The 144,179-nt window shown below is 35.8% G+C and overlaps 1 protein-coding gene across 6 annotated transcripts; it reads left to right on the top strand.

Moving 5' to 3' along the window:
* The first annotated feature begins 26,984 nt into the window (after nt 1-26,984).
* On the top strand, nt 26,985-97,931 carry PPK1 (putative protein kinase 1). Of its 6 annotated transcripts, none has more exons than XM_089816419.1 (7): nt 26,985-27,375; nt 37,990-38,268; nt 38,380-38,814; nt 39,111-40,360; nt 40,493-40,693; nt 96,980-97,141; nt 97,246-97,931. In XM_089816419.1, the coding sequence occupies exons 1-7, from the start codon at nt 27,195-27,197 to the stop codon at nt 97,720-97,722; spliced, it is 2,985 nt and encodes a 994-aa protein (XP_089672545.1). In that variant the 5' UTR covers nt 26,985-27,194; the 3' UTR covers nt 97,723-97,931. The 6 variants fall into 6 exon arrangements, with proteins under 6 accessions (XP_089672545.1, XP_089672552.1, XP_089672543.1 ...); XM_089816426.1 differs by having other exon boundaries at nt 27,050-27,375; nt 39,237-40,360; XM_089816417.1 differs by having other exon boundaries at nt 27,050-27,375; nt 39,090-40,360.
* The last annotated feature ends 46,248 nt before the right edge of the window (nt 97,932-144,179 follow it).

The raw sequence follows: 144,179 nt of genomic DNA, 5'->3' as shown, positions 1-144,179 counted from the left end.
AGTAAACTTAAGTGTAAATAGTAAATACTTATTTACACCAACAGAACTGTGTTTAATTCCATCTCAGTATATTTTCTTTTAATACTTTTAGTTCAGATATGAAGCAGGACATTTTAGATCCTTTATAGTGCCCTTCTAACCACCATTTTTTAATTTTCATCAAAAAAAATTCATCTTGGAACTACATTTTTCCACATTTGAAGGGATTTTTGGATGGTTTATGTTGTTCAAGAATTTCTTGTTTGATTGGGAAATGGTCTAAATCTACATAAGGTAGGATTGAGGTTTGCATTGCATGATCTAAGTTTCTAAGTTCTCCTCTAAATAAAAACCTATTAAATCTTTCTTCTATTTGACAAAACTCTTTTCTTTTTTTATGCCAAGTATATATACCATTTGAAGGTACACAATTCATTAAATTATCTTTATTTAACCAAATTTGAAAAGCTTTCATAGTTTGGGAAATAAATTCAGATCCTCCCTATTTTTCTTCTAGACTTAAAATAGCATTAAAATCCCCTCCTATCCAAAACATTTATGAGGAGTGATTATTTATAAAGGTGTTGATTTCCTACTAGAGTGTTCTCTTATTAACTGTCTAAGTAGGACCATATACATTGATGATGATAAAATGTAAGCTTTTTTTTATAGCTTTTAATACTTCCACTCATCCAAATATTGCCAATTGTTCCTTTGGTATATTCATTTTTTCTTGGGTCCTAGATAATGCATATGCCTTCTGAGGCTCCTTATGATTGAATTAAAGTCAATTTTCTAAATTCCTAGTTACCTGCTTAGCAAATCTCCTTCTATCTTACTTAATTTAATTTCCTAGATTAGTATTAATCTTGATTCAAATAAGGTTAGATTCTGCTTAAGCAAGTGTTTCTTGTTAGGGGCATTTAAGCCCCTAACATTCTAGGTTACTACTTCACTGCCCTATGGGAAGGACCTTCCCCTTCCTCGCTTTCAAAATTTTATGGATCTTTCTTTGATTCTCTGCTTTCGCAATTTCTATTCTCAAATTTACAAGAGTTTTTATGCCTCTCTTTTTATTTGTTTTACCACAACGTGGCTCTTTTATTCATTCCATGTTATAGGCTAATCCAAGAGAGTCTATGTTATCTTTGGTGTTATTTATACTATGCTCAATTTGATCCTCTCCTTTATCTTCCTCTTCTTTTCTTAATTCTCTAGATATCATATTACTAAGATTATTATTTTCTTGCCGAACTCTTTCCTTATCTACTATGGGAGATTGAATATTGTGTTGAGGTGATAAATTCTTATTGTAATTCATGTTTTCTTGTACTCCAAATTCCTCCCAATATTCTTTCATTTTTTTCTTTATTACTATCTCTATTTCTAGGAATTTGTTTTAAGTTACCTTCTTCCGTGTTATCAAAAATGTAAGTTAGTATTTCAATTGGAATGCATGTCCATTCCTGCACTACTTTTTCTCTTAGACTACCTTCTAAGTTGCTTGATTCAAAAGGTCTTTCCCATTTTGACAAGTTTGCCAAAACTTATGAAATTTCCTCTTTCTCTCTTTGGCTCTTTTTTTATAGGTTATATTCCTTGTTTGAGTTAGATGCTATGTATTTCATGTTATATTAACCAGTGAATTAGAAGGAGGACTAGCTAAATATCCTTCCTTATTTAGAATTGAATTGTGGATATTTAGATTATGTTGATTCTCTATTGCTGGTGAATCCCCTTAGTTTGTTTGACAACCTTTACTGACATTATCTTTTTCTACTTGATTTGAATAACTTAGATTTTCTTGAACTAAATCCTGAGATTCCTTTTCTATCTAGTTTATTTCCTTTGCTTCCATGTTACAGAGATTATGGTTTTTGTATGCTTCCTCCCAGAGAGTAATTGCTCACTAATATTGTTTTGTATTAATAAGATGTCATGAGTAAGCCTATTGTATTATACCAGGTTCTTTTTGATATCTTCAATGATTAATTTATGTTTAATGCAATGTTCACACTGTTGAAAGGCTTTTGTATGTCCTTCTAAGTTGGCAATATTGGCCTGCTTCTCTTCTAGATTCATGAAACTTAAATGTGGCTTGATTTCTGGACTCTTAGACAAATTTTCTATAATTGAGACATTGTCCAAAAGTTCACCTTCTTTAATTTCTTAATTAAAACCTGATTCTATTATCTTTTCCTTGATGAATTTCTCTTTGATTGTGCCACATTTTCTAAGTTATTTCTGTTGTGATAATATTTATTCTTGGTATGTATCATTCGGAAAATTTCTCTTAGGCTAGAATATTTAGATAAGTATTTAGGGTTTTGGTTATGTAGATTATTTGCTTTAACGATGTCAGTTATATGGCCTTCATATCTTGAAATTTTAAGATTGCAGATCGATCTATTGGTAATTAGTTTAATAGGTTTGAAATTAGAGATTCTTAAGTTTAGGTTAATGAGCATTTGGATAATAGTAAGTCTTTTAGATCTTATTTCTATTCCTACTAATTCTCCCATTGATGATGCAATACGCCTAATGATTTCTATGTGATCTAATTCAGAAAAAATAGACTCTATTTCTATCCAAGTGGGAGCTAAAAATTTATGGGCTTCTGATTCATTAAAATTTGGTTCCCAGTTTATAAATTTAATTGAATAACCTTTAAAGAACAAACTAAAATTGAAAGAAAATCTTCCTTACATATTCATTTTTACAATGGATATAAGATAATCTATTAGAGATAGGTAAATCCTTACCCGTGAATTGCATAAATCCCCCATCCATTTGATCATCTTGAGGTTTTTGGTGTTGGGTCCATTATAATAAGCATATAATCCAAAGTTTTCATAGTGTGACCTAAAATCCTCGATGGATCCATCTATCCTGATGCAAAAAGTGACATGTTCATGGTGAAAATGACTTAAAGACATGTGTTTTGAGGATGGCCATCCATTGCTCCTTCATAAGGTGTGTGCCCATGATGAGAAATTCAAACTCTTTCTATCAAATAGAGTTTAATAGACATAGATGACCCTCATTGATAGAGAAGAGTGTGTTTGTCAGAAGGAAGAATAGCTAACTGCCGAAAAAGAAAAGGCTAAACTGCATAGTTCTGAACAAAGGGCGGGAACACTGCTCCACAGTTTATATTCAAAAACAACTCGTAAGTTGTGTTCATGTGACCGTAGCATTTTCAAACTAGTTTTTTCCACTCGTTTTGGGTGGAACCTCTCTGAAAATTTGAATATGTAACATCTATGCTACTAATGACAATTGTGATAGAACAAAACTTTGGGACTGGATGGATGGTTCCCTACCCAAAGCATATTAGATCATCGTAGGGGGTTTTAACATGATTGAGTTCCATGAAGATGAATGTGGGGTTGCTAAAAATACTTGGAAAACGATGAATGTGGGGTTGCTAAAAATACTTGGAAAGGAAATGAATCTTTCTTTTGGAATAAATTCAAAAGAAGATTAAACCTCTTAGATCCTGTGGGTAATTAAAAAAAAAAATCTCTGAGGGTATAGAGACCATTAAAAAATTGGTTTAGATTTTGCATATGGTAATTTCTATGAGGAAAGATTCTCATCTCTATTCATTATTCTTAAAAGAACAATTCATACTATGGCAAGTCAATTAGATACAACTGCAAAAGAAGATTGATCATGACACTGACTATGAATTTATGGAAGACTATACTAGCTCTCCATTAATCATGCAAAACTGAATGTTTGAGTTCTACTTGCATGGGATGCTAATGGGAAATAATTTTGAATCAATGCTTAATCTATATGTTAGAGAGGTGCAGTTGAGGGCATTTCTCCTATTTCTACAACATCAAGTTGATTTGCAACAAAAGGTTGACAATTCTAGGTCAGCAGAAACCAGATGAGTATCCAAATATAATCTCCTTTAAAATTCAGTTCAAGGTGTATCATATGAAATGTGCCTTCTCTACCAGTACACACACTCATATTAGCACTCATATTTATATATATTTGTATATGTATATTCGTATAATGTGTGTGTGTGTGTGTGTGTGTGTGTGTGTGTGTGTGTGTGTGTGTGTGTGTTCCAACATTGTAATAAGGAATGTCACACATTTTGTATATGCCTAGTGTGACTTCCAAATATATCTCTCATATAAAATGTGTCTTCTCTATCAATTTATAATTTGCACGTGCATGTGCACACTCATGCATATTATAATGATCAGGTCAATAGCATACGTGTTAGTGATAGGTGGGTATGCAAAAACTATCATCCTTTCCATTCTCACCTTTGGGACCATACGAAACCCGTCTTGGCATATATGGAAATTCCACGACATCAATAACTACATTGATCACATATGTGATAAATAGAGAATGTCCCAATGTGCATTCAAATACAAATTGTCAAGTGGGAATACATCAGTCATATACAAAGATGCCAAGGCACAAGGTTGTCCTAGAAGATAAAATTTAAGGCCTGCACATAAAGGATCTTGAAGAGTATGACCTCAAAAGCTCCATTCTAGTTGATAAAATGTATGATTCTATGTTATTAATAGCTAACATGTTCAATCAAATGAAAGATAACATATATAAGCATGTTCATAAATGCAAAATGTGCCACACAAGTCATGAAAGCAAGACACGAGATAAGAATGCACAGGGTGATATACATATCTAATAGAAATAAAATTTGTGAATGGATTGATGATGATAATGATGACGTCTAATTTATTGATGCTCTAATGACTGCCAAAGCATCCCAGAAAAAGAACAACCTGAGTGGACCACTAGTCCCTGACAGGGTTTAGAACTAGTAAACAACACGAGGTGCCACATAAGATTCCTATATTCCCCTATTCACGCAAGTTGTGCATACACTACAATCTCGTAAAGGGAACATGGTAACATAAAACATGCATAACACATGCCATTATTCATTTTTTGTAATTTGAAGAAAGTAAATGTATTTTATGAATACGGTAGTGACAATATTTCAGTATGTGTGATGAAGCATGAAAGATATGTCGATGAAATTTTTCCATAAGGGTGTGATAGCCCATTGAAGTGCCAACTTTTCCCTCTTTCGATATGAGATGAACCTAGCCACTAAGAGAAATGTATTGCACGTTAATAAAAGATTGTGTGCAGATTAAAGAAAAATATGGACCCTATCCTACTACTAATGGCTATAATGAAATAAATGACACTTCAAGATCACATTTATCAATAAGTCTATCAACATCAATATCATTCTCTTGAGGAAGAAATAGTGGCTTTTAAGCCTGTACACAAATCAAAGGACTTGCTACAAGCAGATGAGGAAGAAAATCAACTGTTGTCATCAGAAGTCCTCCATTATATGGTAGATAACAAAGAAGACCTTGGGGTTATCTCTATCCTTGAGGAAGAACATGTCGATATGCATGAGGTTGCCCTTTAACCTATGCATATTACTAAAAAAGAGCAAGAAGGATATGATGATGATGATTTATTGGATGAGCTACAAAAGTTGTGCTTATCCACACACACCAAGAAATCTGTTAAGTCATCAAAAGATGATGAGTTGCAACAACAAGTGGAGAGTGATGCCATATCAACAACTCCAAAGGAAGTGGTTCATGAGCATCATAAAGAAGATGTGGATATCATATCTTCATCAGAAAAGGAGGAGACACCTTCAAACCAATAGGATACCATCATTGCATAGAATACTAGTGAGGTCAAGATTGATTCCTTAGACCTTGTACCATCAAGAGGATGCCCCGTAAGGCATCTAGCTTTGCAAAAAAACAAATTTCCCTTGATCATTTCTTGATTTAATGTATTAGGGGGAGTTTACCAAGGAGGAACAAGTGTGTTTTGCTCAAAATCAAGGTTTCCCAGTGTTGGAGAGTTTCTCTATTTCTAAGGGTACACTTTTGATCCCTTGCGAAATAGAAAAACCTTCAATGTTAAGCCTGTTTCACTATTTAGCAAGGTCAAAAAAGTATGTCCTATGAAATAGAAAAAAATCAGTTACTGTGGCGTTTTATGACCTATGACATATTGAACCACTTTAACTTCCCAAAATCTGCAACATGAGCAAAAAGGCAAAAGACCAGGAGGGAAAGGTTGTGTACATGCACTTCTTGGAAATATGAAAAAACACTCCCTACTATGTACATGCATTTACAAAAAAATGAAATTAAACAAAATCGTTAATTGGCTTGTCAAAATAGTTGCCCTTCTTGCAATTTTTGTGGTCACGATTTTAAGGAATCTAACCTTCTCTCGAGATTCAACCTCAAAGTGCATGTCCCACACTCAGAGGTTGTTTCCATGTTACGTAAGGTCTCTATGGGATAACACATCGTGAATGGGTGATAACTGTTGTGTCAAGAGTTTTTGGCACACATGGTGGGACATAAATTCATCTACATGAGTCCACCAGTAGCCATATAAATATTTGTTCATTGAGAATTTGGGTCTTTTCTCACTGACATCATCCTTCCAAGGCATTTCATCAAAATCCATGGTGACTCTAAGTTCAAATATCTACTAGCTTCAAGAAGACCTAGAGCTGCTATGTAAATACCACTCCTGACCTTTTGTGATTTTTAACATTTTATGTGAATTACAACTTTTATGAAGTTCTAATCATGGACCAATTTCATAGATATAACCATTCCCCCTGTATAATGAAAATGTTATTCCCAAGCCCTCAAACTATCAATACTAATCTCAACCTCAAGATGGCTATAGCCAATATGCTCAAAATCCTTACCATCCTCCTTCCCTTACTCCATGAGTCCTAGCAAGCCCATGTAAAAGGTTTGAAGATATGATGTTGGGATTCCAAATCTAGATCGACTTAAAGCTGTATGAAAGGAGTACACAAATGGAAATGAGGCTTCATGAACAAAGTGAGTAATTGTTGGCACAAGAGAGGCAACTTGATGAGATCGAGAGGAAGCATAAGATACATTGAGAACTAGAAGAATATGAAGTGAGTAATTGTTGGCACAAGAGAGGCAGCTTGATGAGACCAAGAGGAAGCATAAGATACATTGAGAACTGGAAGAATATGAAGTCCTCCATAATATAGAGCATAAGAAAGAGGACCACAAGGATAGATCTATGCTTGAGGAAGATCGTGGCAATATTCACGAGGTTGTCTATTAACCTATTCCTACTACTGCAAGAAATCGAGAAGGATACGGTGAAGATAATTTTTGAGATTAGTGGGAAAAGTTTTTCTTATCCATAGACAAGAAGAAATATGCTCCTTCATCGAAAGATCAAGAGTTGCAACAACAACATATGGAGAGCCACATTACACTAGTAGCTCCAAAGGAGGCGGTTCAAGAGAGTCACACAAAAGATGTGGAGATCAAATTTTCACAAGAAAAGGATGAGTCACTTTCAAACAAACATGACACCATCATTGCACAACACGCATGAGTGGTCAATGTTGAATACTTTGACCTAGTACAATCAAGAGGATTCCCCATAAGGCATCTATCTCTACAACAAAAGAACGAGTTTCCCCTGGTCATGCTTGTTTCAAAGTATGAGGGCGAGTTTAGCATGGAGGAAAAAGTGTGTCTTGCTCAAATTCAAGGTGAACCAGTGCTCTAGAGATTCCTTTCCCTTAGCATTGGGAAGGCTTTTTGAGATGCAACAATATGTTTTTCATACTTGATGACATGTTTAGCTACCCAAACACATGAAAGGAACAAAAAACTTGCAAGGGAAACTACTTTAACAAGCTAGTTAATCGCTTTGTTTGATTTCTTTTGTTGTAGATGCTTGTACATAGTAGGGTTAATGTTGTAGCTTTCCAAAAAACATACGTGCACAGTGCTTCTCTCTTGGAGCTATTAGGAACTTTTGTTTTTCTCCTAAGGCCATAGACCCTTTGAAGTTGCAGTGATTCAACATGTCATAATAAATATGCTTTACGACCCTTTACAAATAGAGAACCCTTAAATGTTAAGCTCATTTCACTATTTCGCAATGGAAGCAAAGTGTGCCCTACAAAATAGAAAAAACATGTGTAATACGAAGGTTGCCCACTACAAGGATGTGCTATCCTACTTTTACTTCACAAAATCTATAACCTCGGCAAAAAGGAAAAAGCTCCTATTAGTTGTGGATGGAAGCAAATGTGCACGCAAACTTCTTGGACTACTAAAAAATCTACCCTAACATGTAAATGTTGGCTATTTGTGTCTCCATTCAGCACACCACTTATAACCAATCCAAGAAATCTTCAATGGGTTGTATCCTTTACAATGGGTTCACAAGCTAAATGGAGGTTTTAACATTTCATGTTAATGTTGTTTCTTCTTTTGCAGAGTTGCTTTGAATCTAGAAGCTCTCACATTTTCACATTGCTTCTTTTGCCCTTTTGTGAAGACGTGACAACTATTAGATTTGACCTCATCTTGGGAGATTCGTTTTTGCTTCTCAGCCATCTGTTTCAAATAAAAGCTCATTTTGATCAATGATTGTGTTGTAATCTTTCATTGGGGAGATTCACAATTCATTTTTTTGGGGGGCAAATCAAATTTTTTCTGCACGGGTCAACAATAGTGACAATATTTTAGCACGTGTGATGAAGCATGCAAGATATGTCGGTGAAACTTTTCCATAGGGGTGTGATAGCCCTTGAAGTGCTAGGTTTTCCCTCTTTTGATACGAGATTCAAGAAAATAATGGACCCTATCCTACTACTAATGACCATAATGAAATAAATGACACTTCAAGATCACACTTATCAATAAGGCTATCAACATCGATATCCTTCTCTTGAGGAAGAAATAATGACTTTTGACCCTATACATAAATTAGAGGACTTGCTACAAGAAGATGAGGAAGAAAATCATTCATTGTAATTGGAAGTCCTCCATTATATGGTGGATAAGAAAGAGAACCCCAAGGATAGCTCTATCCTTGAGGAAGAACATGTCGATATGCATGAGGTTGCCCTTTAACCTATGCATATTACTGCAAAAGAGAAAGAAGAATATGATGATGATAATTTTTGGGATGAGCTACAAAATTTGTGCTTATCCACACACACCAATGAATTTTTTTCAACATCAAAAGACAATGAGTTGCAGCAACAACATGTAGAGACCGATGCCATTCCAATAGCTCTAAAGGAAGTGGTTCGCGAGCATCACAAAGAAGACATGGATCAATAGGATGCCCCATAAGGTAGCTAACTCTATAGAAAAACAACAACTTCCTCCTCGTCATTGCTTGATTTAAAGTATTAGGGTGAGTTTACCAAGGAGGAACATGCATGTCTTTCTCAAAATCAAGTTGTCCCAGTGTTGGAAAGTTTCCTTTTCAACAATAGTGCAACATGAAATGAACCAAAAACTTTTTGATATATGTTTTTCTTCCCACATACATGAAATGAACAAAAAAATTGTAAGCAAGGCCAACTAGCCTAACAAACCAGTTAATGGATTTCTATAACTTCTTTCATTGTAGATACTTTTACATGGTAGGGTGGATTTTTAATTTTTCCAAGAAGTGCACATGCACATTATTTCCCTCTCATAGTTGTTAGGAGATTTTTCCTTTTTGTTAAACTCATAGATTTTGTGAAGTGAGAATGGGCTAACATGTCCAAATGGTGGTTAAGCATCATGTTACTTTAATTTCACTATTTTAGAGGGTACACTTTTCATCCCTTGTGAAATATAAAACCATCAATATTGAGCCAACTTTACTATTCAGCAAGGTTAGAAAAGTGTGTCCTATGAAATAGCAAGAACTCAATTACCATGACATTTTTGCGACATGTGACATGTTAGCCCACTTTAACTTCCCAAAATCTACAAATTAAGAAAAAAGGAAAAAGATCCAGAGGGAAAGGTTGTATACATGTACTTCTTGGAAATCTAAAAAAAATACCCTATTGTATACATGCATTTACAAGAAAATGAAATTAAACAAAGTCACTAACTGACTTGATAAAGTACTTGCCCTTCCTACAAGTTTTGTGGTCACGATTTTAAGGAAGCTAACCTTCTCTGGAGATTCAACCCCAAAGCACATGTCCCACACTTGGAGCTTGTTTCCATGTATGTAAGGTCTCCGTGGGATAACACATCATGAATGGGTGATAACTTTTGTGTCAAGTGTTTTTGGCACACATGATGGGACATAAATTCATCTACATAAGTCCACCGGTAGCCATTTAAATATTTTTTCACTGAGAATTTGGGTATTTTCTCACTAACATCAGCCTTCCAGGTCATTTCATCAAACTCCACATTGACTCTAAGTTCGAATATCTGTTGGCTTCAAGTTATGCAGGAGCATCTTGGGTTTGCCTACAATCTTCATGTTTGGAGGGATTTTGATTAAGTTTTGTGGAGCATTGAGCTTGGATTTTGGTGGAGCTATATTTTCATGGTTAGGGATATGTTGGAGACACATTGGATAACCTTTCCTTGTGATTTCATAGAGATTGGATGGATTGAGTTGAAGTTTGAACTATTTTTACCTTGTTGTTGGAACTGCATTTTTCTAGTTTTTGGGTGCCTGTTGCAGAGTGTATAACTATTTATTGTTAATGAATGAGAAGTTGCACACTTCAAGGATTGAAGAGGGCCTATATTACTTCCTTTTGTCAATTGTGCAAGTCCTAGTTCATTATAGGTTGGGAGATATGGCAATTCTCCCGAAGCATCAATTTTTAGCAGTTTCATGCAATAGTCCACTGTGACTTTCATGATGGATGTGCACTTTTCCTTGGGGAATCAGCCTTTGTGCATTTAAGGGGTTGTAGAGGACCTAGATTTATACCTATGGCTCAAAGCATAAGTTCTAATTCAATCAGAGCTAGGAGATATCATGATTTTACTTGGATATCAATTTCTAAACATTTATTTATTGTTACAGGCCGACTTGTGGCATTTAATTTATGTATTTGTATTTAATTTGTGTTTTGGGCTGACTTGTGGCTTAAATTGGTATAAGTAGGGGTTGTGTGGATTCTTTATTCATTCATTTGAAGAAGTGAATGTGGGAGCAGGTGAAGGGCGAGTTTTCTTGAGTCTATGGACAGAGCGTCGAATGTGAGGTAGTTTACAATAGGATTGTGATGGAGTTGTGAATGTGTGGATAGAGTGCCGAATGTGAGGCAGTTTACACTTGGATCTTGGATCTTTGAGAAGAGCTAGGGTTGTGGCTGAGAAAAAAAGGAGGTTTCTTGGTGGGCTTGTAAGCACAAGTTTAGATTTCCTTGGTGGTTTCTTCCAACTTGTTGTTATGTTATAGATCTAGGCTAGCTGAGATTGGTTTGTAAGTTGGATCTTGAGGGATCTTCTAGAATTGATTGTTATTGTAATTTCTTTTGTATTTGGCACTAACTTAGAAGGCCTTATAACTAGGCATATTACATGTAATCAGTTATATTTTATAAATCAAGTATTGTAATTTGGTATTAGATATTGTATTATTGTTTCTTGCTATTGTGTTTCCATTACATGGTTGTATAGCTTGGGGCTAGGACATCTCCTTTAGGGATTCTCCTGCCTTGTGCTACATCATCAAGAAGACCAAGAGCTAGTATGTATATACATGCATATGTACTTCTCACAGTAATGTCAGAAAGAAGCTACATACATTAATAGATGCAAGTCATTGAATATGTTCCAAGTTTGAGGGAATGATGTATTTTGGGTTTCGAACCTACTTATACCCCTCTCTTTTGGAATTTTTCAGTTGGCTCTTTCATTTTATCTCCTTGGAGAAATGGTGTTTTGTAGCTCAAGTCCCTTTTTGTGATGTTTTTTTGAGCATGTTGGCTCTTTTTAAATAAATATGCAACAGTGATCCTCTTTGGTCTTATATTTAATTTTTCATTTGTCTTCTAAGTGTTGTTAGCTTTAAGTTGTGATTTTTTACAAATACTTGTTTCAAATCCTTGACTTAAAAGTTTAAGTGTTTATAAGGCATGTGAGAGATAGTTTCAAAAAATAAATGTAATTTGTGTGTAATCTTGGTTTAAAAGTTGTGAACAAGTTTCCTTCTTTTAAATCCCACACCTTTTTACATTTCATGCACTTAATGTTAGTAGGGTTTTTTCTATGATCAACCTGTTACATTCATTTTAGTTGTGATCTTTCCCTTCAAAGTTGCATTGCCTTCATAACATTGGTGAATCAACTTAGTTTAAGATCAACTTATATTAAATGCATTCTCTCTATCTCTTTTCCTATCAATTTTAATTGAAGTTTTGAGAGGTGATTCAAGGGAAGCCGACCCTTTGTACCAAAGATTGATCCTTAACATGGCATACCCATAGGCCAAGGATCATCTCATGTCTCACTAGATTGTTGGAAGTTACTTTTTAGCATAAGGGTGCAATCTAAGTGACAACAATACAAGCACTAACAATGAAAGAAATTAAACAAAGCCATCAATTGGCTTGTTAAAGTAGTTTGCATTCCTTACAAGTTTTTTGATCTTTTATGAAGTTCTAATCATGGACACACTTCATAGAAATGACTAATATTCCCTCCCCATATAAAGAAAATGATATTCTTGAGCCCTAATATTATCAATACCAATCTCTACCATACAATGGCTATAGCTAATATGCTCAAAATCCTTTCCACCCCCCTTCACCCACTCCACCAATCCCAATATTCCAATATAAAAAGGATTGAAGTTATGATGTTGGAATTCCAAAGGAAGACAAACTTGAAGTTTGATGAAGTTGGACACGAGGTTTCATGAAAAAACTCACCAGTTGTTGGCTGGGTATAGGTGGCTCAATGAGATTGAGAAGAAGCAAGAGATAACTCGATAAGAGGAAGAGATGGCATATCAGGCCTATCTTCCAAGAGGAAGAATAGGGGGAGAAACAATAGAGACATTTTGAGGAGAAACTTGCAAGGCCAATATTTTTCCTACTAGACAATGACATGGCCATAGATAAACAAACATTGCAATCTGCAACACAATGTGATTAAAAAAAGACATCCAGTAGTGACGAAAACCAAAATAGAATCATGAAGGAAAACACAACACCAGAGTAGAATGTGATGTTTATAAATCATTCGTTGACAACAAAATGTTAGAGCTTCAAACCATGGATAAAACCCATGTGATGGCTTTAAGAAACATAAGAGTTTAAATCCCTAGTGATAAACGATGAAACCCCTAGTCTCAAAAAGATCTATCTATCCTAATGCAAAAACTAACATGGTACATGGGTAAAAACCAACAAAAAATAATGTGCTGCTAATGAAACAATAATTCACAGAGAATTTTTCTAGAGCTTCAAACCATATTAAAAACAAATACCTTGGTTTTAAGAATCTTTAGAGTTTGAAACCCTAGAAATAAAGCTCGACAACTAAGAAATCCTTATCTCAAAAGGGGAGCTATCTGTTCTTTCAAAAACATGGCATGGTACATGAACAACAAGAAAACATGACATCAAATAAGCAATGAACCTAGCCACTAAGATGTTGCTCAACTTATCAATATCAATCTCAACCTCAAGATGACATAGCCAATATGCTCAAAATCCTTACCATCCTCATTCCCTTGCTCCATGAGTCCCAACATCCCCATATAAAAGGCTCAAAGATATGATACTGGGATTCCAGAGCCATATTGACTTGAAGCTACAAGAAAAGAGTATGCAAATGGACATGAGGCTTCATGAACAAAGTGAGTAGTTGCTGGTGCAGGATAGGTAGCTTGATGAGATTAAGAGGAAGCATGAGATGGACTAAGAACTAGAAGAATATAAATTCCTCCATGATAAGGAGGATAAGAAAGAGGACCCCAAGGATAGCTTTATGCTCGAGGAAGAACATGCCAATATGCATGAGATTGTCTATCAACCTATTCGTATTACTACAACAAAGCAAGAAGAATACAATGAAGATAACTTTTGAGATCAATGGAAAAGTTTTGCTTATCTATAGACATCCATAAATTTGTTCGTCAAAAGATCAAGAGTTGCAACAACAACATGTGGAGAGCCATGTCATACCAGTAGCTCCAAAGGAGGTGGTTCACAAGTGTCACAAAGAAGATGTGGAGATCATATACAAAACATAATATAAACTAATTGTCTAATTGTTTGTATTGTTAATAAACCATACTCAGTCAAAAGTATATATAGTTGGCAACATTCTTACTCAAAAATGGGGACAATGCAATTCCAAAACATTTTTTAATAATGACACAATTCATGGTAAGCAATAAAATTCAATGTGGGTGGAAGTACTAATTATTATTAGCCACATAGCTACACCGTCTGCATCTCAAAAATAGTAAATTTTTGATGATTCCTGCTAGACAATGACATGGCCATAGATAAACAAACACTACAATTTGCAAAGATCCATCTATCTTGATGCAAAAATTGACATGGTACATGGGAAAAAACCCACAAAAAATGATGCACTACTAATGAAACATTCATTCACAAAGAATTTTATTGGAGCTTCACACCCTATTAAAAACATATACCTTGGTTTTAAGAATATTTGAAACCCTAGAAATAAAGCTCCACAACTAAAAACCCTTCTCTTGAAAGGGAAGCTATTTGTTCTTTCAAAAACATGGCATGGTACATGAACAATAGGAAAACATAACATCAAAAAATAATTCACGTTTTATGAAACATTTATTGACAGAGAAATATTGAATTTAATGAAAATTAAAAGGTTACAAAAATAGAGTAAAAATGGACCCGTTTGTTTTGAAACAAAGCAATGGCATAGTACATGGGAAACACGCAAACATGACAACAAAAAAGTATAATCTTTTCACAAACATTCATTCATAGAGAAATGTTGGATCAAAGCTTATGTGGAACTGAAAACTTGATTTTAAGAAGGTTTAGAGTTTAAAACCCTAGAAATATAGCTTGACAACCTTTTTTTTTATCATCCTCTTGATTCACATCTTAAAAATTATGGCAAACTTAAAATCATTATTAAGTGCATATACTTTACCTGATTATCCTATGTTCCCTGTTGGCCTGCAAACTTTTTTTGTCCACCAATACCTGTTGTCAATGTCTCTCCAAACCCCACCTGAAATAAAGGGAGCTTGAAACAAACTGGGCAACACAACATATAACATGATGGAAAATAATTAATCTCCTTCGACATCACATTCTTGATCGTTTGCAACAAAATCATAAAAACTACACACTTGGTTCGCTCCTAGTTCATGTCCAATGAGCCACCGCGTGGTTCCTCCAATGTTTCATTTGAAAGTACAAAATTTATTGCTTGCTAACATGTTGTGGCTATTTCAATTGGTTTTAAAATTTTCTTTTTGGTGCATTTCCCATCAGCTGGAATCTTCTTAACCACGCAGTCTATGGTGCAATTGCAAACAATCGTCTACCATACATCGTTAAGGCTTCCAATTTCCTCCATCCACATCCCATCATGTGATGTACGACTTTTCTTATCGCACCACATCATGGTGGTATGATATATATCATTCTAGCTACGCCCCATGTAATTTTTTTGCGTCTAATTAGCTTTTGTTATCCTTGATAGCTTGATTACTAATAGTGAGATGTATGAGGCAGATCCATTTTGAAAAAAGGGAGAGAAGGTTGATTCCTTAGTGACTTGGGTCTTCGATGGGGAAGGATGGAGAGTTTATAAATATGTTGATCTCTAGAATGGGGTTGAGGGATAAAATTCCGGAGAGGGGTTTTAGCTTTATTGACTTGAAATGGTTTAGGGTTATTGAACATACATTTATCCTTTTTGCAAGCCAAAATCTAACCATTTTGATCCGGTTTAGCATATTTTGTTTTTGAAAAAAGCTTCTCCTACTGCTTAACCCGTCTCTTGAATAGTTTACATTATCGATCTTTTTCTTTCTTTTAAGATCCGTCCATCTTCATTTAGGGCCCGTTTGGTTGCTAGAATACAATGGGAATAGGAATAGAAAATTAGAATTTGTTTTGTATTTTTTGTTCAGTGCATCAAATCAGAATTAGGAATAAGAATACGTATGCCCATTTTGACCCCAAAATGGGGTTATTTTCATTCCAAAAAATACCTGTAATTGGAATAGGCCAATCTATTCACATTTTTTTTTCCTTATTTGATATAAATTTCAAATCCACTCCATTGCGACAAGCCCCAATTTCATACTCCCGTTGATCCTGCACAACTAGCGATAATGAAACTCCATCATTACCAAATGTATATTGATAACATCGTGTGCTCAGCCTATTAATGGTGGGAAAATCATTGGCTATGATTGAAAATGGTGTCCAAGCACTGTACAAAAATATTGATTCACATCTCGATTACCAAGACAATGTCAATCCTTGTGGTGAAGACAGCTATGACATATCGTGCCCTCCTTTTTAATTGCCAAGACATCGTCGATCCCTTCATTGTAACTCTGCTATTCCAAATCATTGTTGACTGGCATTTCTCAGGCATTGCCTTACAACCTAACCACAATTGGCCCCAACAAGATGCCCCAACGAGATGCCACATTGTTCCATTGATGTATTTGTCCTAAGTAGCATAGAGTATTTCCGCAGAGCAATTTCAATTGGTGGAAGGCGTTGTGTACGGCAGTATGTTGTATACTATTAAAAAAATTAAATTTCTATTATGTATTCCAATACTGGTTATGCACAACCAAACACAAGATTAGCATATTCTCATTGCCATTTTCCATCCCTATTCTCCATTCCTATCCCCATTTAAATTTTTTATTCTAATTTCTGATTCCTATGCTTGCGACCAAATGGGCCCCTTTTGTAAAATATTGAATTTATTTTCATAAATCGGATCGTCCTTCCATGCATATTTGGTTTTCAGATTTTTGCAAAGTCTGGATTTGAGATGCTGAATTGGCCTTCGTGATTTTCATTTTTTCGATTTGAATAGCAAAGTTTTGAAGATTGTTTCCTTTCTGTGTTCGCATGATCCGCATGTAAAACATAATAAGAAATAATGACTGCGGGAAATTTAATTGTCCTTTTGTCTTCGAAGATTTGTTGTTTTTAGATCTGTTGTGATTTGATGTTGAAAGACTCCTTTTCTTATCTGTCGACGACTCTTCCTCAATGTCTATGTGTATTGTTTTCTTCGTTCGGCGATCTTTTCCTGTCTCGATGTGGAACGCAGATGTTAAGGAGGAAACAGGTTTCCGGAACCCTTCAAATTTTGTTATTTCTTTCCTTTGTTGGACATTTATGAATTTCTCCCTGGATAATCGATTAATCGATTGCAGATGCAATATTTCCAAAATGAACACCACTGGCTACCAACATCGATTAATTATGTTGCTTCAATTTTTCACCTTTATAATTTGATATCCGAGACCTTTCAGATGGCTCTGATTCTTAGAACAAAGTCACAGAGATCGCAGGCTTTCCTCCACAGCGGGTTTTGTCCCCCAAAAATGTTAATTTTAGAAATAATTTGAAAGATGCGAATGGTTCTTCTGATCTTTCTGCTTATTATGAGCCGGTTTGCTATTCACTATTTGTTCAATCACTACTTTGATAACGTTCCCTTCTGCAAACTTAAATTCACGAGCAAATGTTTGCATGCTTTCGATCTTGGAAGTCACACTAATTCTCTTCTTTTCAGACTGCCGCCTGCTCATTCCTTGAGAATCAATCTTTGTATTATTTGTTGTCCAGAACAATTTCGTTCCAAATCAAACTTATTTTGCTCCTCCTTCTTGTGATGAACATACTGATGCTTATTCTGCTCGATTGATGGCCACGCCAAATGCCTCTGAATATCTGGTGCCCTGCTTCCATTAAAATAGTATTATTAATGCATGAAAATAAATCGGTGATAACTGTAATGTGATTATAGATAATGATATTATGAAAAATAAAATATATTTAAAATAAAGGACAATTATATTAATAAAATATTATAATATAACAAATACTACTCATATATCAAAAGTTATATATTAAATGATTATTTCAAGTAACATTCAAAATATTAAAGATAAATAATAATTTAATAAAAAAAATTAGTATAATAAATTGCCAATATATTATTAAATTAATAATATGATTTGAATTAATACAATGATATGATATATAATATTAGTATATAAATTTAAAAGTAATGATAAATAAATCTATTATTAAATACAAATATTAGATTATAATATATAAACTAAAAGTCATAAACTCTTGCTTCTAAATGACAAACCAATTTGAAAATAGGAAAATATCTAGAAAATTAGATATTAAAAAATCATTAGTTTAAGGGACAAGAAAAAACAAAACTCAAATGTGAAGCACCAAAATGAGGACATTACAAAACATGCTAAATATATTTATTAAAAAATGAAACAAAATCCTTTAAAAAAATTAAATATAAATTAATAATAAATTTAATATTAAAAAATAAACAAATGCTTATAAACAATTAACACATTTGTGTTAGGTTCCTCAAAACTCTAATAAATCTTCTACACAAGCATTCATGAAACAATACATATGTATTTTGTAGAGTTCTTTCAAATAAAATATTTGTCAAAAAATGTATACAAACTCAAACAAAAAATACTTTCATATCTTAACCAAAAATGGTGTAGGATTATGTAGCAAAAATATCTTGACAATGAGGATCCAAAAAGAGTACTTAGCATTTTAGACCCTCCAAAGGTTCGGCTACACTCTAGAGATATAGTACAACAATACATCTCATGGAAAGTACATAAAGGAGAGGATATAAACTTTTGGAATGACTCATGGCATGACCTTCCCGCTCTTGCTAGCTCACATTAGGACACCAAATTAATTAATACCTGCTCTGTTTGGTGGGGAAACAAACTTATTAATTACGTGGATTCAGTTGACAAACTCTCATGGAAAGTTACATGGAAAGATCCTAATGAGTTACCAATATTTGAGAATCAAATAGGAATTCTTCAGACAATATTTAAGGATAGAGAATATATTTATCTGATAGAGAGGACTCACTAATTTGGGTTCTCACTAAAGATGGAAAATACTCAATCAAGGAAGGCTATAAAGTATTGCAACAAATTCATAATGTGAAACCCCGACAACGAGCTTTCTCCCTCTGCTGGAATAAGTAAATTCTTTCTAAGGCTGGGTGTTTTGCATGGTTAGCCAGAAGAGAATCCTCACAAGTGATAGACTTCATAAATTATCTATTGCTTTACCTTTCAGTTGTGTGCTTTGTAATGAAGCAGTAGAAAACATTGATCACTTGTTATTAAATTGCTCTTTTGCAAATGAATGTTGGTCTTTTGTTCTCAATAAATTGAACTATGGCATGCCCTTACCGCAAACATTGTGGGATCTATTCCAATCATGGTCGATTCTACACTTGTCATCTTTATTCAGTTGTATTTGGAAATGTTTTCCAACCATTGTTGTATGAGCGATCTGGTGGGAGAGAAATAAGCACATCTTTCATAAAGAGAGAAATAATACCAGTGAAGTGGTAATAGGCATTAAGAAGTTAGTATTAGAAGTGGTTAATGCAAATCTATTATTAGTCAAATGCAATTTTTTCTTCTCTGCTTGGGACAAACAAATTGTGAAACAATGGAAGGGGATTACAATTCCTTTCAGATCAATACCACAATGAAATGTTGTTGCTGCTATAGACAGGAAAAAAGTAAAATGGTTTCCTCTAGCTCAAGAGTTTGTTAAAAAAAATTGACGGTGTCTCAAAAGGTAATCTCGGTCCCTCGAGTATTGGTATTTGCATTCGTGATCAGCAGGGCAACTTGCATGCAATTAAATCTTCTCCCATTCCTCAAGGAACTAATAATAATGTTGAAGCGCACACCTTATTACATAAATTACTATTAGCTAAACTGGGGGTTTTCAAGAGGGTGCACATTGAAGGAGACTCCATGTTAATAGTTAATGCATGCATCAAAAGGGATATGCATAATTGGAAACTAGCTTATATCCTGAATCAAGTATGGAAATTGATAGACTCTTTTCAAGAGGTCCACATATCCCACATAATGCGCGAAGGCAATCAAGTTGCAGACCTATTAGCAAATTGGGGGTACGAAAGGCTGCATACATATTCATTATGCCCCAAAGATTATATTGATTCACATGAGCAGTTGGGTATGTTGTTGAAAAAAGATATTGTTACTACAATTTAGGAGCTTGAAATTTAGTAAAGCAATTATAGATTTTGGTTGTCTCCAGACCTGGAAAGCGATTAAGTATTTAGATTTTTCAGTTATGGATTGTAAACATCAAGGAAGCCTAGTTGTTCCACTTACATATCTAGCTATACTTGCAGCTTTTTTTTTTTTTTTTACCATGTAAAGGAATGAGGAAGCATGGTTTTCTTTCTAGTTCTTTCCCTGTAGAGTTTTTGAACTAGTTATTATTAATATTAAATTTCAATGGCCCTGTCCATTTTTTATTTAAAAAAAACATATATATATATATATATATATATATATATATATATATATATATATATATATATATATTTGTTAGATTAAAATTTATGATACACACACACAGAACCGATCATATAAACATTATGAATATTTGGTATAAGTATGTCGTTATTGATTCACAACAGATCGAGGCTATTGCAGTCAGCATGAGGAGTCATCATCATGACATGGTAGGACAAGTATGTTGAGAATTCAAATTTGGTGTGTATTCTAACAAGACCAACATAACATAGAAAGAACAAAAGAATTGAGGCAAGACCTAAAGTAGACGAACAACACTAGCAGTCTAGATCCTACATCGTAGGTGTCACGGGTCGCTGGCTTACCACTTAGCAGTCTAAATTCAAAATTTGAATTCACTGGTTTGAGCAAGATAATCTTCTAGGGTTTTGACACTCGTAGATAAAAGGGGATACCTCATTCAACGTTGTTGGTGTGTACATGAAAAATGCTAAAGAAAAATAAAGAGAGCTGGTGTATACCAACAATGAACAAGTATAAAGAAAGAGTGAAAGACATGAATGACACAAAAGTCAATTAGCTGGAAGAACAAAGTTGATGCAGGCAAGGGATGAATAACTAGGGCCAAAGGCACACCCAGCTATCCAAACCACCCTGTAAGAGTTAACACAACGAAAGCAAACACGAGGAACAACACCAAGGAAAGAGAGAATAAGGATATATTTATTGATTCATCAAATATTCAACATGCATGCCCAGTTGTAAGGCCTTCTGGGTTACGGCCAATTACAAATGTATAACTTCTAGATCTCCAAATCAGCTTTTTAAATCCACATATCTCTTTTCTTTTGAAATCTCCCCAAAAATTTGCCCTAACCCTAAACCTAAACACCCTACTTATACTTGCCAAAATGGTTTACGGATAATTCTAGAACATAGAGAAACCACAAGTTGGCCCTCATCAAATATAATTAACTATACCAAAATTAAATGTAAGCAAAGTCGGCCCAATTGGAACTAGGCAGAATGAACTAATGTACAGGATTACAAAGAAGCCCAGGATGCTCCTGCATCAGACAACTAGGGTTGGAAAAAAAAATGATTCTCCTGAATCATGCAATTGTCACACCCTAAGCTGAATCCAACTCAGACTGAGAAATCCATGTAGCATCTTCAACTGGTCTATTCTTCCACTTCACCAAATATTCATAGTAATCTTTTCCTCCCGTGCTCTTACCAACTCTTTGATCCAATATCTGTTCAATCTCTTCGATTTGCTTCTTAGGATAATCATCAGGTACAACAATTTCATCTCTGACTCATGATACTTATACAAATCAACAATATTGAATATAGGAGATATATCCATGTCATCAGGTAACTCAACTTCATAAGCATTACCAATATCAAACTTCTTCAAGATCTTACAAGGTCCAAATTTCTTCATCTTCAGCTTACTGTATGTTTTAGCTAGGAATCTTCCTTTCTTCAAATGAACCATCACCTCATCACCAACCTTAAAATCATGGTGTCTTCTAGACTGATCAGCATTCTCGTTATACTTCTGATTACTTTGTTCCAATCTCAAATTCACTTCCTTATGCAAAGACTCCATAAAATCAGAAAATTCTTCTCTTGTAGCGCTTCTCTTTTCTTCACCAACAACATCTCTCAAATCTGATATGCCTCTAGGATACATTCAAGTAACAATCTCAAAAGGTGTCTTCCCTGTACTCCTATTCACAGATTTGTTATATGCAAATTCAGCTTGTGCCAATACCATCTCCCAATTACTTGGCTTATTCCCAACCAAACATCTTAGCAAATTACCCAAGCTTCTATTCACAACCTCTGTCTGTCCATCTGTTTGTGGATGGAATGTAGAACTAAAATTCAACTCAGTACCCATCTTCTTCCACAAAGTCTTCCAAAAATATCCAACAAACTTACTGTCTCTGTCAGAAATAATACTTCTTGGTAATCCATGCAATCTCACAATCTCTTTAAAAAAAAGTTCAGCAACATGCTCAACATCTGATGTCTTCTTACATGGTATAAAATGAGCCATCTTAGAAAATCTGTCCACTACCACAAATATGGAATCATACCCTTTCATTGTCTTAGGCAATCCAAGAACAAAATCCATACTAATGTCAGTCCAAGGTTTCTCAGGAATAGTAATAGGTGTATCCAAACCAGTATTTTGACTCACTCCTTTTGCAACTTGACAAGCTCCACAACTCTTTACAAATTTTTGAACATCCTTATACATTTGTGGCCAATAATATTTTTCTTTCAGCAAACCCAATGTCTTATCAATTCCAAAATGTCCAGCTAATCCACCACTATGCTTTTCCTTAATTAGATTCAACCTCATAGAACTTCTAGGAATACACAACTGAATGACTTTGAACAACGTACCTTCTTGAATGAAATACTCATCATACATACTTATGTGATCTGTCAGATTTGGTGCTCTGCACTCTCCATGCCTCAGAAAAATCAGGATCAACATCGTATAACTCTTTCATCTCATCAAAACCAAGAACTTCAACCTTCATTTCAGTCAACAAAGAATGTCTTCTACCCAATGCATCATCAACTTTGTTAGTAACTCCACTCTTATGCTTAATCACAAATGTAAAACTCTACAAATATTCAACCCACTTCATATGTCTTTGATTCAATTTATGTTGACTTCCCAAGTATTGTAAAGCTTTATGATCAGTATACAACACAAACTCCTTAGGCATCAAATAATGTCTCCACTTCTTCAATGCTTGAACAATAGCATAAAACTCTTGATCATACATAGAATATTTCCTTCTAGCATCATTCAACTTTTCACTAAAGAAAGCAACAGGCTTACCTTCTTGACTTGATACAGCTCCTATTGCATTACCACTTGCATCACATTCAACTTGAAACACTTTGTTGAAATCATGCAAAGCCAATACCGATAATTCTGCAACCTTTTGTTTCATAGTCTCAAAACTGTTATCAGCTCCATGTGTCCACTTGAATTTCTTTTTATCTCCCCTCATTGTCTCAGTCATAGCATTGCAAACAACACTGAAATTCTTTATAAACTTTCTATAAAAACTAGCTAAACCATGAAATGATCTTACCTCACTCACATTCTCAGGTGTAGGCCATTCCAAAATTGCTTTAACCTTCTCAGGATCCATCTTCAAACCATCAACTGAAATCACAAATCCTAGATACACAATGTCCTCTTGCATAAAAGAACACTTTTTTAGATTAATCAACAACTTTTCCTCTTTCAACTTCTACAATACTTGTCTAATATGCTCAAGATGGTCTTCCTTAGTCTCACTGAATATCAAAATATCATCCAAATAAACAATCACAAACTTACCCAAAAATCTTTTTAAATGTTCATTCATTAACCTCATGAAAGTACTAGGTGCATTAGTCAAACCAAAAGGCATAACCAACCATTCATACAAACCATCTTTTGTCTTGAAAGTAGTCTTCCATTCATCACCTTCTCTGATTCTGATATGATGATAGCCACTCTTCAAATTAATCTTGGTAAAATACTTTGCTCCACTTAAATAATCCATTATGTCATCCATCCTTGGCATAGGAAACTTATATTTCACTGTTATCTTGTTAATGGCTCTGGAATCAGTACACATTCTCCATTCTCCATTCTTTTTAGGTGCTAATACAATAGGTACAGCACATGGACTCAAGCTTTCTCTGATCAAACTTTTATGCAACAAATCATGCACTTGTCTATTAAGTTCTTCATTCTCTGTAGGTGTCAATCTATATGGTGCTTTGTTTGGCAAACTTGCTCCAGGAATCAAATCCATACAATGACTTATACTTCTTACTGGAGGTAATCCATCAGGAAGATCATCAGCAATAATGTCTTTATATTCATTGAGCAATTCTGCAATTTCTTCTGGCACTTGGTTAGCATTATTCTCTTGCACTTGGCCTTCATTGAGAAAACTTGGTTTTCTTGAAATTATGGCAAAACAAACCTGATTCTTCTTCACTTCCTTTTCAAATTGTTTCCCATTAACCATACAAATCTTTATAGTAGTACAATTAACCTCATCTGGGACTTCAATCAAAGGCAACAATGTTTGTTTCTTCCCATTCACCCAAAGAGTATATTGATTCAATCTTCCATCATGTACAACATGTCTATCATATTGCCAAGGTCTACCCAACAAAATATGACAACAATCCATGGGCATAATATCACACAAAACTTCATCAACATAATGTCCAATTTTAAATTTCACAAGGCATTTCTCACTTACCAATATCTTATGCTCATCTTTGATCCATGAAACATGATAAGGTTTGGGATGTTTCAGCCTTTCTAACTGCAACTTGCTAACCAGCTCTTCTGATGCCAGATTTGTAGAACTCCCACTGTCAATGATCACTTTGTAGCATTTTCCAACCATCTTACATCTTGTCTTGAAAAGACTTCTCCTTAAAATAGGTTCCTCATCACTTCTTTTATTACATAAGGTTCTTCTCACCATCAGATTTTCTCCAACCTTAGGTCCACTCGATGAACTTTCAATGTCTTCTTGAATCACAACATTTCTATTATTCTGTCCACTTTCAGAGGATCTACATTCAAAAGATCTATGCCCTTCTTTGCCACATCTAAAACAATTACCATGAAATCCACTTCTAGAATAGGAATTACCTCTTCCTCGGTAAGAATTAGTGCCTCCTTGGTAAGAATTACCACCTTTCCATTCGAGCTTGCCTTTATCATCACTCTTCCATTCAAATTTGCTTTTATCTTGCATAGAATTGTTAGATCTACTACTTTCTCCATAAGATCTACCTCTACCTCTTTGGAATCTACCGCCTCTACCTTTTTGTCTTTGTTCATGCTTCTTTGTCAAGATCTCCTCGGCCTTCAAGGCATACTGGTATGCTTCTTCCACACTTTCCAACTTCACAAAACTTATCTCATTTTGAATTCCATATCTCAATCCATTAATGTACCTTGCAATTTTCTCAACATCATCATCCACATGTCCAGATCTGATGTCCAATCTATAGAATTCTTCGGTATATTCTTTCACAGTCATGTCCCTTTGTTTCAAATTTTGCATCTTTCTCAATAAGCTAACTTGGTAATCAACAAGAAGGAATTTGTTCTTTACCTTGTTCACCATCTTTGGCCAAGTTCTTATCTTCTCCTTTCCTCTCCTTTGTCTATCAGTTTGCAAGTGCTCCCACCATAATGATGCATGACCTTTCAGCCTAGTGATCACAATCTTCACCTTTCTGTTATCAGGAGTGTTTTCATACTCAAAGAACTTCTCCACATTAGAGATCCAATCCAGCACAATATTTGTATCCAATTTCCCATCATAAGGAACAACTTCTACATCAGGCTTTGAATTTGCCCTAGACAATAATCGCAACAATCTTTCCTCATCTCGATTTTCTTCAAGTTCTGGATTATGGTTTGGTGCTGCTGCTTCATCATCACTTACATCTTCAAGATGCGCTCCTCTCCTCTGGGCTGTCTCCACAACATCTAATCTGGCTGCAATTTGTTTTAACTAATCCAATATAGCGCTATCAACATTATTTCCTCTACCACAAACCATCTTTACAAATTAGCTTCCTGCAAGATCATAACCCTCTGTAAGTTATAGGTCAAATCCACAGATCTGCCACCCTACAACCAGATCCAAATCAGGGTTCTACACGATCCAATCTCCACAAGGATGAACTTCGGGCTCTGATACCAACTGATGCAGGCAAGAGATGAATAACTAGGGCCAAAGGCACACCCAACTATCCAAACCACTCTGCAAGAGTTAACACAATGAAAGCAAACACAAGGAACAACACCAAGGAAAGAGAGAATAAGGATATATTTATTGATTCATCAAATATTCAACATACATGCCCAACTGTAAGGCCTTCTAGGTTATGACCAATTACAAATGTATAACTTCCAGATCTCCAAATCAGCTTTTTAAATCCACATATCTCTTTTCTTTTGAACTCTCCCCAAAAATTTGCCCTAACCCTAAACCTAAACACCCTACTTATACTTGCCAAAATGGCTTGCGGATAATTCTAGAACATAGAGAAACCACAAGTCGACCCTCATCAAATATAATTAACTATACCAAAATTAAATGTAAGCAAAGTCGGCCCAATTGGAACTAGGCAGAATGAACTAACGTACAGGATTACAAAGAAACCCAGGATGCTCCTGCATCAAAAGTGAAAGAACAAAAGCAACTAATTAGAAGATCGAGAACAAGGTCACATCTAAGCAAGAAGTGCTACATACTAGATCACATTTGATCGTTCTCTAACAAACTAGAACAAGTATTTGAATTCTTATTTTAGTAGTTGATGCTTTAACATTTAATTGACTAAATGAATTAATATTTATACTGTGATACAACTAATAATAAATAAATAAAAATAGATAAATAGTATATAACACATTTAATACAAGAAATAACAACTTATTCTCCAAATTTAAAGAAACAAAAAAAAACTAAATGAATATTGCTTCATTAATAAGTAGCGAAGTGATCAGCGAAGGTGATCCTATAACGTTGAACACGCAAAAAGTAAGAATTCAAATAATTTTTTCCCTCCTTACAGAAGGGATGGTTGCAGGCAAAGACGGGCTGGGTTAACATTATCGTATGGATTTTGTGCAAAATAAATGAAATCACAGTTCGATGTTGAATGAGGCATGGAATTGGCATCAGCAATGTCTTGGAGAGTAATCACCTCAAAGCGGGGTTGCAATGGAAAGGCCAAGGAACCTTTCAAGTGACCCAACCCATAAATCTGCTTCACAAAACGAGCAGCCACTTACAGCCTCAGCTTACTCTGAAGACAATAATGAAGCTTCTGTAAAAGCTATCGCACAGAGATCCTTGAGATTCCGTTACCCACTTGTAAGCCAAAAGCGACTCAGAACCTTAGGTTAGTAGCAATACATTTTCGATTTTCTAATTGTCGCTGTTCTTGTTTTAAATTTAGTTGTAGATTTGATATCACTTTACCCCTTTGATCTTGGGATGTAGTTGAATTGCAGCCTTTTGAGATTTCAAGGGGCGTTTCTCCATTGTTGATTTTGTTTAGGGAAATGTTTTACTAAAACCTAATGAGTTCCTTGAATAATATTCCTCCCAATGTTGGTACTCACATTAATGCGCTTTGAACAATTAGATAAGATCATGTTTCCTACTTAGGGGGTTTCCTGTAAATATTCTTAAACATAGCCAGATTTTTTTAAGTTATGCCCGCAGATGCGTTAGTCACAGTAAACTTTGCATTTAACAAATCAGATCAGGTTAGTCGTATTCGTTGGAGATTTTAGGGGAATTTGATCAGAAACAGAAATGAATTGTCTTGTTTCAGATTATGTCCAATCTGCCAATTCAGTAGTCACAGCCATAGACTTCAGAAACGGAAATGAATCGTCTCGTTTAGATTATGTCTAATCTACCAGTTCAGCAGTCACAGCCCTGGACTTCGGACAAAACTGGGAAGGTCAGTCTTCCTCGTTTTAGAGAATCTTTTGGGAAGCTGAATGACATGATGCTGTTTTTTTTTGTTTTGAAGGAAATTTGAAGGTAAATGGTTGGGTTTAGTCCCTAGAAAGCTCCGGTCAGGGACGGGGACTCTTTCCTTGTACTCAAGTCTTCTGGGTACTATGTTTCAATTTAATACAATCGCAACCTTTTTCTGATACTCGTGAGGCAGTCTGTCCCACAAGCAATCTTTAGCCTTGCAAATGTTAAAATAAGTTCGTTCTTTCTTTCATTGTGCCTTATTTCAAAACGAGTCTCCACCTTTATGCCTACATTATTAGTATCTAAAAGACCGAGCAATTCATCCTCTTTACTTGTAGTTGGAAGATACTGCATAACTGTGCATTGTTATTACAATAAATCTATCTCAGAAACCATTCTGAGAAGAATCACTCTTCCATAAACTTGTCAAATAGTGCGCTTGCTCTTCGGGGTTCGAACTGTGATCATCATCATAGCTATTGATCTTGCCTTTCCAAGGACTCTGCCCCATGTTATCATGTTTCATTTGTTTTATTATTTATCACTTATCCTGGCTTTGATCTTGGTTATCCCGTTTTATTACATTAAATAATAAAAATAGATATAGATGGGGTGTTCTATCAAACCCAAAAATTGTCTAAAATACCATCATTGTCATATCGTAATTTAAAGGACCACTTATTTTCTTTACATTTGAACAATGAATATAACTTAACATCAAACTAATGCATCATTAATCCAATGCAATATGGCTAGCGTGGTAAATCAGTTTGCATTTCACTACTATGCTATCTTATGTAGCAGTTCTTGGAGGGGTTTTACAAATTAGCGGTTGCAACAGATTAAACTTAGGGGTCTTTTGCATATTTATCATGTTGGGAATACATGCCTTAAGAAACGTTTACAATCAATCATCTATTTGATATTCTGTCCGCTAAATGCCCTTTAGTCCTGCCTTTTTTTCCAAGCAGTTGCTGAAGAATATGCAGGCACTCCTGTGTTCCCACAGCATATTCCATTTTTTACATCAGCCATGTGCACAAAACCCATTTGGTTGAAAACTTGGAGCAAACCCCAACAATGGATTTTTTTTTATGGGCTGATGTCTGTCTCTTTTATTTGCAATGTGAGTCGATTTTATATGACATCCATCATTGCACAATTGTTTTGATTCACTTCATGAAACGTGAGACACTAAACTACCACCTTGTAATTGGTTTGGAGCCCAGTAATAAGATTGTTTTGAGTAACTAATAACTTGCAAAGTAACCTAATTCTTAAATGCACGTGAGTACCTTTGTTTTTATTATTTTACATTCAGCAATTTGGCATTTTTTTTGGTTCACTTTATGAGAATAGCAAGACACCAAATATATCCACTTTATTGGGATTATTTTGACAACTCGTAATTTATCTGAGGGTATAATGTCCCTTACTAGGAGGCTGCCAATTTTCCATATCATTATATATCATCATACCTTAAATCAAATCATTAAATGAGAGAACAGTTAGTATTCATAATACAATTGTTAGTTACTATATTTAAGGCCCAATCCTCACTTCTTTCCTGATCATCAACCCTAACTGAGGATGAGGAATTACTTGTTGGGGCACCATCTCCACAAATAGGCCCACAGGTGTCAGGAACACCCATCCATGCCACTTCTTGGGTCTCATCTAGTTTGGGATCGAAAGGCTAACACCTTTTCTCAACAAAACCAACCTATCCTCATGAGGGGCAATAGAGAATGATAAAGAATTAGGCTATGAATTATACTAATAACTCGTGTATTATGAATATCTATGTATAAATTTTACTTAAATATTGTTAACGGGTTTTAAATTTAAATGCTTATACACACACATGCCTCTTGATGGAATTTAGACAACCATTATGTAGACCAGTGTTCAATTCAGAGATATAAGTTACAGCACAAACATTTGCTGTCACCACAATGCTTAGCGGCAATATAATATGATTATTTCCTTTTTGCTTCCTTTAATTCTTCTTTGATTCTTATGCTCTCTCTTTCTTCTTTCCTCCCTAACCCCTTTCAAATGAACTCTCCTCCCTTTTATATCTTATGTTGAGGCAATTGCAACTCTTCATTATGTATCTCTTGACTATCTGTTAACTTAATTAACTTGTAATTAAATATTATCATATTTTATTATTATATATTATTTATATCTTAATTTTCTTATCATGTATTATTAAACCCTATTTCCCAAAAGGCACATAACAGAAAGCAGGTTGACTTCCAATGAATATTACTGATTCTGTTATTGGTTTCTGCAAGAGTCCTGGTCAAATTTGGAAAAGTCTAGATTGGGATTGGATCCTGGTCTGGGCATGTGTAAGGCCTGGGTTTGTCTAGGCTGCTGCAGTGGGCCCATGGAATCAGCTTAGACATACCATGGTTAAATCCAGAGGCATGGGGCAGGACTATGGGTGAACCCGGGGAGAAACATGGATGGGGAAATATTTAAACAAGACATTAATAATGAAAATAAAAAGAAACAAACGTAACTAATCCTAACTGTTAGATTGATGCTTTTTGTATGTTTGTTTCAATTTGGCCTATTGCATTTGACATCCAGCATGTGACACTTGTTTAGAACCTCTTTGTGAGATTGAAATACCCAATTATCTCACTTTCTGTGCCTAGTATGGCTGTATCCCGATATAATCAAATTAACTTTTAGTTTACAGAACAAATATACACAAAATAAGCAAAAAACAAGTAGTATAAGCAGAACAGGGAGTCATGCATGTTTTCTTTTAGCTGGTAGCTTCACGAGAGACTATTCATACCTGCAATAGTCCTTTCAAATGTTCTCAGAGTATTTTGACTTACTCAACTGTGATCATCATACATTGGTTCATTCATTTGTGTTGATTGCTCTGTTATCTTCTATTGTGAGCTGCTTCTCTTGTTTGCAGAGGTTCTAACATGTTTATGTATCTGTTGGTGTCTTCTAAAAGTGTAGTCGTGTCTTTCATGACTATCACCACCCAGTATTATGTTAGCATTATCACGCTGCATGTGAACTGGATGTCTATGTAAATCGTCTTCATTAATTGACAGCTCTCTTGGTCCGTTTCCTTCTTCAGCATTAACATCTGTTGGATGGCCTTACGATGACTTAAGTATTATATATTTTGCATTTACCATTTGCTGTGTTGTAACTGCCATCTCTTTGTGTTCTAGCAATGGACATCCTTTGAGATTCCATGCAAGCGCTTTTTCAGTTTGAAGGGAATATCAGTTGCATGTATTGTGAGCTAGCATTTACAGTAGTGTTTTTTTCATTCTTCAAGTGTGAAGACAGTGATGTATGAGCTACTATGGATGATTCTTATGCAATTCTATCTGTGTTATGTTTTTTTGATATGATACACAGAATTCTTCTGTATATGTTGTGTGGTCACTATATGTGTATCAGAAGTATCTGCGAGATCTTTGTAGCACTTGACGTTTTGTTTTGCTGAAGTGTTGATGTGAGTTGAATACTTATTGATTGATTGATAAATTATCAATTATAAATGTGAGAATTTTGTATTTGCTATGAGTATGCAATAAAGGATCTATGTTTGTGGGGCTGGGTTTTTCACCCTCAGGTGGAGGGTTTTCCCAGGGTAAGATTTTGTCTTCTGTTATTGTGTTTCTGCATATTGTGTTCTTGGATTCTGGTTCTACAACATGGAAAAAAAAATCTACATGATCTGATCCAGAAGTTAGCATATTTTTTCTGATTGTTAAATAGCTGCTACAGGCAGCACCCATGTATTAATATGAAAGGTCAAAAAGATTTACATTACCAGGTAAGACAAAATCTCAAAATGTTCTGATTACCGTCTGCAATAAATCTACCCCCTTCTAACAGTCCGTTGACAACCTACTTAGCACCAACCCTAGCCTCATAATGGCCTATGTCTGTATACATATATCATATGACTATTTAGTCTATTTATATAATAAACATAATATAACAGAGTGCAAAAAACAAAGGCTAGTCACCAACAACACATTACCCAGCAACCTTTCTTCCATGCAAATCCTTGGTAGCACAGGCCTTGATGAGCAGGTAGGGAGTAGCCAGTGTGGCTTCCTTGAGCAACTTAGCCTCAGATGAAGTAGCACCATGTGCATCCTTAATCTCTTCGACCTTTGCATTGCTAGAAAGACCTTCAGACACCGGGTAATTCTGCAACCACCCTGGGCCTCCCTCCTTCAATAGGTCCAGCAGTTTCTTCAGAAACAAGACACTTCATCTCACCACCATTTGCCCCTGCTCAATTCATGAGCCACCAGGCCCACTGAGAAAAGGAAACTTATTCACTTCTTTACCCCTGGACGAACCACACGGTAGCCTTTTGGTAGGGGAATTAACTGTCTTTCATCTGTGTTTTCCAACACAAACTCAAGCTCCCCCACGAAACCCTTCTTGGACAGCTGTCATGATGATTATCACATAATTCAAATGTCTAAGAAAAATGATGAGTATGTTGTATTAGTTCTTGTCTCTTCTATATGGAGTTTGGCACTGGGTTTTGTCATCTTCTTCATCACGTTCAAGCTTGATTCTTTCTATATCAAGACTGAGAAACAGTAACATGAGTCATTGAGTTTTGAAGCCGGATTCACTTGTGGCACACAAGCTCATCCCGATATCACCATTTACTTAAGATTGTAATCACTGACATTTAAGGGTTGTCAACGCTGAGTAAATTGAGGAACTAAGTTGTAAGAAGGCATCTCTCCATGAGCATTATAAAGGGTGTGTCCCTTCATCACTTCCAAAGAATATATATATATATATATATATATATATATATATATATATATGTCATGTGGTGGAGGGTAAGGAAGAGAAGAGGAAAAACATGGAAAATGATCAGAATTAATACATATTGTACCATCTTAAAATGGAAGCACCCATTGACTTGGAGGCTCTTAAGATGTTTTAGCTCCTCTTTAGTGATCTCTTAAAACACGGATACATTTATGTTCAAATTCTTCATTTTTCTGTCTAATTGGATCTTTTTGATATTATGCATCATCCTTCCTTAATTTAATATGCCTTCCTTTATTAATTTAAATTAATATAAAATGGGTTGGACCTTTATTTCTCTTAAATATTATGTGTCCTCTTTTATCAATTATTTTAAATTAATAATTTTTATTTTTGGATAGATAAAAGGTCAAGTGACCATGGATTCAAAGAAAATTTGAACACCATCTTACGTGAAAATTTTAATTAATTATTAATTAATTGGTCCTATCTTAATTAATATTTTATCTCCCCTTTAAATCTTTATTAATAAAATATTATCTCCTCTTATTTTCTAAATTGAGGTAGATCTTTAATAGTTTAAACTAATATTCCTTTATTGATATCTAATTAATATTTTAATCTATTCTCCCAACGATTCTTATTACGACGAATCATTTTATTTCACCACTTTAAGATGGGTCTCACCTCATTTTAACGTTCAAGGCAATGACCATTTTGAGATCTCTATAAAAGGGAGCTCTGTCATTTAATTTTCACATCTCATCTTCAAGTCATGCTAACATCTTCTAGCTATCTACATATTATGCAAGCATTCAGTTTGGCTCTCAAGCAAGGTTTTGGAGATTTTGGCATTCAAGGAGTTCAAGCAAGGATTCATTGGAGGACCTTCTTTCATGTTGCATTATCTATTCAAGATCTAGCTTCCTTCATTATTGACAGTGGAGTTGGCCATCAAGGAAGGACTCAGTTACCAGATTTTGTTCTTTAGGCCCGGGTTCCGGTAGTGGTACAATTTCAGTATTGGTTCCTTCAGGGTACTTCATGGGTTCTTTGCGGGTACTTTTGTGAAGGAAACACAACAAACATTGGCACCCAGGAAGTAGCCCAGGGTGATAGGTCAGTTTATGTATGTATTTCTGATTTTTTTATTAACATGCTCTTTGTATCAGCTTAGATAGTGTCTTGCAACAGCTTGCTAATATTATTCAAGTCAAAATTGGTCTATGTAATGCACTTAGTATATGACAGAAGTTAACAGCAGTCTACTTAATTCATTTGAAGATCAAAGATTGATTTTTTTAATTTGTAGATCTAAGTACATTGCTGTTGATAGATTTGTAAAAGCCATCGCATAGCTATGTTTGTTGATCATTAGTGGATTGATGTCAATTTGTAATTCATGTAATCTGAAACTATATCAGTAATACAATTAATTTATTTATAATTTTATTGGCCATTATGGATTTATGAGTATCACTCTTTTTTTTAAATATTTGTATGTCGATTTTTTAATATACATACATAAACGTACGAATCCGAACCTGCAAGGGGGGGGAAATTATCATACCCACGTATCCAAACCCTGTATCCGTTTCTGTACCCAAACCAGAACTCGAATTGGCAACTTAGAGGGAGGAGATCTACACTCATCACCATTGCATCTTCATGCATTCATCCTCCTTCTATTGAGCATGTTTCATCCATAGATCTATGAGATGGTTTTGTAAATTCATTACATATTTGGAGATATCCTACATTCAAGCAATTCAACATTCAAGCATTCTTGACAAGCAAGGTGAATATTTACATTTATCTTGTTTACGTACATTTACATCTCAATTTCAAGGTTGATTCCTCAATCTAGGGCTTGACCAAGACACCTCCCCCAACAAACAAAACTATTTTTTTTCCTTATACGTAGGTTTTGGAAGCAGGCCTTGAACATGGATCCGGATACCCTTTTCAGAGAGGTTTTCAGATTTGCAAAATTTTGGAAGCCCGGTATAGGTTGACTTGAGATTGACCTGATCGACTTGTACCCAGGAAGTCAATTTATACCAGAAGTCGACCTGCACCTAGGTAAAATTAGAGATCAATCTAGTTCAGATTTTCTGGTTTTCTATTGGACAACACAAAGCAAGCTTTTTTTGTTTCAAGGCTTGTAGGTGGTAGAAAATCAACACTCTTCTTCATCTATCTATTTCCTCTTTTAAAATATGCATTTTTTATAGCTCTTACCTTGATGTTTTAGACCTAATCTTTCATGTAGTTAGTTACCATTTACGCTTCTTGCAATCTCAATCAATCTAGTCAATTCAATCTAATCAATTTACCTTAACATTACAAATCTAAAGGTGAATGAACATTGCATGAAAGAGGACTTGCTTGTGTACTTCCTTGATATAATTTAGTTTAATATTGACATCCCTTCCCTTCACTTGGGTTGTGCTAATCTAACTTGGGTTATATTGAGAGTTATGCTCAGAAGCCCCTCTTTCTCTTACAGTGAATGACTTAGGTTGAAGATGTCTAACATATAACTAATGAGTTTGTCTCATCTAGTTTACATTAACAATTTGATTGCTTCCATTTTCCCCTAAACATATATCATTGGTGATCATAAAATATTAAAAAGGAAATAGATCGTATTTAATTGCTGGCAAGCATCATGTAAGAGAAAGCTGGCATGCTGTAATTTATATATGAATCAATACTGATTTATAGAATATTATATTTGAATGCTATTAAGAGTAAGGGGACCTATATATGGTCTAGTATACATATTTGCATTAGTATCAGTTTATGATAGTGAAATCAGAAAAATATATATCAATTATATTATATTTATACATACATACATACATATATATGTTCATAACTATTCATAATTTATTTGAAGTTCGTACAATCCTAGCCTATTCCTTAATCACTTGCTGTTTCCCTGGGAGGATAGGTTGGTTTTGTTAGGGAGAGGTGGAATAAATCTTTACAAGGTAGGTGTATCCCAAGATGGGATATGCATGGGGTCTTGAAGCCCTGAGACAGCCTACTTATAGATTGGTTTCCAAGTGCCTATTGACTAGTAAGTCCTCATCTTCCTTAGGGTTGATGATTAGGAGAGAAGTAAGGAATTGGGGCTTAAGTATGTTAGCTGTCGAATCTAGTATGAATCATTGATTGTTTCTTAATTTAATCTGATTTAAATACATAGTGATGCATATTAATCTTTAAGAATTGGCAGCCTCCTAGTAGGGAACATTACAGAGACTAAGTAAATTGCCATTTCTAGTTGCAATCCAAACCCTAGTTAGGAATTTTAGGGTAAATCAAGTCCCAATTGGGCATGTTACAAGAGCTTCTGATATAGTGCAACTACCACCTCCTTAGCTTTGCTGAGATCAATCAATGCAGCAACAAACATTGCTGTTTCGTCTGTGTTACTGTTAACACAATAGTGGTGCTTGGGTGCATGGTGAAACAACCCATGGCTGGACATCAACATTGTTTTCAGCCTCTTCTCAGATAGAACTCCCAAGTAGGACATTTGCTGTTTCCTGTATACCAACCTGATTGTTGTATCCATTGTCTGCCACCTTAACTCAAATGTCATTCGTAGAGATTGAGTGAAGTGCAGAACAACCACCTAACCCACGGTTAATATATCCACATCCTGTCACCTCAGACATTTGCACGCAATCCCAAGCCACTTACACAAATTAATCTTAAGGCACCACTTGTTATACATGCTACTTAAATTTATGATTATCCCCCCTTCAAATTTGAAAAAATTCTACTTCTCATGAGGTAAAAACCAAAAAATATGAAACAAAAACATCCAAGTCATATAATTTCTTTACGCCAACTTGTTCAACCAATGTTGTTTCTGGCATCACCCACTGCACAATTGTAATAGCTGCACATAAAAAGGTACTCAATCCCATCGTCATTAAATGATTAACTGCTATCACTTTCTCCACGGTAGATACCCATCCTATTTAACCACATGCTGTCCACTTCATTCCCTTTGACAGCCTTCTCAGCCAAGTCATTGCAACACCCGTTACCTTCCCTATAAACAATGAGGCACCCAGACATTCTCCAATGTTAATGTAGCCTTCTTGATTGGCCTCAGCCATCTCTTGAGCATCCAATTGGGTGTAGAGTTTTTTTGGATGGCATTAATGGTGAGGGGAGAGTCACCTTCAACAGGCAATCGATTAGCATTCAAGGAAAGACCACATTTTAGCCGAAGAAGAGCAGCCTGAAACTCAGCCACATTGTTTGTGGTGACCCCCAAAAACTCAGAATTCTCTTTCAAAAGTATCCATGATGATCCCAAACCATGCATCCTGTACCACTTGGACCAGGGTTCCCTCTTGAGTCTTGATGCACAGTTGAAGTTAATCTTTAACCAGCCAACCTCAGGTTTTCATTACACCCCTTTTCTTGGATCCGAAGGAAGATCCTACACCCATTAACAGGGAGAAGTTACCATATTGATCATAATAATCTAGGATACTGATGCACCTGGAAAAAGGCCGGATGCTGGTGCAGATGCTTCCTGATATGCGGATGCATTAGGAAGCTGCATGGGTGCTGAAAAGAATATGGATTTCATCACGACCGCCTGTTTTAGGAGGCCAGAGCAGAAACAAATAACTAGCGAATGCCAAACTCTGCATTAGATGAAAAACTAACCCTTTGACAAATTTACTAAGCCTTTTGCCTCCTCATTTGACTAATTTCACAGGCAGGTTACTAGATTCCTCATGTTGTGGCCCACATGTCGACAGCTCTCGATCAGTGCGATAATGTACTTTCTTTAAATATATATATATATATTTTAAAATATATATTTATATGGATGCACCCAAATGCATCCAAAATCCCCCAAAAAAAGCATCCGTGCATCAGCACCCGGCACCCGCATCAGCATCAGAACCAGCATCGGTAACTTAGATAATAATCTGTGGAAACTTCATGAATTTGTGCTTAGTAGGATCTGTATATTATGAATGGATGTTTTCTGATAATAAGCTATTAAGAACCCTCCCTGTTTTTTTTACATCTGAGATACAAATGATAAAATTAACAAAACTATGCATATTGCCAATTCTAAACTGCTGGATAGATCAATTGATATGAAGTAACAATTTGCATTCTCTTGAAGCTTGGATCATCAGTCAGTCTTTTTCCTAAACAATTAAACTGGGTTGTGTAGGTCCCGCCAGGCGTGTTCTTGTGACCGATACTGAAAGAGATAAAAATTTACCAAAAATCAGCGAGGAAGAAAACAGTGCCTCCCCAGATCAGCCAGCTTCTTGTGAAAAGGACCTTGTTGTAGCTAGTACAGAATGTCCTCCAGCTGCTGACAGTCCTTCTCAACACATTGAGAAGGAAGTATCCAGGCTGGGGCAAAGTAATGCATATGATGGTATTTCTGGAGGAAACCACGAACCCCAAGAGCATAGAAAGAGAAAAGCTGACATGGGAAGACTAGGTGAAGATGCAACCATTTCTTTAACTGTTAATGTTGGGAGTAGTGGAAGCCCAAATCAAAACAATGCAGATTTGATGTTAATTGACAACAAGTGTGGTTATTTTGGTACAGGTGAAGTTGATTCAGAGGGCAACTTAGAAAAGTCAATGGCAGAGCACAATATTTCAGTGAATAGTTACAAATGCAATGCTTACAATGATGAAGCTAATTTTAACTCTGCAAATAGGAAAATTGATGAAGTATCAAGTTCAAAATGCCATTTGAATAAACTAGAGAAGTTGTACAATGTGCCTCTCAGATCAGACCACCCAAAACCAGTGGTACAAGATGCGCCAAAAAAGGTGCATTTTGCAAATATTGACTACTCAAATAGGGGTGATGGTGCGGTGTTTCCAAATTCTTCAATCATGGACATGAAACATAGGCCAGTACATTCGGCATTTGACAACCACCAGATGCATTTGAAATCAAGCAGCTTGGTGCAACTTGCCAAAGATGACAGCAGTGCACCTATAATATCGTCCATCCAGGATGAGTCGATTCAGAGTAAGCCTCATACTGTATTCATATGTAAACTTAAAATCAAAGAAATTTTGTTAGAAGAACCCATTCTGTAGGTTATAATTTTCTTTGGTTTGTATAAATACTTGTGGTTGTTGCATATTTGATATTGCTGTTAACACTCATTAGTAAGCCATAAAATAAATCTATTCTTACAAGAACCTTTTCTGTAGGTTATGATTTTTTTGGGTTGTACTAATACTTCAAAGTGTGATTGTTGCAACTGTGATATTGCCATTAAACCAACCTATCTTATGAAGGTCATCTTTCATCAATTGCAGAAGTGGGTAGACTGCATGATTCCATATCATCTACTATTGTTTCTGTTGATTCCAAGGCCTGTGAGGTGGCCACTGATACTGGCGTGGAGAACTTGTCATCTCATTTGAATTCACTTGCATTGACAGAAAACCAGGAGAGCGGGAGTTTGAATAACTTAGGGGAATCGTTTGCAAATTACCCACTGATTTCGAACCTGACAGGTGTAGTTGGTGCACCAAAAAATAAGTTTATTTCTAAAGAGGTACAGATTACTAAAACAAATGTGACTGTTACAACAGCACAAACAGCTGTTTCGGAACAAATCATAAAGCCAAGAGATAATGCTTCTTCAGGAATTGAGGTAAATAATTCAATAGTTCTGTCTGCACCTGCAACTTTATCATGTAATTTATCGGCTTTTGGCATCTCGAATTCAACTTCAGTTCATTGTACATCAGTCCTCTCAACATTATCATCTGTTCCAAATCTTGGTCCATGTAAAGGTCTTGTTTCAGCTACAGAGAGAGGAGTTTTGGGAGAACCAAGCAGAATTTCAAAATATTCAGATCCTAATACTGGCGCAGATGATTCTGAAAGGCATTTTAATCTCAACTTGTATAACTCTTCAGCTTCATCTGCATCTATCTTCCCATGCACATCTTCGGCATTTGCATGTCAGAGTGCTACATCAATTCAATGCACCTCTGGACCATTGACTTCATCATCTGTAGGGCAAGGAGTCAATATGTCCAGAGAGCAGAGTGCAACTGCAAAAGCAAATAGTGGTAGAAATATAACTGAAGAACCAAGCAATGCAAGCTTTCAAGATCCTCAAGCGGTAATGAAAATAGCCGAGGAAAAATTTCCTCAAGAACCTCATGTAACATCCAAGGAAATAAAAGATAAAAACCGAGTGCCAGAAGGTTCAAAATGTATAAATCAATCAATTCAACAACCTTCCTCTGAAGTTAACTTGGAAAAAGCTTCAGCTGTCACCATCAAAGAAACAGGCACTGGTCGAAAAAAATATTATGATTCAGATGCATTTTTCCGCGTCAATAATAAATTGTATCAGAAGCTAGGTAAGATAGGCAGTGGAGGTAGCAGTGAGGTTCACAAAGTCATATCATCCGACTGCACAATTTATGCCCTTAAAAAAATCAAGTTAAAAGGCCGTGACTATTCTACTGCATATGGTTTCTGTCAGGAGATAGATTACCTTACAAGGCTGCGTGGAAAGAACTACATAATACAGCTTATTGACTATGAGGTACTGAAAATCAGTTACAGTTTGAATATCATATGATTGAAGAATTAAGAGTCAAGTTTATTTTTGTAAAAGTATTTAAATTTTTTTCTCAAAATGGTGAAGATCCATTGATTTACTGTTATACTGGGACAGGTAACTGACACGAATTTATTCAGGGATGTGGTTGGAGGAAAACTGGGAAATAAGGAAGCAAGAATCAATGAAGATGCTTATATTTATATGGTACTTGAATATGGAGAAATTGACCTGGCACAGATGCTTTTACAAAAATGGAAGGAGATGGATGCTGTTAGAAATCAAATAGATGAGAATTGGTTGCGTTTCTATTGGCAGGTTTGTTACCTTGCCAATCTCCAGTTCTATGTGTGTTTACAAGTTCCATCTTTTTAAACAAGATTATTGAGAAAATCTGCAGGAAATAACACAACAGTATTGCCATGTTTATAATTGTTTTGATGAATAACAGCAATAACTGAGTTTATAACAAGAGCTGGAAACATCTTAATGTTGGTTGTACCACTAATGTTTATAATATTTGCCTGTTAACAATACAGAAATGTGTTAATAAATTGTTGCATGGTCTTAATAAATAGCTTTTCATGTGATATCAATAGATGATGATTTCTTGTGGCTAATGATGTTGAGAATTGGGGCTGCAATATCAAGCAATAAACTTAACCCAACAATTATTAAACATGAATATGCAATCAGAAGATGCAGGAAATTAAGTCTACAAGTGCATTGGGAGATTCAAAATAATAGCAGAAATCAGAGTTGCATGGTCATGTATATGGGTACTGGTTTGGGTACAGTATCTGATACAGAAATGGCTAGTTTTCAAGATGCTCTAATATGTATAGTGCTGGATATGACAGTTTGTTGCCAATATGTCCAATCAATCAGATAAGGTAAGTTATGGTTGTCATTTATGGCAACATATTTGTTTTGCAGATCAGTCTAGCTCATCTGTAAATAAAATTGTCTAAGTGTCAGACAGTGTTACAGCAGCATAACAGTTTTGATGATAACAGAATATTCCCTTGGAATATTCTTTTGCGCAGTTAACCAGAGATGCAGGACATCATGATGATGTGCGCATGTCCATACGATCAACCGAGTTTGAGTTATGAAGGAATTAGTAATGCAGTGATGATTCAATGCAGAACAGAGCATGTCAAAAAATTGTGTTAAACAACTTGACTTATTGTTTTAATTATTATTTCTTAATAAGCCGACTCTAATGATGTTATATGAGCCGACTAAGGAAGAATTTACCAATATGCTTGGTATAAGTAAAGAACTTCATTTGTGAAGTTAGTATAGACGAAGAACATGATGATAGTGATGTGTTGATATGATCTTGTGAAATGCGAGTAACAAGTGAATGCGACTTTGTGATATATGATGCGAAGCATTGTTATGCTAGATATGATGCAGATTGAGTTGTGCGCAGTCACTCTTGTATGAAGAATTGTCAATTAGAAGATTTGCGAAGTACAACAAGTATCTCAGAATTGTATGTATACTTATTTCCTGAAGATCTTATTATATAGTTGCATGTTAGGGCAGTTGGCTCTTCTTGCACACATTTGTATATGATCCACCAACTCCTAACAGGGTTGAGGCTTCTAACAAGGCCTAGTCTCCTAATAGGGACTCGAGACACTATACATTCTTTACAGACTCCTAACAGGGTCAATATCCTTAACCAGATTCTTTATATAGTGAATCATCTAGTGGGTTTCATCCCCACCGGGGTTTTCCCTTGGCCAGGGTTTCCCTAGTTAACAAAATATGGTGTTATGATCTCTCTTTGTGTATGGTTGTTTATATTGTTCAGCATTATTGGTTTACTTTCTTATGCATTTGGTAAAGTAATTAATAATATCTAGTTGTGTGCAAAAAGATTGAAAATACTGATTCACCCCCCACCCCCCCTTCAGTATTATCTATTTCTAACAATTGGTATTAGAGCTTGGTTATTCAGAAGAGGCTTAACAACTTGAATAAGATCCTTATGGATATGGAACAATTGAAGAAGATTCTTGAAGAAGCACTTGTTCCTCACTGATGAAAGAGATGGCCTTAAAGATAGATACAAGGATGCAAAAGCCTACATTGGTGAATTAAAGGGCAAAATTGATGACTTGAAGCAAAAAAGATCTACTAAGCAAACCAGTGATGATGACATTGAAGATCTGAAGAAAGAAAATGAGATCCTAAAACACAAGTTAAAGATAGTTGAACTTAAGCTGGGTCTTAAGAAAAATGGAGGGAAGAATGACTCTAAAATTAAAGCTGAAAATGCTGATCTAAGATCTCAGTTAAGTAAGGTAACATTTGAATTGGAATCTATTAAGTTAGAGCATGCAGAATTAGAGAAATACAACACTATTGTGAAAGGTGAGTTGGTACGAACCAAACAACAACTTGAATACCAACAATGATAAGATTGAAGAACAAATGTGTGCACAAAGACCCAGTTATGACAAGATTGGACTTGGATTCTTTCTTGGACAATTTGCCAAGAAATCTATTGAGAGAAAAGAACCTGATACTCCTAAAGTCAATGAGGATCTAAGCAAGACAAATGATACATCTAAAGACAAAGAGAATGTTGTTCACTCTGAAAAAGTTAAAGAATCTGATCAAGATATGGACAACAAAAGAAATGAATCTTTTGCCTGGTGTGATGAACTTGAAGACACTGAAGTCGATCACAAAGGTAAGTCCTTCAAACCTATTTCAAAATTTTATTGCCATAATTGTCATGGATATGGTCATCACGCAATAGATTGTAAGAAACCTAAATTTGATAGCAATAATGCAAATAGTAGGATATATAGGAACACTAACCATGCAGGAAATAAAAGATCTCACAGTAATGAAAGTAGAGAAAGAAGACAAATTGTTTGCTACAGATGCAACAATCTTGGACACATTGCAAGGAATTGCAGAGCACCCGATGACCAACTAAATGAATAGAAAAAAAAGCACCTATATGTGAGCTATGCAATAACTTTGGACACACAACGAAGTTTTGCAGAATGGAGAGAAGAGATCTAAACAGGAATCAAAATTATAGAAGGAACAATAGAAGAAATAATGACAATTTGAAGAAAGAAATGAAGGAGCAGACAAATGAATTAAATGAATGCTTGTAAAGGCAAAGGAACCAAAAAGTTTTCATACAGTTACAGAAGATGTACTTGACAAGACAATGAAGTCACTTATTGTTTGTGACTCTTCTTACTAGAATTAAGCACTCTCAGTGAAATAGAGTATTAGTTATTGATAACTGATGTTAGAGTAATTATCAAAGGTTGCACAGTTAACAGTATGTAGTAGATATTGAGAGAAGTCTACAGTAAAGTGCGCATTGCCTAATAAGATCAGGATAAGGATGTGTAAGAAGATTTATCTCTCTGTTGCATAGAGACAGTATATTTAACTAGTGGTAGACATGCATTTAATGCGAAGTACATATTGCAAAAGATTTAAAGGATGCAAACTGATTTGCATATATCATTTGCTTGTGTGAAGTCTGTGTGTGAGATTGAAGCAAGATTTGGAGAATTAAAGAGGCTTGCAATTACGCGAAGTTGCCGGAAACCCTAATATGCGAAATTGAGGTATTTTTTGAATTGTTGAGCATAATCTTTCAAGAATGGCAAGACAAGAAGTCTTTAATGTAAGCAATAGACCTAGGTAAAATTTCAAGAAACACCCATTTATTTCTTTGCTTGATGACAAGGTCACCGGGAGACGGGGAGACTTTGAGGTCTCCGGTACTGGTACTGGTACCGGTACGGCAATTTTTCAAATAGGAGACGGGGGTACTTGGAGACGGCAATTTTTTTTTTTTTTTTTTTTTGTTTAAAATAAATTTTTAATAGTTTAAACTCAGAGTCTAATACTAAAAGTAAATACAAAATTTCAAAATTTCAAAATAGTAATACCGTAAGACTAAAAGACTAAAGTAAATAATAAATTAATAATACTAGTGTTGTCACATTAAAAATTAAAATAGATTCATAGAGTCAAACTGTCAAAGATTATAATAATAATAAGCGGTCAGAGACAGAAGCACATTACTGAAATAGATTTTAAAACCTGACAAATTGGCATTGCTACAAAAAATTTGTGAAAATTATTGAATTATTCAACATCGATGCATGCATAGAGACACTTAGGATTTCTATTTTCTAACTAAGAGTTAGGATTGCTTAGTTTAAAAGGGAGTAAATCATTTTGTAATAGTGTTTTTTTTCCAGTTACACAGATTCAACTAACAAAGATTCCTATATTGGTACTAGGATATTGCCAACAGCAGATAAACAGGTACGAATAACAAATATGACTTATACATCAAACTGAAACATGATATCCTCTTGAAAAAACAGAAATATGGGACCAAATACATTCATGTTAACATACATAAATCCTCTAGTCTATCACTGTTATCGCTGAGTCTTTATCAGCAAATAGATGCTTGGTTTTCATGAGGAATAATACTATTATCAAGCATTTGCATATCAGATTTCTGTAACATACGTAATACTATCTTCTAATGCACTAACAACAGTTTTTGCACCCTAATTCCTCAGCCGCATAAATTTATGTGATTTGGGATCTTTACTGCAATCCTGTACAGCTTCCAATATGTTGTCTTAGACTTGTATCGTGTTCCAGTAGGTGACGTACATCACCAAGCAGTTGTTACGGAATTCATGTAGTACCTTAGATTTTTGCATTAAAAACATTTAAATGAGGGCTAAAATATATAAAATTATTTAATATTATATTTTACATTTATATTTTATCAGGAGACTTCGGGGAGACTTCACTTTTTGGATTAGGAGACGGGGAGACTTCAGGAGACTTCGTCATGAAGTCTCCAACCTTTTTTGAGGTCTCCGGAGACGCGAAAAGTCTCCGAGACGCGTCTCGGTCTCCGAGACGCCACTTTTAGGGGGGAGACGGGTCTCCTGGTAACCATGCTTGATGACCCTATTGGAGCATTTTCACGAGTTCCGGAATATGTTCTTCACGTCGAAGATACAAGAGGATATATTCATTGCAAGATTGAAAGCATAGGTGATTCAGAGATTCATAAGGAATTAGAGAAAATGTGCCACAATTACTTGTCGTTGAAACCTGAACATAGATGCCTAGAACGACTTAACCTAGGTAAGCATATGTTCTACATGGATTTCGACAATAATGAATGGACAAGGATAATTCTGAGCAGAGTACATGATGATTTTCTATGGTTCGGAGATTCTATCATATGTATAGATAATGACCTAATTCACAAGGTCACAGGTTTGAGCAATGAAGGATGCAATCCAGTAAACATTAAGAGTGTGCACAAGATAGTTGAGACGAATCTCAATACATATTTTGATGGTAGTAACATGAAAGTCAACACCATTCAAGATGATGGAGTGAGACTCATTTGTAAGATTTTGGGATATAAGTACAATCATGGATCCAAGATAGATTCAATACCTGTAGGATTTCTTCATGTAGCTTACTTGGCAGTAAGAGGTGAAGAGGTTAATATGTGTGACATTATCTGAACACAGTTGTTGGACAACATATCTAGAATCAAGAAATCAAGGAGTGCAGTCTTTAGATTTGAATCCCTATTGACACATATTTTTCTATGCTACTAAGAAGTTCCCTGGAATCACAAATTGGAATGAAAATGAGTGTGCAATGCAGTTAATCACTCGAGCATATAGGTCAAGACCTTAAACAACCAGAGTCAGTGTTATTGACAGAATAATGAATCCTTCCAAGCTGAAATGAAGCAAAGGTATAGGATACCTCCTATGCTAGTAGAGAAGTATAAGGATGAATTGTATTTTATGGTTGAAATAGATTTCGCATGTATGGAGGTAGTAGTTCCTCGGGTAAAGTTCATTGAACCTATGGGATATGAGATGAGTGAGGAATTGATTGAAGGGTATGCGCAGATAATTCTTCATTCTGAAGTTGATTTTGAATGTCCTAGATGGGGGACATATTCTGAGAAAATGAGAGAAGTCAAAACTAGTCAAGTAATGAAGGATTCTAAGAAAAAGGTGGAGAAAGTAATTGATTCTATTTTGAAAGAATTTGGGATGACTAGGAAAGAATTTGATGAGGTGAAAGTGATAGGTATGGAAATGAAGGCTAGTGGTCAGTTTGAGCTTTTGACCCGTACACCCATTGCAGTGGCAGGACCTACTGAAGAGGTCACAGCTGCTCAAACAAGTGCATAGACACCTAATGTGCCCTATGCAGTAGTTGTGCAGCAGCAACCTCCAAGGAATCCAGTGAAGAATGAAGAAGCATTAGCTGCAAGGAAGCCTACAAAGCTTGAAAGGACCAAAACACCTAAAAGAAGAGTGAAGCAGACTACAAGTGACCCAAGCAAAAAGAGAAGAACCTTGCAGATTAGCTCATTTGAATCTGAAGAAGAAACTGGTGACAGACCAATTGAGCCAGCTGATCAAGAAGCGAAGACATCGGTAGGGCGAAAAGCATGGAATCCAAAGTTAGAAAATCTAAACATGCAAATCATTAATGACGATAATTTTGTACAGTTGAATAAATACTATGATTTGTATAATAATATGGATAGGAGACAACTAGAAAATGCTGTAGTTAGAAACATGATTCTTAAAGATGAGAGATTTGATAGTATAAGAGGGCAGATGCCCGAAGACTTGTATAATAGATTGAGAAATAGAAAGAGCAGAGTTGTAGAGGAAGACAAACAAATAAGAATGAATATGGTGAGAAAGTTATGTTTTGTAAATAATGAGGAAGAGATAACAGAAATTTTGAAAGATATAGCACCATTGTTGAGACATAAAAAGAGATCCATTCTCCTCATGGGAGGAAATTATGAAGAAGTTAATAAGGAAACTCAAGAGGCTATAGTTTCATACATGTCTACTATGCCTAAGAAGAGTGCGCAGCCAGAAAAGGCAAGCCCAATGATAGATAAAAGTGCGTAGACAAAGGAGGCAAGCTAGATGCCTAAGGAAAGTGCGCAGCCAGAGGAGGCAAGCCAGACACCTGAGAAGTGTGCATAGACAAAGGAAGCTAGTCCTACAGCATGCAATCCTCCTCACAGTTTTGAACCAGCAGCTACACCAAGTTCTTCACCACCTATTGCTTCTTCACCACCTATTGCCATTGGCTGTGAATCTATGCAAATAGATAACACTAAGGTGACAGTTGACAGAATAGAGGATCCATTAAGGATTTTGGTATCAGTATTGTTGGCAATATTCTAGATTATAGCAGCTCATCAGATGAAGCAAAAGATAAGGAGCCAAAGGAAGAAGAAGCACCTTCTGCGAAGAAAATTGAGCCTAGCAATAAAGCAACTACTTCAAATGTACCCTTGACACCAGCAGTAGTAACACCATCCACACCACCTACTCAAGCAACTGTGGTCACAACAACAGTAGCTCAATTAGGTGAAGAAGATGAAGCACAAAATCTCCTATCTTCTTTGAGTAAATTTCTTGAGAAGAAGAATTTAGTCAAGTCAATTGAGAAGACTTTGACCTCAGTTTTGAACAGAATAGAGAAAGTAGTAAGCCCTGTTGACACCCTACAAATATTCAACAGTGCGCAACAATTTTGTGTAAAGCTTTTGATGATGAGTTCACAACACTCACAAATGTGGCTACAATTCAAGCACAAATAGAGCATGATGATAAACTTCTTAATACTGTGTGCACTAATATGAGAAATGATATAGAAACTCTGAATATATGTATTAAAGCATTGAGAAAGTGTATAGAGGAAGGAAAACAGGGTTATGCAAAGTGCAACTTGGCATATAATTATCTTCAAGAATTTGATGATTAGACCAAAGAAAAGGTAATTGAGCTTTAGACGGTCACTGACAACTTTGTGAAGCAAAATCAAAAGATGGATACCATTGAGCCCTCAATACAAATACTTCATGATAGCATCAGGGACTTACTAGCAGAAAAGGAGAAGCTATGAAGAGATTCACTCTCCTAAGAGAACACTTGTTCCCACAAGTGACATTGCTGGAGAATCAATTGGAGGAATGTTTGTAAGCAAAATCTTCTTATGACAAGTTTGTGGTTACAGACTTGAACGCAACAGAGTTGGCCCATATGCTTTGTGTGCACTTATCAGTGTATCTGATGCATTGAAGGAAAGTTGGAAGAAACATTTTGTGCAGTTAAAAACCAACTTTAGTGATTGCTTTTCCAAGTTTTGATGCAGCTACCAGATTTTGACAGTCTCTTTTTGGTACCTTTGTCATTGATGTCAAAAGGGGAGATATATGGAAAATTGTAATTAATCATAATTGTAAGGGGGAGCAATATGTTGTAATAGGAAGTTATAAGGGATGTAAACTTTTCACAACATGAATACAAATGTTTTTTGATTATGTTATGGTTATTTGTTTTGATTGGTATGACAACATGTTTCAGACTAAGCCAATTTTCCCAAAATGTTGTCATCAATGCCAAATTAGTTAAGGTAAGTTATGGTTGTCATTTATGGCAACATATTTGTTTTGCAGATCAGTCTTGCTCATCTGTAAAGAAAATTGTCTAAGTGTTAGACAGTGTTACAACAACATAACAGTTTTGATGATAATAAAATATTCCCTTGGAATATTTTCTTGCGCAGTTAACCAGAGATGCAGGACATCATAATGATGACTTACAACAGTGCACATGTCCGTATGATCAACCGAGTTCGAGTTATGAAGGAATTAGTAACACAGTGATGATTCAGTGCAGAACAGAGCATGTTAGAAAATTGTGTTAAACGACTTGATTTATTGTTTTAATTATTACTTCTTAATAAGTCGACTCTAATGATGTTATATGAGCCGACTTAGGAAGAACTTACCAATATGCTTGGTATAAGTAAAGAACTTCATTTGCAAAGTTGGTGTAGACGAAGAACATGATGATAGTGATGTGTTGATATGATCTTGTGAAATGCGAGTAATAAGTGAATGCGACTTTGTGATATATGATGCGAAGCACTGTTATGCTAGATATGATGCAGTTTGAGTTGTGTGCAGTCACTCTTGTATGAAGAATTGTCAATCAGAAGATTTGCGAAGTACAACAAGTATCTCAGAATTGTATGTATACTTATTTTCTGAAGATCTTATTGTATAGTTGCATGTTAGGGAAGTGGGCTCTTCTTGCACACATTTGTATATGATCCACCAACTCCCAATAGGGTTGAGGCTTCTAACAAGGCCTAGTCTCCTAACAAGGACTCAAGACACTATACATTTTTCATAGACTCTAAGAAGGTCAATATCCTTAACCGGATTCTTTATATAGTGAATCATCTAGTGGGTTTCATCCCCACTGGGGTTTTCCCTTGGCCAGGGTTTCCCTAGTTAACAAAATATGGTGTTATGATCTCTCTTTGTGTATGGTTGTTTATACTGTTCAGCATTATTGGTTTACTTTCTTATGCATGTGGTAAAGTAATTAATAATATCCAGTTGTGGGCAAAAAGATTGAAAATATTGACTCACTCCCCCCTCAGTGTTATCTATTTCTAACACAGTTCTCTCTCTCTAAGAAGTTTACATACAGTGATTACATGTATTTGACTAGAACAGAGGTGGTCATTCAAAATGCAGAGAGGATAGTTTGCCACAAACTTCATCATTACATACAGTGATGACATGTAATTTGACCAGAGCAGAGGTAACCATTCAAAACATAGAGAGGGTAGTATGCCACATAACTACATCATATAGCCCAATGAGACAAAATAAACTTATTCATAGAAATTACAGCTTTCAGTTGAAGCATCATCGTTCAAAAAGCCTTGTCGAACCTTGCTTGTATTTTCATATAGTTGGAGATAGTAATCTGATGCTAATTTGCCTTGGAGCATGTCACATCAGTTTTCTCTTAGTATCACTATTATTTGTTTCATTTAGTTACAGTTATTTGATCTAAATCTTTCAATTCAATTCCGGTTTGTAATCTATTTCTCAGATTTTAAGTGGATCCCAATGCGAATTCAAACACGTGGAATAGGGAAAAAAACTATGGATCCCAAGGCAAACATGGGTAGAGAAACCCTAGGATGCAGCCAATAGGAAACCAGTAAACAATGTGTCCTAGAGTAGATCTGAATCTAAAAATGGTGCAAACAAAAAGCAGGCCTGTCATTGAAACACTGGCTTGAGCAAAAGATCGCAAGCGAAAAAATCAGAAGTAGATGGGTGGTCCAGAAAACACAAAATAAACTGCATTAGAAAACCATCACCACAAAATGCCCTCACACAAGGTTGAGGAGGTTTGTGGTGAAATAGAAGTTGCATTTAAGAAAAACCAAAAGAAAATGCCCAAATCTTTTCCTGTTGCAGCCAAAAATCTAAAAAACACACCGTCTTTATAAAAATTGCAGCCTTAAAAACATCCTTCAAATATGCATTTCTTAGGCTGCAAAAGATTGGATGTCACTAAAAAACTATGAGTTTCTCTAGCAACTTCAACACTTCAAAACATGTAGGTCAAAAAAATGGTATCTACAAAAGTCATGTCGGGCAAAATAAAACAATAACAAGATGAAGATTCACAAGCAGAGAGAAACAAATGGTCAAAAACCCTATATAACTTTAACCAAGACGGTCTGAGAAAAACATAGTGAAAAATTCAAACCAGGAGTTTTAAAACAAAGAACAACCTCAAAAAATTAAAAGTGCAGCCTTCAAGTGTTTGTCAGACCCCCAAAAAGGATTTTAAATGATGGTTAGAAACCCAAAAAATTCAGAAAATCTTGCGCTAATACTATTAAACAAGTTGAGCTGGGCAATTGCTTGATATTATTAATGAAATGAGAAATGCCTTTATAGGTAAATTACATCAATGAAGCTTTTAAAAGGAACTGAAAAATTCTAAGTAACTGAATTATTTGTAGGATGCTATTTTCCTGTAGCCATTTAAGAACTATATTTAAAGTATATCTATATTCGTAATAGGATGACAAAGTGACGGTTATAACAATTATTTCATATGAAAGAGAAATTTAACAAACTTATTCAGATGTTGCAATTCATCATTAAAGAAATTAGTAACGAACTAATCTAGTTCACATGAAATACTGGTAGAATTCCATACCTATATTTCTATTACAATCTTTCAAAGATAACATAATGAAATATTAATTTAAATAACATGATATAGAATTATGATAATGATAAGTGAAATGTACAAAAGAATCAAGTACCATACATGAAGTAGATGACAATTACTGTGTTGAGCAAGCCTCGACATCTGGTGGAGAGGAGAAGCATTGCCATGAGATTAAACTCCCAACTATAGACGTTTACTTATCCCCACACAATCTCTTTCGAGAAAGGCCCTCCCTACCCTGAGGTTAGGCTTGGGGCACCATGATCTTGCGACCCAAGTGTCGGCTAAGCAACGGGCAAGGCTGTGGATATCCTCCATCAACCTCCTCTTTGTCAGCTAGCACTCTGACCTCTAGTGATTGCTGTGACAAGCATGCCACTAACCTATCTTGGCCAAGGATTTTAGTGGGCTATTAATTATGCTTGATCACCCACTGCTTGACTTGACAACAAGAGTTATATATTAGACAACCATGAGCTGACTTAGTTTTTTTTGTGCAGTTTTATATTTAAAATACTTTCATTTCTGATCTCATTTGTTATAATAGGGATTTTCACTCCTCTTACCCTTTTAGCTTGACCATTCCAGTCTTGATGGGTGCTTCCTAGGAGATCTTGAGATTATATTCAATTCTGGTATCAATTTGTGTATTCTATATTCAATGTTAGTTTACAAAATTCTTTTCATGGCTCAATGTTAGTTTACAAAATTCTTTTCAATTTGTGTATTCTATATTCAATGTTAGTTTACAAAATTCTTTTCATGGCACCACATGCTGATCCTATCACAGAGGCATATTGCCAACACCTTTGCATAAGCTAGCATGAATAATAATATGCACAATAAGATTTTCGGTGCTTGCATAAAACATATCATACACAAAATCTGAAAATGGGATATAAAAATAGATTATTTGTAGTGATCACGATGACAACTTATGAGTTTCACAACATTATTATCAACATACAATCCTTATGCTTGCAAGATAACAAGGAATAATGAATGCATAACTTGCTATATGAGATGTGTTGCCTTGTGCGGATTTGAGACCACTGTTCTTGTCTGGCAGGTAGGAATGATAATGTTGTAATAATGATGGCAAAAAAGTCTTGGTAGGTTTGAGACTGTACACTAGGCTCTTGAAGAAATACCGAGCTTGCTCCAAATGAATTTGGCTATTACCATAGTCCTTGGCTTATTGTCATGAGATATAATGCAATCGCAGAGCATAAAGGAATGCTTGGTAATGAAATGCTTGCATAGTCTTGGCGAGAACATAAATAAATAATCTCGGAAATGCATGCTTGGTTACAAGAAAAGGCTGGGGTGGCGGATGTAAGGCCAAATATTGGTTCAAAAAGAAATTATATTTCCAATCAATTCAAAAGAGTAATTCCCTCAATTGAAATATTTGAGAAAAAAATAAAAGCTCAATAAAGATGGGCTATTGCTCAAAACAATAAGGAGCAAATTTTAAAGACAATCATAAAGGTTCTCCTTCCAAAAGATTTAAAAATATATTAGCAACATTGTATCTTTGCCACCTCTATTTGTACGTACATATATACATATAGGTACATAAATTTAATCATATATTTTTTTGGTATCATTATATTGATTTACCCGCATATATATACATGTATGTACAAGTATAGATGTCATGATAACATGGTGTCAACATATGGAATATAATTAGAGGCTCCACAACAATCTTAGATAGAAAAGGTAACAATTTATATTATTATTTAAATGCTCAATGTTTTTCTTGATAAGTGTTATGAATTGACTAGTTAGCTCATGGTCGTCCAAGGTATACTCTTGCTTGCCTAGGCATTAAATCCTTAGCCAAGATGGTTAGAATTCATACTTGATGGCCTACTAGTGAACTTTTGGTGCCCCAATCCCTAGCCCTTGTTTAGCAATACTTGCCCCCTTCGTTGTGTTTTGCAACCAAGAAGAATTTCCACGATAATAACATATTCCTCAATTTAAATCAAGATAACTATAATCAAAAGTTATTTTTATTATCATCATAACGGCTAACCACCATTTCAAATAAGCAACTAATTTTTCCAACTTTAAAATAATAAATATTCATTTTCTTTTGCAATTGTAACGAACAACTAACATGTCATCTCTACATAAATTAAAACGAACAACCATATTTTCATTTCACATGATCATAATATTCAACTGATTTACTAGCCAATTGACATTCACTCATGGATTTTCAGACTCCCTTTCAATATCAATATTCTGAGCTCCTCATCCAATGATGCTTTTGATGGAGTGTCAAACTCCCTCTGAATCTGATATCAATCCTCCTTTTCCTGCAAGAACATCTTTAGAAAAGATCAAAGGCAAATAGCTCTTATAGTACGTATTGAAATAAATGAATAATAAGAGAGAGACTAACATAATATTGGAGGATAATAAATAATTATTCATAATGATATAAGATAATTTTGATGTAATATAGATAAATATCTAATTTAAATATATAATTTGAACATATGAATGCATATATACCATCCTCTCTATATATACTTTAATCTTTGTTTTCAACATATCATTTCCTTAATAATAATATATATGTTTTCATATTTGTTTGAATACTTACCATATGTCTTACTATATTAGTAATGTAAGGAAATTACATAATATAAATGATAAGAAAGGAAGACTTAAAATCATATATATAAGCATAATTTCTCCTTCTATACAGAAATGAATAAGTATAATAATAAGTATATCCATTATAACATTTCTCTTTTTATATAGGAATGAATAAACATACGTTAGGTTTATCTTTTCATACTCCTGTTATCTTCTCTTAGCCTTTTGAAAAGTGGGGCAAATAAATAAAGTTTGGTCCTTTTATTTATAATTGAATCTTCCTTCATATCCTATTATGGAAATATCATAGCTTTTGATATTCATCCTTAATCCCTTTAAAATTTTATTCCTTATGCACATTTGGGAAGCATTCCTAAATTATTGTCTTGTTGCTAACTGATCATATTTCCTCACTCAATCTTTCACCTTAAATATAGGTGTTTGTCCTATATAATTTGTTCCTTGCGAACTCCAATGGGAAAATGGTCTGCATTCTTATATAGTCTCTTTGATTCATTGTGCTTCCATTGGGACTCCTTTTCATTCACTACCACTAATTCAATGCCGCCCAATCTCATTTTTCTTTCGATGACCTATCTATTTCGCCTCTGATTATTTTCTTTTGATGGATGTTTGTTAACTTCTCCGGTCCAAGTCAAGTAAATGTTTCTCCGAGAATAGTGAATATTGCTCTCCACATATGGAATACACTTGATGGTTAATTGATGGCGTTTTATTGTTGATGACTGGTTGCTTATTCTAGACACGACTCTAATATCCTGTAACTCACTTATGCATAGGCAGCCAATTGTTGTTCCATCCAATATCTCAATCTCCCATCTAGGCTTTCACGACAAAAGGGGTGAACCAATCAAACTCTTTATTCTTAAATATTATGCCTTTCTAGACAGATGCGATTGCTTATTGTGATAGTATTACAATACAATCTCCGAACTTAATCATTATTAGTTTCAGTCACAAACTCATATCAGGAGACCACTTAGAGTATAGAGAACAAAGACATTTAGCGAAGACCATAAGCATGCCTCAAAACATATCTAAGACATCATCATAATACAAGGAGGACGAATTTTGATATGTGATTGGTAACAATGCTCATGAATCTGTGCGTTTAAATAGATTTAATTAATGATCTTTAGAATGAAAAGATGTTGACTATAGATAATATATCATATGAAAAGACTTGGTGATTTGAACTTCTAAAATTGTGTTCTGATCATGTCCTGCTTTGATACCATGTTGATTTATCAGGATCGCTTGTAGATGTAATAGCACTGCTTATTAAGGTATGTGTTTTTCAATTGCAGCAATCAATTATATTTATATGGAGAATGAGTTATGAATAGACATGTCTCTTTAGGTGCATGTCCATTTAGAATAATAATAATTATAAATATATATACACAAATTATATATATATATATATATATATATATATAATCTCTTTCTCTAATAATAATGAAATATATGTGTATATATATATTTATGTACATCTCACATATATTAAATATATATGTGTGTGTGTGTATATATATATATATACATATCTTCATTGGTAGAAAATTCAATGATTCTGCACATGATGGCGTTGATGTCTTTCATGTGTATAATTGGTTCAAACTCCACCCTATATTTGAGCTACTCCCAAATTTGTAACACATGAGTTGCATGCCTTCCAATCTTCAGCTTTGCAAATGCCCATGAAGTTTGTAAATGCGAGAGCATCATCCAAAAGTTCCACCATAGTTGGATTCGCCTCCCTAAAATAGATAGCTTTCATCTTTTCTTTCAATTGTTCCACGCGTCTATCATGACCATCTTCCACTTCCTATTTGAACGTAGTTCTTACATAGTTAAGGATGCCATTTAAATTTCTTGAATTGTCTCCTTCATAGTTGATCAATCAATCTCCACTTTTTTAAGAGTTTCATTCCATGAGTTGCCATGTAAAGTTAGCTTGAGCCCTTTACATGGATGCTTGAGTTTGAGCATCAAATGTGCATTGTTTTTTAAGGATGCCGTTCATTGTGATATGAAAATTACTTGGAAGATTGCACCTCTGGAGTTGTTGAGCTTGGCAAAGCATAACTTGGCTTATTTGGAATTCGTCCATTGGAAAATTATCCGTTGATATCATTGCCCATAGGAGCAAATATCGATCCTTTAATTTTAGTTCATTTTAGTGAAGTTTGTTTGAAGAGAGAAGCATCACAAGATTGCTAGATCCAATGTTGAAGTTCTAGCCACAATATTAAATAAGTGTAGAATAATATTAACACAAGGACCCCTTGGATTACAATCATACATCAAGCCAAATGAGCTCATATCCAACATAAAGTTGCAAGTTCGCAGTTGGAACCTTGGAGTCACTTCTACGATCTTTGCAATCTTAGCATATGAGTGGCCTTTGCTCAAGAAATGATTTAGTGTCCTTTGATACTTTATTCTATGTTGATGTGGTCATAAAGCACCCATCAATAGGTAGAAAGGATGCAACCTATTTGCTTATGAAGATTTAGGTCCTTGACTATTAATCAATCTGAGTGCAGCAGCAACAGAAAAGGTGATGATGGGTCATCTAACAATAAATAAGCATCTACCTAGTGGTAAATAGTCTGCATCAAGCTCTTTATGTGATTGAATACTATCAAGTTTTTTTAAAACTTAATTTATTTCATTTTATATGAAAGCAATTTGAATTGAAATCTAATATTATTTGTTAAGGTTTTGTGCTATATATGGTGATTGCCTTATCAATGCTATCATATGAGTACTTGAAATATTCTTATTTTTTAAAGCTTTCCCTAGTTTTTTAATAGTCGTCCCTTTGCCATCCCCAAACAATGGCTCCCTTCCGTTGCCATCCCCCTCACCCAAATGTGTCCCCTTGGCCCTTGCTGTCCCTGTGTTGGATACTTGTGGTAACATAGATTTTGTCATCTTTATATGGTGTGTAGGAACTATAATACTGTCTTTTGACTATTCTTTCTTGTACATTTGGATGTCAACTATTTTCTGAATCTCTTAGTCAAATTTCACAGCCCATAGCAGATCAATTGGTGTAATGAGAAGATAGGATTTGGAGTTGTGCACAGTTTTCTTTCTAGTGGAATCAAATCTGATCTTATAAAACTAACTTGTTTAAAAAGAATCATTGATCTGGCACATTATCTGGTTGAGTTGTCTATATACTATCAACTGTCTGTACTTTTTAATTTTTGCAATTGAGTATTGGATCCGTGATGATGTTGGAGTCTAAAGTTATAATTGGAGTGTTACTTCTCTCCACACAAAGAATCAGTTTCAATATCCATATTGATGTGTTATCACCTTTATCGTGTCCACTGGAATCCTAGGGCTATTTTGACTATTCTTTTTTGTTCATTCAGATGTCATACATTCCTCAAATCAGATTTCCTAGTCCACAGTGGATCAATAGTTTTGATTTGAGCATAATAATTGCGGTTTTACATTTTTTTTTTCCTTAAATTGTAATTGGATATGATTGTAACAACCACTTTTCTTGGGTCTTAACTAACAACTAAGATATCAAAGATATACAGTTATTACTTCATATTCATAGGAAGACAGTTAAATCAATTATGTTCATGTGAATGAGATTAACGGTTACAATCAGTTAAACAAAAATTTCATAACTAACAATTGAATCACCATAAATGAATTTACTATGGAAATTTAAAATTTACATACCATAGAATTCGAAACTGAAATCAATCTAGGGATGCTTTTGCAAACACCCAGGTTAGTTCACAAATATCACTTAGGATCAAATGACAATTACCATCCAATACCACTATATAAAAATCAAATGACGATTACCATCAAATACCACTATATCAAAATCAAATGACGATTACCATTAAATACCACTTATAACAATTAAGGCATCGATTACCAATGAATCATTTAGGGCATCACATACCACTATATCAATTAGGGCATCATTTACTATTGGATCATTTAGGGCATCACATACCATTGTAGCAATTACCATTGGATCATTTAGGGCATCAAATACCACTGTATCATTTAGGGCGTCAGATACCACTGTATCACTTAGAGCTTCAGATACCATTGTATCATTTTCGACATCAGATACCATTGTATCATTTGGGGTGTCAGATACCTTTGTTTCATTTCATTTCTTCTTATTGCTAACTATGTCAATAACATAAGATTAGAAGATATGCTCATAATCATTTTTCTTATAAATGAAAGATTGAAATAACAATCCTATAGATATATTCCATATTCAATTGGAAGGTCAACCGATCTAACTGGTTACAAATTATATTGATAGGAAAGGTTGCTTTCAATAAAGGAAAATATCTGAAATGATGATATATAACAAATCCATTTTATCTTCTTACTTGAATAAACATCACAAAAGTAATTACCAATAAATGTTTGAGTGCTCAACTTATCTTTGTCTGATGCACATCATGACATCTTGTGGAGAGGGGAAACATTGTCAAGGGCTTAAACACCCAACCATGGACCTTAAATTTATCTCCACACTTTTTCTAACTAGAAAGGCCCTCCCTACCCGAAATAGACATAGAACACCTTGTCAGCCATTGAGCATTCCTAGTATACCACTCGACTTGACAACAGAGAATGAATCGGATATGCATGAGCTATTAAATGATTCCTTTTAAAATAATAAATAATTGTTGTGTCACATCTGATTCTGTTTTCATGCTATTGCAGATTCTTGTCTCTCACCTCTTCATCTCTTCCTTGGCCATACAATCGGGTGAGTCCCAGGTGTTTAAATCTCAGAGTAAACCAACTCATTCAGCTAATCCTCAGCTAGTGTCTGAATATTACATGTTTCAGTATATCACAGCTTTTATGACTTGAGAAATAATTTAAAGGCTTGCAAGAATACAATTCGATTTTGATATACTGCAATAAAATAATGATGTATAAACTTATCACGAGCAATTGGTCTTGACTCAGTGTGGAAAGATTTGACTCATTGATAATACAATATAGATTTCTCATGGACGTACTTCCTTCTGCTATAGTTTTGAATGCAGGAATAAAAGAATGAAGATGTATCACTTGAAAAGGAAATGACCACTTAACTTGGTCTGATTCAATGGAAACGTGAGCCTTGGCTTTATGTTAAACATCCAGTTCCCTCACAGAAGCAATCCGTATGCAATTTCCAGAATATTTCTGATTTCCGACCTTCAACAAGGGGGTAGAACATAAAGTAATAACGTGGAAAAATATGGAGAGGTAAATCGTGTGGAGACAATATTTATTCCCTGCCTTCTCTTGGCTTGGGAAATTTAGACTCTCTAAGGAACTATTCAATGTTATATAACATAGATGATATATGACATCATATAGAAAAAATACTTACTGTTGTAAATACATGCACGGTAATATAGAAAAGAATACTATGTTTCATTCGGAAATGGTATGCCGACCACATAGCCTGATTAGCTTGTGTGAAAGGAGCTTTTGTTGGATGCTATCAACCAATCCCTTCTCGTAAAATATCTTGTACGTAATCTTAGAGTGATTAATAGTCTTGATTTTAAATAGAGGTAAAGAGAGGGAAATAACGTGGCCAGAAATTTAGAATTAAATTTGTGAAGGAGAAGAATACAATTCATAATATATACCCTAGTTTCTCACGGCTTCCAAATATAAGGAGGCATTCAATTTCTCAAAGGCTTCCAAGAAGCCGTAACTCTTAAAGAAATGTTTCGCCTTCTTGGACGTTGATATAATATGCCAAGTGTACATTTTGGTTTCAAGTAAAGAATTGAATAAATAAGGAAAATAATTTGAAGGTTATAAGTCAAAAGAATATTATAAACATATTTATTTACTTGCATGTAAATATATCTTATTAAAATGGCACATAGTAAATGTTTATCCAAGGTTGTACCTTTTTAACTATGTATATCTAAATACATGTTTCATCTTGGATGATTTATTTTATCTTCTTGTACATGCATTTAAATGTACGTATTAAATAGATAAAATCTTGTATAAGAATAATATTATGATGTCACCTTTAATTTATATTTATGTGTACGTACATAAATATGTATTATAATGATGTGGTGGATAAGTCAACCAAAAGCCATTTGAGGTATGCATTAATTAAGTTAATATTTTAAATGTTTATTTAATAGCTCATGCGTGTCTAATGTGTGTATTCTGTTGTGCAATCACTAGGTTCTCAACCATGACGATTCACGATTCATACCCATTTGCCCAGTGATGGTGATGCTCTTGTGCCCAATTTTTTTTTTGACAATGCTTCCCCCGCTTTGACATGCTCCCGACAAGGAAATTCTCCATAGTTAAATCATATTACCATAACAAGTTATTAATCATAAATAATCAGGCTAACCACCTTTTCAATTCTATGAATTCATGATAAATAATCAACTAGCATGTTATCTTCATATGAAATCATAACGACTAACCATCTTACCATATTGCAGGATTATAACAAATTTAATTGTCAATTGACTTCATGTGAACCTCAACCGCTATAGGAACATTTTAAATTGGGTCAAAAATTGGGATGTAACATTGATCTTATATCAAACTGCCTCGTGTTATATCCTTGAGATCTGCCATGTGATCCAGTTGAGTTGTCTTTATACTCGCTGCATATCTTTATTTCTTTTTAACTTTGGTACTTCTTTGCATTTAACTCATTTGGATCTCTATAGCGTATTAAATTGCTTTGTAAACAGAGATTGGATCTGTGGATGTGTCACGGGCCTTATAAAATCTACTTGTTTCTTTGTAAATGCTAACACTGCTTTAGGTTTTACTTAAAATCATGGTGCATAAAATATTGGAGCCAAACTTTTGTATTATTTTTCTTTATTTTCTGTTTCATTCGATAAATCTGGTATCCAAAATGTTTTAACTGGTTATTACAACTTCATTAGGTCCAATTCAGGAGTGGGCCGCTTGATTTGTTGAAGCATCTTTTCCTCCTCGCAGGAATGGTCAGACTTGACATTTCATCAAACTTTGAACTTTGTTGCCACACCAATGTATTTCTATGTTATACAGCTTGGCAATTGTCGTTATCTTGCCCTATTGATTATAGACCATCGTGCCACATGTTATCTCATTCTATATGTTGTTCACCGTTTTGCCACATTGTCTTCTTACACTATCTTAATCTTACAATTATATTAGCATTATACTTACATGGAAACAGCTTGACAAACTGGAAATGCAACTGAAATTCAATTACATCAGTTTAAAATTGGAGAACTTCGGAAAAAGATGGCAAAAAAGTTAAAACACCAATATTGAGGGGATTCTAGGCAAAATGCCAAAAACTCATGGCCAGCCCGAAAATACTGCCAGTTTCCAAGTTAAAAGAACTACCATTAAGTGGGTTAATAGGTTTCCAGAAGAGTGAATTGCGATATGTGTATGTGCATGCATGTTTACATGTAGAAAATTAAGAGTTTCAAATGATGGGATTGCTTTGACTACAAAGATGGAGCCATTATTTATGTTGAAGCATTTTGCAGCTAGCCAATAAGGGTTGGATGACGGGCATCAACTAAAAGCAACACTTTTCAATGATAAAGTGTTTTAAATTGGATTGATGAAGGCATTTCCCCAAAATAATATTGATAAACAAAAGACGATCAAATGATGGTGGATGAATACAATTATTGATATCACTTGATCTAAACATTGTTAGGAAAAGTGTCTCAACCTTGCATCCTAGGTTTAAGGACAAAAATGCCAATTTTTAGGCTATAGAACATAACAGTACAAAATTCAGAGGTCTAGATGTCAATTTTGGCTTCATAAAAATGTCAAAATGGTCTTTAAGAATTACAGTGACACGAACGTCTTTGAATTCAAAAATTCAAAAAATGATGGGCTCAATTGGATCAAAAGTTATGACTGCCAAAAGTTGGGCTTCCCACATTGGAAATGTAAGAGCATATATTAGGCAAAGGAGCGATTGTAAGAGAGAGTTACACTTGTTGATCGACTAATGAAATGTATTGTGACACGTCGTTGGATGGAGATAATAGAGCCAAAATAGAGCATCAAATTGGTGAGTGAATTATGACGAACTTATGGCAAGTGGAAGGGATATGCTAATTTTAGTCTATGAACTCATCTTGTGATTTGGGGATTGAATTATTAACTAGGGATGTTGGCACCATCTTTAGGGTAGTTTTAGCTCATGCTTTCCTAGTTACTGTTGGATGGTGTCAGGTATCAGTTATGCTATTTATGGGTGCTTAGGATTGAGGTTGAGGTTATGTAGTGATTTAATAGGTACCTTTATGTTGTTAGAAATGTTTCATATATTTTGGTAGTGATACTCCTGTAAGGGCATATCTTTGTGTTTGTATTGTAACTGTGTCTGCTAATAACAGAATTGGTTTCTGCTTTGGAGATTGGGGTTTTCTCCGGAAAGGGTTTCCCTCATGTAAACTTGTGTTATGGTACATTTTTTGTTGCATATTTTGTGTTAGCTAACAAATTTGTCATCTTTGAAATGATAAGCAAATGAATCTTTATTGCCTAAAACTGAAAACAAATCATCAACTAACACTTGGGTAAACTATTGATTTATTTCTCACCGAATTTTGAAGGTACGACTCTGTTTTTATGATAAAATATTTTGCTTTTTTTTGAATATTTAAATGTAAGTATACTTTTAACCAGAAAGTACTAAAGGCATCTTTTCTTAGACATTGCTATGTTATGGATGCAAAATGATTTTAAAATTGAAATAACAATCTTAAGGCATCAACTTCAGAATCATGGGCCATTTTAAACTGTCCGCAATTAATCATCATTAACCCTCAACGTAAAGATTGAAATGTCAAATTATGAATGGGAAAATTTAGATTTGAAAGGTTCTTTGGAACGTCAAGGTAATGAACATCACATATATGAATACCAATATTTGTGAAGGAAAAAATATTCAAGTTGCTCAAGCTCACAGACTGAAAATAAACAAATAAGCATAAATTCAACTGTAGTGCACACAAACAAGAAAACTCTTAGAAGCACAGCACATTTTTAATTGATCTTCCACTTGATCACGTCCCAGAATGGGAATCAAAATTTTAGAGCCCTCAATAGTCTGTTCCCTGCATATTTATAATGTCTCTATTTGGAACTGCCCAAAGTTTTTAGAATCGATTCTTTAAAAGAAACATAAAACATTTTTTAAATAAAGTTCAAATACATTAAAAATCAGTAAAACATTTAAACTTTATAACATCAAGATGATAGCTACCATAGATGAGGTGGCACTTGCTGGGAATCCACATTAGCTTTATTCGTATGGTCTTATTGTTGTAGAGCCTGTAGAATTGCAAGAAAACCTTCTGTCTTTGGATGGAGGCATTTTGGGTTCTAAGTTTCCATAGGGCTCTATTATGCGTGCACTGTATCAACTCTAGCAAAAATCTGCTTCGGTGCCTGTCATACTGGGATAGAGAAAAATCTATCCTTGCCAGCTTCACCAAATTCTTTTTTTTTTGAGAGGTAGTTTCCCTTGAGAGTGCATGAATTGTGCTTTGGAATTTATTCTTCAACTCATTACCAATGGCATCACCTGTTTTCTCTCTCTTTTAATGTGGCAACGATCATCTTTGAATTCCTATATAATATTGGCCAACACACAATTAACACTTTTTCAGTAGCTTACTCAGTTTCTTAATGTTTTGTTGGAGAAAGCGTTTTTCCATTTGATGCTTTCTTCACATGTTATGCATTGGGTGTCACTTGCATCAGGAATAATATTTTCTGCTGCAGCCTTGTCCATTCCCATTTCAACAATTTCTTTTAGTTCTTGTTCTGTTTGCTGCCATGTAGTCTTCTGCTTTTTGTTAGCTACTTCTGTACTAACACTATTCCTTGCTAAAATAAATTGTTATTGAAAGGTGACCCCTTTACCTTCAAGTCCTTTACCCAGTATTTGGTAATCCTTTCAAAGTAGCTATTTTTAACTTTTAGTACTTCATTTACCATTTCCTTTCTGGCATCAGAGTGGGGATCAAAAGAGGTTTCAGACAAACTTAATAGTTGAATTGAAGGACCCACAAGTGACTTTAGACAACTGGTTAGCAACTCCATTGCCTATTCAGCTCTTCCCTATCACGCTTATCCTTTTCTGTTCACTCCATCAACTGGGTGGTAATCACCTGGAAAATATAAGCATCCTCATACCTACTTGGGGGTCCCAAATTCACTTTGGCCAGAGTGAGATTGCCACAGGCTTGATCAGGTTCTTTTTGTGCAGAGGGATGTGCAATCCCAACCAACACATCATCTGTATTTTTATCCTCCATGAGTCTAGAGGTAGTTATAAGCTTTTTGGGCTTTGGGAATCCTTATAGAAATTGCCCCACAATATTATCAACAGACAAATTTACTAGTACATTCTTTCTCTTCATAGATAGTGTGTTCCCTTACTAGTATGGAGAAGAGGAAGAATCTAGAGCGGTTGTCAAAGAATCAGTTTTGAACTGAAGGGTTCTTTTTAGAGGATGGGGCCTTCATTATATTCTACAAATTGAAAGGAAAAGATGCAGGAGTCTTCTCCGTATCTTTTGATGGGACAGAGGAGTAAACGTCCACAACTCCAATTTCTGGTTCATCCAACTTTTTTCTCTTTAACTTTATTTTTATAAGCTTCTTTTTATCTTCCTTTCTCCTTTTTGCTCTCTTATATTCTCTTTATTTATCTCTTTCTTTGCTTGTTCATCTATCCCTTTATCCTTTGTTGGGTCATCCCCACATGTCTCTTTAGGAGTTTTCTTTTTCTTGGGTGGCTCATCTACATCGCTACTACCTCCCAGAACAGTAGTCTGTTGTGTAATGGTAGGCACAATGAAGGAAGAGTTTCCCATTGAAACTTTGATGATTTTCCTTCTACCTTTGGTGTCCCTTTTCTTATAGATCTTCAAGGTATATGCCTCCTTTGCTAAACATATTTGTTTTCTCTTCAATGGTACAACAATCCTTGTCCGAAGTTCCTTATGCTTTAGAAGGCTCCAATCTATGATAACTGTGGGCTGCATTTGAATATGAGCAGTACGGATACGATCAACCAAATATGATTCACCATCTTCTACTCCATCTATGTTCCATCCTAGCCTGAATGTGACAATTTGTGTTAGTGTCATCCTCATCCGATTCCTCTTCCTTCATAATCGTCTAGGCAATCTGCCCAATAATTTTCCATGTGTGGCAGATGATGAAATTTAGGACCTAGATGCAAGTTATTGTTTACAAACCTTCGCTGTCAAAGGGAAATTTATAATTAGCATAAGTTGACATTGTGTGTTTCACCATGTCTTTTTCAAGGTTAAGGGCATCTGATTGTCACTTACGCAATGACCAAACTCAATAGGGAATTGGATCCCTACTTTCCTTCTTTTAGCACATCTCTTGTTTAGTTTTGAAACTTGCCTACAAATCTCCATCAAAATGAATTTGTTTTCAACGTAGTTGGGTAGCTTTAGAGGAAAATCATCATAACCATCTATCTTGTTAATAAGTGAATTTTTGGAACTGCACAAAGTGGTTAACATAATGGCTCATTAGTTGATTTACTTAAAAAATTCTTCGACCTATATTTCCTTGGAGCTCTCTGACTAGCTTTATAGTGAAAATATCATTCCCTCTTCTGAATTTGTGGTAACTTCTTTCTAATTGAAGGTCCTGATAGTAATTTTAAGTTTGAATGTTGTTACCATACTCTTCCACATGCCTAAGTTCGGGCTGTGGTCTGTTGCATAGAATAGATAAGAGAACATATAGAAGAATTTGTTGAGAACAAAACTGAAACTGATGAAATGTAGTCTGTCATTGATCAAGACGGCACAATCTAAGTATTGTTTTCAAACATAGATGATCTGCACGAAGAAGAACATCCATTTTTTGAATATACGAGCATTCATGTTGACCTTTAGTCTATCCAACAACGTTACAATGTCAACAATCTCTTCTTTCAAGTAAGACTTGTGTAAGTTCTTAGGCAATTGAGCCTTGCCTTTCTTCAGCACCATGAATAATTCCCTAGCAATTATATTTTTGTAGGGCATTTTTTCCTCACTCAAATGTGACTATGAGGTTGTTAAACCCCAATCAACATGTACTTCTTTTAGGTAACCTAAAGCACATGCTGATTGTGGCTCTGTCTAGGCTGGTCAATAGCTTGTCGTTGTTTCTCCTTATCTTTGTGGTGTTTGGGTTATAGTGATTTATACTTTCTAAAACTAAGTCTTGTATCACATTGCAAATGGGAAGGTCGCGACTTCTAACAAACCACTTTAGACCAACCTCTACGTGATTGGGTGTTGATTTGGACTATTAACTCTTCTATCACTCCTCGCAATTAATAGTTATCAATCTTGTATTCTTATTTTAAGCAACATGCTTTCCAACTTGGGTTAAATGCTCACACCCCAAATACATTTTTCCTAATTTAAGCCCACATAGTCCATTTAAATTCAATAAGATTTGATAGGAAATCCCCATTTGTTTCCCTATTTCACTTTGAAAATTGCTTGGAAAATTGTTCGAATACGAGTGCGGGGTTGACCTCTGACATATAGGAATGGATAATTGTACTACACACATTGATGCAAGAATCCTTTGTTTTTATGTGTGCATGATCCCTCGCTACTTTTGCTTCCCGAGTTCTCTATTCCCTTATTTATCACTTGTAATTACTTCCAAAATGAGCAAATTTGGGCTTTAAATATTTCTTATGCTGGGCATTAATTCCTCTAACCTCGGGTGTGACAATCATAAATGCAAGATGGTTTTGCGCCAGTTGAATATTTGATTAGAATTGGTATCAAACCTTTATTAGGTTTCTAAAACCTTATCAGATAGTACTGAAGGTTTCAAAGCCTTGTCTTTCTCTATCTTTCTTATATTCCTTTTCAGTTTTACCTTTGCCTTTGCAAAGCTTTGAAAACTAAAAATTGGTATCATACGTTGGCTATTGACAAGGTTGCGGAAACCTTGTCGGCAGCAAATGAGGTTGTTACAATTTCTTATTTCTTTGGTTTTGAAAACTTTCCTTTTTTAATTTGTCCATTCTTTCCCACCAAATTCCTTTTTGGTTTAGAGTTTTTTGTCCAAGCCTGAGAAGGTTATGGAAACATGAGTTTCAAAACTCTTCACTTTTGCCGATCTTTGAACAATGGAAACTAATTTTTTTTCTTTTTGTGCTTGTGGTGCTGTGTTTCTCCGCTCTTGCTCCTCCTTTTGTTGTCATCAGGTGCTCTAGCTCAAATTTTGCACGCAATGCTCCCCCTTGTTCTCTCAGTTCATCTATGCCTTTCTTTCAGTGTGCTTTGTCGTGTTGTGCTCAAGTTGTGTTTTCTTGTGTGTTAGGTCTTGCTTTGACCTTGGTTTGCTGGGCAACAAATGTTTTTGCTTTGCTCAAACATGGGGATCTCTTCCTGGGCTCGCTTCTAGCTTGTTTACTGTGCTCGCTCGTTTGTTGGTTTCATGATGTTCCACCTCCAATCGCCTTGCGTTATTGTGCGGTTCCTACCTACGCTCGCCACTCTTTCGGTTCGTGCTTGTTGGTTTTTTGCTCGACTCAAATTCCTTCTGAGGTCATCTTCTTGTGCGGCTCAAGTTTATCTTCTTCAAGCTTGGTTCGATTTGTGGGGAACTCCTCTCTAAGGTGGCTCAATTCGGTTCCTTTGCTTAGCTTGGTTGGCCCTCAACTCAACTTAGTCTGCCTGCAAGGGTCCCCTTTACGACTCGAGTGGTCTTGCCTGGGCTTTCTTCAAGGTTTGCTTCCATTTAGTTTCTTCCTTGCATGCATTGTGGGCTCAAGCTCCCCTAGTCTACCTACTCGTCTTTCAGTGTTCCTTCGGGCTCTCCCTTTCTTATGATACTCCAACCATGGAGTCCTAACCAGCTTCGTCTGTTCTTGTTGCTTTGCCACTCACATACCAGCGACTGGTGGAACGTGTCACCAAGTTGGAGACGAAGAATGTCTTGCTCAAGGATAGTGTGAAATCCTTGATAGGGTTGCTAACAAAATACAAGCTGATGGTGGATTCCATTTCTTGACAAATTTCAGAAATCTCTGTCAAACTATCATTGACAATCTTACAAATCGCAAACCTCAAGAATATTGTCAACTCTAGCAAACTATAGACCTTAGAGATTAAAGACATCATCAACAAACAAACAGAGTTGGACACCAAAGAAAACTCCTTAAATACTGAAATAGAACAACTAAAGTCATGGGCATCCATTTGTAATAACAACATTTCAGCACCTCTTTTAGGGGTTGAGGAGTTGGTGCAGGCCAAATTGGTGGATGAACATGTTAGGAATGCCTGTGAACTCAACTTGAGGTTTTGGGGCCCTCGTTCCCCCCACCAATCCTCTTTTAGTAGGGTACTCATTCCTCAGTGACCAACTAGGTGTTACAGACATGACATTTGATAGGGCTTGGGTTGGGGATGACAGTACCCTCTTCTTTCAAATTTTTTCTCTTGCTGACCATCTTCGGGTTCTTAGGGTGAGAAGGAAATTCTCTCCTCTTCCCTCTAAGATTTACCTCGATGAAGTGATGCTGTGCAAGGTAGGAGAATCCCTAAAGGAGATGTCCTAGCCCCCAACAATAACCACACAGCGGAAACACAATACAAAATAACAACAAATGCAAGATCTGATATCAAATTATAACTCTTTATTTATAAAATAATTGTTTACATGCAGTATGCCCGGTTTTAAGGCCTTCCGGGTTAGGGCCAAATACAACAGCAAATACAATAACAGTTCTGCAAGATCCCACAAGATCCAACTGACAACACTAATCCCAGCTAGTCTAGATCTGCACTCTGGTAGAAGCCTCCAAAGATCTCAACTTGTGCTCACAAGCCCATCAAGTAATCTGCTTTTTTTTCAAGACACAGCTACTAGCTCTTCAAAGTTCGCTCCTCTACTTCATTTGCTTCTCCAAGCTGGATGAATAATGACTAAAGACTCCACAAGACCCCTTACTTATACCCAACTAAGTCACAAGTCATCCTAGCAATTACAAATTAAATAAAACCCTTTGCTTTAAATGCATATTTAAGCCACAAGTTGGCTCACAACAAACATTAAATACAAAATGTTAACCCTCACGTTAACCGGAAGTTAACATGCGATAACTACACAAAATACTTAGGACAAGCCCCAGGTTTACAACCAAGATTAAATGCACATAGAAGAGATGACCAAGACCATACATAGGTCCACACAAACTCCTAGATCAATCCATGTCATGATCACATGCTAAATGCACTTTGAATTCCAATCGGCACCAACACACTGCCTAGTGACAACAAACTCCCAAGCATTGCTGAGCAACCAACACATGCCGAGCACAACAATGAGTACCGAACAACAGTATCTGTTGAGCTCTTCAGCGACCGAGCCCCTTCAATTACCGAGCACCTCAGCTAACATTACTTTCAACAACGACTGAGCACCACTCCTTTGGTGATTGAGTCCACAACACCAAAGCCAAATACCCCCAACATACATGATTGAAAGAAAGCCCAGGATGCTCTTGCATTAGATACCCTAGGTTCAAAAAGATGTTCTAGAAGCTGGAAGAATATCTTCTGGGATTCAACACATAAATCCCAAATTTGTTTTTCACATACATATCCTCCAAGTCTTCAACTTGCACACTCTTTCCCTTGTTCTTCTTCTTCTTCACATCCATCATAGGTGTTCTACAGGTCTTGTTTCCATGCCGATCTTTAACCTTCTCAGAATGTGTCAACTCAAGTCGGCTGCCAATACTCAGGGTCCTCCTACCGAGCTCTTCATTTTGCGAAGGAATCAGGGAAAACTTCCTGCCACCTTTCTCAACAGTAAACACATTCCTAACACAATCATGCACAACCCTGCAATCATACTACCAAAGTCTACCAAGCAACACAACAATTGTTCACGTCCAAAGTATCACACAACACTTGATCTTTATACTGCCCAATTTGGAAATCAACAGGGCATTGCTCCCTCACTTCCGAAGCATGCTCACCTTGCAACCAACCAATCTTATAAGGATAAGGATGTCTCACTCTCTTTAAACCAAGTTTTTGAACCATCTCCTCAGCAACAAGGTTATTAGTACTACCACCATCCACAATCACCTTGTAGACTTTGCTACCAGACTTACAACAAGTCCTGAACAAACTAGTCGTCTAACAAGAATTCAATGTTCTCTAACCCACCATTATTTGCCAAGCCAACAAATTCTCTCCTTGCTCAGGCTGACTGTCATGGACTTCAACCTCATTCACAATAGCAGCTGTCCTACCAATCGGATATTCAAAAGATCTATGCCCTTCCTTGCCACATTTGAAACAATTACCTCTGAGCACACCTCCACCTGTCCTTTTCTGATCAACAGGTTTTGGTTCACCTTTTGCACTCAGTTTAGCTTGTGCTGAGCTATCCTGCTTCTCCTTTCCTTGAGGATTACCTTGATGTTTCCTCTTCAGCTTTTCTTCTGCTCTCAAAGCATACTGATAAGCATCCTCCAGCAAAGAAATATTCAGCATACCAACCTCAACCTAAATATTGAATCTTAAACCATTAATATACCGAGCTACCTTCTCCTTTGACAATTCTCTGTGCCTAGATCGAATAGTCAACTTGTAAAACTTCTCGGTATAATCCTTCACAGTCATATCCGTTTGTGTTAGATTCTGCAACCTTTTAAACAACTCAAGTTCATGATCAACATGAATGAACTTAGCGTTCAACTTAGTCACTATCAATCTCCATCTAGTGATCTTCATTTCACCTTCCTCTTCTCTATCTCTCAACAATTCTTTCCACCAAAGAGTAGCATGTCCTTTCAACTTAGTTTGTGCCAACCTCGCTCTAAGTGGATCCTCAATATCCTCAAGCTCAAAGTAGTCTTCCAATTCACCAATCCATTCAATCAGGTCTTCAGGAGTCAAAGTACTTGAGAAATTAGAAAGCTCCATCTTATGCTTCAACTTCAATTGAGATCCAAGTCAAACAAACTGACCAACCCTAATTCTAATAGGTCTCTCCACACGATCAGTTCTGTCCGCACCACTCGATACAACAACTTCAAAGTCTTTGACAACTTCCTCATAACTACCTTCAGTACCCACATGCCTAGGTACGCCAGCTAAAGCACTCACGATTTCAGCAATCATGTCACTCTTCATCAATACAATTTCAGATCTGAACTCTGCTCTCATCTTCTCTGAGATCCGTTCTTACACAACATCACTAAGATCATCAATCGCCCTAGGGTCCAATCTTCTTGGAGGCATCTTCCAAGATTTTTGCAAACCCTAAGCAATAGATCCACAAATCCAGAAGATCAATCGGCTCCACCAAATCAACCTTCTCCAACCCACGATCCTAGTGCAAATTGGCACAACTTTGGCAATCTGTCTACACACTCAGGAACAACCTTCACTTTGATACCACCTAATGCCGTGCAAGGTAGGAGAATCCCCAAAGGAGATGTCCTAGCCCCCAACAATAACCACACAACGGAAACACAACACAAGATAACAAATGCAAGATCTGATACCAAATCACAACTCTTTATTTATAAAATAATTGTTTACATGCAATATGCCCAACTGTAAGGCCTTCCGGGTTAGGCCAAATACAACAACAAATACAATAACAGTGTTGCAAGATCCTACAAGATCCAACTCACAACACTAATCCTAGTTAGTCTAGATCTACTCTGTGGTAGAAATCTCCAAGGAAGATCTCAACATGTGCTTGCAAGCCCACCAAGCAATCTCGTTGTTTTCCAAGCCACAGCTACTAGCTCTTCAAAGTTCGCTCCTCCACTTCATCTCCTCCAAGCTGGATGAATAATGACTAAAGACTATAGAAGACTCCTTGCTTATACCCAAATAAGTCACAAGTCAGTCTAACAATAACAAATTAAATAAAACCCCTTGCATTAAATGCATATTTAAGCCACAAGTCGTCTCACAACAAACGTTGAATACAAAATGTTAACTCTCGCATTAACTCGAAGTTAACATGCGATAACTACACAAAGTATTTAGGACAAGTGCCAAGTTTACAACCAAGATTAAATGCACATAGAAGAGATGACCAAGACCCCACATAGGTCCACATAAACTCCTAGATCAATCCACGTCACGATCACATGCTAAATGCACTTAGAACTCTAGTCGGCACCAACACACTGCCGAGTGACAACAAACTCCCTAGCATTGCTGAGTAACCAACACATGCCGAGCAACCAACACATGTTGAGCACCCAATACATGCCGAGCAACCAACACATACCGAGCACAACAGTGAGTGTCGAGCAATAGTATCTGCCGAGCTCTTCAGCGACCGAGCCCACACCTCGGCTAACATTAAATCAACAACGACCGAGCACCACTCCTTGAAATGTTCCTGACTATGTTTGACCCCGAGTACTATAACAGGATGATGTACGGCTAGGTCCAAAGACTTTGTGAGGCCATACGGTGATGTATCTGGGACTATACGGAGTTTTCTTACTAACTGTATGACAACATATGAAGGTGAAGTGGTTGTACGTAGATAGTCACAAGCCATACGGTGGCAATTGGGATAATCGTATGGTGCAGATTAGTCAGCGGTATGGTGGAGGATTGCGAAGCCGTACTGTGTTTATAACAGGCCTTATGGTGATTATAATAGGCCGTACGGTGATTCAAATGGAAGGTTCGAATGCCCAAGCTGTACAAGGAGGTGAAGAATAGTACAGATGGATGGATGGGCGAGGAATGAGTAGTACGAAAAACACACAGTTGGGGACAAAAATACAATGTTACTCATACAAACACAGAATGTTGATGGAATCCCAAAATAATGGACTCGAAAATGGAAATGCACAGAACAAAGAATAGATCGAACCAATAGTTATTCGCAATATGAGGGTGTTCCGACTTGCCAAATCCGAGCAAAGTAATACATGCAACGACGAAATAGGGTGAGGGTTCAATCCCACTGAAACCGCAATAAGCCAAATAGGGAAGATCTTTCACTTCCAAAATGGCGAACAACAAAGAACCCTAAATAGGAGTTCGCAGTATAGAGAAATATATTCCAAAAGTATACCAACAACAACCTACAAGCCGTGCTTAAATACCTGTCGGGAAACTTTCCGAGGGTGTACAAAGATAGCCGATGGCGACACAAACTATGGAAACAAAAATAAAAATGGGTCCAAGATACATTAACTCAATCGACCCGTTACAAAAGTTTGATTTATTATTTATTTTATAACGGGAACATTACACTCCTTTGGTGACTGAGTCCACAACTCCAAAGCCAAATACCCCCAACATGCAAGATTGCAAGAAAGCCCAGGATGCTCCTGCATCATGAAGACCTTACCAAGTCTCAGGCAACTGAGCTGTAACACTCTAGAGGCCTTGTTGCGGAGGCGAGACACAATGGGAAGTGGGCTGTTTATCAAGAACATCAAGGATGTTATTCAAGACTCTTGCCCCTTGGGTTGGGACTCTAGGGCAAATACCAAATGACAATCTCAGAGGCATGGGCATGGGGGAACTCCAAGGCGGCTCCGTGCATGTCAATTGCTGGAACAACAATGGTACTCTATGGTTCATGCTGAGTCTCCTACATTATGCCATGGGTTCGGTAGAAATCCTTTTTGTTATCGAGACTCGTGAGAGCTTCGACTGTTTTCTCTTGGGCGTCATCGGTTTCCAATGGTTATCTGCTTTTAGAGATGGGTTCAGGAGCTTTGGTGCAGTCAGGGGCTTTGGTGGGGTCGCTTTTTGGGTTAGGGATCGTCTTTCATACGCGGTTTCTATTGTTCACTTCGACATTGCTGCTAGATTCATGTAGATTTGTATTGACTAGAGTATGACACATTCTAGGGACATTCTCATTGCAGTTTGCTACTTTTCACCAACCTCTTCGTCGTGTGCTATACATAGCGTTTAGGAGGGGGACCCCTTTGATGATCTTCATGATTGCATTGCATGATTCTCGATCATCGGGGACATTATCATTGTTGGGAACTTCAATGCTCATACCGAAGACCACTAGACACACCTCCACGATCAGTTGTTGAATTCGTTTGTACCTTGGAGATAGATCCGCCCACCCTGAGCTTGTAGTGAACTTCTGAGGACATCAATGGTCCCTTTACATGGCATGTCTCTATCTTCTCCAGCTCTGTGAGTCTTCGATTTGGTCATCCTGAATGATCTCTCCTACTTTCAGGGATCCATTTTGTTCACCTATTGGTCCCACTGTTGGGGTGGGCGTGGTGGGTTGGTGGACTATGTTCCTTCTTGGGCCCTATAATGTCCCCATTTTTAGCAGGTTCCTGCAGTTGGCCAGGTCAGTTCACCATCGCGACTCTCGTGAGCTAACAGTGGGATTTGAAGGTCTCAGTGGTGTGGTTATAGGCTTTCAAACAACCTATGGTGTGTTTGGCTCCATTTGAGGGGCTTACTATTTATAGTAAGTCAATCTGTTGGTTCCAATGAGCTCAATTGAGTTAGAGGAGTTGGAGGATGCTCTTAGTTTTTATTTTGTGCTTCTGGTTTGAGCTCCAAGAATCTCAGAGGGAGCATCTATTTATAGTAAGTCACCCTGTCAAGTTCATTCATCATCTTTCATCATTAGGATCATTTTAGTTTTGTCAGATTTTGATTTTGATGCTTCTTTAGTTGTTTTCGCTAGATGGGTGAATTATTATTATTATTCATCTAAATACGCTGAGGTTGCTATTTTTGTTGGTGTTGTTGGTTGGTCACCTCAGTATCATAGCTCATTAGAACCGGGATGAAGAGCTTTAAATCGTGGGAACAAGAAATAGTGGCCTTATGTGTCAGAATATTAAGTTATGGTGGAAAAGCTCATTTTCAGAGCGAAAAGCAATTAATAAATTAGATTATAATGACACTTTATTGTATTTTAATGTTGCGTGTGGGAAGCTTCTTAAGTGAAGTTCATTTGGAAAACTTTGTGCCATTTGGAGATTATAAATATGAGCCCATTCGATGAGTAAGGCATTTGATTGAATATTATTTTTCTCTTGTTGTCTTTGTGACACTTTTGAAGCTCTGAAATTTTGTGCCCTTGGTGAAGTATAAGGGTTTGGGATCTATAGCTGAAGTATTGTAGATTCAATTCCGAGTTTTCATTCTGAGGATTGCATTTGCAATTGTGCTGAGGTATACAATTGCCTTTTTCTCCTACTCTATTAACTGTTGCTAAGGAGAAGCTTAATTTTGCTTGTTGTTGGAGATTGTTTTGGAATTTGTGAAGGCATTCGCTGGAATTGTTATATCAAATTGTGTGTTGGTTAATTTGGAGTTAGTTGGGCACTGTTTATATCTGTTGTCGGGCATTATTTTCTATCTGCACTTTGGGAGCAACATATCTGCAATTGCATTTGTTTGTTGGAGAATTCTTTTGCTGCTGCTAGTCGTCATTTCAGAGGGTTTTCAAAGCATGTCTACATTTAAGTTCATGGATTGTAACTTCTAATTTTTTTGGGTATTGTTGATTAGATAATAGGGGATATTTTATCAACTGGGTTGTTGATATTTTGTGAAAATACTCAGTATCTAAATTGGTATTAAAATATGGAATTTTCAACTATATGTTTCCTATATAATTTCCAAATATTTGAGTTCAAATTATTATTGCAATATCCTCTATTTTGCTGCTATATTGTTGTATCAAAAATTTCAAAACATCAAAAACAAAAAATTGAATCAATTCTTCATCACAAATTGTTTGAGAGCCAACAAGGCTCATTACAATGGTATCAAAGCTTGCTTGCAAAGTGTTTGACGAAATGTCAATCAATTGAATTATAAAAGAATTTGGTGTTTGTGGAAGTTATAACCAGTTGGGGTTATTACATGCCCCTTTCATTCCCTCCTTCAATCTCTTCACCCTCTACCACCTTCCCCTAGTCGACCACACCCTCTTGAGGATTTCGATCAAGGCCTCCACTCCCCCCTCTCCACGTCCTCCATCCCCCCTTGGTGCAGCTCTCCACCCCCACCTCCATTTCCTTAGACAATGGGGATCACGATTTCACTTCCCACCTTAGGCATCTCCTCTACCCAAATCTCTCCACCTTTGTTGGTTGTGCCTCTAACATGTTTAGCTGCCTCACCTTTGTGCTTTGGGAGTCTTCCCTCCTTTCCTTTCCCCATTGCTCCACCTCCTTTCCTTGCAGCTCTAAGTGCCAGAGTACTTGTTCCATGAACTTGTGATATGACGAGGATTGCAAGTCCTTCCACTATTTGGTTCACATAGCTTTGCCCACTCCCTCCTCGTCACTGCACCCCGTTGAGGCTATCCTACCATCGCTTCTACCTCCACAAGAAGTGGATGTTCTTCTTATCCTATTGTAGATCCCTTTGCAGTTTCTTGCAGTCCCCCCAAGTCTTTTTGGTGCACCACTTTCTTGCCACCATCCCCCTCTTCCACCCTAGATTACAACTCCTTGGTCTCGCACACCTCCACCCTCGACGATATCCTCGGTCAAGCGCCCCTCCTGACTTACAAGGTTGGGCCGACTTCTGATCCATACAACTACAAGACTATCATGGTGGGGCACACTTTCTCCAAATTATATGCCATGATTTTGCACACTATTGTTTCCAAAGAGCTTGATAGGCATCATCTTCAAGCGAGGGGACAAACGGGTTTCAAGGCAAACTTTCAAACCACAAACCACATTTTGACTCTCCAGGCTATATCCATGAGGAGGCTAGACACCACTTTGCGAAGGTCTATTGTTGCTTTGTGGACTTGCACAAAGCGTTTCATTTTATCCCCTAGACGGCTCTTTATCAGAGGCTTCAGGGCATGAATATCAAAGATTTTGTTGACAACCATCATGAGATTGTATGAAAGTGTTGTAGGAAGATTTAAGGCTTCACAAGGCTTCTCGGATCCTATTCAAAGCACCACTAAGGTGAAGCAGTGCTGCACTCTCTCCTCCACTTTGTTTGGCATCTACATTGATGAGTCAAAGGCTTTCCTCAGTGAGAAATTGCTCTCGAGCAATGATTGCTCCTTCATCAGGCTTTGATTTCCATAATTCTTTGCACAAATGATGTAGTTTTCTTTGCATCCTCCTTGGAAGATCTCCAACAGCTCCTTGATGGCCAAGCCTCATTTTGTGACTTAGCTTGTGGTTAATATGGGCAAGACTCGGGTTATGATTTTCAATTGAATGAAGACCTCCCACCCTAGTTTCTACTAGGGCATTGAGGTGGAGATCTCCTCTAACTCTTTTTACACATACTTAGGAGTCACGTTTTCCAACCCCTGCTTTAGTATGAGACCTTCCATGCAGCCCTACATCAACAAGGGGTATGGGACTCTTGCTCTTCTTGAGCAATAATGCTTTCGTCATCACTTTCAAGATACCACGTCCAAGATGGCTCTCTTTAGACACACTTATTAGGCCAATGGTTCAGTGGTATAGGGGCCTTTTTTATTGGAGTCAGACTGGGCTTCGGTTGACTGGATTCAAACCTTGCTTCTTAGGTGCACCATTAGGTGCCACCAGTCTACCCCACTCACAATCGTCAAAGTTCGAGTTTGGGGCGCATCTTTTCAATATTAGGGCTATCTTTGATCCGTTCTAGTTTCTCCATTGCCTTCAAGTATTTGAGGATTTGGTTGAGGGTTGATATAGATATTTGTATCTAGCTTATCATTCCTTTATGGAGATCGCGGGGGCCTGTTGTTGATATGCGAAGGCTTTTGCTCTTCTAAGGTCAGTGGGGATGAACATTGATTGCCTCCCTCCCTTCTATTACTCTTTTGACACTTCTGCTCATCTCCTCCTCTCTTGAATGTAGTTGAACAGGCATGTTAGGACAACCATCTACAAGCACTATATTCTTACCACATGGGTGAACCGCTCAGCGTGGTGGTGGGTGGCTCCTTTATCTTTAGGAGACTACAAGACTTTGGGAGCACATCTTATGGACTATCTTTTTCGAGACAGACCACAAAGCAGCTCATCACCTCTTGCTCGTCAGCCACTCAGCCCTGGGGTACCAAGCGGCGACTTGGTCTCCCTTCCTCTAGTCATACTAGGTCCATGAGGCATTGTAGGGGCTACATGCGATAGAAGCTCTCTACTTCGTAGCTCTTAGAGACAACACATGACTTCCTCTCTTCTTGGGTCGCACCCTTTTGTTTCTGGATTTCTTCTCGGTGGTGGGGAGTGACTAGCTTGTGCATAGTGGCTGCTCCCCCCCCCCTTGTTGCTCTTTGTTTTATTTCCCCTGCTCTTTGTTTTCTTTCCCCGGACACCATTTGGTGCTCCTGCTGTAGGCTGGTTTCTTTTGTTATATTTTGGCAGTCCCTTAGACCATCTTTGTGATTTCTTGTTAGACATTAATAAATTATCTTTATCTCTCCTAACTTTCTTTCTTTGAAAAGAATGGAAGAAACCACCAAGGAAGTGCCAAGTTGTGAGAACCTTGGCAGGTACTGATATGGTTGTCGAATCTATCATTTGCATAATGTCTGAAGAGGAAATTTTTTTGAATCTTTTGAACTTCTTTGAAGAAAAAGACTTGTTGAGCCTGGGACAAGTTGTGAGAACCTTGTTCGGTTCTGACATCAGTTTTGAAACTGTGGACGGAGGCTGAAAAACAGAGACCTAGGCCTTCAAAACAAAATGGCTTAGACTCAATCTTGTTGGAGCTCGCAATGGGTTGTGACAATCCCTGACAATCCCTCAAGGTCCTGACAACAATTTTAAAACCAAGGGAAAGAACTGGCTAAAATGGCTGTTAAGATTTCAAAGAGGTGTTAAGGCAAAATGACATCACTCAATGACCTCCAAGACATTAAATCATTCGATCAAATAATTATTGATTGATATAATGATAATAATTATTGATTGATATAATGACATCACTCCTGCTTCCCTCTAAAAATTAGATCCTAATTACAATCAAAATGCTGGTTTTAATCCAACTCAGTCAAGGAGTTCAATTCTAGTCTATTTTTGTATTGCAGGGTCAATTTTGTCAGTTGAGCACATTGAGGAGGTATGTACAGGGTTGCTGAAAACTTGGGTGTATCAGGAGCATCTTGGGTACAGAGATTATTTTGTACACAACTTTAAGAAAATTTGGCTCAAAATCGCAGATTTACCATTTTTAACAATCTGTGCACCTTGGCCAATAGTACTAAAGAAACTGGTCAATTAATATGGTCCGAAAGCTGCAAGAAAACAATAGTATTACCAGTTCCTTTGAAATTTCAGGGATGAGAATTCTTTGATTTCTGTTACATGGGAAGTTCAAAAATCTACTTAAAAAGTGCTGGACAATCAATTCTGGGGGTGAGCATTCTTGTTTGCCTTAATGAAAAGAGGAATTATGAAGCTTGAGCTGTTGCTGGAACAAGGTTAGAGGAAGAGCAGCCTGTGTATTATGGAGTCACCCTTTTGACTTTTTTGAAAGTTGTATATACTATAGGTCTTTTTAAGTCAACATTCATTCATATTCATTTTACTTGACCGGATATGCTGGATTTTGCAGTGTATACACTCATCTAAATGGAGCTTTTTCCTCTTTTGAGTTTCCCAGAACTAAATCTAGTACCAGTCAGTGTCAAGTGTTTTGTCTCATTTTTCTATTGCTTTCGATTTTTTACTGTATCTTTCATATTGTACTCAGTTAAAGGTTAGAGTTGCTAGCATTAGAGTTCTGTAATTGGGTGAGCTGTTTTTGAAATATTTAAAGCATTTTAGATATCAGTTTTGTATTATGCATACTTTGGAAAGTTCAGAAGGATGCTTGCGAGAAAATGGTGTAGTGGTTGTTCAGTGAAGCAGCCGCGTGGTAGATATAAAAAATAAATCATCTGAGGTAAGAGTTTACTTTCTCAAATCTGAAAACATGCTACAAATCAACTAATATGGACACAGTCCTGGAAATTGCTGCAGCTTTAAACTTTCTATAAAGAAAGTACTGCTGGAGATTTCCTGCTCACTGCTTATGTTACTTAACAATTTCTCCTCATCTATGTGTAATGTTCCCTCGCTAGACCACCCTGTATTTTGCCCTAAATTCACAAAATCAAATAAATAAAGCATATAATATAGTTAGGGATACATTTTTGATTTTAGAATAAGATGTGCTAGGCCTGTCGTGGAAACTTGCAATGAAGTTAGCAAACATTGCAGATGCAATTCATAAAATAAACCTAGTACTTGAATAGGCAACTCTGATTTATATTCGAATCTCAGTCACATAAGATATGGAACAATGAGGCATGGTGGGGTGCCTTGAGCAGCTGTTCTCCCTCCGTGCAAATCCCCTCCATTCTTGCAACTATGGTAGTTGTGCAGATGCAGGAGGACCCTCTATAATTCTATGACTTGGAGGCGGGATTGGTAGCAATGATTCCCCATAGAATTGATAGGGCTTAGCAGATTCTATAAGTAACATTCCCACACGACGATAATCTACTGGCATTAGAGGTATCGAATCCGACTAATCAATCAGACAGGTGATCAACTACTGAAATTGATAAGTACGAGATAATTTCCACAGCAAGTCATATTGTGATATTGCTATTAGGATTTAATTGTGTGATTTTTGAGTCCAACTCATTTACCCATGTTTCATGAGTAGTGATTCAACATGAATCCATCTCTCATGAGAATAAATAGAACACTTAGCACTCATTGGATCTAGGTGATGCTCATAGGGGTGAAGCACCGGGACTTCTCGGGAGGTCACCCATCCCAGTACTACTCCAGCCTGAGCGCGCTTAACTACGAAGTTTTCTCCATGGTTAAACCCAAAGCTTGCAACCCCATTTGCAAAAACTTCACGTTAACTACCCATGAAACATGGGTCAATGAGTTTGACTCAAAAAATCACACAGTTAAATCCTGATAGCAATATCACAACTACTGAAACATCGGCATGGTTAGGTACCTTTGGGATTGCCAACAATCCCTCAACATAGGGGTTGGAAGGCAGATTGCAATAGAGTACTTGTAATGTTATCGTCAAAAAATAAATAAATGTTCAAAACTTTTTTTATGGGCCGATTGATTTAGTATATCTCGGACTCATTTTTATTTTAATTGCATCAGTAGGTGTTGCCGTCGGCTCTCTTTGTAAATTCTCTGAGGTTTCTCCAAAGGGTGTTTAAGTACAACATGTAGGTAGTGATTGATATGCGATTTGGATTATTTTCATTGTACTGCGAATTCCTATTGGAGTTCAGTATTGTTCGCCACTTTAGAAGTGAAAGACTTTCCCTATTTGGCTATTCTGGTTTTGGTGGGATTCAACCCTCACCCTATTCCGTTCTTGGTGACACTTGATTTGGGTCTAGCAAATTCGGGAACTATCATTGTATGCATCTATACTTCCAATTCTGATTTCGAATCAACAATCTTTCGTATTTTTGGTATGAGCTTTGTACTTGTGACATATTATTGGAATTTCTTGTTCATGCAAGTAATTAAGTTACATTAAATTTGTGATCCTTCTTACCATTGTACAACCTATCTACCGTACTGCCAGCAGACCTCAGGTATTCTTTGGTTCTAGTTACAGACATTTCTAAAAGAAGATAAGATAAGATAATATAATGATATTAATGTCCAACAAAAGACCATCAAAAGGTCTATGGGATTGGAAGATTACAACAATGAAACTGAAAACAGCAGGAGCACCCAACGGTGTTCGGAAACTAAAGCAAACAACAAAACAAAAAGCAAGAAGAGGAAAAGAAGAGAAGTCGAGAGAAGGCCAAATACCACTACTTATAGATGAATTGATAGAACCACCGAGGGGTTGGGTAAAGAGTTTCAATCTTGCCACCCTCTCGGAGGCCATAAAAAAAGTGCAAAGTATGGCAACGTCATCGACATCATCTTCTTGAGGTTACTCCCACTCCAAACTACCATTGATTCCTAGAGACAAAGATAACAAACCTCGGCTGAAGAAACCTTTGTTGGACAAAGCTACTAGACAGGATCTCCGGAGGAAGAAATTATGTTTCACTTGTAAGAAGCCATCGGAATTGGGGAACAGGTGCTTTGGAAAAGGGAAAATACACTACATTGAAGTTGTATTTGATGATGAGGATAGTCTGGAAAGTCTACCCCCAAAGGGTGGTCCCCCATAGGACTCCAAGGTGGTTAGCTTGAACGGTACAGAGAAGATAGCCGCATTGGTATGACGTGAATGAACCATTGCCCTGGTTGGAAGTTCGAGATGTACGATATTTCGGGTATGGGGAACCCTCCAGGGACAGAGGGTCATTGTGATGCTCGATAGTGGGGCCACTCTAAATTTCATAAAATCATCTCTGGTGAAATGAAGAGGTCTACCTACGAAGGCACACACAGGATTCCAAGTCAAGGTCGTTGGAGGAACACTCTTACCCTACAAACACCTTGTTCCCCAATTGAGTATCACCATGGCTAATCACACTGTGACGAAGGATTTCTTTATAGTAGACTTGGATGATATGGAGGTTATTCTTGTTAGTATTTTTCATTTTCTTCTTGGTCGAGTGACTTGTCTCCACTGGAGAATGGTAGTCCAGAAAATGGTCGTCCACCTGTGTCTCCATGGGAGAATGGTTGTTCGCCTGTGTCTCCATTGGAGAACGGTTGTTCGCCTGAGGCTCCATGGGAGGATGGTCATCTGCCTGTGTCTCCACAAGAAAATGGTCATCCACTTGTGTCTCCACGGGAGAATGGTAGTCCACGGGAAAATGTTCGTCTAGCTCTGTCTCCATGGGAAAATGGTCGTCTGCTTGTGTCTCCACAAGAGAATGGTAGTCCATGGGAAAATGATCGTCTCCATATGTCTCCATAGGAATATGGTCGTTTGCTTGTGTCTCCATGGGATAATGGTAGTCCACGGGAAAATGGTCATCCGCCTGTGTCTCCATGAGAGAATGACAGTCCATGAGAAAATAGTTGTCCGCCTATGTCTCTATGGGAGAATGTTGTCCGTAGGAGAATGGTTGTCCACGGGGAAGTGTTTTGTCTGAGGGAGTATGAGGTTGTTTGCGGGGATATGTTTTGTCCACGAGAGAAAGCTTAGTCCATGGGAAATGGTTCCACGAATGCTTGGGTTCCTTGGAATTTTGTTTCTTAGAATGTGCATGTTTACCAGGTGTTTCTATCTGTTGTGGTCAAACCTCTGCATACTACACGTTGAAAGTGATGATTATTTGGATATGCATCGTTACATTCTGAGTTGCCTAGAATAAATAAAATGTCTGCACGTTAGGTGAAGCTATTCGAAGAAGCATCAATTATTTTGGAAAATGAATATTAGCGATTAGACATTGGTCGCATGATGAGTTCTTTTGTCCTAAACTCATTATTGATAATCAATGACAATAATGAATCCAAAATGTAATTGTTTGAAGAGAAAATGGGTTGAAGGCACCTATAAGAGGAGTCTCGAGAGATTTATGAATTGCAGATCATCGTTTTTTTATAAGTGACAAGAGGATGTGGACAACTGCGTGTAGGATGAGTGCAAGTTTTTGTGGATTGAAGACCAGATATTTTTGGGGGATTCATTTTGAATTGATGTCGGTTGCTTGGGTGAGTTGAATATACGGTGTAAACAAGGGATTATACACTTGGTGAGATAGTCATATTTTCAATGTAGGAGGTCTACTGAAACGGTGTGAAGAACACATCATTTGTTTGTTGAGGTCTGATACAGGAAGTTCATCTACTGCACTTGTGAATTAATTTATGTGAGAACGGTTGTGTTATTGCATTTGTATTTTTGTCTACATTGTTTTATCACTTTATGATTAAACAAGATTTGAACTGGTTGTAATACTGTTGCTTCATCAGTTAGCTGGAGGTTGTGGCCTTTAGAGATAGTTGCCTAAATTTGATCAAGTTGAAGCTTGCTTTTTTTTGAGAAGATTGGAGCCTTGAATGTACTGGTTCGGAACCCACATTTGCAGTGATTAGTGATACCGCAGTTTTTACCCAAAAGGGTTTCCACGAGATAAATCCTTGTCTCTTTGTTTCCTTTGTGTTCATTCAGTTGCATTTACTTTTAAATTTTTGAAATATTGATTCACCCTCTCCTCCTCTCAACATTTCTTAAGTTTTCCAATTCTGGGCATACAACAGATGTAGACTTTGGACAAATACACAGAATTTCAAGACTCCACTTTGGTGGTGATGGGAAGAAGGTTGTTCTCCAAGGTATAGCCAATAATAGATCGAAGGAAGTTTTTGCACAACAGATGGAGGCCATTTTTCGACATGATAACATTACATGGGCGACACATTGCTTTGTTTCGACAAAGTCAATAAAAGGACAATGGAAATATCACGAGGATGATGATCTATGGGCTATCTTGAAAGCCATGATAAATTTTTTGTAGACATTCTTCATGGCATATCTCCCCATTGTGGTTTCAAGCATACCAAGCATACCATTGAGTTGGAAGCCAATGCCAAACTAGTTATCACCACACCATACCGCCATCCGAAAAAATTTAAAAATGAAATTGAGAAGATAATTCAGAAGCTGCTTGAGAAGGGGTGGATTTGTCCCAGCTCTAGCCCTTTTGCATCATTAGTGGTATTGGTGAAAAAGAAGGATGAGACGTTATGCATGTGTGTGGACTACTGTGCATTGAATAAGAAGACAATAAAAAATAGATACTCTATCCCCAGATGGATCGATGAAATATTGAATGAGTTGCTTGGTGTGGCTTATTTTTCTAAAATAGATCTTTGCTTTGGATACCATCAAATCCGCATGTGGAGAGCAAGGCTTTTCGTTGTTGCTACGGGCATTATGAGTTCCTTGTCATGTTGTTCGGATTAATAAATGCACTTGCTACTTTTGAGTCTCGCAAGAATCGCATCTTCAACAAACAATGACATAAGTACTTGCGTCTATTCTTTGATGATATCCTTATCTACATTAAATCTTGGGAAGAACCCTTGAGACATTTGGATGAAGTCCTAGGAATCATGGAAGCCCAGTCCTTATTTGCCAAACAAGCCATGTGCAAATTTGGAATGACAAAAATATTATACCTAGGGCACATTGTCAATAAGTTAGGAGTACAGGTCCACCAGGAGAAGATTCAAGCTATCCTTGATTGGCCTCCACCAAAATTGCTCTCCGAGTTGCAAGGGTTCTTTGGGCTGTGCAATTATTACCGAAGGTTTGTAAAAGGATTCTCAGCTCAGTGCACCTTTAATAGATCTAACTAAGAAGGGCTGCTTCCTGTGGAATGAAAAGGCTTAATACACTTTTGATAAGTTAAAAGAAGCAATGAGCATTTTTCGAGTTCTCACCTTACATGACTTCACTCAACCATTGATTTTGGAGTGTGATGTAATGTCCCCTTTTGGGACATTATAAATATTGAAGACTTATTTTATATAATGTTAAAATTGACTATGAGATGAAGACTCAAATTATAAAAGGTCAATTTAATGTTACAAAGAGGGCAAAAGGTCAAGGAGGAATAACACAAAATGCCATAAGGAAGTTGAAGAGTCACAAGGGAATAGGATGAAAGCCATAGGGGAGTCGAAGATTCTTACTTTGTGTATTAAAAGGGGAAAGAGGCTCATTCTTGGGGGTGCTTGATTTTATGATTCTGTTCAGTTTTCTCTCTTGAGAGAGTTTTCAGAGCTTCAGCTTTCAGCTAGTTTGAGGACGTAGCCCCTCGATCTGGCAGACAATGGATGCAAACCCATTGTCTTGGGAGACATCAGTTTAGGTGTTTCATTCGCGCTTACAGGTTCTTATTCTAGTATTCCAATTTGATTGTTAATTTGTATTTAAGATTGGATTTGTTAGTGCTGGTTATTGTATTGCTACTGTATAATACAATAACATATTTTAAGGAGTTATAAAAGTTTTCTGGTCTTTATCTTACTAGTTTATAATGCATTGTTATATGCTCGAATTTTTGAATGTTATTTTGGAAATAACAGATTATTATCTTGTGGAGAAGCTTTTGGTTTTATTGTTGTCTCGTATTGCATTTGCTTATAATTGAGTCTAAGTATTATATTCAAGAAGTGGTTGGATAAATGTCGGTTGGTATTTCTACTGTTTTCGTAATACATCTGCAATATTCAGTTCTGAATATACTGTAAAAAGGGAAAACGAGAAATATCCGATTAGGGATATTGCAGTGGTATCAGAGTTGGTCTTCCTGCCAGCCTGTGAACTTATAACAGAGGCAAGTTTATGAAGGGTCAAATTTGCATATCTAAGTTAGATTTAGGAGGAACCAAACTAAGGAGCACATGCAGTCCTGAGCTTTGTATTTGCATCAGTCGTGATCGTTGAGGGAATAATTCAAGTTTGCGCTGTGGGTCTAGAAATACTCTTGGCATCCCTGCGAGACCAGATTTACTGAGGAAAAAAGGTTTTAGTACAGGCGGTGGCTTGGAAAGTATACACAACTATTATATCAATAAACGTTTGAAGGGTCATAGTCTACAGTGATAGCAAACTGCTTTTCTCCTTCAAGGGAATACAAATGGGTGGAGATTAGCACTGGTTAGAGCCTACGGAGTTATGGGATCACTGTCATCTGCAAATTGGTGTAACTAAGCCGTAGGTGGTTGGCTTTTTGGTTGCAAGGTACATTTATAGATTGTGACAAAATTTGGACTCAGCTTGAGGGCTAGGCTTGTAGAGTCATTGACATGAAAACTTCCCAAAATTGCTTAGCTTTTGCGCAAAAATCTAGACTCATCCATAACTAAAGTGTCTTGTCAAACTGCACAAAAAAGGTGGTTATCAAACAAAATCTTTGGTGGAATGTATAGCACTTCACTTAGATGCTGCTCATGGACATGCCTATATCTGGAAGGAATTAGCTTCTTGTTTTCGGGGGTTACAAACTAAAAGGCAGGCTAAATAGGAGAGTGATCGATTATCCACAGAACAAGGAGATTTTTTCCCATATAGAATATGGACGCTTGACATTTTCAAATCAGCTTCCTAGAATCTTTTGTAATTCTCAGTCAAGAAGCAAGTGGATGCTACGGTGCAAATGGTAAGTTGGAAGGCATTTTAGCAACGTTGAGATCAAGATGGTATGAGAGCTCCACCGGTGCCGAGAAGGAGCCATTTTTGGTAGCATGTGGTGGAGAAGATGGTGCTTTAGAATGCTTTGACTCAAGACAGAGAATTGATGTTGGGGAAATTCATACTGTTGCTGCACCGTGAGATTCTGAGCAGAAAGTCATGACAATATGAATTGATCAAACAGGAGTGCGTGTTTCAATTGGAACAAGTTCAAAATAAGTTATTTCTGCATCCAATATTGTGGAAAAGCAATGCGTGAGTTGGGAATGTTGGTGGGAGATTCACTGAAGGTATAATTAAATATCTGCAAAGAAATTGTTGAACTCAAAATTGTTAGAACCCGAGGAATAGAGGAAGAAATGAAGAACTTGCTGAAACTAATAGAATACATTGTCTTAAGTGACGTGTCGATGATTTGTCGTGAATGACTTGGCAGCGAATGGGAAAGGTAATCTTGTGAAGTATCAGGTTGTATCGCAGGAAATATGCGGTAGTATAGGGTAAAAAATTATTGATTGTAGACATCCGTCAAAGTGTCCTGGCAAAGACATTACCCACCAGGTTTAGTTCGAACTAAGAAAGACGATGGGAGAATGATATCCAAACTCCAATAACAACTAATAACTTTAACGACAAACAAAGGGAACCGAATAGATAGTAGTGCCAGCATCAAACACAATCGAGTCTTCAAGAAGTCAGAAGGAATAAAAACGGTTTCTGTATAAAATATGAATGGTCTTTGCCATTAGAAACCAAAGACAAACATTTGTGGAGTGAGACGAATCTTGGCAGAAAATCGTATATTGTCTGCAGTGTATAATTCAGATAATGGTCATTATATTCTTTGGAGAAATTGCAGTGCCTGCAAAAAGGAAATCTTTAATCACTTTCATTTGATGAAGGAGGTATAAACGCTAGGAGAAATTGTCGGAAACCACAGGAGAGTTGTTCAGCTTCCAAGAAAGAAATGTGATTCTGTTTGATCATTGTAACTCGAGAGTGCCAAACCACCGCTGAAACAACTTGGCATTTTCTTCTTATCCCCATTCTTTCATTCGTGTTTACCTCAGGAGAAGTGTGCTGTTGTTTACTAAAGATCGCAGGGTTAAGATATCGGACTTTCCATAAGCCCAAAGTTCTATTCTGCAACATATGTATGGACATTCTGAAGGAAACGGGAAGAAACTGACGTGTTTAAAAGATTTGGTTTACTCTATAGAAGACAACAACATTTGACATAAAAATTGTTTACAAAACATTCTTACAGGCAAAGATCATTTAGTTCGTGGAAATAAAAGAACACATGACATGAGCAGCTGTTACATGGTTATCGCTGTAACAGATCATGTCAAATCTGGAGGTAACAGTAGGGACAATACATTGGAGTGAAGGGTGATTGTCGAGACGTTTAAAGAGCAGGATAGTAGTTCATGGTGCAGAAATACGAGTCTCCATCCAAACTACAGCTACCTGCAATTGGTGGATGTCGAAGTAGTGAGACGTTGGGTTAATACCATCACTTCAGGCGGTTAGTAGCTAGCACAGGAAGGAGTGTGATGGAACATTGACAATTCCAGGGTAGTGTACATTAAGGAGTACACCAGTCCACTAAGCAGCTGCCGTATTTAGGTTCCTCCATTTCATTTTATGGCTGCGTTTTATAATACCAAGGGGTAGTGTTTTGAAACATAAATGAACTTTTGAAGGTTTTCAACCTGATTGATCAGTTACTTCTCTTATGTCAAAGCTTTCTCCTGTTGAACACGAAATGCTGTACTGAGATATAATCAGCTATGCAAGTCACGTGAAATGTTTTAAACGTACATGATCAGCTTGGTCATAATTTCTTCTAAACTTTCAAATAGATGCAATTGCCTGAACTAAATATGTTGTAACGACAAACACTCTAGTATACATGCACGCAAAGGTGAAGTCTTTGAAATCCTACGTGTTGCTGTAGTTGTGGGTGATGTTGCATCACGGAAGGTTGTTGAGGTAGTTCAGTGCAGAATGAAGGTTGACGGTTTGAATGACTAACGGAGGAAAGAAGGCAGGCAATACCATAAAGTGTTTAGTCACTACCAGGTTACAGTTGGACAGATACTATAAGGTTTGAGAAACGAGAATCTATCTGGATATTACAGCAATCATAAGAAGCAGGTCAAACTTGAAAGGTACTATGAAACCACAAGAGCACTTAACCTAGGATTCAGAATGCGTTATAAGAGCAGAAATACTCGGAACATTTATGGAGAGTATAAAGAACTTCCTAACCGAATTTAGAATGATTTATCATTCAGCGATTACTTGGAGCTTCATTTAGAGCAGCAATATAAAACGAGTATGGCAAAAAGAAGCTACTTTGAATTGGTTTAGGATCTCCTTGAAATAACTAGTGCAAAAGTTTGTACAAAGAATTTCCAACAAAGCAAAATCATTTAATGGAGGATCTTGAAAAAGAAGAACTATCAACCTCCTTTGATTTACAACGTTCTTATGATCTAGTAGATGATGTTACGCAGGGTGTAAGTTTCTATGTTGGTGAATGGGAGGTTAGTGTTGACAAGCAGATTGATGAGTTAGGTTGCACACAAGGTAATAGCAGGTCGGGGTGCTTTTATGATGAGACCTTATATGCAAATGATAACATGGCGACACTTTGGCCTTTGCATACAAATCAAGAGAACAAGAGGAAGAACACCTATGATTTTGAGAAAGGTGATGAACCATATATTCCCAATGTCCATGTCACGGAATTGGAGGAACAAAATGAGACGATATTGCTAGATGATGAACCACGTCAACATGACAACAATGAAAAACATACCTTAAAGAGCCAGCTGAAGGTTAGTGAAAATCAAGTTGTGGCCTCTTTGGTATGTTATGACAACACTCACAAAAAGGTTGAAGATCTACTGGATGGCTCAAAAGGGGGTGGAAGGAGATTGGCTTGATGCTGATTTGCAGGTGATCAAAACAGCTCTAGAGACTATGAAATCAGATTATTTGTATTTGCTTTCCGATAGGGATAACATTCTTAAGGTTGCTGAAATACACGTTAATCAGTTGGATAAAGAAAGGAATGATGCTCAGATTTCTCTTCAGGAAGTAGAAAATCAGATTAGGATCACGAATCACCCTCAGGAGCAGGAGGATAAAGAGAGGCAGGAATTTTTCCTAGAGGTAATTGATGAACTTGATAGCATTCAGCAAATGTATGCTTTGGATAATTGCCCCAAGCGATCAAGGACCAAAATTTCAGATCACTTTTAGCTTATTGACAACCCCGTGTTTGAAGTTGATGCTGATTGGATTTTTGATAATTCTCTTTTTGAGAAAAACAAGGACTCTCCTTTTGATTATCATGATGAAGATGATTTTGATTTCAGGATATGGAATCCTGGTACATTTTCTTGCAACGAATATGGGTCACAGGATGGAAATGGTGATTTGACTATGGTTGTGCATCATTGGATCAGTCCACTTTGGCTTCCTGATTTCACACCATACAAGAGTTGGTTAGATTATATACATCAGCCGTTGGATAGTTTTTGTTTTGAGGAGAGTTATGTGTTGATCATAAGGGATGCTCTTCCAGTTCATTCTTATTCATAGTACTTAGGTACTCAGAGATTCTCAAGATTGAAGATGACAGTTTGCTATTTGTTGCGCCCAGGGTATTACATGGTTTTTTGAGTGGCTTGTTTATTACATCCTTTATTTAGGTCGGGTTGTCATCATCTACTAGGTTACGCATAGTTCACTAATATGTTTCTATTGTATCATATTGACTAGTTATGACAATAGGGTTTGGGATCTAGGTGTGGAACATAGGTATTTTTGGCTTGTTGAGGACCTTGTTGTGATTCTACTCAGTTTGAGGTTGGATTCAGTGGTATCAGTGATGATCAGAGTTGTTCAGTATATAGGTGCAAAGTTTTTTCAGAGAGTTATATGGGATCCAAGGATCCAGTTGAGAGATAGATTGCAGAGTGACATCTTGCTTCGCAGTGTGGATGGAATTGTTCTAAGTTTGGACTACAGGGCTACCTGCAGATTCGTATGGGATCCTAGTACTGATTGCTTGAGGACAAGCAATTTTAAGGAGGGGAGATTTTTAACGTCCCCTTTTGGGACATTAGAAATATTGACGACTTATTTTATATAATATTAAAATTGACTATGAGACGAAGACTCAAATTATTAAAAGGTCAATTTAATGTTATAAAGAGGGCAAAAGGTCAAGGAGGAATAAAATGAAATGCCATAAGGAAGTTGAAGAGCCACTAGGGAATAGGACGAAAGCTAGAGGGGAGTCGAAGAGTCTTAATTTGTGTATTAAAAGGGGAAAGAAGCTCATTGCTCGGGATGCTTGATTTTATGATTCAGTTTAGTTTTCTCTCTTGTGAGAGTTTTCAGAAGGCTTCAGCTTTCAGCCAGTTTGAGGACATAGCCCCTTGTGCTGGCAGACAATGGACGCAAACCCATTATCCTGGGAGACATCAGTTCAGGTGTTTCATTCGCGCTTACAAGTTCTTATTCTAGTATTCCAATCTGAGTGTTAATCTATATTTAAGATGGGATTTGTTAGTGTTGGTTATTGTATTGCTACTGTATAATAACATATTTTAAGGAGTTATAAGAGTTTTCTGGTCTTTATCTTGCTGGTTTGTAATGCATTGTTATATGCTCAAATCTTGAATTTTATTTTGGAAATAACAGATTATTAACTTGTGCAGAAGCTTCTAGTTTTATTGTTGTCTCATATTACATTTGCTTATAATTGAGTCTGAATATTATATTCAAGAAGAGGGTGGATAAATGCTGGTTGGTATTTCTACTGTTTTCGATTGTGTTCGTAATACATTTGCAATATTCAGTTCTGAATATATTGTAAAAAGGGAAAACGAGGAAATATCTGATTAGGGATATTTCATGTGATGAGTCCGGAGAGGGCATTGGCGATGTATTGATGCAAGAAAGACACCCCATAGCCTATCAGAGTCAGAAGCATTCACAAGCTGAGCACTTATATTCCATTTGTGACAATGCGATGTTGGACAATTGTGCATGCACTAAGTTTTGGCAATATTTGATGGGTGCCAAGTTCTTCGTTTGTACTGATCATAATAGTTTAAGATATTTTTTGGAGCAATGGGATCTGAACAAGAGGCAACAAAAATGGGTATGTAAGATTAAGGCTTTTGATTTTGAAATTGAATATGTGAATCGAAAGATTAATTTGGTTGCAGATGCTTTGTCAAGAAAACCCACCATTTGCTTATTGTCTGAGATTTGGTTGATTGGAAAGCACACTTGTTGGTGGAATATTCTAAAAACACATTTGCATGTAAGCTAATGGATGGTGATAGTCAAGACAACCGATACAAGCTGGTGGATGACATCATTTACCATAAGGATCAAATATACTTAGTGCCTGGGTCCAAATTGAAGCAAAGAATCCTAAAGGAAATACATGTCTCAACCTTGGTTGGACACCCGAGGTTTCTCAAGACCTATAGATAGGTTAGGAAGAAGTTCTTGTGGAAGGGACTTAAAGATGATGTTTTGCAGTACGTATAGGAATGTACAATATGCCAACAAAACAAATCCGAACACACCTTACCTACCAGACTATTACAACCCTTGTTGATACCCAAACAAAAGTGGTAAAGTATCTCTATGGACTTCATCATCGGACTTCCTAAGGTAAATGAGAGGGATTGTATCTTTGTAGTGGTGGATAGATTGACAAAATATGCACATTTCTTCGCGATCTCCTTAGATTTCCGGGCTGCATAGGTAGCTGACTTATTTAATCAAAGAAACTTGCCGCGTACACGGATTACCCTAGAACATTTTTAGTGACAGGGATGGTCGGTTTCTCAATATTTTTTGGAGAAAATTATTTCGGTTGCCAGGAAAATAATTGTTGCCAATTACCAGCTACCGCCCTCAAACAGATGGACATAGGGAGATTGTGAACAAGTGATTGGAAGGCTACCTTTGGAACATATTGCAATACAACAACGAGCATGGGTCAAATGGCTGCATCTAGGGGAATACTGTTACAATACAACTTATCACATGTCTATTGGGATGACACCCTTCAAAGTACTCTACAGATATGAACCCCTTTCATTTATGGATATCGTTTTGCATGACAGTTGCGCACCTAGACATTTTGAGATTCTTGAAAGAAAACTTGCAAAGGGCACATGATTAACAAAAGATCTATGCCGACAGGCACTGGGTTGAGAGAAGTTTTGAGGTTGGTGATCTGGTCTATCTCACTCTAGTTGTATAAGCAATAATCACTAAAGGAAATAGGGAAAGAGAAACTGAGGCCACAATGTTATGGTCCTTATCGTGTATTTGACCGTATTGGTGAATTTGCCTATGAACTTGAATTGCTAGAAGGAAGGTGCATCTACAATGTTTTTTACGTCTCCTACTCAAAGAAAGTTGTGGGACAGAACATTGCATTAACCACAAATCTTCCATCGCTCAATAAATAAGGGAAGCTCGTGTTGGAACCGGTCAAGATCATTGATGTACGAGAGAAGACATTGCATAACTGTATTATGATAGAATACTTGGTTTGTTGGAAGCACTTGCCGTTGAACGATGCTACTTGGGAGGGTGAACACATTCTTCAGCATTTGACATTGTGTTTGGTTGAGGACAAGCAAATTTTGGATGGGAGGACTGTAATGTTTCTGTCTTAAAATAAATAAGTGATCAAAACTTTTTTTATGGGCTGATTGATTTAGTATATTTCAGACCCATTTCTATATTAATTGCATCCGTAGGTGTTGCCGTCGGCTCTCTTTATAAACCTTCGGGAGTTTCTCCAAAGGGTGTTTAAGTACAACGTCTAGGTAATGATTGATATGTGATTTGGATTATTTTCATTGTATTGCGAATTTCCGTTTGAGTTAAGTATAGTTCGCCACTTCAGAAGTGAAAGACCTTCCCTATTTGGCTATTTTGGTTTCGGTGGGATTCTATTCTTGGTGATACTTGGCCCAGGTCTGGCAAATCTGGGTATTATCATTGTATGCACCTATACCTCCAGCTCTGATTTCGAATCAACAATCTTTTGTATATTTGGTATGAGCTCTGTACTTGTGACATATTATTGGCATTTGTTGTTCATGACATTAAATCTGCGATTCTTCCTACCACCATACGGCCTATCTATTGTACTGCCAGCATACCCCACATACAGCTACACCCTCTATCCTCCACAACCTCCTTTTATTTACCATGTACGACCTCTCCTTGTCATGTACGGCTAGCCATATGGCCTAACCCTCATCTCCCTCATATTGTACAAACTCCAAGATCTATCCCAGCTAACCGTACGCTGTCCACTCACCATACCCCTGTACACCTCTTGCTACCGTACGGCTACCAAATCCGTCACCGTACGATTGGTTTCATTATTTGACTCCAGGAGCAATTCAGGAACATTAAAGTACTCTTCGCCATTTTCTCCCTTTCATAGTGCACTTTGGTGCCCTAATAGCTTTTTTTCCTACTTGCTATTGTAGCAGGGTACCCTAAAGATGTTCTCCCTAGATGCAGACTCCTTTTTTACCCTTTTGATGGTCTGTTGTAGTGCTGTTATGTATATTTAATATTTATTAGCATATAACAGAGATGTGCAGAAATATACACATGTATAGAAGCTAAGCACTGCTCTCTACATTGCCACTAGAAATTGGAATATAAGTCAATGACAGTTTCAACTGCGTACTTGCCAAGCATCCAATCTTCTATATTTCTCTTCATCTATTTGATCTGAATATGTGATTTGATCTGTTTGGGGTCTTGTATCTTTGAGGCTGATTTACTGATGAGGGTTTCAGAATTTGTGATGACTGGTGATGCTGATGCAATGTACTGTTGTGTGTTTTGAGATTGCCAATCCATCTTCTCTTTATTCAATCTGCTTCATTATACCCTCTTTCATCAGCCAGATACCCTTTTAAATTTTATCCATTTATGCCTCCTTTCCACAAACAGTGGTATGCTCTACAAATATCCCCGAAGAGTTAACTTTTAGGATCATCACACCGCTTTATAAGGATGCTCCTTTACATATTCCGGGTGATACATATCAAACAACCTAAATAAATTATTAAGAGTCATTATCAACTAGTTAGTGATTAGTAATGGATTGGTTCTGCTTCTTATATATGATTTATTATATATTGTTGTTTAGAGCAATCGCCAGGGCAGAAGGATAACCTACGATTTTCTTAATTTTCTTTAAACTTTGATTATTGTTGTCTTGAATATATCTCTTACCTCTTTCGAATTACTTTATATTTCTTGGCATCTACATGCGGGGAGGTGCCCCCTTGGATGGCAGCTGCCCGTTCAATAGGAACATGTCTTTTAAATGACCTTTCTTTTTGTAACATTGACCTAACTCACATTTTCTCACAGTAGTTTGGCTCTCAATTCCTTTTTTTTAAATGTTTGTGGCTCCCTTTGATAGCTGACTGTGATTCTTACTTGGGCGCATGAGACTATGCATGTCAATGGATAAACCAGCTGGAATTTTTGTTAAATAACTGAAAAAGACCACAGATAATTTGTTTAGATGCATGGATCTGAAAAAACTGAATTTGAAGAAAATATTCTACTATTCTGCAAAGTAACAAAATTAACAGGGAAGTCTCCATAAATAAGACATCTTATCGGCAACATAAAATCTCTGTTGAGAAGATAAAATAAAGGGCTTTCACAAGAATCTACGGGCCAATAACAATATTGGCACCATACATGGAAAACATAATGTTACCTCTATAGAATAAGCCTCCTATTGTGCAGTTTACCATGAGGCAACCTATTATCTCATGCTTACCAAAAAGCTTGGGTTCGCCAAAGCTGGATACATTAACAAAATTATAAAATTATATAGTGGAATGACCAATAAAAAATGGCTTTATCACTAATCGCCTTAGTGTTGTGCAGAAACAAAAAGATTGAGATGCACACTCTGCCTAAGGGCTTGGAGCACTGACCACAAAAATATGGTGGTAAAGTTATTGGCATCCTAAAGATTATTTGAATATTGAACAGTGGCTCTGTGGAGTCTGATATTATGAAAAGTTAGCTTCTGGCCAGCAAAGAAGGTGGGCATTCTATATAGAATTGATGAATTACTAACCTCATCTCCATGTACTCATATTCCTAAGTCAGATGTGAAGTAGAGTCATTGAGTGATAATTGTGAATGGAAGCAAATGTCTCTATAGTATCAAATATAGGAGGAGTGAGCGGATGTTCACCTGATGCTGATTTCAATTCCATGCCATGCAAGTCATTCTTTTACTACTGCACCTTCTGATTCTAAAATGTCTTTGAAGTTTGAAGCTTTTCTAGGTTGATTTGAAGTTGGCATATTTTTCAAGTTTCCATACACATGACTCTGGATTCCTTACTATTTTGCATATTTGCTTCTATGCATGTCAAGTTATAACAGGTATTAAAATATCTGAAAATAAATACTAGTATGTTTTTCTTTTTGTCCTGCAAAAATATAACTTTCGCTCCTTAGTGTTCCTCATGATTCACAAAGCTTAATTGGAGCTTGTTTTTGGCTTGTTTCTGATAAGCATTACAATTTATTTTCAGCAAATTCTCAAGGCTGTCAATACAATACATGAGGAGCGTATTGTCCATTCAGATTTAAAGCCTGCCAATTTTCTTTTGGTAAAAGGTGTGCTAAAGCTGATTGACTTTGGGATTGCTAAGGCGATACAAAGTGACACTACCAATATTCAGAGGGAGTCACAGGTTTCAGCGGAAATCTTATTCCCACACTTTCTACTTTTATGTTTCAGAATACTCATTGCATTTCAAGAATATATGGCTGACCTCATGGAAATGTAAAATTGCAGGTTGGCACATTAAATTACATGTCTCCAGAGGCATTTTTGTGCAACGACGAGGATGAGAATGGAAACATAATAAAATGTGGGAGACCTTCTGATATTTGGTCACTTGGTTGTATTCTATACCAAATGGTGTATGGAAGGACACCCTTTGCAGATTTCAAGACCTTTTGGGCAAAATACAAAGAGATAACAAACAAAGATCACAAGATCACGTATGGCCCTGTCTCGAATCCAGCGCTTCTAGATATTATGAAAAAATGTTTAGCTTGGAAACGGAATGAACGTTTACGAATCCCTCAGTTGTTAGAACATCCTTTTCTTCAGCCTCCAGCGCAATCTTTAATGCTTAGTCAGGAAGAACGCCATTGTAGTGCTCTTGTTGAAATATCTAATTCTTATGGATCTGATATTGAGATTTGCAGATTATGTGAAAAGCTGCAGGAGCAGATTAGGAAACTTTCCAAGCCGTCAGATAGATAGAAGTAGAAATGATAGATAACAATATTTTAAAAAAATCTCTGTAGTGGAAAGTCACTAACATACACAGGCAAAGTGATGCATGCTGTAGTAAGACACAGTTGATTAATGTTTGTTCGGCATCTCATTTGGTAATGAGCCGTGTTTTTTGCGCTTAAGATTTTGTAGATAACTTTTGTCATATTAACTATGATATTCTACTTCAACCAGGACACCAAGAGTCAGAAAGTGACAGATTCTTTCTGAGCTAGCTATGGATTGGCTAACACAAGAATAGTCATTTTGTGTGTATACATAGTGCCATTCGTTCTAAGTATTCTGCACCTGCAGCTTGGCAATTGTATCCTAGATTGTATGTATAATCGGACGATTTTTTCAATATCCTCTTATTGTCAGGTTTCTGTAATTTTGTAATTTTTTTCTTACATAATTCTCTGGTCTTGGGTTGGCCTCACTTTTTCTTTATATTTGAACTTGAAATTTTGTAAATATGATGTGCATATTTTGACTAAGTTACTGATTCAGATGCGGATTCTGAAGCTGATTCCAGAAGCAGAAATGGGATATGGAGATTTTTTTTGATGCGGATGCAGGAAGAAATGTATGTATGTGTATGTACACACACACACACACACACACACACACACACACACACACGTGTATATATATATATATATATATATATAGGTGTGTGTGTGTGTGTGTACACACACACACACACACACAGATATATATGTATGTATGTATGTACACACACATGTATATGTACATATATGTGTGTACATATATGTGTGTGTGTATGTACACATATATATTATATACATATATATATGTGTGTACATATACACACGTGTACATATACACGTGTACATATGTGTGTATATGTATAGACATATATTATATACATATATATATGTGTGTGTGTATACGTATACACACACACACACATATGTACATATACATATACATATGTATATACATATATGTGTGTGTATATATATATATATTTATGTACATGTACATATAAATGTGTGTATATATATATATATATGTATGTATGTATGTATGTATGTATGTATGTATGTATCTATATATATATACACATGTACATGTACACACAAAGAAATGCAATAAATATACAAAAACAAATCATTTGATAGTATGATTGATACTTACCCTTTATCAAAATTCAAGATATTTCCAAGTTCATATAATATATCAATATGTGATTGTCCAACATTAGAATTTAGTCTTAGACAATAAGTTCAAATAGGTCATGTTCAAGATTCCAACAAAATAAAAACTTAGTTAATGATTGAAGATTCAATCAATTGATATGCATCAAGAGTTTGAATGATAAGGATTCACAAGAAAATTTACATTCTCATCATCTCCAACTGTTGAAAGATCATTTCAACCAAACATGGTTCCACTTATGCTAGATGCACCACGTGCCACAATATCATCATCACCATCTCGGACTGTAGTAAGATCATTAAGTGTTGCATCCAAATTTGCACACTCAGGGGCTACATTCCAAAGTTTTGTTGCCTTTTGTAATGATCATTCTTATGTGACAAAAAATGCAAGTTGGTGTGGACAAAGACTAAGTCCTCAACCTTCTTGGAGCCCAATCGGTTGCATTTCACTGAATGGATAAAGGAGTATTTACTCCAATTCCTTTCAACAACAAGAAAACTAGCAACCTAGATATTTGTCACAAAACATACAAATGAAAAGCAAATTAATTTTAAAGAATGTGTGAAACATTAAATTCTAGAATGCAAGTGTAAACATAAAAGTTTCAAACCTTACTTATGATAGGACCTTGATTGCAAGAGGTTGAAGATGCTTGAAAGGTTGACCAACATGTACCACCATGTGATAGCTCCTATTTTATTTTGGTCCTTTGGTGCAAATGGAGAATGCTTTAATCTCGAAGCAAATAACCTAAATTCTACCCGCACTTTTTCATGCATTTCTTCCAATGGGAAGAGTCATGTAAGGGCTTTGTGGCACCCCTCAACAACTTCCTCATTTGCAAATGGTGCAACTCTACTCGGCATCCTGAGTACCTCCTCACTATAGTACCTAGGAGATGGGACATATGCAAGGAGGTGCAATGGGGTAGTCATCTTATTCCAACGATGGTGGATAATTGCTTGCACTTGTTTGCATAAGGCTTTGCTTTGTGTGGGGTCACTCTAATGTGCTTGTATGGAATGTTTTACGGTCTCAACCATGGTGTCCATGCCATCATACACATCCCCCAATTAAGGTGTATTTTTATTAGCAAAATCGAGCATAGTCATGATGGGCTCGATGAAATCCAATACATATGCCACACAAACTCACTAACTCTCATTCAAGATCAAATACTTGACCCTTTGTGCTATTTCTGAATTTGAGGCCTTCCATATGCCCCATTGATTACCAATGACCATTTGGCCCAATGCATCTTTTACCTTGAGGAGTCATCTCATAACAATTATATGAGATGCAAAATGAGTCTCAACAATCCAAGCAAGTTAACAATATTTCAACTGACAATAAAATTATAAATTTTAATTTTAAACTAAATTACAAATCCATGAAACTAAGTAATTAAAAAGAATCAATTTACCTTCAGCAACACCAATTTGGAGTATGTTCTAAAAATGGATTGTGACATGTGGTTTGTCACAAATATTTGTTTCTCCTCCCCCTCTTGGTATATTTCTTCACCCAATCTATTTGAGTGCCAATCTTCTGAGTGATCAAATTAAGGGAGTGAACAATGCATAGTGTCCAAAAATTATGGTCGTACCGACACTCAACCAAAGCACCCTCACCCTTGCAATTTTTGGCATTGTTTGTGACCACTTGTACCACATTCTCACCACCCACCATCTTGATGGTTTTGCTGAGAATTCTAGAAATGAATTTGGAATCCTTCACTTGCCCCTCACAATGAACAACCTTCAAAACCACATTGCCCCTTTGGGGGAAACTACAATCACATTAATTAGTGGTCGGTTTCTTGTATCCATCCCAGCATCTGACACAATAGTTAGACCTGAAGCTTTCAAAGATTTTTTGATTGGTTGAAGACTTTCTCTATATGTGTCTTCTCTTGTTGCAATAGATTCGTACTCACCTTTTCATACCCCGAGATTGTGTTGTCAAGTGGTGATTCTTTGATTGCTGCCACCATTTCCTTCCAATATGGTAATTTCACCAAGTTGAAAGGAAACCCATTTGCATAGAGGCAACGTGTAATAGCTTCATTAACATAGTCTCTTGCCTCCATTTTAAATGCGGTGTGCAATGGGTCTCTTTTGCGGGTTGAAATTCCCACTTTTTCATCATCCTCTCCTGACACAAGTACTTGCAAGAATGGGTGTTGTGAGGATGCAATTGGTTTAGTGGGTGCATGCATCTTGCTCTTTGAGGATGGACTTGATAGTAGTTTTTTTTTTGATCTATTGATCAATGCATCAACAACTACTTGTTCTCTTACAAATGAAAGTATTTCTGCACTAGTCATCCCAGTACCATATTTGCCTTTGCACATTCCAAATCCTTTGCCAATAGGGCCCATAAAATGAAGCTTCACCCGAGAATATGAGCTATTGAAATGTTTTCTTTTGTTACTTTGACAATAATTGCACTTCAATAGTATGAGCCACCTCCTGCAACTTGTGATATCCGTGTTGTATGTCTCCACAGGGGAGAACCTATATCAATTTTGAAATTATTAGTCCTTTGCCCTCTTTGGCTCCTCACTAAACTTTGACTAGCACTACCACCGGTATCCATTCTTGCCTAGTTTTTTGCAACCTATTCTATAAGAAAATAAATAAATTTTAATTAGGTCATAACAACTATGACCATCATGCATACAAGTGGAAATAAGTAAGAAAAACTAATAAAATAGATACCCAAACTTGCTTCTATTATCTTTAAAAAAAAAATTGAATTTTTTCCCCCCAAGAACTTGAAAAAATTCATTAAAAGCTTAAAAAAAATCGTCAAAGTACTCAAGAATCACCAGAAGGATTTGCCTCTGTTTTCGACGAAAATTGGTCAAGTTTTCTACCCAATTTGGTCAAATGATCCACAAATGGCCTTGTTGGTATTTTTTCTGTTGAACTTTTGACGAATGCTTGTTCAAGTTGAGCTTTCCATGCAAGTCCTCGTCGAAATCAGCACCAATATTTGGCCATTACGGTTGTCGCAAATTCAACCATTGCTGGTCGAAATAGGTGCCTCATTTGACCAGGATGCCAAACCGATGACGATATCCTGGTTGGTCGTTTCGTCGCAAATTTGACCATTGCTGGTCAAAATAGGTGCCTCATCCAACCAGGATGCCAAACTGACGACAGTATCCTGGTCGATTGTTTTGCCAAAATTTTGACAAAGGCTAGTTGTGCTTTCAACCAACCTTGGTTAAGGTTGAGAAATCAACATTTACATTTTTCCATATGTGGTCATTGAACCTTCCACCAATGTTGATAGAAAGGGTGGCCCATCTGACCAGGATGCCAAACCCACGATGGTGACCTTGTCGGTGAGTTGGTCAGACATTTTGTTAGGTTTCGACCAAGATTGGTTGAAAGTCGACGAATATAGAAGGTTTAAAAAAAAACGCACTTGAAGATAAATATCCAAACTAATCACCAATGACATCTCGGTCAATGATTATTCTGGATATTTATCTTCAAGTGTTACTTTGCATTCTTAATACCCAATCCATGAGAAGCCAGTCCATGTATGACTGTGGAACAACCTGGAGCTAGAGAGACAATTGAATGCCACAAGAAGGCATATCTGCAAGTCAATTCTTCCCAAGTGTTGAGGAACACTGAAGAATTCACAACCAAGATGGATGATAATAACCAATTTTTATGAGAAGATAGTGAATTCCATAGATCAAAAGCATTCGCATGTGCTAGGATGTTGTTGAGGAATGTCGATATCCTTGAAGGCCATAAGAAGGTAGTACATTTGTAAAATTGCAAGAACAGAGTAGAGATTAGAGAACAAATTTTCTAATTCGCATGTTAGGTTTCTATATAATGCTTGCGTTTTATCTCATTTTTTATTGCATTTTTATTCAGTTGTATATATAATATTTCAATTTCATGCTTAATGCACTATTCTAGTCACCTCATAGAGCATATAAACCAAGTAGGATGCATGCAATAACCACCACAAATTTTTTCGAAAAATTTGTTTGTTGCAAAATCTTTTCCAAATAAAGTGTTTTTTAATGCTTATTTTTAGTATGCATTCATGACAAGATATAAAACAAATGACATGATATTTTGCATAAAAACATTGAGGGTGAACTGTTGATCATGATGTCTTCATTCAATTTTCATAAGATAAATTCATACATTATAACAAAATTTGAATTAGAGATCTAGTATAAACTCCAAACAAAACTTAGAATGCTTAGTTCTAATCCCATGTAACCTTCAAACATAAGTAACAAGGGCAATTCGTATGAATTTCCTTCTAGTCTCTGAAATCATTTAAGTCTGCTCTAGCATTGATAGAATGTTTACCAGCAGTACTAGGCACACAAGATGGACGACACACAATTGACTAAGTGTAGACATCAAACCTGATACAATCTCAATAACCAAGAAAAATGTATTGCCTTTCTATAGTAGGGTGATTTAACTAGAAAACTCAATTCTTCGTCAAATATTGCAAGAAAGCTCTCAAAATGTACTGCTCAACAAGATTTTTCAAGTTGTACCTTACCAAAGAAAGATGTATTGCCTTTCTATAGTAGGGTGATTTAACTAGAAAACTCAATTCTTCGCCAAATATTTCAAGCAAGCTCTCAAAATGTACTGCTCAACAAGATTTTTCAAGTTGTACCTTACCAAGTGGTTCGGGAATAAAATGGTTATTAGATTGGGTGCATAGTGTTAGTGTTGGATTCTTTCTAGGAAGAGATTGTGAATTACAACATAATTTGAGATCTTGATTCTTGGTTTCCCTTATGCACACACTTCAGTAATTTACACCTGTTGTCACTCAAGCGCTGCTTGCACTTAGGTACCCCATACCTTCTCTTTTTTAAATTAACAGAAGGGGAAAATAAAGTTAGCTTTTCCCAGGATACTACTACATTTTCCACCAATTTTGTCTTGTGGTGCAGATAATGAGCAATCAAGAACAAGTCCCACATTTTCAAATTTTCTAATTGGTATCATAGATAGTGTTCCTTGTATCCTACTCAAATAATTTATATTCATATTATTTTTAATTGTGTTTAGTATTTAATACTCACTCATATTGTAATGACCTATACCACTTGAGTAGTACTTTCTTCCATGACCTTTTTGATAAACAATCTCAGTAATATCAACAAAAACATAATCAAAATATCAAGTTGATTTCGTTTTCAATTTGCTTTTCGATAGATGTAGACAAATCATGTTGACCCCATAATCAAAATTTTCATGAGTTCATGTGGATTCCATCTGTTTCATCTTCATTTCATCCATGTAACCAAAAAAATACGATTTAGCTTTTACTTATTTTTAAGTGGAAAGTTTACATTATGCACATTGATTCCTATCAGCAAATACATATTATATAAATTACCTTGGTCATTGTCCTTTTGATGAAATGAAGGCCTTGCAAAGAGTGAGGGATTTAAGATTGTGACGACAATTTTCCATGAACAACATAGTAAAATTTTTATTTTTATTCCTCTTGTTGTCTATGGTCAACAAGGTCCACCTGCACTTATAGCTGTAAGCTTAAATTCTACATTGATAATTTCTTTGTGAATATTGATTTTCATATCTATTGTGACAATTGAATACTTTGTTCATCTGTTTTCACTATTTTTCTTTATAATATATATACCTTATACTGTTGTTGAACTTGGCAGCCTAGGGAATGAAATAATTGGGCTACGAATTCCTGTTAGCCAAGGGACCCTGAACCCATGCTACATTTTCTGGAGACATGGGAGAAGTTACTACCGACTTCAGTACTTTTAAATGTATAAAACAGTTAGTGGAGCTCTCCATTTTAGAAAACTAAAAATAGTCATAAGATTTGAAATTTAACAAATCGACCAATCTATTTTTTAAGAACAGTGTCAATCAACCAAACCCATTGCAAAAGTGGTAGACTAATGATAAACATGGTATTGGGAGCTGAGATAAAATTTGGCAACAAAAGCATTATTTAATATTGTCACAATTCAAGGTTTTTACTTGAAAATCTTCTGATTACATAAGCAATTTAGCTATAACCAAAATAAGCTTTAACTGACTTGCATGATTTTGCGCACCGTAGTGATTAAATAGCCAGATTGAACCAAAAAGTCTGAAACAACAACAACACCATACCCTGCAACTGCCATTGTCCCCCATGGAATAACAGTAAACCATGCGACTTGCTTCAAATTTACATTAAATACCTATATGTAAAGATGAAAGTGACTTTATCACAGATGTGCTTGAATTCAAATGTAGTGAAAATTTCAATATGAATGAACTAAAACTATATTTATGACTCTTGTGATTTTGGTTTGACACATTCCTTGATTAAATTTGTTTTAAAAAAAGAGTATGCATTGCGATTAGAAGAGAGCTTACCATTTTGAAATATACTGGCACCCAAAAGAAAAGAACAAAATAACTCTAAAGTCAACAAAAGAAAAATATATTAGACATAAAAAAGGTGGACTTGTGATGTTCAAGTAAAGATATCCTTTTTTATGAATGATATGATTGTAAAATGAGTACAAGATGAATTTCACAAAGAATATTTGATGTCCACATTTTGTCTACACATACCATCAAAATAGCTACTAAACTAATCTACCCAAATCTAAAACTCTATCAAATTATGTTAGTGTTTGCATCATGCATATGATTTTCTAATAAAATTAGTTCAATATAGCATAAGTGTGAATAGAGTATTTACAGTCAAATTTAGATAAAATAACTTGAGCATCATCACTAAGCACAAATTAATTGCAAGATTAAACATAGAGTACCCCTATATGCAAGCCTTGCCAATGTGTCCACATACAAGTTTATTTGTATATGAAATAGAATATGATTTTAATGTTAGTTTTTTTAGAAGCAAAGGGAGTTTTGAAAAATGAAATAGACTAATAAGATCTCAAATAGTTCATAAACCGTGTAGATTTGACACATTCAAGAAGAGAATACTTACTCAAAATGAAGCCAAATCATGCCAAACAAGTTGAGTATTGGCCCTTCCAGTTTGTTATTTGATAGTTGCCTGACAATGACACATTCAAAATGCACTTATGAGCAAAGACCTAGAACCAATGAAATTGATTAGATAATAAAAGTATGTTAGTTTAAGCTTCACTTGGTTTCAAGAATAGTATAATATTCTCTACTTAACAAGGCCAACCACGTGAAGGTGGAAGCTCATTTGGCCTCACCCTCTTCCCGTAAGATCAATCTAATTTCCTCATTAACATTTAATTACATATTTCATTCATTCATTCATCCATTTATGAACTATAACATTCAATCAATATAATCACACAATATTCATTAATATGATATAAAATTCATTTTATAATAAATACTAATCAAGAATTCATCAACACAACAATATTCATTAACATGACATAAAATTCAATATTAATACACAACATTCATAGATAATTACTTAAAACAATGTTATTTTATTATCCAACAAAGTTTATCAAAGAGCATTTAAAAAAAATCATTTCTTCTTTTTTTGTTTTTCTTAGATTTCTTAAAGAAAAGGCTGATAGGAGCATCAATATCTTTCTCACTCTCCTCCTCATGTGGCTGTAATGTCAAGTTATTACGGTTCCTCCTGCTTTGAGGAGCACAAGGCTGCTACACTAAAGGGGGGTCTCCTGCAATAACAAGTAAATGAGTTAAATTCACATACTTTTTTTTGTATTCTTACAATTATTTCATTAACTAGTAGAATATAACATGTATTTTTCTTTACCCAACAATGCCACATCATGTACAATAACATTTTGATCGGCCACCACCTCAACATGTTGAACACTTCAAACATGCTCCAATCGTTCACCATGATGTTCAACATGCTCTAAAATATTCAAGAAAAGGTTACACGTATGGCCAATTGCAATTGAAGATGATTAATTCTATTAATAATTATGTAATTGATTTCCAATAGAAAATTAATACCTCCACCACTATGATGCACATCATAGCCTTCGTCACGCGCAGGTTCTGTGATAGGATTTGAAGGCTACAGTGAAATGTCATGCACATTGTTATCATTGTTTGATATATAAAACTAAAATAGTCAATTTATGTTGGAAATTAACACCAAACACAAAATTTCTCAACTATTCAATTTGATTTACTTTTCATTTGATCAATTTACGTGTGTCTCATCTGGTGCTCCAGATTCTTCGGTATGGGTTTCAGATTCTTGCTTAGGCATGCATCCACGACTTTATAGCCTTCCTTTAAGGAATTTTTTTTGTCTTCATCTGTGGGCTCTACATTGAATTCCCTGCCATGTATTTTTTTCTTAATATTGTCAGTTTTGCATGCATGATTTGATTAAATTTTTTTTTTTGCAACCTTATATAAAAAATGTGATATGAAAAACCATTATTTCTACTTAAAAGTTGAGAGTGAAGTTTCATATAGCCAACAGAGCCAAGTTTGTGTTGGCCAACCTTTTGTACTCTCGCTTCTGTAGCTTTTGATGTGTCTTGCACTCTATGAAAAGTTTTAAACATGTTAGACTATATATTTACAAAGATCACTAATTAGTGCATGATTATATTTTACTTAGTACTATCATGCTATACCTTCTTTTGCCCTCTTCTGGTTCAATTCCTTTATCCTGTAGCCTTTTCTCTTTTGCATCTTCTATTATTTCATTCCACTCTATTGGTGGAATCATAGGAGAACACTTGTACTTTGGATTAACTATTAAAGCTTTTCTATATTGGTCCGTCATAATCTTTATATGTTTGGATGCTCTTTTACGAAGTAGGGCATTGAAAACAAATATTTTTTCCAAAGAGGTTCTCAAAAGATGTAATGAGCTGATTTTTTAATTCAGGATCCTGTTTGTTCCACCTTTTTTGAGAAAACAAAACTGTTAGATTAATAACTTTAATATAGAACAATAAATGGAAGAAAAGAAAAATATGGTACCAATGATATGAAGCTACCTACCTTTTACGTATGGTGGGCCCAAATAGCTTCAATGTCATTTCAAAAAGAGTGTCATAAAAAATATCATTTCCACAAAAACATCATGAGATTATTAGTTTAAAATGAGTTATGTATAAGTGAACTACAATTACAATGTAAATAATAACAATTTTAAAGCACCTGGAAGCTTCGGTACTTTTAACGGAAACATAGTTTTCTTGTTCAACAATGACCCCACAAATGAACTAGTACTAGTAACATGGGCTGATCCAAGAAATAGTTCATCTTCAGTAGTAGTGGTCTCTGTTCTTGTATCAGCTGTAGGTGTATATATTAGTGCACAAAATAGGTCCATGAGTATAAAATGCACCTAACAAAAAAAAATCAAATATGATTAACACAACAAAATCAATGCTAAGAGGGTTTTGGGGGCTGTTTGTAATGTGGATGAATTTTCTTGGTAGAAGGCTATTGGGAAGGTGGATGATGGATTGCCAACAATAAAAGGAAAAAGGTCAAGCCCTCCAATCCATCATTTGATATGTCTTTATGTTATCAAAAGACAAGATCGAAATGTAAATCTTGAGGCTCAATTTTCTTAACTTGCTGCTCGCTTGTTCTTTTTGAGGCACTCCCATTTTGTTTTGGTTCTCCTAGTCTTTTTGGTATGTTGTCTTGTAGTTTGACATGGTTCTAGACTAAATGTCTTCTTTTGCAACCATGGGGTTTTAGGATCCCATTCAAAACTTGTTTAGGTGGTAGTAGAGCATTGTGTTATCTGTGAGGCCACAATGGTCACCTTGTTTTGGTGGGCAACTTGTTTCACCTTAGGAATTTTGTAATTATGTTTGGGCTTCATTGAAAATAATTTGGTCTATAAAGGGTTTCAGGCACCCTTTAAAACTTTTTTTTCTTAATAAAAAACAAAATATAGCAAAACAAGGTTTTACTAGTTATACTTGGTACAGACAAAGATGTTTGCAATCTCCTTGTTGTGAACATTGCAATTGACAGTATCAAAGTGGTGTTCAAAGGAAGCGTCCACACTTCATCATGAGCTGAAGAATACATTGTTAGTAAAGACGTTTGCAATGGATAAAGATCAAATGGGGTACTAGAAGCATTCCAACCATAAGTTGAGTCAATAATGCATGCAAAGGTTGAATGAATGGTTAAAGGTTTAAAGATTATTTACATGAAGGCTGTGCACTACAATCCTCACATTGTTGACCACGTTTCATAGGTGTCAAAAATTCTTGAAGAAGAATACATCATATTTCAGATCATGATCCATAAGATAGTATAAAATATAAACATCTATTGAACTTTTATTGTTTCTTAAGATTAATTACTGCTTACCTTCATACAATTGACTCTACGTATCAATTCATCTTTGAGTGCCTCTGTCTCCTCAGTTTTGTTTTGTTCCATGACAAGGGTAAGAATTTCTTTACTATATTTGTTTATCATCTGAGTAGCCATGAAGTCAAGGTCAACACTAGATGCGATGTCATCAAAAAATGCCACCTCAATTCCATATCGAATTTGATATGATGTCATTTTATCTTTCCCTATTACTAAGTATCAAGTTGTGACATCAATATTAGTAAAATTCTATCAAAATAACTCCAAAGCCATAAATAAAAAGAACATAATAATATTACATTTGTTTCTATGTAATTTGTACAGCTACACTAATAAAGGTTTACCTTTGCTGAAGGTGTGTGAGGAACATCCCTGCCTGTGCCTTGTGGTGGATCCATTTCACCTTGTGAAAAAGATTAGTAATTCTTAGCAATCGACAATGAAATGAAAGTAATAGACCTTACCAATTTTTTTTTCCAATAAAACAATAGATTATATATTGGAGCCAATATTAGTTGGAGACAACTGGTTTAAAATATGTTATACTTACTAGTCCCATGATAGTGAATTTTGTTGTATCTACATGATTGAAATTGTAATCTATCAGAAGCTCTTCCCCTACACTTATTGATTTTATTGCACATACAAAAACACGATTTTCCTCACATGCCTCGAATATACAATTCAACCGCTTATTAGTTGACATAGGTTGAGAACTATTTATAAAACTTGCAATATTCCCTGTTGCTTTTGGCCTTCCATCAATATACATAGCAAGCCTTATACTTTGATCATTTTCTTTGCATTGTAGATAATTTTCTCAATGCATACCTACACTTACTTTTTTTATATTGCATAATCTACATCCAATTATTGTAATTGTAACAAGGTCCTACATACTCCATCAATTCAACAACTTTATTATAATTGACCTTTATGCCATACATGGGAAATAAGCCCAAAACATGCAATGAAGATGGATCTATGTGATATATCCTTGCGTTAATAGAAAAAAACAATGTTAATTGGAGGTAGTTCCTTGGGTACCCATTCTTTTTGAAAATGTGTGTACCTTAAGGGAACCTTCCTATCACCTTTGGTCTCATTATCATAAGAACATAATCCCCCCTCAGCAAGCAAAAAATGCATTTGTTTATTGAATTTTCTTCTAATTTTTTGACCTCTAGTAGATCTCCCTATTTAGACCTACTAGATGTCCCACTTTTATCTTCTATTCCCGCATTTTCCTCACTTAAGGAAGACAAATAAGACAAATACCTATTTGGTGATACTTGCAGATCATTAAATGAGAGACATAGTAGGACTAAAGTTGATGTGGATGGTAAAGAGTCAACCACAAATAATAAATTGTATCTATGTGTCTATTGACTTATACTTGTCGATCCATGCCCCTGTGCATGATCTTGGTCAAAGGTGTTAAATTTCTTACATATGCAAATCATTTATCTAAAGTTAGCCAAAAATTTCATGATATGTATGTTACAAATTACATAGAAAACACATATTACATGATGCATTCATCAAAATCATTGTATATTTTCTAATTCCTTACCTCTACTTTATGTGTGGTACATATGCAAAATCATTGTATGTACTTTATGACATTAGAGTTCAACACATAATAACTTAATTATGAAAACATACAAGCCATACAAATTTATATGAATAAATCAATTCCTCATACGTGACATTGATCATACCTTAACACACATTTCATTAATTATGTAATTGATCATCCTCTGCATCCATGTCATCATTGTGACTATCATCATCATCATCATCACCATCATCACCATCATCATACTTGTCCCCTTCATCATCATCATCATCGTCATCATCATGACCAACACCACCACCATCTTCATCACCATCATCATCATCTTCATCACCATTATCATGACCATCACCATTATGACCATAATCATCTTGATCATCACCATCTTCATCAACATGATCATGATCATCACCATCATCACCATCATTGTCAACATCACCAAAATCAACATCATCATCATCATCTTCTTCTTCATCATCATTGTGTAACAGTCATTCGTGATCATCATTTACTTCATCTTCTGATTCTTCAATATTTTCTTCTTCCATCACATTATACTTTATTGGCCTTCATGTTGGATCATGTCTAACGACAAATGACCAACCCCGTTTATGTGGAACAACATTGGCTAATTTCTAAACAAAATGCACCAAAGACAAAATAAAGTCAAACATGTTTTTTGTTTAGATTCATGAAACCACAAAGATTTTTTGTCAAATTTTTTGTTGTTTTCGATCACAGAATATGTAGATCAAATGGTGAAAATTAAAAAAAAAATTAGTGTGTTTTTTATTTTTTGAAATTTAGTCAACAATACATTTTGTAGGGAGGATAGCCACATCCATGTGGAGCGCCAAAGTAAAACACTTGCTCACATTGGCTTGGAAGAATAGAGGGCTTGTCTCCAATTGACTCAAATGACCTTATATTAATCATTGTAAATCTACTATCATGTTCAATAACAAACTGATTAGGACCATTTTGATTCAGTCGTAGCCTGTACCATTTGATAACAAATATAACTAATTTGATTGAGTTAAAGTCAAACTCAACTATATCATTCAAAATGCCATAGTATCGATTTTCAGATTGTTGATGATGTATGTCATTTCTAGATGAAATATTAGTGGCCTCAAAGACTGCACTTATCCTAGAATCACTAATTTTCCTAGTTTCGTCTAACATTTTTATGTGAAATTTATGACCATGGTAGTACATAGCTTTGTGGTGTTTGATGTGCAATGATTCAAATATGTCAAGACTATTTGCATCAATTTGCGAGTTGATAAACTTATGGATTATGATTAGTAGTCTTATACATACTGTTAGCTATTTTTTCCCTTCCGCCAAATTTAAAATTTAAATAGCAAACATGTCTAATGGTCAATTGATTATTTCAAATTTGAAATTTTCACGAAACCTAATGGACACATGGGTCCTTATATTCCTAAGTTTACCTTAGTCTTCATGATTTTCATGTTATATCTTATAAACCTTCCAAGTTGTGACCATCCAATTTTCCTTCATCGCCTAGTCATAGAATAATGTGCCTTAACTGTCAAACAAGTTGTGAAAGTGCGAGGCAGTCTTTCTTGCCGTTGGTGTGGTGTCACAGTCTAAAGATAGATCTGTTGGAATTCCAATAGGAAAGGTAAACTTTTGAGAGGTGGGGGGGTGGAGGGGTGGGGGGGTGAATCAATAGTTTGAACTTGGACCCATAAAAAATTCACCACACATCTATCACATGCACTCAATGAGTAAACTGAAATAACATGTAAAGCATATACATCTAAATCATGTAAGCATTCACACACATAACACCAGATATGATTACCCAGAAACCCTCCAAGTGAGAAGGTAGAACTAGGGTGGGGATGACACCTACAAATCTTCACTACTACAGTAATAAAGTGTATCTAATGAAGGTTACAATGTTTTGACCATGAAATGTGATCTACCCTGTGTAAGGTGTGCCCTGTTAAAGGCTTACAAAGACCGTTAGGTCTCACCTTGTTAGAGGATTTCAACACCCCATTAGAAGTGTGCCTTCTTAGAGGACTTTAACTTACAACTAAGTAAGCACCCTGTTAAAGAATTTCATATAGCCTGTTAGGACTACTCTGTTAAGAGATTTGACTAAAATCACTTGTTAAAATGTCTTAGCATAGATCTTGCAGTTGGCACTTGCTTGCCTGATAACATATCACCTCTAAATAATGTCTTCTTGATCCTTCTCGATCATATGTTTCAATGCTATATCCTTTTCTCTATCCTTTGTTCTTCTCTAACTGATTATGCAATTCACTCTTTCTTCATAACTTCTAAGTCATCTTGAATGCTCTGTATGCAATTCACTCTTTCTTCATAACTTATAAGTCATCTTGAATGCTCTACATGTAGACTATCATCTTTGCTCCTTCAATTCCTTACACACTCATCATGAAGATTTTAGGGTTTCATTCTCCTTAAGAAGACTTTGGTGGCTTAGGGTTAGGTATGAATATATGGCTGAGATTTATCCATTTTTTCGCTTAATCCTTCCCTTTTTCTAATTGGTTGCATGTAATTGCATAGGGAATCCAAATTAGAAATTCATCCTTATCTCCAAAATATCATAATTTACATTTAAGTCAGCTCAAAAATGGTTTACATAGTTGTTTGTGCCATTACACACAAATATTTCAAAACTGTCACTCAACATATGAAGTCTTTGATACTCGGCATGCATATACTATGACTCGACACCTGCATTGCTCAACATCTACTGTTTACTCGGCTCCTGAATCACTCGGCATGGTCTATCTGCTCGACACTTGAGTGACTAAACACATGAATGGCTCAACACTCACTATGACTTGACATGGTCTAATATTTATATGTTGTGCCCAACATGCATTACTAGCTCGACATGAACTAAGTAAATTACTTAAGTGTGTTGACACTCACTTGTCAAAACTAATATGACATCAAAAATCTCCCCCTTTGACACGAGTGTCAAAAATACTTAAATATACATTAATATCCTTGATCTTTTGAGCATAACATATCCATGACTTAGTTTATATACAAAACTTCGAAATTTCAAAATTTTGCAATAACTTAGATACCTCAAAATTTGATAACTTCCCCTGAGTTGATATGTCTATTCTATATCCAAAATTTTGTGCTCTCTTTGAGTAAATGTGTCTCTACTGATACACTTTGACTTCAATGTGCCGTGTTACTGATACTCTTTCATCTGATATGCTCTCCCTTAGTTGAAATCTACCCCATTTTGCTCTTTCTCCCTCAAAAATATTTTTGCCTGCTACTATGCTCCCCCTGTCTTATTCTCTCCTCTTTGCTTAAACTCCCCCATTCTTATTATCTCCCCTAATGATGTATCTCCCCCTTTTTTACACTTATGTCAAATGGGCTATACACTTATTGTGTATTTGTCCAGAAAAGATTTATGGACATCCAATATGATCTTGAGGGCTACATCCCAGTTATCACATGCAACATCCAATGACTTAAGTTGGATTGCAAGCTCAGAAGCAAGGTGGACTAGACCATATAAAGTAGAAAGATTGGGGTCTTTCTTCAGTAGAGTTTCAACATAGCCTAACTCCTTGTGCAATATTTCCATGTGTGGGGTGAGGGTAGCTCATATGCTTGTCAGTTTGGCTCTTATGTTAGCCTCATCTGCTATCAATATAGCTAACTGACTCTATGTTTGAAGAAATTTTCTAAAATGCTTCTCACTTTGAGCTGGATTTGTTGGTATCTTGCACCTAATGCAAAAATTTGGCTTTCCAGACTTAGAATGTGACTCCTAGTCTCTTGAGTGAAGAGTGTTGGATTGCATAGTTTTGTGTACAATAAGAATACATTCTCAAGTACCTTCTTCACATCATCAACCTTAGTTGCCAATGCAACTTGTTGTAGTACTATCTCATCAGATATTATCTCATTCACTTTATTTTGAAACTTCTTTTCTGACCATTCTAAAATTTTGGCATTTCTATCAAGGTCTTCATTACTGATCTTTTCCACTATATCTATTAGTTGTTCTATTAGTGGCTTGGTCTCTTCAAGAGTTGGCAGACTAAATGCATCTAGAAAGATGTCGTTGATGTCTTGAAGTGCTTGCTTCTGCCTATGTTCTCTCCTAAGCTTTTCTTGATGCTTTTTCCTTTCTAAGGCCTAATTCAATATGCCTATTTGTTCTAGTGTCATAGTATCATAATCATATTTTGGAATAACAATTTCTTTATCAAGGTTTATATCTCCATAATGAATTACCTTTTCAACCTTTGATGAGCTTGGTCTTGGCACTTAGATTTGTAATGGAATAGCTTCTATGCTTGGCTTCTAAAGAGTTTGTGTAGAAGAAGTGCCAGATGCTCCTAAAGCTACGAGTGCTTGAATGACCACTTGTTCCTTCACCTTAGGTATTAGCTCACTCTCTTTAGTCTTGTCTTGATCTAATGCTATGACTTGAATAACACCTTGTCCTTGTGTTGTAGGTGTAGATAAGTTTATCTGACCTATTTCTTTCTGTCCTACAGTCATGTATTTCTCTTCTATTATTTTCTTCGCAATTATATCAACCTTAACAATTGTATCAACCTTGGCAGATGTAACTTCAGGCATTTGGACCAAAGGTTGTACATTAGTAATTGAAGGGATGATGGAAGGTGGTTCTTGTGGATTCACCTTTTCCCTTGTAACATTAGTAACTGCCTTTTGTAGTTCATCTACACCTACCAAAACAAGATTATTACAAAATTTGGCTTGTAATTTAGATTGATCTAGTATTTTCTTCAAGTCTCCTACAGTAAGAGGGTTGATGTTCTGAGCTAATAGATTAGAGACATCCTTGACAACTATAGTTTTAGTTGTTTTAGTTGTGTCATGGAAAGGATTGACACTCGGCAATTGTGTGTCATGCACACTCTGTTCTTCTTGCTACTCAAGCTCAACTGTTACCTTGTCATTTTCTTTTGTTTTTGTCTCTCCTCCAACTGTGTTTTCTCTGTTATCATTTTCTTTTTTCATCATCTTTAACCTCTAAGGGTTCAACTTCTCCTTTCTTGGCTATGGTTAACCCATAAATGAGTTTCCATATCTATGTTGATTTCTTTATAACATCTTCAATATTATTTTGTAGAATGCTAAAGGCTCTATATTTAGATTTTAACCTAACTACATATTTCTTTACTTCCTTAGCAATTTGTCCCTTAGTTAACTCAGGCATTACTTGGGCTAGTGTCGTCTCCCTAATTTGTCTTTCTAGATTTAGACAATAATGCCATTTTTGCTCAACAATGTCATATAGACTTTTAGGTACTGAGTTGGAAAATTCTAGGGGTGTTGTCTTAAACTTTAACATCATGGCATAAAAAGCCTCTTCCACCATGTTTTTCTCCTCTTTACCCAGTTTGTCAAAATCAACATGACTAAAAGATGATAAATCTACATTGTTCTTAACATTTTCACATAAATTCTCAAGATCTGATTCTATTTTGTCTTCATCAAAATCTAGTTGTGCCACAAATTTCCTTCTATGTCTCTTCTACTTTTGACCTCCTTGCTCTATTTGCTTTGTCTTTTCCTTAGCCTTTTTTGTTGTAGCATGTGTGCTGGCTCTTGTTGTAGGTGCAGTGGGATTTGGATGATTTGGTTTGACAAGTTTCTTTGTCCTTTCCATAGGCTGTGCCTTGGCCTTCCTCTTCTTTTGGTCTGTAGGAGTAGGTGCTTCCCCGACTTCTTCTCCCTTGACACCTTCAATCTCCTCCTCTTCTTTATCTTCTCCCATGCCCAATGTCAATGCTAGAGGTTCTTGTGCTTGAGTTTGTTCTTCCTCTTCATCCTTCTCTTCTTCTTCCTCTTCCTCCTCGATACCCTCTCCTTCTTAATAACTGATGTAGTTTTTAGTTTCATGGTAATCTTAGATTTTACCATCTCATAGTTTCCAAAATTTTTTGCACTTTTTTCTACTTCCTCTGCTAGTAAAGCTATTATAGTTACTGAGGCTTCATCTACATTTACCTCATACCCTAAGGGTCTCAATTATCTTACCCTTGGTGTGGTAGCTTGTACAAAAGTATAATCAACATCCACAAGAAAACATACATCATCATAATGTTTTTTCACTAAAGATATTGGTATCCTTAGTCTCTTCTTCATTGACTTTTTGAAATCTTCAAAGTAGCTAGTCATTACAAATTCAAAATTTTCTCCTAGTTGCTCAATGTACTCACCAATATATACTGCAACTGATCTGTTGGTCTTCCATCCTACTATTCCAAATGAGGGGAATGTGTTTTGTACATGAAAGAATGTACAAATCAATATAGAACCAAACTTGCATTGTGCACTCTTGGTTTTCCCGATTACTCCAAGGTTCTCCGTCAGTTGTTGTAATTGTAGTTATACTAGATCATATTATGATCTTTCTTAACAATCTTGTAACCAACATCCACAACTATACAGGGTACACTATTCAATCTACTGGATTAATAGAACTTGTGTGATATTACCCTTATACAACCAAGTTAATAAGAGGATCTATGATTGTATCTATAGTCATACCTCTCTTGTTCCAAAATGCTCCAGTGTTCTTTTCAATCATTTCCTTGGAATCACTTCTTAGTGTCTTAGGCCGATCTAGGGTTGGGTATCCAGTAACCCTATGGATAATTCTCTTGGTTATTTTGATTGGTCCTCTTTTCATACATAAGGAACCATCATGAATTTAGCTAAGCACTATTCATATCAACTCAGTCTTAAATACATTAAAAAAATCTAGGGCTCATGTTAAACCCTTTTTCTCAACAATCTTGAATTCTTCTTTCAAAACACCATTTTCACATAACCTGTTGTATGCACCTCTAATTTCCATGTCACCAAAGCTTCCAATCTTGCAGTTATAAAATTTTCTCACTTGTACCATTATTACATTTGACGGGATCATAGACAATGCGCTAGAAGGGTCTTATTTATATGCAATGTCAGGAATGGCTTTAAATATGGGCTGCTTAACTTCATTACTCACTAAATAAATGTTTAAAACTTCCTTCTCTTCAACATTTTTTGAACTCAATGCCATTGTGTCAAACTAGGGTTTATGAAAATTAAAACTACATAGCTCGTCTCTTGATAAATACCTTAGAAAATTTGTCAAACTGGCATGAAATCATTGCTAGAATCTTTTGCAAATGCTTGGAACAATTTTCCTGATCACCTTATGCTCTACTCACTCTTTCTCAATTTTGAAATGATGAAGAATAGTTGAAATCGATCAAATACCCTTTAAAACCTTGCATTTAATGCTAAGTGCTTACACAACTATAAGCTTGAAATCAACCAATTTTGGGCTCACTCGGTATCCATTGATATTTTCATTTCTCGACAGGCACTATGAGCTTGAAGTCAATGACCTAGTCTGTTAGCTTGACATCTTCTAACATTCAACTCGGCACATATAGGAAACTTATCATGCTCAAAAACAACATGAAAAACTTAAAGATTTATCTTGAATTCCTATCAACATCTTGCATCTTTATTCATGCTAATGTAGTATTTTTAGTACTATAACCTTTTGGAACTGATGTATGATATAACGTTTAAATATCAATCCCACATACCTCTTGTTTGCCTAGTTTGATGAGGTGTGATCACCTGACCCATTGGGTGAAGTGATCCCTTCTCCATTTGATGTGCTACAAACATCCTTTCTCTTCCATGTCTTGTTCATCTCATCTCTGATGTGTTCAACATCTACCTTGCCTTTGCCTTTATCAAATTCACAACTTGGTGCCTTTGACCTAGTTGGACAATCCCTACCGATGTGACCAATCTTCAAACAACAAAGGCATGTAGTTTGACTTAACCATCTTTGGTAGTTACCTCTAAAGTGTGTCCTAATACAATTCTTAGGAACATGTCCAAATTATTGACAATAATCATAGCTATATCTTGCATTATAATCCCAGTTATAAGAGTTGCCATTGTTTCTTACCTTTGTTTGCTTGATTGATGACCACATGGGTTTGGATCTGCATTCAAAAGCTCTATGTCCATACTTCTGATAGTTGTAGCAGTATCCTTCAAATCTTTGTGTATGCATGGTCCTGGTTCTGCATTCATGTGCTTGATGACCTTGCTTGTTGCACTTATGACAATGAATCATGCTCTTAGGCTTGACATTCTAATTTGTAATCTTGCTCCTGCACACATTAGTAGTATGTCCTTTCTTACCACAATTATGACAAGTAGATTTAGAGTTCTTCCCTTTGGTGTTCCTTTCTTTTGCACTTTTGGATGACTCTCCTTCTTCAATGCTTGTATATCCTAGTCCCGATGTATCATTCTTAGATTTAGGGGATCTGAATAGTTTCTCAAAGTATTTGATGGATTCATTTGGCTTATTGAAACTTTCAATAAATTCCTTTTCTCTCTTTAGGTCACTCTACAATTGTTCATTTTGCAACTTCAATATAGTTATCTCAATGTCTTTGAAATTTAATTCATAATTGACATTGATCATTTGGCTTAGAGTATCCAACTGCATGTTGGAAATCTTGATTAGCTTTATGGACTTCTCTTCTAGTCTCTTGGCTAGAATTCTTTTGTCTTCTTCAATTACGGCTTTGTCTTCCATAGCTTTCTTCTTTTGGTTAGTTATCTCACATAGCAATATAGCTTGTGATTCTTGCTCTAACTTGAGATTTCTGATTTCCTTAGCTTGGACTCTATTCTTTTCCATTATATCTGCAACTGCTGCATCAAATTCATTGGAGTTTCTATCTATAAATAGCTCAGTAGTGTCTATCTCTATGTATTGTGTGTCATTCTCTACAATAGAAATTTCTTTCCTTCTCTTCAAGGATTTCTTTAGTTCCTCTCTTGTTTTATTCAATTGATGTAGTATGAGATGTATTTCAATCTTCTGGTTCTCAGTGGTCTTTTCCAACTTGTAGACTTCCATTTCAAGATCTTTCCTCAAAGTTGTAAAGCTTCTCTTTTAGAGAAAAAAGCTCTAATACGAATTGTTGGAATTACAATAGGAAAGGTAAATTTCTGCTGGGGGGGGGGGGGGGGGGGTGTGAATCAGTAGTTTAAACTTGGACCCATAAAACATTCAAAACACATCTATCACATGCATTCAATGAGTAAACTGAAATAATATGTAAAGCATGTAAGCATTCACACACAAAACTCCATATATGATTACCCAGAAACCCTCCAAGTGAGAAGGTAAAACTGGGGTGGGAATGACACCCAAAAATCTTCACTATTGCTGTAATAAAGTGTATCCAATGAAGGTTACAATGTTTTGACCATGAAACATGATCTACCCTGTGAAAGCTCTACCCTGTTAAAGGCTTACAAAGATTGTTAGGTCTCACCTTGTAAGAGGATTTCAACACCCTATTACAAGTGTGCCTTGTTAGAGGACTTCAACTTACAACTAAGTAAGCACCCTGTTAAAGGATTACATATAACATGTTAGGACTACTTTGTTAAGAGATTTGATTGAAATCACCTATTAAAATGTCTCAGCATAGATCTTGTGGTTGGCACTTGCTTGCTTGATAACAAATCACCTCTAAATAATGTCTCAATGTTGTAACCTTTTCTCTATCCTTTGTTATGCTCTAATTGATTTTGCAATTCACTCTTTCTTCATAAATTCTAAGTCACCTTGAATGCTCTACATGTGAACTATCTTCTTTGCTCCTTCAATTCCTTATACACTCATCATGAAGAGTTTAGGGTTTTGTTCTCCTTAAGAAGAATTTGGTGGCTTAGGGTTAGGTATGAATCTACAACTAAGATTCATCCATTTTATTACTTAATCCTTCCCTTTTTCTAATTGGCTGCATGTAATTTCATAGGGAATCCAAATTAGAGATTCGTCCTTATCTCCAAAATATCATAATTTACCTTTAAGTCGGCTCAAAAATGGTTTACATAGTTGTTTGTGCCATTACAAACAAATATTTCAAAACTATATCACTCGACATATGAAGTCTCTAATACTCAGCATGCACTGATTCTTTATACTATGACTCATCACCTGCATTGCTTGACATCCATTATTTACTTGGCTCCTAAATCACTCAACATGGTTTACTTACTCGACACTTGAGTGACTCGGCACATGAGTGGCTTGACACTCACTATGACTTGACATGGTCTGATATTTACATGTTGTGCTCGACATGCATTACTAGCTTGGCATGAACTAAGTAAATTACTTAAGTGTGTTGACACTTGCCTATCAAAACCAATCCGAGATCAACAAGATCATCCAATTGATGGTTGTGAAGCCATGTTTCCCTTCATTTCACATGGTCACGGAGGATTAAGGGTTAACCATGGTTAGGGTTGTGAGGATGCATCTTCAATATAATTGCTTGGTCACTAGAGTTAATGTTTGATCGTCAGTTTAAGTGGTGAAGTTGCATTTCATCCCTTGGTCACATGATCACATGGTATATCTACAAATGAGTTTCAAGTCAAAAGGTCCCACCAGTTTCTAGTCGTCTAATGAAGGCCGATCAATGATTTGTGTAATCATGCTTTCTTTAGTTCTAAGATCTTTAGCTCATACAAGAATACTCCTAGCCACCACGTGTCCGGGTGGGCCAATACTTTCCAGTCTCAATTTTGCATCATCATGATGCTAAGGTTTGTTCCTTAGATGAAGGTTTTTTTCTTTCTATCGACAATATTTTTATCAAAATGGCTTCAAGGTTTAGGTTCTGATGTTGCTAGACGACCATCTTTGTGGTTAGTGCAATATTGTAGTGTAAAATTTTAACATCAAGTTATGGTTATCATGCTGTGGAGGCATCCTATTTTTTTAGTTGTAATGGATTAAAGGATAATCATGGTTAAGGCCATGACATTGCGAATACCTTTGTTCTCATGTTTGCGCGGTTAAACACTCAACTCCAGGTCAAGGCAGCAAAGTTGTGGAAGCTAATGGATCAGTCCATTGCATGGTTAGGGATCATGATTAAAGGTTAAGCTACACTCATGTGGAAGGGTTAAATAGTTTAGTTAGTTTCAATTTTTGCTCCATTATAGAGTTAAAATCATAAACCACAGTTCGGCCTGAAATGCTACGAATGCCTTGTCTCTGAGAACAATGATGGTTTAAAAGAATCAAGTTGCAAAGTAGTAATAACATGAAATGAATAGTTAGTTGATAGTTGTTGCAGCTTCACTAGAGTTATGGATTAAACCACAATTAGTGCTATGATCATGCATCTCTTCCTATTTGCATGGTCATGATGAGTTAGAGATAATCCCAAGTTAAGGTGGTGACTAAGTAATGGTAGTTTTTTTCATGATTTCACATGGTCGCAAGCATTTGATGCTAAGTTAGCAATGAAGTTGTGGTGGTGCAATAAGGAGAAAGAGCCTAGCTCCACAGTGTTGTAGGTAAAGTAAATGCTGGGCCACTAACCAAGGTGATGATTGTTAGAGTAAATAATTAATTGTTAATTATTTATTCTATTTACTTAAGCTTACTTAGGTAAATGCAGTTATTTAATATTTTGTATTTAATGCATGTAGTGGTTAGTTGTTGACAACACGAGAGTTTTTTCCCTTCTAGCATGTTCCATCTTTTGTGGATATGTGTTGAGTTGTCATCCTTATCTTTTACAACCTTCCAGCTTGTTCTAAAAGCTTCCATGAGGTCTTTCTAAGTGACCTCTCCCTCTTTGTATTTTCATGACATTACTTCTCATTGTAAATACATTTTCATTGTGTTTGCATACTTGTGGTCTCTCATGTCCATTTAGGGTTTTACCCTTGCTCCATGCTCTTCCTCTCCTTGGCTTCTCTTTGACAGGTTCTTGCATGTAGGTGATCTTGGGCATCTTCGAAGTTAGCTTTCCTCAACTCCAACATGGTATTGAAGAAACAAACCGTAGTTTGTTTGTGATTTTTTCTTCAATCGAGAGGAAGAGCATGGAGCAAGGGTAAAACCCTAAATAGATTAGATCTTTCTCATATTTGCAATGATTGTTCTCTGCAACCTTATATGCAATTGTTGTGCTTTTCCCTAGAGTAGAAGCTATCTGAGTTATGCTTGAACTATAAAAGAAAATCTTGTAACCCTTCTTAGGGTCAACCTTTTTCTTGATTATATAGTAGAAAGTATTCTATGCTTTGCTACTGTAATTTCCTTTTGTCTATGAGTGAATATAACTCTCTTCTGTACTTCATTCTCTCATCAATATTAGTGCAAACTTTTCTTGCTTCTGTTGATATTTTATCTTCATTTTTCAATTTGCATAGTAGTATCTACTCTTATCTATGAATGTTATAGAGTGAAGTTCCTTCCTTACAACATCCATTTGTTTTGTAATCTGTATGTGTATTGTTGAATTAATGCAAGAGTGAATTAGTGTATTTGGGGTTATGTTAATGAATAGTGCATTGTTAGGCAGAACTAAGGTTGAACAACTATTTTGGTGTATTACCCCCTTTAGATTAGATTAGGTATTCATGCATTCCTTCCCCCTTTTCCTCTCAAAGAGAAGTTAGGTGCACCTTGATAGTTAGGAAGCCGACCTTCTCCGAAGACTCAATCTCACAATTGAAGTCCCATAGCTTGGAGATTATTTCCATGTTTCACAAGGTTGCCTTTAGGTAAAAAATTGAAGCAAGGGTGCAAGCCTCTATGAAAATAGTTTTTGGCATGCCCAGTGGGACTGACATTCAAGGCTTTAAATCATTTTTCAAAACCTCCACTAGTCATACCATAGTTTTTGGCACGCCTAGTGGGACCGATATTGAAGCATTCATAAGTCTACTAGTCCCTTGGTGTCAAAAGAAGAGTTTAAAATTGATGCTGAGAAGATAGTTCTGCTCTCATTTTTCCAAGCCTTTAAGGGGCTCATTTTTAAGTACTTGGTTACTCTATCACATCAATACATCTAGTTTTAGACCAAAGTTGCTGATTCATGCCCAAAGATCACACAAGGGCATCTTCTAGAGGTAATTTTCAATACATTGAGCTTTCAATTTTAGACCCTAGAAGAAAGAGAAATAGATTGTCCCTATCACTAGTTAGGAGTGCAGTAGTAGCACATACACCTACAAGGTCTCTTTCCACTCCCCCTATTGATAGATCACAACCTAGGAAACCATCTTTTCATTTGAATAGATCATTATTCCATACAACACAACCCAAAGCACATGCATTTTCCACCTTTAATGGTGGGAACCCTCTCCTTTTGGCTCAAAGACATGATATCCCAGTATCAACTCTTAAAAGTATACCTAATTTTATTGGTTAAACTTCCATCTCCCCCCTAGAACATATCCAAGAAATTTCAAATGTTTGCAATATACATGGGATTACAGAGGATGATGTTGCTATTAGGCTTCTAGCTTCATCCTTAAAGGGAAAAGCTTTACAATGGTATAAAGGTTTGCCACACAAGTCTATTACTAATTGGGATGGGTTAGCAGCGGGGATTTGTAAACATTTTGAGGATAGAAGTGATCACCTATCACTTTTAGAGCAGGTAACAACTATCAAGAGAGCACCTCATGAGTATATGAAATATTTCAATTACAGATCTTAGAAGACATGGGATAGAATACCCACTACATTGAAGCCTTCCCCTGGTAATGCTTTCTTGGATTACCTCAGAGCCTTTAATAGTGATATAGCTACTACAGTGCAAACTATGGGAGGGGATACTTTACCAGATGCCTATGAGATTTCCATAAAGGTAGAAAATATTTTAATACAACGGGGGAAGTTAGCTCCAAGTCCTCCAATACCTTTCTTTCCTAATATGCCTAACCACCAACCTGCAATAGCCCCTATCCCTACCACTTCTACATGTCAACCCCTTGCTATAGCTCCTCAGGCTTCTACATCTACTAGTGAGTTAGGAGAGTTGAAGGCTTTGATGCAAAACATAGATAATAAATTTCAGTTTCAAGACAAGAAGTTGGAAGATAGTTTCTCAGAAATACAGAAGGTAAGCAACATGGTGGTGACCTAACAGAGGCAACGAGCTCAATGTAGTGCCTACCCCTAGTTAATTTTTTTGATGTTATTGCTGAACTCTTTTAGGCCAACTTATGTTTATGCTTGATGATTATAACATTGTTTTCCAGATTATTAGTTATTGTTTTCATACTCAGTTGATTATATGATGAGACTACCTTAGTACTAGTTACTTCATGTATGCATGATTATACTTCGATGATGATAATTTGCAATGATTTCAGTTACTTGATGATGTTAGTTAGATGGATTATTTGTACGTATTTTCTATGGATACTTACTCCATAATTGCATGTGTATGGTGTGCGTGTATGTTTTCTTTATGTATGACATTTCTGATATGGTTAAGGAAGGGAGTCGTAGTCACCTGCTAGTTAGGATCTACAAGATGTACCATTTCCTACCATTGCCTATTTAGTTTAGAATATATGTGTTTGTACATGCATGGATTTTATGTAGATTGCAAGTACTGGGTATCAACTTTCCTGAATTGTTAGGATGAGCGTACCCTATCATAATATCTCAATGGTAAGAGAGGGGAGATAAATTCTTGAGTCCAAATCCTAACCTTTAAACCAATTGTCTTAGAAAATTAGGACAAGTATCTGTGATGATTACCCTTTTGAATTTTTCATATGGTGTAAATTCGTGATTATAACCCTTGAATTTGATCTTATATGTGGTATTTTATGATGAGTTTTCATATTTAGTCTTGTAGGTCTGTGGTGATTTTTTTGTTAATTAAGTCAAATTAGAAGATTAATTAACGATTTAATTTAATGAAAAAGGAAAGATAATTTCAATAATTTAATTATATTTAATTAATTGAGAAATTAATTAAATAAAAAGAATTAAATTTAAAGAGAAAATTATAGTTCTAATTTTAGAGCGTAATAATATTTATTTAATTCAATAATAATATATTTAGGAGATCATTTTTAAATAAATGCTAAATATTATTATTACTTAAGTTAATATATCATATTATATTAAAAACATTTCAAAAATTAATAAGAGAGAGTAAGCAATTATTTAATAAAGTTTATTTTAATTAAATTGCATAAAGCTTATGCATGAAATTAAAATATAATAAATTAATTTAAAAAGAGAAAATAAATAAATTTAATAAAGATATTTTATATTGCAAAAAGCGTGTGTGAAAACATAAAAGATAAGTAAATAAGGAGTTAAAAGATTGTGATCAACTAGTGCCCTCGCGTGATCGCACAAACAATGCCCCAGATTTAGGGGAGAACTCCATATCAAAGACTGGGAGTTCATTTCACAGGGACCAAGATATTTGGAGAAGGGATTTTCAGAGAGAAGGTTTTGAGAGAAGAGAATTCTCTCACAATCTTTGGGTGATTGCGTATTAACATAAGAACTAGGTAGAGCCTTGTATTTTATTCCCCCAATGAATTATGTTTCTTTGAATTTCTTGTCTTCATCGTGCTTGTTGAATTGTTTGTCCAAATTTCATGGTGATGAATCTTTCAATATTTCATTTTGAAATTACTGGTATTCATATTGATTTCTTTTGTATATGTGAGGATTGAAAATATCAGTAAAACCCTCATTTTGTAGATTAAAAGGTTGTTAAATAAATTGGAAAGGGTTTTGAAAAGAAATAGAAATTTTAGATTGAAAATTCGATTAGTTCATCGTATTTCCCCTATTAGAGTACTATTAGAACTTATATGTGTGTGTGTGTGTGTGTGTGTGTGTGTGTGTGTGTGTGTGTGTGTGTGTGTGTGTGTGCGTGTGCGTGTGCGTGTGCGTGTGCGTGTGCGTGTGCGTGTGCGTGTGAGCATGCGCGTGTGCGTGTGTGTATGTATATATAAAAATGATGGTGAATTGGGAAGGGGATTGTTTTATGGAAAAATAGTTTTTATATTAAAATTTATATTAAAAAAAATAAAAATAAAAAAAGAGGAAGAGAGGCAGGTTTTACCCCCACCTCCCTCCTTGGCGACATTTTTAATGATGCGCTAACTACAGTAAGGACTGCGGTAGCAACAATAGTACAAGGTATTACTGCTGTGGCTGACAACCATTAAATGACCTCACGACTTTGTCTAGGCTGATGGGCCATAATTGAATGGTTTTATATATGTATTTATTTTAAATTAATTTATTAATTATAATTTTTATTAAATATAATTATTATTTATTAATTAATACAATTTTAATATAGGTTTTTTTAAACAACTATTAAATTAATTTAATAAATTTAGTTTAAATTAAGTTTTGTTTTAATTAATAATAAAATATTAATTAGTGACATTAACAATATTTATTGATATTATTATCTAGTAATCTTGATAATTTTATTTAATGATCGATAATTATTATTTTAATAATTTGTTGATGATAATTATTTTTGAAACCATCTTATGATATTTAATTATAATCTTTGTAATCTCATAAGATAAGGATAACTGCCTATTTTGTTCAAATACGAGAATGGGTTAAGTTGTAAGGGTTAAAATGTAAATCTCATTTACTCAAAAACTTACATTGAAATGAAAACCTAGACCTTACTGTTAACTTAAACTATGTGTCTTCAAATCAAACCAAACTATGAAACTACACTATTATTTGTATGTTGTCTTATGCTTTTGGTTTGGGTTGACTAGAGTGTTGACCAGTCTTAGGATGTTTATCAGAGGCTCGAGAGTTCCATGTTTGTGATGTCATGATGATGATTTAATCTTAATCTTTCAAACTGAACCATGGTAATGTGTCTGGTATGCTCTACGATGAGTTTGGATCTATTGTTCGTTATTGCTTTTCAATTTTCTTGTATGAAACTGAGATGAACAATATGACATATTTGACTTAACCTTTGAGTTTTCGATCAGTTATTTTTGGGATGCTTTCCAGTTGCTTGTGAAGAATTGAGGTGTTATTGTGGATTATCTTTTGATACTTTCTAGTCACTTGTATAGGGCTGAGGTGAAAATTGTGATTCTTTGATTTGTACTTTTATGAGCCTATTGTAGCTAATCTGTATGTTAAGTTGGGAAGTGACTTGCAATGGAGGTCGGGGCCCAAAGTGGCTACCAGGGTAACCCATTATAAGTAGTTAATAATTGAAAACACCACTAAATGAGAGTAAAATGAACCTAATAAGAGTACTTGTCTTTCCTCATCCATGCCTTGAGTACTAGTACATACTAGGATGTGTGTAAAGAGGATGATTGGTTGCGACGTTGCATCGTTAGTATGCCTTGTTAGTATGAAAGGATACTAGTGCCACATAGAGTCACTAGGGGGCCAAAGGATTAAAACACTAGCCAAGTAACCCTAGAGTTGGTTCGTGTGATGACACTTGCCCACTAGTAGTATAGATTTCGTATGTATCTTTGTTTGCCTCTAGGTCTAGATGTCATATTATCTTGGAACCTTTGAGTTAGATTACTTTTAGGGTTTTCCTTGACCTAGATATTACTTTTGATTTTTGGGATTGATATCCTATGTGGGACTTGAGACTATCTCCTCAGCGCAGTGGGAGTGGACCTTTTTGGGTTACCACGAGGTCAAGTGGTAGTACTTTTTACTTTTACCATTGAGATCTATCTGTAGATGCCGTGGCTGGAGTTCCTTGTTTTGCATTTCCTTTCATCTATCTTTGAGTATTATGTTGGATGGTTATATTTATATGTTTGATGCATCTACTTATTGTATTGTATCTTGTTTCATGGATCCAAAAGGGATGATGTAATCTATTTTATAATTGTATATTCTTTCAACCTTTCATACCTTGTGACATGTACAGTGGATGGTTGTGCATTCCAAATTTATTGTCAAGTGGCATTTAGAAAAAAATTATATTATTTAAATGGATTGAACTTGTAGTTATTCTTTCATGTGGATGTGTTATTTATTAGACTTAGTATTATTTAAATTTAAATGTGAATCAACATCTTGGGATCCTTAAGGAATGTAATCTATTATGTTTGCTTATGTATGATTGTATGTTATTACTTCTACTGCTATATGATTGTTGTACATGTTATTATTATTTAAAAAAAAAAGAAAGTTTGGCAAGTTTAGTAAAAATTTATGTTAGATCTTTTGGATCCCTTGGCAGGGAGTTACACTTAAAGCAACAAGCTTCCACAACTTCAATATCAAGCCCCTATGCATGGTAGGCCCCCAAATCAAAATTAGAGTTATGTTTCCTACAATATTAACAAACCTATTGGTAATGCCCCTATTGCAAATGTAAACCAAAATAGGGCTTTGGTTCCTCAAAATAATCTTGCTCAAGATCAAGACTTCTACCCTTCCTGCAACTATTCCTATTGATATTGTATGTGTCAGAAGGTAGAGTTTTACTTAGAATTGACTACACAAGAGTAGGCAACATGGCAGCAACATAATACAACTCAACCTACTGATGGTTCTCACATACAATGACAAAGTGATTGTTCCTTCATGAACCATCAACCAGAGGAGCATTTTCATGCCAGTCATGATGCTATAGCTCATAATACCAGAAGCAAAAGAAAAGCTATTGAAGATGCTACATCTCCCTCACCTAATCAAGTTTCAACTTTAGATGCTGATCCACATGTGCTAGTGATAAATGCTCAATCTAATGTTGCTCCGTAGCAGAAGCAAAACACTAGTAACAAGGATTTTGCTAAACCTTAGGCTATTCCATTCCAACCACCAATCCATGTAGCTCCTAAAGTGTCAACCAAAGAAATAAGTTCCCCTTTCAACATTGTAGATCAGATAAAGAGGACTACTATCAATCTTTCTATATGGGGTGTTGCTGTTGCCATGCCTTCATAGTGGAAGTTATTACAACAAGAGTTGGAGGGCATAGAATAAAAGGATCAACCACCTAGAGAAAAGAATGCAACCAGCTTGGTGCAGCCAATGAAGAAGGATAAACAAGTGAGAAAATTAGGCATCCTCTCTTTTATGTTTCCTTGATGATAGGAGATAATTTAATTGATAATTATATGATAGATTCAGGGGCTAGTAGTTCTGTAATGCCTAAAAGTGTAGCTGATCTCCTTGGCATCAAGTATGAACCCATAGTTAGGGAGGTCCTTTAGTTAGATGGAAACTTTGTCAAGAATGTTGGGATTCTAAGGGGTGTGGAAATGACATTACATGCTTTCCCTGGTTGTACTGTAACACAAGATATATCAGTAGCTGATGTAGAACCTTATTTTTCCATCTATCTTTCTAGAGACTTCACTACACAAATATGAGGTCACATTGCAATAGATTGGTCCTATATGTTCTTTAGGACAAGATATGGGGCAAGAGCTTCTTTAAGAGAAGAGCCTCTGGCCCTTAACCACATAGAGACTTACACTCCTAGTCCTATAAATATGAATTGTACAATTAGGGAGGAGGATGAGAGGTACACATCTCATGATCCTGCCACTTCATTGGAAGAAGCGCCTGATTATCTTTTAGATGAGTGGGCCACTGCTTATCAATTTGACCCAGAACAAGAGGGTCTAGAGACAGGCCTTGACACATATTGCATATTGTAAAAGGGCACTCCTATTCATAGTCTCATGAAGACACAAGAGGAAACTGATGGCCTATGGAGCATGTTCTTTGATGACTCACGAAATTGAAATGGTTCAGGGGCTGATGTCATGCTCATCTCTCTTGATTGGAGAAGTACTATTTTTCTTATAAGCTCCAATTCAATTGTACCAATAATGTGGCAGAGTATGAGGCTCTGATCCAAGGTCTCCAACTGGCATAAAGGAGAGGCATCCAATCTTTAAAGGTATTTGGAGATAGTGAATTGGTTGTTCATCAAGTTAGAAATCAAAATATTACCAGGAACAACTTGCTCAAATCATACAAACATAGAGTGTAGGATTTGCTTGAAGGTTTTCAAGATTTCAACATCAAGAGTGTTCCTAAGAGAGAAAATAAACACGCTGATAGGCTTGCAACCATTGGTGCTCATTATGATGTATCAGAGCATGTTAAAGATGAAAAAGAATAGCAAATCAAAATGATTGTAAGGCCTGCTATCCCTAACAACTATACAAATTGGCAAGTGTTTGATTTTGATGTACAAATTGTCAACTTTTTGCAAAGTGATGTAGAGTTCTCTGAGATGAATCAATCTAGGCTACAAGGCTAGTATGGTGATCAAATCATGAACCTTAGTTCAAACAAGTTACCCAAAGACCTAATCACTTTGGAGAGTATCTTCAACCTTGATGATCAAGCACGGAGCAGAGGGTTGAACTTGGTTGCAAATAAAGATGATCGCATACTAGTTGTCATTGCTAATGGAAAGACTCTAACTATGGGAAAGGTATGCTCTGATATTGAACAATAATTTTTTTTCATTTATGTCAAGAATTCAATGATGTATTTGCATGGACATATGATGATTTAAATGGTTTTGATCCAAGCTTGTTTCAACATACCATAGATTTGAATGATAATGCCAATCCTGTTAGGCAAAAGAAAATGCCAGTTAACCCTATAATTGAGCCATTAATGAAAAAAGAGCTATCTAAACTAACAGAGGCTAATGTTATTTTTCCTATCAATCATTCCTCTTGGGTAGCCAATCTTGTCCCTGTAAGGAAGAAAAGTAGAGAAATTAGACCATGTGTAGATTTTAGGTAACTTAATAGGGTTTCTCTTAAAGATCACTATCCCCTTCCTTCCATGGAACAAATCTTGCCTAAGGTTAGTGGCTCTGAAAGATTTTCTTTCTTAGATGGGTTTTTAGGGTACAACCAAGTGTTAGTTTATGAGTTTGATAGATATAAGACAACCTTCAAAACCAAGTGGGGCACCTATGCCTAAAGAACGATTCCTTTTGGACTAACTAACACAGGTGCTACCTTTCAAAAGAAAATGGAGATGGCTTCAAGAGCATTATTGAAAAATTTGTGTTGGTCTACTTGATGACATAACAATCTACTCCAAGAATGTGGTAGATCATTTTGGTCATCTGATGAAGGTATTCATCAAATGCAGTGAATACGACGTATCATTGAATCCAAGAAAGTGTGTGTTTGCCACTAATCAAGGGAAATTGCTAGGACATATTGTGTCTAAAGAAGGTTTGACCATTGATCCAGAGAGAACAAAGGCGATTCTTGCTCTCTCACTTCCTATTGACAAAAAAAGATTGCAAATTTTCCTTGGTAGAATCAATTTTTTGAGGAGGTTTATCCCTAATCTTTCTACCATAGTTAAACCTCTTACAACTATGCTCAAGAAGAACATGGTGTTTACTTGGAAAAAGGAAGGAAGGGCTAGTTTTGAAGAGATCAAAGCAACAATAGCGTTAACTCCTACCCTTGTCAACTCCAATTTTGATAAGGATTTTATTCTATACACCCTAGGGGGTGATTCAAGCATCTTAGTTTTTTTGACTCAATTAAATGGCACAAATGAAGAGAAAGCTATAGCCTTTTTCAATGATGGGCTAAAGGATTATGAGGATAAATAAAACTATGATGAAAAGTAGGCTCTTGCAGCCATAAGAGATCTAAAGAAATTTAGGCATCTTGTGTCTCATAACAAGATCCAACTATTGGTCCCTCATGCAAGTGTGAAGGACTTCCTTTTGAATAAGAATATCAATGAGACGAAGGCTGGATGGATCACCAAGGTCATGGAATATGATATTGATATCCAAGTCACAAGGCTTGTAAGGGGAAAGCGATTGCATAAAAAAATGATATCATCCCAGAAGCCAACTAAGGAAGTTTCTCTAGTCATAGGAGATGTAGAATCAACAGGGGATGGAAATCTAAATGATTGGACACATGACATTACAACCTTCTTATTGGGAGGAGGATATCCAAAAGGATTAGACATAGCTAAAAGAAGACATTTCAGATTGCAATCTATTCTTTTTGTTTTTGTGGATGAGATTCTTTTTAGAAAAGATTTCAATGGAGCCCTATTGAGATGCATCAACATTGATCAAACTGATAGGATGGTCAAGGAGTTTCATGATGGTCTTGATGGTGGCCATTTCTTAGCTAGAAAAACAACCATGAAGATCATGAAAACTGGTTATTACTAGGGAAGCCTGGCTTCCTATTTCATTGGAGTTTCCCTCTCTTGAGTTAGCTCATCAGTTGGAGCTATTTGAGGATGATTCCATGACTCTTATAATGGCATAATGAATGGAGCTATGAGAAAAGAGACAATAGGCTATGTAGAGACTTGAAACACATCAACAACAGGTCAAAAAGAGCTTTGACAAGAAGGCCAATGCTAGGATTTTTAGAGAAGGTGACCTTGTTCTCAAGTGGGATGCAGATAGAGCCAAACCATATAGGCTCTCCAAACTTGATGCTATCTAGAGTGGGCCTTATGTTATCACTAGTTGCAAGCGGGTCAATGCTTTTCAGACGAGCCCAATGGCAAAGCCCTACCAATTCCAGTCAATAGAATTTACCTCAAACCATGCTTCTAGAGAGGGTTAGGGTTTTCTATATATATTGGGTTAGTTTCTAGTTTTCCAAGAAGTGTTGAGCACATGTTATCTCTCTATAAGATAACTAGGTTTTAAAGTTTTGCGGCTATAGAGAACAGGGATAGAGTTATGGTTTCACAAAGCACATGATTCATTTTATGACTCCATAGCCCAATGGATGCTTAAAGTCACTGGTTAGATACTTAGCCGGATAGTATCCCCTTTGAGTCACTAGAATTGTTAGCTATTTTTTCCCTATTGCCAAAATTTGAATTTTAAATGGCAAACATGTCTAACGGTCAATTGATTATTTCAAATTTGAATTTTCCACAAAGCCTAATGGATACATGGGCCCTTATATTCCTAAGTTTACCTTAGCCTTCATGATTTTCATGTTATATCTTATAAACCTTCCAAGTTGCGACCGTGCAATTGTTATTCATTGCCCAATCATAGGATAATGTGGCTTAATTATCAAAGCAGCTACGAAAGTGTGAGGCATTCTTTCTTATTGTTGGTGTGATGTCACGGTCTAAAGAGAGATCATCCAATTGATGGTTTTGAAGCCATGTTTCCCTTCATTTTGCATGGTCATGGAGGATTAAGGGTTAACTGTGGTCAGGATGCAAGGAAGCATCTTCAATATAATTGCTTGGTTGTTGGAGTTAATGTTTGGTCATGAGTATAAGTGGCGAAGTTGCATTTCATCCCTTGGTCGCATGATTGCATGGTATATCTGTAGATGAGTTTCAAGTCAAAAGGGCTCACCAATTTCTAGCCATTCGATGGAGGGAAATCAATGATCCACATAATCGTGCTTTCTTAATCTGTAAGATCTTTAGCTCATGGGAGAATATGCCTAGTTGCCACGTGTCCAGGTGGGCTAGTACTTTCCAGTATCATTTTTGGATTGTCGTGATGGCAAAGTTTCTTCATTAGATGAAGGTTTTTTCTTTCTATCAACACCATTTTATCGAAATGGCTTCAAGGCTTAGGTTTCAATGTTGCAAGGTGGTCATCTTTATGGTTAGCACAAGGTCACATTCTAAAATGTTAACATCTAGTTAATTGCTGCGATGCTATGGAGGCCTCCTATTCACTTAGTCTTAATGGATTAAGGGATAATCATGGTTTAGGCTAAAACACTACAAATACATTTTTTTGTATGTTCACGAGGTTACAAACTAAATTGCAAGTCAAGGCAGCAAAGTTGCAGAAGCTAATGGATCACTTAGTCGCATGGTTAGGCATCAAGATTAAAGGTTAAGCTATGATCATGCAGAAGGGTTAAATAGTTCGATTAGTTTCAGTGTTTGCACCATCATAGAGTTAAAATCATAAACCATGGTTCAAGTTGTGAAGTTGCTAATGCCTTGTCACGTGATTGTTGGGAACAATGATTGGTTAAAAGAATTAAGCTACAAAGTAGCGATAACATGAAATGAATGGTTAGTTGATGGTTATCGCAGCTTCGCTGGAGTTATGGCTTGAACCATAGTTAGTGCTATGATAATGTGTCTCTTCCTATTTGCATGGTCATGATGAGTTAGAGGAAATCTTGGGTTAAGGTGGCAATTGAGCGATGACAGTTTGTTTCACGATTTTGCATGGTCGCAGGCATTTGATGCTAAGTTGGAAATGAAGTTTTGGCAGTATGATAAGGAGAATGAGCTTGGATCCATAGTGTTGTAGGTAAAATAAATGCTAGGACACTAATTGTATTGATGATGCGAAGGCCTAGTTTCACGTTGTCGCCTGATCACAACAGTTAAGAGAAAATGTTAAAGACAGGCTGCAAAGCAGCAATAATTATTTGATCACGGTTTCATAGGAGTAAACAACTAATAAAGATAAAGAGTTATGAAGTCATGATCATAGGAAATCAAGGTCAAACATGAACGAATAGGTGAGTGACCAGGTGGGGAAATGATAAAATATGATTGGTCTACATGGTGAAGCTTGAGGCTTGACTTCTATTGACTTGCTGATTTTCTAACTTGGTGTGTTGATAATGAAAAAGAATAGTTTTCTAATGGAATATCTGATCTCCTCGATAATTTGTTGGCTACTTTTAGCATTCCCCATGCCTGATAAATGAAAAGGGACACTCCATCATTGTTTGGTTATCCATTTACATGGTTTAGGAATTAATGGCTACAGTTTTTGTCTTCTCAAGGGCTATTCTTGGGTGAAATATATGACTTTCCTATACCTAGATGTGTACCATGATCAAATCCTTCCCAAATTTGCAGTGATTGTTCTCTACAACCTTAAATGTAGTTGTTGTGCTTTTTTTAAAGGTAGAAACTATTTGAGCTATACTTGAACTATAAAAACAAATCTTGTAACCCTTCTTAGGGTAAACCTTTTTCTTGATTCTATAGTAGTAAGTATTCTATGCTCTGCTACTATAATTTCCTTGTCTATGAGTGAATATAACTCTTTGTTGCACCTCATTCTCCCATCAATATTAGTACACACTTTTCTTGCCTCTATTGATGTTTTGTCTTCATTTTTCAATCTGCATAGTAGTACATACTCTTATCTGTGAATGTTATAGAGTAAAATTCTTTCCTTATAACATCCATCTAGTTTCTGGTTTGCATGTGTATTGTTGAATTAATGCAAGAGTGAATTAGTGTATTTGAGGTTATGTTAATGAATAGTGCATTGTTAGGAAGAAAAAAGGTTGAACAACTATTTTGGTGTATCATCCCCTTTAGATTAGATTAGGTAGTTTTCTTTCATGCATTCCTTCCCCCTTTTTCTCTCAAAGAGTAGTTAGGTGCACCCTGATAGTAAGGAAGATGACCTTCTTTGGAGACTCAATTTCATAGTTCAAGTTCCACAACTTGGAGATTGTTTCCATGTTTCATAAGGTTTCCTTTAGGTAAAAACTTTAGGCAAGGTTGCAAGCCTTTGTGACAACACACACCTTTCTACCTCTTAAACCATATGCTAGATCAAGTACCATTGGAATAATATTGGGATCTCCATTATGATCAACTTCTTTAACCAATGATGCAACACCATTTCATGTTAATGAGTGATTATTTTCTTGAGATTTTTGAATCCATACCATCATCCAATCAAGATTGTTTGCAATAGACAAATGTAGTGCATCCCACTCATGGCCAACTACAAAGAAAACTTTAGGAATAACTTATATTGAAAATTTATAAGAATTAATTAATTACAATAACATATTATAATTACCTCTCACTTTTCTTAGCCTGCCTTTCTCTATCAAGCACTACCCTTCAAATTTGTTAATAGAGTTTGGATTCCAAATGTAATCTACATGAATATTTGCTGGAAACTTGGGAAGATATTCACTAATGTACACCATGGTCTGGTATACCATATATCCCTTCACCATAGAACCCTCAAGACATGCTCCTTGTCAAACCAAACACTTCATACATTTCAAGTGCCTCTCAACCATCCATATTGACCTAGATTGTAGGAGCCGACACAATTCAATCTGCTCAACTTGATGCATGAGGTAGTGTTCTTGAGCATTGAAAAAAGTTTAAGGTAGACACTTTTTTATTTCACACATAAGTTGGAGGATTTTTCTCTTCCAATATTTTATATCTTTTTTATCAATTTATTTAGATGATGACCACCTAAAAGAGATTCAACATGCAAGAACATATAAACAAGATTTTAGAAAATAATATACAATAAATTACATAAAAAGTAAAGCAAGTCATAAATATAATATATGTACAATAAATCTAAGAAATAACACTTCTAACCTCATGTATTTTCCAAGATCATATATAACTTATTTAACACTGTTGTCAAATTGGTGTTGGAGGGATATAGGTAGGACATACTGCAGTAATTAAAAAATTATCTTTTTAATATATTATAAAATAATGCAATAAAAAGTAGATGCAATTTTACAAATATATTGTAAATAGAGAACATGACTTACCTTGATGAAGGTATGCCAATCATGTATTTTCAACCCTGGCCCAAAATCACCTTTCTTTGATATAAGACTGCTTATATTTGTAGCAAATCCTGTGAAAATTTATTATTATTATTATGATTTCTTTTAATGCATCACTTTTCTACTCTGTTAATAACCAAGGAAGGACACTCATATTTATGTTGTTTGATTCAATGAATTTCAGTGCATGATTGGATTCATGAATGTCATTACAAATTTTGACAATTTTTTCTTTGTCATGCTTTGCATCCAATATTTTTCATAGTGTCTATGTTACATTATTTCAAATATGCATAATGTAGTACAACAACCTACTAAATTGAGAAGAATAACTTCTTATTCCTCTAGGAAGTTGGTCATTGATTCCTTGACAACCTTCACAAACATCAATTACATCATTACTAAATAAAAGACAATATCAAAATATAAATTTTAGACAAAAATTATTATATGAAATGGCATTATTTCGATGATTTAGTCTATTGTATTCCAACTTCCACAGATGAGGTGTCATTCTTCATGGCCTTGATGTTGTCTCTTCTTTTCCATTAAAAAGATGTTTTTTAGTAATATTATACTTATGATTATTGTGGAGAAAATGCCTAAACTCATTGAACACCTACTTTCATAAACTTTTTGAATGACGAGATTTCATCTTCAGACCACAAACTAGACATGAAAATTTTCTCTTTTTTTAAAGACCAAAAAGATCATGTACAATTATAATGTGCAACTTAAACATACACCAATAATGTGCAAGCACTATAACATACCATAAATCTGTGACCTTAACAATATAATATACCACAAAAATGAGTTAGCATTGGGGCATCATGTATTGTCCTTACAAGCATTGTATGGAATTAAAATTGTCTTTGTCCTATTGATCTAGAGATGTCATATATAGTGACCCCATTCCATAATTTCAACAACTCGTCAATAAGGGGCTCAATATACATGTTCATATCTTTAACTTGGTACTTACCTAGTTGAATAAACACAAACATTACATAATTATTATGACCATTTTGATGTGATATTTATAAATTAATTTAGATAACTATTAAATAAAAAATACCATTATAATTATTGAAAACATTAGGTACTTCCTCTTTATGGACATCCAAGGAGAACATGTTATTGTTAATAAAAAAAGGGCCACACAAAGTAAATAGATCTCATATCTCTAAATGGATTAACACCATCTGTTGCTAATGAAAATTTCAGATTACAAAGTTCTTCTTTAAATATTGGCCACCTATCTTATATGTCGTTAAATGAAGAATCATCCACATGCATTACATAATGTCATCTTGACTTCTATTGCATGCATGATAATCCATAAATTGTGCCAAACTAGTGCACCTGAATAATCATTCAAGATGTAGAATAATGAGAATGTACCGAAGAAACTTGTGAGACACCTTTTTTGTTATTTGATTTGACTGGTATCTACTAATATGACAATCAAGGTATTCTGTTGCAAATTTATGTTGTTTATGATATAGAATATGATCATTGGGAAATGCATGTATTGTCTGATACTTCATTCTAATTTGATTCATAATAGTAGATAATTCTTGGTATGAACAAGGGAGAATGTTTGAAAGTGGTAACAAAAACTCACCTATCAACCTACAATAACAAATATGATTTGTTAATATAATGAACAGTAATGGTATGCTAACATTGAAGATGACGAAAATGACATACCTTAGCATACATGACATTGTTACGTTGGATAAACCATTCATAACTTTTAAATTCACCAACAACACTACAATGAAGAGAAGAGTTGTTTGGGAGGCTTGGTAATGGGGCTCATATGCCTTCTCAAATATAGGTATATCAAGACCATCTTCATCATCATTATCATATGCACTAGTACCATCACCATGATCATCTTGATCAACTGCACCAATAAAATCTTCTACAATCATGTCCTCTAGCACATTATTAACTATGCCAATACCATCATCTTCAATTTTTTTCTTTGCCATAGGATCATCTTCTTCCATGGAAGCATTATCCTCAACTTGGATATTCACACCTTCATATTCCCCCAATTGGAAATCCACATTGACCAATTGATGAAAATCATGCCCCACCCTTCAACGTGATCATATTGCCTACAATGACTTTGGGCCGTTGTTATTAGAATTTTTTGATTCTTTAAGCATTACACTTTTTGCAAGGACAATTACATTTATCAATTTTTTCTTCAAAACTGAGACCACTATCTAGAAATTGTCTCATTATTTTTTTTTGGGTACATTTTGGTAGGTGTGGTCTTTCTTCATAGGAAAATATTTGAGCTATGAATATACAAAATGTAAACATACAAGCATTAGTAGCATCTTGCATATAATAAAAAATAATAAAATATTATAAGATTATACAAGATTTACAAATACACACACAAATCATGCTCACAAGATTAGGCCAACCAACCTACACACTCCTTCCCAAATCATCTTCATTTCCCCTTTATTTCTAAAAATGCCTTTTCCAAAACTTCCAAAGCTTACACATTTGTACATGTAGTTTCAACAAACTCTTTATAGTGATATGTTCTAGTGTTTATGTAGTCTCTTCAGCTCTAGTCCTCTTTCACATCCCATTGATCAACCATGTGACTGCATGTATCCCTTAGAATGATTGGTCTAGATATTTCTATATGCAAAATTATTATTATTGAAATTATGATGCCAATGTTCCCATCCACTCGATAATTTTTATCTTCTAAGTAGATGGAATCCCCCAGACTCATTTACTCCTACACATTAACCTAGGACTTGCTCTAGCAATGACTACTGGGAAAAATTTGCTAACATTTTCCTTTACTCTTAACACGTACCATCTCGGCTCACGCCTTGCTACTCTGCTTTCACTCTATTGGCCTTTCACTCTAAAGGTGTAAAATTCTAGGCAAGCCGATATATGGATTAAAATGTAGTGTTAAAATTCTCATTGTAAGACTTTGGACCTATTTGAGGTGCCAAGTAGGCATGTGGTAGCATAAAATGTCAAAAATGGAAAAAGTTGTAAAATATTTCTAAGTTGTAAAAAAGGTTGTTGACAACATTTTGTGCAAAATGACAATTTTAGAATGTGAAGGGTCATCAAACTTGTATTCTTGGATAGGAGTCTTTAGAAAGTTGAAAAATAATTTTCTATAATGTATATTATGCAATCTATTGTAATGAAGAGGGGTAGAAGGGTATGGTGTGGTTTTGAATAAGTTAATCAATTTTTGGTTATGGTGAAATCAGATTAGGTACTTGTATTTGACTACAATTTTGGTACTTTCTCCCCTACCTCATGGACGTGATGGTTCTTAAGATTTATATATAGTTGAATGAAGTCTAGAAATAATGTTAATGTTAAAGGTGTACCTAACATCATTGGTTTATTGTCAAGATCTCATTGCTCACTACTTAGACAACAAACTATGTATATTTTCAGAGTGAAGTACCCCAGTGACTGTATGCTCTCATTGTGTTGAGTTAGGGAAGGTTTAAAGGTATTCCTTGTTGTTTGAGATTGTCCTCTCATGGATTCACACCATAACCCTAATCTTGATAAAGGATTTGGCCAAGAACCTATAAGATGTTTTCTGTTGCATGAAGAATACAGTGAACTAGTATTCAGGAAAACATGACGCAGGTTTGTTTATAGTCTGCATGTGTGTTAGGGACTTTACATGCACTCATATAAGGTTGAAGAACTCATTGGAAAATTTGGGTAGGTGATATGATGAAGATTTGCTGACAATTTCTATAAATGGCAATGAAACCCTCACGAGAGCAAGGGTTTGAAGGATCAACTATCTCCATAGTGGCTAGGAGCCCAAAATTTGGAAGTTTGAAGGCATTTGAAGAGGTAAATGTGTTACCAAGTTAATTCGTTCAAGTTCTTGAAGTTTTTGTGAGTTTCAAATTTGTTGTGCCAATTAGGCCTATTAGCCCTCAACTAGGGCCTGGTATTTGAAGTTTAATAAGGTTCAATAATAGTTGTCTTAATCCTAAACTAGTTTAGGCTTTTTTTAAAAAGGATTTTGAGTTCTGATCTAAAACCCCAAATTAGGGCTATAAGGAAGAGCTCATTATTAGGTTAGTTTGTTAGGTTGGTGTATGGAGCCCACTAAAGTGCATGAAACCTTATGAATGTATGAATCACATTGCTTGTGACTAGTTAAGCTCCTTGGAAGAATTTGTGAAAGATCCTGGAGGGTGTAAGGGAGTGGGGGTGTTTTGTTGTGAGAGGGGTAGTTGTTTGGTGTGTTTGAAGAGATAGGTAGAGATATTAAGAAGAGGTGAGTGTGGCATGAGGAAAAGGCCAATCACCTAGTCTCTAGCCTTGTGGGGGTCCTAAGGGACTGATTGTGATATGTTTGGCAAGGCCAAGAAGAAGCCAAGTTGAAGAGTTTGTGAGAATAAATTTTTTAACACCCCTTACTTGCATCACCATGCAGGCAACCTGGTAGGGCTTTGGTATTTTTGGAGAAACCTCAAGTGGAGAAAGCCTTGAGTACTGATTGAAGTAGCTTATCAATGAGTTAGAGAAATGCTAGGTGGAAAGGGTATCCCAACTTGGTGAATTGGAAAAGTGATGGTTTCCAACAAGTGGAGAAGAAGGCATGGAAACCCAAAAACCCTATCATCTTTAATAGAGCACCGAAAGATAAATTGGAAATAACAGATAATAGTGCAATAACAGTGTGTAAGACTCTGAAGCCTAGAGGACAAAAATGAAGATATGCATAGAGAATAGGCATTTTTAATGAAATGAGGAGGGGATCGGTTGGTGTTTGCATGGATTTTAAAGTGACTTCATGATCATTGGATAACTCATTATATGTTAAATTCATTTTCAAGTGTCTTCTATTTGGCTATAAAAGGTTGTTTGAAAGAGAAATAATGGGGTATTATATGATAGGAGGAATCTGGTTTTCATTATAGATTGGATTCCTAACTTTAACCAAAAGTAAGCATTATTGGAGGAATTTTTTATATCGGTTAGGCTTTAAAACCTACCTCATTAATATTGGAGTGGGGATATTCTTATATGATTAGAGACAAGCTAAGAAATTCAATAAAAAAAAATGAAGTAATTGAAATAGTATGTATATACTAGGTTTCTTAAAAAAATTCATACTAAGAACATAGTGTTGCAACAACTTACTAAGTGGATGTTGCCATTAGTTTAATACGAGATAAAAGAGGATTAAGAGGATGTCAAAAAATAAAAGGATGACATTTAAAATATTTTTGTTTCCAAATGACATAATTTATTTTCAGTTGTAGAGGGTTACTCTCAAATGGTTACTGACATAAATTCTTGTCTAAAGCTTGATGAGGATAATAAATGACATACATGGGATTAATAAATGAGGTGATAGGAAGTTGCATGAAATGGGAAAATTTGTAAAGTTTCCCAATTGCAGAATTACTTTCACCATTTGCATATCCAACCTTGAGCTTAGATTTATGTGTTGATAGTAAAGGGTTGTTCAAATTGACTAATTTATAGAGTAGTTTTTGTGGTCATGCATTTTGTAGAAGCCCTTGATAATTTAACAATGGCAGATCTGAGTGTTAGCACTAGATCCAAGGTTGGATTTTTTTTTGAAGAATTTGTGTAGCTTCTATCAAGGACTTCTAATAGTATATCTAGAAATGATCAAACATGGAAGGACACATGCTACCAATATAGACATGTTTTTACTGATACTTCATTGTTCATGTATTTCTTGGATATTGGAGTAAGGGAAGTACCAATGCGTAACCCTTTGTAGATAAACTTGGAGAAATTGATTATGATTAAATTATTCATGGATGTGGACCTAGTTAGGGACCTAACAAAGTATTATTACTCTCTAGCCAAAGTGATAAGGAAAAGGGACAAGTCCAACCTAGTGAAGATTGATAGAGTGAGTTTCATGGAAGCTTTTGGAGTAAGCGATGTGTTGGAAAAATTGATTAATTGTGTATTGTCTTTGATGTTACACAAAATGTCATATCATTACTAGTCAGTGCATGCTGAGCTCACTCGGGCATTGAAGACAATTTCTGTGGCTATTGAACATTCTGAAGTTTTCCTAGTTCAGAAGAAATTATCTACCAAGTTCACTTGGGCGTCAAAGGAAAGTCTATGGAAGATGAGTGTTAACCAAGATCACTCGATTAATGAAGGAAATGTTGGATGGAACCAGTGTTAACTGAGCTCACTCGATTACCAAAAGAACTTTGCAAATATGTAGTGTTGACTGAGTTTCACTAGGTTAACACAAGAAAATCATTTATGAGTTAGTGTTTATTGAGTAGGGTTAGCTAACGAAGGATTTTCTTATTTTGGCATATTGAGCTTAATTGATTTATCTGTTGGTTCTAGCCGAATGAGAAGATGAATATTATTTATTCTAAGTTATATTCAAGCTGACTTGACAATGTGAAAGATATAAATATAAAGTCAAGTTGAGGATTAGAAGTTGTGTGAATGGAAGAGAATTGAAGGTCTAATGATGCCAAGAGGAAGTGAATTAGAAGGATAAGAAGAATATCCTTGAGAAGCTGAAAATATATATTCAATCAAGAAGGATCAAGTATACAAGCCAGAATTGAGATCTAAAATCAACAATTCAGTTGCATCAAAAATCAAGTTATGTCATTATTACTTTCTAACCATTGTAGCAGTGATCTAAATCTCTTAACAGAGTTGGCTAAACAACTATTTATAAATCCTCTAACAAGGTGATAGTTTTAATGAATTGTATAAAGACCTCTAAGAAGGCCACTCCTAATAGGTTGATTAAATCCTCTAATAGGGTCACACCTAACACTGTGTTTTCTAACCTTTAACTGGGTTGGCTCCTATCAGGGCTCACTTCAGAAAAGTGAAAA

Source organism: Cupressus sempervirens, chromosome 1 (genome assembly GCF_028749045.1).
Source record: "Cupressus sempervirens isolate cs-2001-9-10 chromosome 1, ASM2874904v1, whole genome shotgun sequence".
In the NCBI taxonomy this organism is placed as follows: domain Eukaryota; kingdom Viridiplantae; phylum Streptophyta; class Pinopsida; order Cupressales; family Cupressaceae; genus Cupressus; species Cupressus sempervirens.
This window is presented reverse-complemented; position numbering and strand designations above follow the sequence as displayed.

Bases quoted from the DNA above. Each gene is read 5' to 3' on its own strand.
- PPK1 (XM_089816407.1), top strand. From the start codon at position 27,195: ATGGAAAGGCCAAGGAACCTTTCAAGTGACCCAACCCATAAATCTGCT. The intron at 38,815-39,089 runs GTAAGCCTCATA...TATCTTATGAAG, and splicing joins CCAGGATGAGTCGATTCAGA to GTCATCTTTCATCAATTGCA. The intron at 40,694-96,979 runs GTTTGTTACCTT...ATTTATTTTCAG, and splicing joins GGTTGCGTTTCTATTGGCAG to CAAATTCTCAAGGCTGTCAA.